Below are 121228 nucleotides of genomic sequence, written 5' to 3' on the forward strand. Positions count from 1 at the left end.
CTTTCTATGTACCCGTGGTGGTCCACATTTTTGTTTCATGTATTTTTATTCTCGTTTTCATTTACTTTTTATACCCCCTTTTGACGTGCTTAATCCATTTCTTTAAGTCATTTCTCGCTCGATCTAAAAATAAAATAAATTTCCACCGATCGTTTGAATTGTATCATCCGTTAATTTTGGTTAAAATGAATTCCGACCGTTCGGTCGTGCCGTAACCACGTTGGAAATCAAAAAAGAGGTAAAATAATAATATAATAATCGAAAATACCTTTCAGTAAAATAAAAGCGAAAGATCAATCGGACGTTTTCTCTTTGGGATTTCTCATTCTTAATTGAATTAACTAATAACTAAAGTGAAACTAAGGCTAAAATCAAACTCGCCTAGTCAAGCTCGTCCACAAAAATAGGTTTTTGAAAGTTTACCATTTTAGTTTCTTACTAAGTAAAAAGGATCATTTTTAAGGTCCAACGCCTTAAAATGATCACCCCTCAAGTAAAAAAATCGCTTGATTCACGCATAAGAAAGAACTACGTAGGTCTGATTTCCTCATCCCAATTGAGGAATACGTAGGAGCAAAGGGAAACACCCTTGTCGACCACAAAAAGAGGAAAAATATAAAAAAGGGTATAAAAGATATAAGAACATAAAAGGGAACATAAAAATCTAAGTCATGTTTGCACATTTGATTAAAGGATGTCGTCTCTTATGACAGACGTGTGCGGTGCTAATACCTTCCCCATGCGTAAATACAACTCCCGCGCCTTTCACTTAAAAGTTCATAGATTGCATCTTGTCCGGTTTTTCCGACGTTTTCCTCAAATAAACGTTGGTGGCGACTCCGCGCGTATTCCTTTCATGGAACACGCATCCCGCGAGTCACGCGTCGCCCTCCCGTCGAAGGGCTGGTTGCGACAACTGTGTTTTAAGCATGTGCCTGAGCAGATCAGAAAGAAACTCGATGACAAAGCTGAACCAATGATACTCATTGGATATCATCCAACCAGTGCCTATGGTCGACGGTCGGAAAGTGCACCGAATCGCTCAAGTAGTATTAAACGGTAAGTGTATACCGAGTATCGAACTCTCAGGGAACTTGTTTTACTTGGTAAAGTTGTGGTTCAGTAAATAGGTTTCTTGTGATAAATGGTTGGTGTGTGGTATGAACAAGTATGTAAACTAAACTATTCAAAAGCAAGTAGAGGTAAGTAGCGGTGTGTAACGATAAATAGACAACTTGTTGGTCTTCCTACAGGGTGGATTGATGTTATTAAGGATGTTCTCTACCTAACAATGTTCCAGTGTTCTATGTTGTCTCCTGGACTACTAAACCCCGATGTCTCGCACATGTTTAGCCTAATCCTAATCAAGCGTCGTCCTCAGATGTCTCTTGTTGGACTAAACTTAACCAAAACTGCATTAAGATATAACATACCAAAAACTAAGTTATCGTACCCCGATGTCTCCTGAAAATACAATAAGCTAGCCCCGTCCTATTAGATTATAAGGATCAAACCATTTCCCAATGTTGAGTGACCCTAACTAAGCATGCAGTTACGTGATCAAGGCAAAGGCACACTAGAATTGAGTACTGATAGCACAGTGACCACATAAAACATTATTAGATAAATATGAAAGTATTTACATCAAGTACCCCATAGGAAGACCAACTGAGGATTTAACTCTCCATAGCAGGGAAGCTTCTTTTACAACAATGAAAAGAGAAAAATAAAGACTGAAGAAGTACAAGTAGTGGGGATGTCTTCTCCACCTCTAGAAATCTCACAATCACTCAAGATCTCATCCAAAGCTCCGCAAGATGGCTTCCTCATCAAGCTCAGCCATCTCTCAGTATCTCCACAGCCAAAACCAAAAGCTAACTTTCTAAAAAGCTCACCTCCTCTTCCAATTGTGAGATTTTAGCTTTAAATAGGCAATGTTGCTAGTGGCTGCGCGCTTAACACGCATAAGTGGCTTTTGGCTTAGCGCCAGTCTTCTTGCTCAGTGCGGAGGATAGCAGGCGGTGCACTTAGAAAATTACCACTCACTCAGCACATCTGTACAACTCATCCTTCTTCCAGATTCTTTTCTGGGCTCAGCCAACAATGGTCGCGCTTAGCGGGGATTGCTCGATCAGCGGAGGAATTGACTTAGCGAGTTGAAAATTTCTACACTTCACCAATCTTGCCTATTTCACCTGAAATTGAGATGGAAGGATCATTAAATGCACAAAATTGGGATACTGAGTACTGATTACCTATATTAACAAGAAGTAATTACAATATTACAAAAAGAACCATAAATGGGAGGAGTTGTATACAATTTACAACAGTTTCTTACACAAAAGTTAGTCGTATTAACCGACTAACAAACTCCCCCAAATTTACAATTTTGCTTGTCCTCAAGCAAATAAAGAACAACTCACTAGTCCCCAAGTGATTAAAACATGCAGTGACTATGTACAAAGGTGTGTGGTTCACAAAATATTAATCACATGATAACAAATGAAACATAATGTCCTTATCAATTACTTTTCATAAGGCATGCAATTTTTTAGAGAAGAGAACATGTTAGTAAGCAACACAACTAAATGAAGCTAGGCAGGAGACAAATTTCATGGAAAGATGCTTAACCAAAGTCTCACGGCCACTGTTTCACTCAATCACATGTGTTTAAGCTATTTAGCAATAAAAACTAACAAGAGGTCCAATATTTGTACTTCATCTATTACCATAAAGTTAGAAATGCACAAATTGAATCAGAAGGACTTTTATTGGCTTGTAATGAGGCTGGGCTACAAAAATTATTGATTTTTCTAGGATGCAAAAGCTTGAATTCTAAGAGAGCACAAACCCTAGACTTACCCACTTTATCTTTTTAATCCACTTAGCCCATTCACTAGCCTTTCACTTGACTTTGTTTTAACAACACACACACTTATTTGAATTCCTCTTTTTTTTAACACATAAAACATTTTATTAATTTGTTGTGTGTGCTGTTGTTTCTTACCTTTAAAATTATTCATCAAACAAACTCCCCCAAATTTGGGGCAAAATTGTATTGAACCAATGTGCTCTCCTAAAACCAAAGCGAGGTAAATGGAGATGACATTTCAAAACTCAAGGTTCAATTTGACAATTACAATTCAGCTCAAAGATGGGTGCAACTGATATCATCATTGATAAACATGTAAGCTTTTTGGTCAAGTGGATTGTATATACAACAATGGCCTTCATCATATCCAAATTCATGCATTTCATTCTAAAATTCAGAGATTGATACAAAAATCATTGCTCTATGGTTCAAGCTTTTTTTTCACAATCAATCTATCCACTGACTAACATTTCTAATTGTGAGCCTACTTTCTTGTTCTTTCTCATCTAACATACATGCTCATTCAAAACTCATGATTTCAACACATGCTTCATCCATTCAAGTAATCAATTCACAATACTAATTTTTTTAAAAAAAAGATTATGTTCTCACTGCATACTTAGAGAATGAAGTCAAACTGTTCAGTATGCTTCAGGACATGCATACTAATCATCCACAACAAAAGAATGTAAACATAAATATAAACCTATATCCCAAAAAAAAAGTGTACTAAAAGCATTATAATTATAATATTTATCAAAACAAGAATAGGAATTTAAAACTCCTGTGACTGGTCCTGCTGCTGGATGTCCTGATCCTGAGTATCCTTTTCATCTGTAAAGTGTAACACAGGAGTGACTGGAGGAGTGGTAGTCAGTCCCAGGACTGGTGTGGCAGGGTCCTCTGGTATCTCAAGTATTGGGGTAGGAGGGTCTGCTGGCATCTCATTCACTGGTGTAGGAGGGTCTGCTAGCTGTTGAGGAAAAAGATTGATCCACCACTGGTGAGGGTGGATCTGGTGTAACCTGTGGTGACCTCTTAGGAGTAGCAGCCTCCTATCTCATTTGTGACTTACCTGCCTCCTCAACAAATGGCTCAGGGATGGTGGCCTCTGAAGATGCATCCTGTACCTGCTGAGGTACCTAAGCACTGGGACCTCCACCTTTCCTCACAAAAGAAGGCAGGGTTCCAGGTTCCTGGCCAGGATACCTTCTCTAAAAACTGCTCTACTGACATAATGGGTCTTTGTAAAACCACATCCTGCATGGTCTGTCCCAGAAATAAACTTTGAAGCATAGACTCAAAGTGCTGAGAACTATGAGTAGATGGGCCTTGAGGAGCTGGTTTAAGAGTAGCAAAAGTAGAAGGAGCTGATGGAGTAGAAGAAGAGGGAACATCAGCTGGTCGAGTCCTTGCCTTCCTTGTCCCTTTGATGTTAACTGTCAGATCACCCAAATTCCAACAATTCTTTTTAATGTAGGCCAAATTAATGGCCTGGCTCAGGCTCTCATAGGTCAAGCTATCAGAAGTAACCCCCTTAGCTTTGCAGAGAGCAGTAATCAAGGCTGGAAATTCGAGCCTAGAGGAGTTACTCTGAGTAGTAGAAGAGATTTGACCTGAGATCAGGGCGCCAATGTTCATATCCATGTGGGTTACCAAGCCATAAATCAACCTAGCTCTATCCATGTTTAAATCTGAGGTGTGGGATGTGGGAGCTAGGTTGGAGTAAGATAGGACACTCCACGTCTCAAATAATGTGGTCAAGTCCTTTCTGAGGAGCTTCCATGGTTGACCTTTAGTATTCAGCACAAAACCCTTGCGGGGAATACATAATCTAGCCTTTATCTCTTGATGGTTAGTCCTCAACCTGCAAAATCTGGAATAAGTGGGTAGAGACTCCCCCTCATCTAGGACTACTAGTGTCTCAAGAAAATCATTGAGGCTGTCTGCATCAATTTTTATGAGATGCCCTCTTACTCTGGCTTGCTTGGGTGATTGATCCTCCAAGCTGTACAAGTTAGCGTAGAATTCTTTGACAAGTGCCACATCAATGCTTCCCTCTTGGAGGTTGGTGAAGCGTTTGTGTAGATTATGCTTTTCCAACTCCACTTTAAACTCGTCAAACTCAGTATGATAAATCTACACATTTCTCTCCGGAAGGATATTCTGGCCGATAATGTTATCGGTGTATCTATTCCAAGCGTCCAAAGAATGGAATCGCCTGGTGTCATGCTAAGCTTGAGGTCTGGAAGCTGAGCTCTTTCTCTTCCTAGATGCCATCTATAATGAGAAGAACATAAATTTATTAGACTAGAGTTTATTAAAATTTGAAAACAGAAAATAAAACTAAAATTGACAGTAGGCGCTTAGCGAGATGCAACTCGCTTAGTGCGCCTTCAAAAAAATAACTCACTAGCTTAGCGCAACAAGGGCGCGCTTAGTGAGTTATGACAGAAAATTTTTGTTCTGCATAATCGGCTTAGCGAGATAGACACTCGCTTAGCCCAGAGCAGATTTTCTTCACACATGTGCTTAGCAAGCACGTCTCACTTAGCCTTATTCAAACCGCATTGAATAGCACTTAGCCCAACATGGCAGCGCTTAGCGCGAGCAAAATTTCAGAATTTTAACTAAGTTATGTGGGCTTAGCGAATCAGACTCGCTTAGCCCACTCACTGTCGCAACGAATTGCGCTTAGCTGAGATAAGCTGGGCTTAGCGCGAGGCAGCCAACAAAAATTTGTCTAAGGTACTTGGGCTTAGTGAGACTGCACTCACTTAGCCACAAGTTTGTCATCACTGAAGTTTTCATTGGCTTAACGCACACAGGTGTTGCTGAGCCACAATGTTCATATATAAGATGAACATTCAACAAAAAGATGAACTCGCTTAGTGCAGACATATTGGCTTAGTTAGTTCATCTGGAAATGCATTAATTCAAACAGATTTGATGAACTCGCTCAGCGCATCAGACGCGCTTAGCGAGATCATCGTGTTTTCCAGAAAAAACGCAGAAGAAGAAGTTTTTCAACTTCTTCTTTTAGGCCTCTAATAGGACCCTATTAGACATGCAACATTGTCTAAACTTTCTACACATTAAATTCCTAACAAAGTCCTAATTTTTAACTATTCTACTGACAATCTGACCCTAAAAATTAAATTGTTTAACCTAAGGTTTTCTATCCTAAAGTATTAACACTAGAAAAAGCATAAGGAAAGTCAGGAACTTACTTGAATTGAAGATGCTCACAGTATGTTTGCAGAAGAATGCAAGATGAAAGCTCAAGATGCAATGTGAAAATTTTTTTTCGGGGAGAAAGGTTGCAGGTGCTTCGTAAAATTGGCTAAGTGTAAGTGTAACGGTCGTTACACTTAACTTATGCCATTCTTGACAAACTCGCTTAGCGGGTCAGTGTGCTAAGCGAGTGAGACGTTTGGTTTCTCAAAATACTCGCTTAGCGGGCCAACGCGCTGGGCCCAAATTGAAATTAAGTTTTTTTTAGCTGGGCTTAGTACACAGGAATGTGTGCTTAGCGAGATATGCAGACATCAATTCCTGTAATTCTCGCTAAGCCGGGGTCAAGGCTAGCTCAGTGAATATAATGCATTCTGTATTCAGAGGGGTGCATGCGCTTAGCGAGTAGCTTCTCACTTAGCGCAATTCAAGCCGCAACGAATTGGGCTCAGCGCAAATGGACCGTGCTTAGCTTAATTAAACCCATGAATTGGCCAAATCGAAGCAGGGCTTAGTGCAGGTATACTGTGCTTTGCCCAATGCAGACTGAACCGAATTGGGCTTAGCTCACTCATGGCCCGCTTAGCGTGCCAATCAGCTAGAGAAATAGGGGTTTGAGCGCTCAACACAAGTAATACTCGCTTAGCGCATGGAAGTGATGCGCTCAGCGCGAGTTATGCGCTGAGTGAGTGGACTGTTTTCAAGAAAATTTTTCTAAGTTATTTTCCATCCACTTTCTTATAAAGTTAAAAACAAACCCCAATATCTACAATTCAGTATAAGCTGATATTTCCCCTTCTTAATCATTTATAAGCAAGTTCCAACTTATGCAATGCAAGAAAAACAAAGTGAAAGAAATCAAAACTGGGTTTCCTTCCAGGAAGCACTCTTTCAACGTCATTAGCTTGACGCATATACCTCAATGGGTGACCAAGTGCAAGATGGTGTTTGCCTTTTCAAACTCTCCACCATGGTACAGTTTCGACCTTTGACCATTCACCACTTATGTTTTGTCAGGGTCTTGAGATTGTGGGTCATACAACTCTATTGCACCATAAGGTCCAACTTTCTTGATGACGAAGGGTCCAGACCATTTTGATTTCAGCTTACCAGTAAATAATTTCAATCTTGAATTAAAAAGTAGTACCTGTTGTCCTGGTTTGAAGTCTCTCTTCAACAACTTTTTATCGTGATAGGCCTTGACTCTTTCTTTGTAGAGTCTTGAAGATTCATAAGTTGTCAGTCTCATTTCTTCTAACTCCAAAAGCTGAATCTTTCTTTGCTCCCTGGATTCCTTTTCATCAAAATTTAGGAATTTCAGGGCCCAATATGCTTTGTGTTCCATTTCAACTGGTAAATGACATGATTTTCCACACACTAGTTGAAAAGGAGATAAGCCAATTGGGGTCTTGTATGCATTTCTATAAGCCCACGGTGCATCTTCTAATCTGGTTGACCAATCTTTTCTGGTTGACGCCACTATTTCTCTAATATTTTCTTTAATTGCATGTTGGATACTTCAGCTTACCCATTAGTTTGAGGGTGATAGGGGGATGCCATCTTATGATTCACATGATATTGACTCAACACTTTTTGAAGCTGAGCATTGCAAAAATGTGAACCACCATCACTAATCAAAATCCTAGGTACCCTAAATCGAGCAAAAATATTCTTCTTTATAAACTTCATCATAGTCTTAGCATCATTTCTTGGAGTGGCCACAGCTTCCACCCATTTAGACACATAATCAATAGCCACCAAAATGTATTCATTACCTGCAGATAAAGGGAAAGGACCCATGAAGTCAATACCCCAGCAATCAAAAACTTCAACTTCAATAATTTTTTGAAGAGGCATCTCATTCCTTCGGGAAATTCCCCCCATTCTTTAGCATTGATCACACTTAAAGACATGGTGATGTTTGAAGAGTGTTGGCCAGAAAAATCCTAACTGTAAGACCTTAGCAGCTGTTTTGTCTCCACCATAGTGCCCCCCACATGGTGAATTATGACAGTGTCACAATATGCCCTTGGCCTCCTCACTTGTCACACATCGTCTAAGGAGATTATCAGCACCTACCTTGAACAAGTGTGGATCATCCCATATATAAAATCGAGCATCATGGAAAATTTTCTTCCTCTGCTACCAAGTGAGGTCTTTGGGAATGATACCAACTGCCTTGAAATTGGCCATATTAGCAAACTAGGGTCTCTCTGCAACCAAAAACAAAGATTCATCAGGAAATTCATCTTTTATTTCAGCTTCCTTTAAAGTGACTTCTTCATTGACTAGTCTGGATAGGTGGTCTGCTACCACATTTTCAGATCCTTTCTTATCCTTGATAACTAAGTCAAATCCTTGGAGTAACAATATCCATCTGATCAACCGTGGTTTGGAATCAGCTTTGCGTAGCAAATATTTAATTACTGCATGATCAGTGTAAATTACAATCTTTGACCCCACCAAGTAAGATCGGAATTTCTCAAGTGCATAAACAATTTCCAACAATTCTTTTTCAGTAGTGGCATAATTGATCTGAGCATCGTTCAACACATTACTAGCATAGTAAATAGTATGAAAAATGTTGCCCTTTCGCTGTCCCGACACAGCACTTACTGCATAATCACTTGTGTCACACATTAATTCAAACTCTTGTCCCCAGTCTAGTGTTGTAATCACAGGAGCAGAGACCAACTTGGCTTTGAGGGTATTAAAGGCTTCTAAACATTCTTCATTAAACACAAACACAACATCCTTGTTTAGCAGATTACTCAGTGGTTTGGCAATTTGGGAAAAGTCTTTTATGAATCGCTGATAAAATCCAGCATGACCCAAAAAACTTTGTATGCCTTTAACATTAACTGGAGGAGGAAGTCTATCAATAACATCAATCTTTGCTTTATCCACCTCAATTCCTCTTCTAGAAATCTTGTGTCCCAGCATAATGCCTTCTTGAACCATGAAGTGGCATTTCTCCCAATTGAGCACTAAATTAGATTCCTCACACCGTTGTAATACTTTCTCTAGATTTGATAGGCAATTTTCAAAAGATGCGCCAAAGACAGAGAAATCATCAATGAAGACTTCAATACATTTCTCTACCATGTCGACAAAGATTGCCATCATACATCTCTGGAAAGTAGCAGGAGCATTACATAAATAGAAACAATAGAAAGATTGCCATCATACTTGGTCCTGAGGATCCACTGCAATTTGATTGTAGCCTGAATATCCATCTAAGAAACAATAGAAAGATTGCCTTGCAAGTCTCTCGAGCATTTGGTCCATGAAAGGGAGTGGGTAATGGTCTTTCTTGGTGGCTTCATTTAGCTTTCTATAATCAATACACATTCTCCACCCAGTGACTGTTCTTGCAGGAATTAGCTCATCTTTATCATTCTTTATCACTATCATACCTCCCTTTTTCGGAACCACTTGAACAGGAATAACCCATGAACTGTCTGAGATTGGGTAGATAAGCCCTGCCTCTAGCAACTTGAGCACTTCCTTCCTTACTTCTTCTTTCATTACTGGATTCAGTCTTCTTTGAGGTTGTTTCATGGGCTTATAATCAGTTTCCATATTAATCTTATGCATACAATATGATGGTCTGATCCCTTTTAAATCAGAGATGTGCCAACCAATAGCGGCTTTACGCCTTTTCAGAATCCGCACCAGTTAACCCTCTTCTTTCTTCTACAAGGAGCTGCTAATTATTACAGGTTTAGCCTCATTATCCCCCAAAAATACATACTTTAAATGTGTTGGAAGGGTCTTCAGTTCTACTTTGGGCCTTTCTATTGGTCTACTGTTTTCCAATTCTTCAAACATCACATGACCAGCAAACTTATCTTCTGGACCATCCAGCTCTTCAATGCAAGCTAGCACTTCTCCTTCATTTTCACTGACTAGGCATTCTGTCACATTGTCAAATTCTTTCTCCAAAGGAGACTGTAATACCATGGTTGAAGCTGTTAATTCTATCTCCTGGTCCACTTTTTCTTCTTCAAAACAGGCCTCACTATCATCTAGGTGTTTCATTGCTTCAAATAAGTCAAAGGAGATATTCTGATCCTTTACACTTAGTTCCAATTTACCTTTACCCATGTCTAAATCACATCTAGCAGTTTACATAAAAGGACGTCCCAAAATGATAGGCACCTCATGGTCTTCATGCCTTTCTTCCATGACAATCAGTTGATGAGGAAATGAGTTAACATGGAGAATATTTTCTTGTTGAGTGTGTACTTGTGAGCATTTCTCCCATTATTGTACTTTCTCCTCACTTTTCTCCTCATCTTTTTCTCTTAAATCATGCTCATTTATAGGGCTTTCCTCTTGAGCTTCGATCTCTACAAATACTTCTTCTCTTCTGACCACAACTTGAGTCACATCTTCTACCAGCTTACCAACCTGAATTTCTACACTCTTAAATGCTCGTTGAATTGATTCAATTGTATCCTTGAGTTGCATCAACAAATTATCCAGATTGAAACCTCTTAATGCTTCATTTTGATAGTAGGGTTGTAACTCTGGTTCCCTTTGATAATCTTCTAAAGAATAGCTCTTGCCAAAATGAATCTCATGATTTTGCATTGAATTTTGATTAGCTTTAGAGCTAGCATGATATGCCATGAATCCTTCAAACACACTTTCAAGATCAGGAGCTCTTTTTTCTTCATATTGATTGTAAGGATTTAACTCTTGTCTCCAACCAGAATTATTCATGGAATAGAGATAACAATTGTCCTTGTAATGCTCTCCTCAACAAAAATCACAATTTTTTCCTGGGATAGAGATAACAATCTTCATGATGTAGAATCAAAAGATTGAGCTTCTTCTTCTGGAATAGAAGCTACTGTCTTGTCTTGCAACAATTTCCTTCTCCTTTCGGCTCTATTCCTTCTTAAAGTGGCTTCAATTTCCAAGTCCAGAGGAACTAAATTACCTATAGGAGATCTATGCATACAAAATATTGACAGAAACAACGGTTATCCAATTCAAGAAGAAAACAAATATAAACAAAAAAATATTCACAAGTAATAAAAGAATAACAATTAGACACTTAAAGAACTGAACTAAACTTTCCAAATAGAAAGAAGTTCCCCAGCAACGGTGCCATAAACTTGGTCGATGGTCAGCAAGTGCATCGGATCGCTCAAGTAGTATAAAACGGTAAGTGAATACCGAGTATCGAACTCTCGGGGAACTTGTTTTACTTGGTAAAGTTGTGGTTCAGTAAATAGGTGTCTTGTGATAAAAGGTTGGTGTGTGGTATGAACAAGTATGTAAACTAAACTATTCAAAAGCAAGTAGAGGTAAGTAGACTGATGTTATAAAGGATGTTCTCTACCTAACAATGTTCCTGTGTTCTATGTTGTCTCCTGGTCTACTAAACCCCGATGTCTCGCACATGTTTAGCCTAATCCTAATAAAGTGTTTTCCTCAGATGTCTCTTGTTGGACTAAACTTATCCAAAATTGCATTAAGACATAACATACCAAAAACTAAGTTATCCTACCCCGATGTCTCCTGAAAATACGATAAGCTAGCCTCGTCCTATCAGGTTCTAAGGATCAAACCATTTCCCAATGTTGAATGACCCTAACTAAGCATGCAGTTACATCATCAAGTACCTCATAGGAAGAACCAACTGAGAATTTAGCTCTCCATAGCAGGGAAGCTTCTTTTACAACAATGAAAAGAGAAAAATAAAGACTAAAGAAGTACAAGTAATGGGGATGTCTCCTCACCTCTAGAAATCTCATAATCACTCAAGATCTCATCCAAAGCTTCGCAAGATGGCTTCCTCCTCAAGCTCAACTATCTCTCAGTCTCTCCACAGCCAAAACCAAAAGCTAACTCTTTAAAAAGCTCACATCCTTTTCCAATTTCAAGATTTCAGCTTTAAATAGGCAATCTTACTGGTGGCCGCACGCTTAGCGCGAGATGGCTCGCTTAGCACTCATAAGTGGCTTTTGGCTTAGCACCTGTCTTCTTGCTCAGCGCGGAGGATAGCCGACAGTGCGCTTAGCGAATTACCACTCGCTCAACGCGTTTGTACAGCTCATCCTTCTTCCAAATTCTTCTCTGGGCTCAACCAACTGTGGTTGCGCTTAGCGGATTGCTCACTCAGCGGAGGAATTGGCTTAGTGAGTTGACAATTTCTACACTTCTCCAATCTTGCCTATTTCACCTGAAATTGAGATGGAAGGATCATTAAATGCACAAAATTGGGATACTGAGTACTGATTACCTATATTAACAAGAAGTAATTACAATATTACAAAAAGAACCATAAATGGGAGGAGTTGTATACAATTTACAACAGTTTCTTACACAAAAGTTAGTCGTATTAACCGACTAACAGCCTACAAGTTGTATGATCCTAGAATGAGGAAGGTTGTGATTAGTAGAGATGTCTTGATTAATGAAACAAAGGGCTGAAATTGGGAAATAAATGCTGCTAACAGTGGTGAAAAAAAGGTGATTGTGAACCTCGAAGACAAACAAAGTGAAGATGATGTACCATCATGTGGAGAGCAACTCAGAAGGTCACAAAGAGAGAGACAAGTACCACAAACACTCAGAGAGTATGAATTGTATCCTGATACAACAATCACTGCAGAAGGGGATTTTGTGCACTTTGCTCTACTTACTGAATGAGAACCAATGAGTCATGATGAAGCCTCACAAAGTTCACATTGGAGAGCAGCTATGGAAGAAGAATTGAGATCAATTAAGAAGAACCAGACTTGGGAGTTAGTCCACTTACCTCAAGGAAAAAGACCAATTGATGTGAAGTGGGTCTATAAGACTAAAGTAAAGCCTAATGGAGATGTATCCAAGTATAAGGCAAGATTAGTAGCAAGGAGATTTCTGCAGAAACATGGCTTGGACTACAATGAGGTTTTTGCTCCAGTTGCAAGACTTGAAACTGTTAGGCTCATTGTGGCAGCTGCAAGCAACAAAAACTGGTCTCTTTATCAACTTGATGTGAAGTCAGCATTTTTGAATGGGCCACTTGAAGAAGAAGTCTGCATAACTCAACCACCTGGTTATGTAGTGGCAGGTCAAGAGGATAAAGTTTACAAGTTGAATAAGACACTATATGGCCTTAAGCAGGCTCCTAGAGCCTGGAATATGAGAATTGATAGCTTCCTAGTCCAACAGAATTTCACCAAGTGCACTACTGAGCATGGAGTTTATGTTAGAAACACAGATTTTGGTGAGTTTTTGATAATATGTCTTTATGTAGATGATTTGCTAGTGACTGGCAGTAGTAAAGAAGATATGAGAGTGTTCAAAAGAAGAATAATGGAAGAATTTGAGATGTCTGGTCTTGGTGAACTATCATACTTCCTGGGTATTGAATTTGTTTCTATTAGTAAAGGGATTTTCATGCATCAAAAGAAGTATGCAGAAGATATTATGAAGAGGTTCAATATGATGGAGTGCAATTCTGTGATCACACCAACTGAAACTGGAATCAAGCTGCAAATAGATGGGGATGAGAAAGAAGTTGATCCTACCTTGTACTAGTAAATTGTAGGCTCATTGAGGTACCTATGTAACACTAGACTTGACATTGCCTATTGTGTTAGGTTGATAAGCAGGTTTATGGAGAAACCAAAGACACCTCACTTCTTGGCAGCAAAGAGAATTCTGAGGTATGTGAAAGGAACATTGAATCTTGGCATTTTATATCCTTACAGTCAGAAGAATATAGAAGGAGAAGTGTTTAGTTATAGTGATTTAGATTGGTGTGGTGATAAAGATGATATGAAAAGCACTGCTGGGTATGTTTTCAAATTTGGAACACCACCAATCACTTGGTGCTTAAAGAAGCAGAGTGTAGTTGCTTTGTCAACATGTGAAGCAGAATATAATATTGCTGCTATGGCGGCCTGCCAAGCTCTATGGCTGGAAGCCTTAATGGAAGAACTGAACTTGAGAGATTGCAGTCCTATGAGGCTGTTGATTGATAACAAATCAGCAATTGATTTAGCTAAGCATCCTGTGGCACATGGCAAGAGTAAACATATTAAAACCAAGTTTCATTTTCTGCATGATCAAGTGAGTAAGGAGAAGCTTGAATTGGAGTTTTGTAGGTCTGAAGATCAAGTTGCAGACATACTAACTAAGCCATTGAAGTCTATCAAGTTCAAGGAATTGAGAGACAAGTTAGGAGTGACATCTTTGACAAATTTGAATTAAGGAGGGATGTTGATGTATGTATTAATTCAGTTAGTTAGTTAGGAGTTAGTTAATGATTCATTTAGAAGTTAGTTTGACAACTATTTTGGGTTGGGCAACTAACCTCTGTCATCAAGGAAGTTATTCCCTATCTGTTTTCAAAGAACCTTCCCATGTTCTCGCTATTGCAATTGCGGATAATGCTAGTGGTGCGGCCTTAATGCGTTGTAGTTTTTGGTTTTTTCTTTCTTGTTTAGCTATAAAAAAAATAATCCACCAATGTGGATAAATTAATAGGAGGTTTTGGATTAAAATTTCAATTTTATTTTCACAAAGAATTATCAATATATTGCCTTAAATTTATTTTATTCTTTTCTCTTTGGAATATTTTTGATGATAGTTTAGGAGAATATATGGTCATAAAGGAAGAAGAAAAAACAAAATATTTGGTTGTATATGAAAAGTGATGACAATAATTAAGAGAAAATAATACAAAAATTCATGTTTAAACATCTATAAATAAGATCACTCAAAACAACAACAATGTGAGTATATTGCCTGATTTTTCGCCACAGAGGGAGTGGGAGATAAAAAAAAAAAAAAAAAAAACCATTGCGGGGAGATGACGGAGTTGATGTTTATTTTTAGTATATTAAATAATAATAAACATAGTAACAGTAAAAAATTATCATTATTTGTAGATAAAAATAGTTATTATTTATAATTCTAACAAGTCAACTTAATTGAACGGAAATAACTAAATTGATATATTTTAAAAAAAACTTGAGGACAAAGTTACATCTTTTAAAAATTTGGAGACCAAATTGAATCTTTTAAAATAACTTGGAGTCAAATTGATAAGTAGGTCTTAAAATAATTAAAAAAATTAATTACATTGAAATTAATTATTTTAAAATGTAAGTTATGTTAGTTTCAAGCTAATAGAAGGACAAAATTAATCCAAATTTAAAACTAAAAAGACCAAAACGAAATTTTAAAAAAATGAATTTTATTTGAAAAAAAAATGAAAAATCATAAGTATATTTTAGTGATATATTATAAACTCTTATAATTTATATAGTCCTCTTAAAATGGAATAAAAGAACGAGGGATGTGTATGTACGGGGAATGAAATCTGGAGTTTACTTACTCTGTCTCAATTATCATAGATTTAGGCAATTACGAATATCTCCTTAAGCTTCCTCTTATTCGCGTCAGAGATTAGCTCCATTTTCCCTTACCCTTATTCTTTCACTTTCTTCGATATTCAAATACGAAATTAGACATAGTAAAAAAAAAGAAAAAGAAAAAGGAAAAGATAAAAATGAAGTATCGCGAATGAGACGGTTAATTCTGGTGTGGCTTTCTCTCATTTCATTTTTTTGAAAAAAAAAATGAGTATCTAAAAAAAAAATTCAAGTGTATAATATGCAAACTATGTTAATTTCATATGTGCATCTGTTTGGTAGCAATTTCTATTGACACTTTAACAATTTAGATCGAGAGTTACTAGTTAAGGATTTGTATAGGTTAGATTGTTAAAAATTTAGATTGAGCAGTTTGGAACATGCTATTATGGTAATTGATTTTTGTTTAAAATTGTTGTCATATCATATCTTCAATTCGGTATCCTTTCAAGTTTGAATAATGTATCCTTTGTAAATTTTCACAGATCACCTTTGATTGCCCACACTGGAACTTTATTGCAGATTCAGTGTATGCATAAATCTATTTGTGCGAATGTTTTAAATTGTTTAAAGCATGTAGCTTCTTGCTCTTCTTCTTGTATATTTATAGTATTTCATTTTTTCTTCGGATGATTTTTAGTTTTATTGATGCTTGACTTAAGATCCCTGTTCTTTTTGGAGGGGTTGAGTTTCTGCATTTTCAATTCCACATTGGGTATATGGTCAATTAATGACAAGTTGGAAGATGAGCTCCTAGGGATATTCTATTTTAGGGTTGAAACTTGAGTTTATGATTCTTTTGTTTTGTTACTGGTTTCAATCCCAATTGATGGAGCTGTTGTAAAATTTATATTTTCGCCTTGATACCCTACTCAGATTAGTTTTGTTGTTTATGTGTTAAAGTATTAGGGTATTCCGTAGTAAATAGGATTAATGTTATTGAACTTCACTTATACTAGTTATAGAACACTTGTACTTGACCTAGATTAAAAGTGAAAGAATTAAGGGTGTGATGAAGCCTGTGTTTTGTGCAACGATCTGGGCAATGTTACTGTATTGTTTTTTGACAGTTTTTTGTGAGTCTTTGTTCTTATACTTGGATTCTCAAACAAAAAGGCTTAGACTCTGAAGCCTGAACTACAATATGTTGAACCTAATCTAGTGGAGAATTTGCATGTGCATACTCGTGAAGATTCTTACAAGGTTACTTTTTGGGGATTTCCAGTGGTAGAAAAGAAAAGAAAAACTTATGGACCGACTCAATGGTTCTACTAACCTAATGATAGTATCAGATCTTGATTTCACAATGGTAGACATCATAATTTTGATAATATGTTTTTGGAATAATGCTTAGGTGAAATATGGTGAAGTGTGTGTAATCTCATTGCAGGTGGACCATGATAATCCAGAAAATCTTGCTCTTCTCAGGTTCAATGCGCTATGGGAAGCTTCTTATTGTCATAATTCTCTGCTAGTTTTCTCCAGTGGGAGATCGCCTACTGGAGATGGTTGGAAACAACATCTAGATAAAAAGTGGAATAGAGATATAGTTGTCAAACTCAGAGAAATTGGGGTAAAAACTATGTGTTCTCCTTTGGAGAATTCTCATTTAGATAGTATGACACAATTTGATTTCTAGCATTGAAGTTTGCTAAAAAGCTATAAATGGTAACCTACAACTGGGCTAACTAATAAGGATATAATTACACAATTATAGTTATACAATCATGCAAGATATGCTGGTTTAAAGGGCCAACAAATCTGCACAAATAATGCCAAATAATGTGCCTATCAATTCTATTGACATCCCCCCTCAAATTGATACTGGTGAATCTAAAGGCACCAATTTGATGACTAGGAAATTATGTCGTTGATGTGTCAAAGATTTGGTAAGGACATTGACTAGTTGAACAGATGTTGAGACATGAGGCAGAGTGATAATTCTTCGATCATTGGCTTCCCTGATTGGATGGCAATCGACCTTTATGTGCTTTGATCTTTCATGGTATACAGAATTTGCTGCAATCTGTGTGGCACTTGAATTATCAGTATGCAACGAAGTTGGTAATGCTTGTAAATAACCAAGTTTTGAAAGAAGGCCCTATAACCAAATAATCTCAATGCATGTTGCAAACATGGACCGATATTACGCTTCAGTGGAGGATTTAGAGACCGATTCACGTTTCTTACATTTCCAAGAGATAGAGGCATCTCCTAAAAATATACACCAGCCTGTAATAGACTTCCTTGTGTCGGGACATCCAGCCCAATCAACATCGTTGTATGCTTAAAGTTGTATTATTGCACATGTAGGAAAGAAGAGACCACGACTGGGAGTGGCCAAAAAATATTTAATGATTTGTTGTACTGTTATAAGATGCAAGTGTCTAGGGTTTTGCATGAATTTGTTGATGTTAGACAAGTGGTCTCAGATATCTTAAGAAGGGGGGGTTGAATTAAGATATTCCAAACTACTTCCCCAATTAAAAATCTATTTCACTTTTTATTCAAGTTATAAATTCCCTTAATAATGAACTTCTTAAATATTGATTCAAATAAAACAATTTGAATATGAATATAAAGCAATAATAAACAAAGGAGATTAAGGGAAGAGAAAGTGCAAACTCAGATTTATACTGGTTCGGCCACACCCTTGTGCCTACGTCCAGTCCCCAAGCAACCCGCTTGAGAGTTCCACTATCTTGTAAATTCCTTTTACAAGTTCTAAACACACAAGGACAATCCTTCCTTTGTGTTTAGAATTCCTTTACAACAAGAGACCCACGGTCTCTTAATCCCTTAGAGAATGAGGAGAAGAAGAAGAATGAATCTCTCTAGAAAGAGATAGATTTTACAGATTGAGCACTCAAATAATTCCTTAATGAATTGCAATTGAATTGGCCAAGGAATTCTTAAGAGGATAAAATGATTTTGCTCTTTGAGAGGATAAACACTTGTTCTGAAAAACTCTGAGCAAATTCGTGTTATAAGTCACATATATATAGACCATTGGTAGTCATGAATAAAGCCTTTGAAAAGTTGTGACTCTTAGAAATATTTTTCTGAAAATCCTTTCTGGTAATCGATTACAGGAATTGTGTAATCGATTACAGCTTTTAAAATTTGAATTAAAACGTTTATTAACTGCTGGTAATCGATTACCAAAATTGTGTAATCGATTACACAGTCTAAAATTTCGAATTCAAATTTTAGTAGCTGTTATAAAACATATTTGGCCATTGGTAATCGATTACATCCTCTGGTAATCGATTACCAGAGAGTAAATTCTTTGAAAAACACTTTTTAATTTAAATTACTTGGCCAAACCTTTGCTAATTCAATTAGGAATTCCCTTCCTAATATACTAGTGATCATCTTGATGTTGTGACTTGTAATCTTGAAGTATTGTCTTGAATTTAATCTTGAAAAGTCCATTTGCATCAATTGCATCATATCATTATGATCATCATCAAAACACCAAAGGCAATTGCATCTACAATCTCCCCCTTTATGATGATGACAATACAATACCTGAAATCAAGATTCAAGCAAGCAACAAACAATTGTATATAGATAAAATGTGCGTTTACTCCCCCTATATTTCGGAATTTATGATCACTTGATTTCTAAGGTTATTAAGCTTTTTCTACAACCTTTTCTCCCCCTTTGGCAACATCAAAAAGCCAAAGAACTCGGGAATCAACACAGATATAACAATGGAGTAGAGAGATATAACAATGGAGTATAAGGCATAACCATCCAAACTCACAAACAAGAAATAACCAAACCATAATCCAAATAATGTAAAACGTCAACAACCACATAATGTCAAAGCAGAAAAGGCTGAAATCCAAATACCACAAGATAAATAAATAAAGTACTTAACATAATAATTTAAATTCTAAGAAACTAAATAGCCAAAATACACGACTTATAAAAGACATATAATCAGAAACTAAAGTCTAAGAAGACGGAGGTGGTGGTGGAAGATCAAAACTCTGACAAATGTATCTGACATCCTCTTCAAGCTGTGTGAGGCGAATGTCCATACCGGCAAAGCGTGTATCTAACGATTCGAAGCGGTCACCAACATAAGAACGAAGACCCCGTAATTCGGAGAGGACTTCATTCATGAGTGCGGAATCTTCGTGCGGAGGAGGAGGTGAAGGAGTACGTTCATCTTGAGGAGGAAGTGCATCCTTCTTCAGCCATTGACCATTCCGATCTTTACGGTACCCAAAGGAGGTCACTGCACCAGCACCAATTGCAAAGGAACGCTTGAGTTGAACAAAGGGTTCATCGTGAAGCGAAATTTGAAAATGACGCAAAAACAGAGTAATCAAATGTGGATAAGGGAGAGGTGCATTGGCCCGTAATGCCTTATGCATTCGGTACCGAACCAAATGGGCCCAGTCGATTTGACGACCGGTAAGAAAAGCCCACATAAGAATCAAATCCTCCTCAGAGGCTTGTGCTAAATTTGAAGACCGAGGAAGCAAAAATCCTAACAATTATATAGTGCATGATGCGATTATCAAATGTTAATGACCCGACCAGCAATCTACCGGTCATTTCAGCTTGATCATTGCAGACCATGCGACGAGCATCATGACTCGAATAATCAAATTTCCAGTCATCAACAATGGTGCCCTCAAAAGGTGCACCTTGACTGGGTAAATGAGTCAAAGAAAAGAACAGCGACTGATCAATGACCATAGAAATACCATGCACCTCAGAAATAATAATGCCATCCTGAATTTTTAAATTGCAGTAGAAGACCTTTACAAGTTCAGGATAATATGGCAATTTTAATGACATGAAATCAACAAGACCAGAATTTTGAAACACTTGATAGCAATCAAACGTTTCATCATTAAAGAATTCTACGTCTAGGTACTTAGGGTCTAAGATTATTCTAGAAGAAAACTGAGAAAGGTACCGTAGACGCTGATCATCGGATGAAAACAATGTTGATGATCTTGGAGATGACAAAGAAGGATGAATAGGTGCTGTGGGTGCTCCGGATGGGTCGTGGCGGCGATGGGCAGCAGCAGCAGCGGTGGAGGATGATCCCTTTCTCTTCTTTGATGGCTCTGCCATTTGATGAAGTTTTTGTGGATTTTGATCGGTGGAAGTGAAAGAGGAGTGAAAAAGAGGAAGATTGGGCTTTACGGGACGTGATTTGGTGAAGAATTGAGTGAGATTCGAAGATTTGAAGTTTTAGGTATGGAGGAAACGTGGAGGAGGCTTTGGCTGCGCAGCAGCTCTGATTTCGTGAGTATTTATAGAAGATGACGTATTGTAATCGATTACAGGTATTGGTAATCGATTACAGGACCAATAAGCCTACTGGTAATCGATTACAGGATGTTGTAATCGATTACAGGCTGCCTGTTCATGTGTAATCGATTACACTGGATGGTAATCGATTACCAGAGCCTATCCTAGGCTAGTTTCTTAAGAGAATATCTATGTTTATGCTAAAACACATCCAATATGATTAATTATCACTACTAATGCACTTAATTCAATCATTCAATTATTATATACACAAGAAATCATAAATTCTATCATAATAACAAGAATTCAAACAAGATCAAACAAAATAATCTACAAACAATAAATAAGAGTAAATCAATCAATCAATCAATCAATCAATCCCTATTTTTCTAAATCTCTTACATCTAAGAGGCCTAATTCTCTTCTAATAGAGAAGAACACTTCCTTGGGGAGAGGTTTTGTGAAAATATCAGCAAGTTGATTCTTAGTATCAACAAACTCTAATACACAATCTCCCTTTAGGACATGATCTCTAAGAAAGTGGTGTCTAATCTCTATATGTTTAGTTCTAGAGTGTTGAACTGGGTTTTTGGATAGATTTATGGCACTAGTATTATCACACTTAATAGGTATGCGATTAAGAATGATGCCATAGTCAGATAATTGTTGCTTCATCCAAAAAATCTGTGCACAACAACTACCGGCAGAGATATACTCCGCTTCAGCAGTAGATAAAGCAACACTGTTTTGTTTCTTACTATGCCATGAGACACGTGCTGATCCAATGAATTGACAAGTTCCACTTGTACTTTTTCTATCAGTTTTAGATCCGGCAAAATCAGAATCAGAATATCCTATTAAGTTATATGTTGAATTCTTAGGATATCTCATGATTCTCTTTACTGCACTTAAATGTGATTGTTTGGGGTTGGATTGAAACCTAGCACACATGCATACACTAAACATAATATCAGGTCTACTAGCAGGTAAATAAATAAGAGATCCGATCATACCTTGATATTGTTTTATGTCTATAGACTGACCAGATTCATCTTTATCTAAGTAACAACTAGTGCTCATAGGTGTGGACATGTGTTTTGCACTATCCATCCCAAATCTTTTGATCAATTCCTTGAAATACTTGGATTGATTGATGAATATACCTTCTTTAGTTTGCTTGATTTGTAATCCCAGAAAGTACTTTAGTTCTCCCATCATTGACATTTCAAATTCACTTTGCATATCAAGGGAAAACTCCTTGCATAATGAATCATCAGTGGATCCAAAAATTATATCATCAACATATATTTGAACCAACAAAATATCATTATGCTTTCTCTTTATGAACAATGTGGTATCCACTTTACCTATAGAGAATTCTTTTTCTAGAAGAAAATTGCTTAATCGTTCATACCATGCCCTAGGGGCTTGTTTCAAACCATAAAGAGCCTTTTGTAATTTATAAACATGGTTTGGTTTATCAGGAATTTCAAAACCAGGGGGTTGTTCAACATATACCTCTTCTTGAATTAAACCATTTAGAAAGGCACTCTTGACATCCATTTGATAAAGTTTAAAATCCATTATGGATGCATATGCCAAAAGCATTCTAATGGCTTCTAATCTTGCAACAGGAGCATATGTTTCTTCATAATCTATTCCTTCTTCTTGATTATACCCTTTTGCTACTAACCTGGCTTTATTTCTAATAATTATACCATGTTCATCTAATTTATTTCTAAAAACCCATTTTGTCCCTATGACAGGATAATTTTCAGGTTTTTCTACTAATTTCCACACATTGTTTCTTTCAAATTGGTTCAGTTCTTCTTGCATGGCAATGATCCAGTTATCATCTACTATGGCTTCTTTTATATTTTTAGGTTCAATCATAGATACAAAAGCCATATTATAGCATAAATCTTTAAGAGAATGTCTAGTTGTTACCCCTTTTGAGATATCACCAATAATGTTGTCGAGGGGATGATCTCTTGAAGCTTTCCATTCTCTTGGAAGTTCATCATTGGATTTGACTTCTTCTGGAGGATCTTCATTGTTTCCTTTATCATTTCCTTTGGAATCTTGTTCATGAATATTCATATGTTCTAAAGAATCTGCAATATCATCTAGCATATTTTTTCTTGACAAGATAACATTAGATTCATCAAAGGTAACATGAATGAATTCCTCGATATTCATAGTTCTTTTATTATATATCCTATATGCTTTGCTTTGTAATGAATATCCAAGAAAAATACCTTCATCAGATTTTGCATCGAATTTTCCTAGATTATCTTTACCATTATTAAGCACAAAGCATTTGCAACCAAAAACATGTAGATGAGAAATATTAGGTTTTCTACCATTATATAACTCATATGGGGTTTTCTTTAAAATGGGTCTTATTAAGGCCCTATTCATGATGTAACATGCAGTATTGACAGCTTCAGCCCAAAAATACTTTGGAAGAGAAGTATCATTTAATAAAGTTCTTGCAATTTCTTCCAATGACCTATTTTTCCTCTCAACAACTCCATTTTGTTGAGGGGTTCTAGGAGCAGAAAAATTATGTTCAATACCATGTTCATCACAGAATAATTCAAAATCTTTATTTTCAAATTCACCCCCATGATCACTTATAATGGATGCAATCTTAAGATTTTTCTTGTTTTGTATGACTTTAGCAAGTTTTCTAAATGCTTGGAATGAATCACTTTTATGTGTAATAAATAATGTCCAAGTATATCTAGAGAAATCATCAACTATAACTAGAGCATAGTAATTTCCTCCAAAACTCATGGTTCTAGATGGACCAAATAAATCCATATGCAATAATTGTAAGGGTTGAGTGGTTGAAACAACATTTTTAGGTTTGAATGAGACTCTTGTTTGTTTGCCCTTTTGACATGCATCGCATAGTTTATCTTTTTCAAATTTCAATTTAAGCAGGCTGTGCTTAAGTCCTTCAACAAGTAGAACATTTTCAATGGAGTTTGAAGAATTTGTACCTATTTTACCCACTCCAAGGATTCTACCTTTGTTGTTGTCACCATATGTTACATGCCCGCTTTTCTTTGGAGAGATATGTGTAAAATTTGATGCATCTCCAGTCATATGTTTTGAGCATCCGCTATCTATGTACCACTTCTTTCTCAAAGATACCTGCATAATCAAGTTTTTGACTTAGGTACCCAAATTTTATTGGGTCCTTGCATGTTAGTATAAACTGAGGATCCTTTTGGGACCCATATCATTTTAATGTTACTTTAATTTTTCTTGAAGTAGCAAGTTGATATGCCATGTCCTCTTCTTCCACAGTAAAAACAAGTGATAGAATTAGAATTACATTTTTGTGTGGAAGTGGAAAAGTTTTTATGAAACTTTTGTTGTTTTTCAGATTTATACCCTAGTCCATTTTTATTGGACACATATCTTTGTTTACTTAATAAAACATCTAAATTATTTTTACTATAAGAAAATTTTGCAAGTGAATTTTTCAACTCTTTAATTTCTTTTACATATTTATCACAGCAACTACAAGAATCTGATATTTTCTTGTCAGAAATAGTGGAGGTATTAATTTTTTTATTTGTTTTAGAAATTGAGACTTCATTTCTAAGAAGATCTAATTCTTTGTTTAACTTTGAAATTTCATTTTCTAAATTTGAAATTGTTTTCTTTGAAGATGAAACTAATTTTGCAAGTTTAATTGACTCTTTATGCAGATCAGCAAATGCTTCTTGCAATTCATCAAAAGAAATAGATAAGTTATTTGAAGACGTTACCTCTTCATCGCTTTCATAACTTTTGGCCATAAGGCAGAGATTTATCTCTTCATTTTCTTCATGTTGGTGTAATCTCAATAGTTCCATCTCGTGTTCCTGCAACTTTCCAAATAAAGTAGCAAGGGACATGTTAGACAAATCTGTTGATTCAGTAATGGCCGTTACTTTGGGTTGCCATTCTCTACTTAAACATCTTAACACCTTGTTTATGAGATCCTCATTTTGAAATTCTTTACCTAAGGCTGCTAGATGATTTACTATATGTGTAAATCTCTTTTGCATGCTTTGAATATTTTCATTTGCATTCATTCTAAATAATTCATACTCATGAGTTAGTGCATTTATCCTAGATCTTTTAACATCTGTAGTTCCTTCATGTGTTAATCGAAGAGTGTCCCACATTTCCTTAGCACTCTTACAATTTGAAACCCTAAAATATTCATCCATTCCCAGGGCAGATGTTATTATGTTTTTGGCTTTTAAGTTGTATTGTACTCGTTTTCTATCCTCTTCAGACCATCTATCTCTAGGTTTTTCTATAGTTATGCTTTCACTTGATGAACTACCATCTATTGTAATTCTTTCTACTGTGGTGGGTATATAAGGCCCTATTTCTATGGCTTCCCAGATATTTAGATCTATTGCCTCAATAAAAATTTGCATTCGGGTTTTCCAGTAGTGGTAACCCTCTCCATTAAAGATTGGAGGTCTATTGATAGAATTCCCTTCTGGAAATAAGGAATTTGCTAAGGCCATCTTTTTCTTGAAGCTTCTAAACTTGATACAAGAATGAAGCTCTGATACCACTTGTTAGACAAGTGGCCTCAGATATCTTAAGAAGGGGGGTTGAATTAAGATATTCCAAACTACTTCCCCAATTAAAAATCTATTTAACTTTTTATTCAAGTTATAAATTCCCTTAATAATGAACTTCTTAAATATTGATTCAAATAAAACAATTTGAATATGAATATAAAGCAATAATAAACAAAGGAGATTAAGGGAAGAGAAAGTGCAAACTCAGATTTATACTGGTTCGGCCACACCCTTGTGCCTACGTCCAGTCCCCAAGCAACCCGCTTGAGAGTTCCACTATCTTGTAAATTCCTTTTACAAGTTCTAAACACACAAGGACAATCCTTCCTTTGTGTTTAGAATTCCTTTACAACAAGAAACCCACGGTCTCTTAATCCCTTAGAGAATGAGGAGAAGAAGAAGAATGAATCTCTCTAGAAAGAGATAGATTTTACAGATTGAGTACTCAAATAATTCCTTAATGAATTGCAATTGAATTGGCCAAGGAATTCTTAAGAGGATAAAATGATTTTGCTCTTTGAGAGGATAAACACTTGTTTTTCTGAAAAACTCTGAGCAAATTCGTGTTATAAGTCACATATATATAGACCATTGGTAGTCATGAATAAAGCCTTTGAAAAGTTGTGACTCTTAGAAATATTTTTCTGAAAATCCTTTCTGGTAATCGATTACAGGAATTGTGTAATCGATTACAACTTTTAAAATTTGAATTAAAACGTTTATTAACTGCTGGTAATCGATTACCAAAATTGTGTAATCGATTACACAGTCTAAAATTTCGAATTCAAATTTTAGTAGCTGTTATAAAACATATTTGGCCACTGGTAATCGATTACATCCTCTGGTAATCGATTACCAGAGAGTAAATTCTTTGAAAAACACTTTTTAATTTAAATTACTTGGCCAAACCTTTGCTAATTCAATTAGGAATTTCCTTCCTAATATACTAGTGATCATCTTGATGTTGTGACTTGTAATCTTGAAGTATTGTCTTGAATTTAATCTTGAAAAGCCCATTTCCATAAATTGCATCATATCATTATGATCATCATCAAAACACCAAAGGCAATTGCATCTACAGTTGACTTTGTGGACAGAAAAAGGGATAGCATATCTTGTGATGGTTAGGTAGATGAGACTTCCAACCAACTTTCTATATAAAGTTGGGTCTTGTAGGAGTTTACCTTCATCCCGTCCTAACTTGGCATTAACTTCCACGGGAGTGTCAATCGTAGTTGCAGTGGTGAGACCAACTAGTTGAATTAGATCCTAAGTATATTTGTGTTGAGTGACAAAGATGGCCTTTTATTGGAATTGTACTTTTAATCCCAAGAAATAAGTGAGTTATCCAAGATCTTTCATGTTGAAAGTTGTATGCAACAACTCTTTGATTGTAGTGATAGCCTCTTGATCTAAGTCAGTGACGATAATGTCATCCACATAAACAAGGAGGATCACAATTCCTTATGAGGTCCTTTGTAGAAAGAAAGACAGATCATAGCTACTTTGGATGAAGGAAAAGCCAAGTAGTGTTGTTCTAAACTTTTCAAACCACACTCTCGGTACCTATTTTAATCCATACAAAGAACGTTTTAGCTTGCAAACAGTAATAGTAATGGTGAGGGCATACCAGTAGGAAGTTTGATGTAAACTTCTTCTTTGAGGTCACCATGAAAGAAGCCATTTTTGACATCTAGCTGGTGAATTTTTCAAGATTCAGATGTAGCAATGGCAATAATAGTCCTCACAGTAGTCATCTTGGCCACCAGTGCAAAGGTCTCTTCATAGTCTTGGCCAAATTCTTGCTTATTTCCAAGAACAACCAATCTAGCCTTGTATCGATCTATTGATCCATCTGAATGTAGCTTTATAGTGGATACAAATTTACTACCAAGAGGTTTAACCGATGGAGGACATGGAACAATGTCCCATGTCTGATTTTCCTCTAGTGCAAGAAGTTCAGTTTCTATAGCATCCTACCAATATTTATGCTCCATTTCCTATTTATATAAAGAAGGAATAGGAACAAATGCTAAAGTTTTTGTCAAAGATAAAGGTTCAAAAAGACCATAATTTTCTGGTAGTTTACAAATGCAAGTATTGCGTCATAATGGGGTCGATTCTAGTTGAAGCGCTGAATTAGTAGCCAAAGAATGATCGGGAGGGGGACTTGGAGAGATTGAAGGATGAATTGGTGGAACAGTCGAACATCTTTGGTAGACCATGAAAGGAGGACAAGCTTGTTCTTCTGCAAAATTGTTAGGAAATAATGGCTAAATAGATTTGGATGTAGAAGAGTCAGTGTCCTTGTTAGTAGCAAAAAATATGTATCTTCTTAAAAGATGACATTTCTAGAAACCCGAATCCTATGTAAATGAGTATCATAGCATATAAAACCTTTTTGATGGACTGAGTAACCAAGAAAAGCACATTTAACAGATTGAGCTGTGAGTTTGGTGTGTTCTGGTGGCTGAAGATGAACATAACAAACACAACCAAAGATGCGAAGAGTGGAATAATTGGTTGGCTTACCAGATATCCTTAAGAAAGGGGAATCATTGTTTAATGCTTGAGAAGGCAGCCAATCAATAAGGTGGACAACAGTTGAGAGAAATTCACAACAAAAATGGGAATGCACAAAGGAGCCCAACATTAAGTTACAAACAACATCAAGAAGATGGCGACTTTTTCTTTCAACTACCTCATTTTGTTGGGGTGTGGAAGGACACAACCTTTGAGATGATATACCATTTGCTTGCAAGAACTCTTGAATCAAATGAGATGTGTATTCCCCATCCCCCAATTGTCAAAATGCAGTTTTAATTTTAGATGGAAACTGAGTTTGAACATAAGCATGAGAGAATTTGAATGCTGAGAATGCTTCAGCTTTAGAGCACAAAAAATAGACCCATGTGAAATGACTATAGTCATCAATAAAAGTGATAAAATACTTGTAATGTGCATGAGATATTATTGGTGCAATTCCCCATAAATCACTGTGAATTAGGTCAAAAAGCTTATTTACATTCGATTAATGAACTGGAAATGGTAGAATTTTACTTTTACCAAGTTTACAAGAATTGTAATAAAATTGAACAACACTAAAAGATGGGGAATGTTTATTGCCAAGAGCTCTGGATTTCATCAAGTCATGAAGTACATTGGAATTTGGGTGACCAAGATGCTTATGCCATAATTGGAAATTAACAGTTGTGGAATTACAAGATATAAAAGGCAGAAAAGAATATGGTGACAACAATGAATAAAGAGGAAAAAGACGCCCAACTTTAGGACCTTTGGTGATCATCTTCCCTGAGTGTTGATCCTGCATAAGATAACCAGATTTTGAAATTCAACTCTACAATAATTGTCAACTAATTGACCAACTGAAATAAGGTTATTGGTGAGATCAGGGAAAACATAAACATTGGTAAGAGAAAACGAAATACCACCAATAGCTGTGATAGGTAAATTGTTTCCATCTGTAGTGTGTATTTGCAAATTATGAGAGTAATTTGTAACATTGGTAAGGGTAACAACATTGTTGTTCATATGATTGGATGCACTAGAGTCAAAATACCAAGGAGAGTTGGGTAAAGAAGCTTTACCTAAAAGACCCAAAGTGGAAAATGCTGAAATGATCATTTGCTGAACCATTTTAGGGGTTAAAGTTGGCACAAAAGCAAGTGGATTCTGATCCACAAAAATAGGAATAATAAAAGAGCCAACAGTGGCAGTGAAGGTTGTTGCATTTCTCCGTGGTGGTATAATTTGATATTCTTTTATGATGTGACCTTCTTTTTTGTAGTATTTGCATAACTTTTTAGGATAGTGGGAAGCAAAATGTCCATGGCCTTTGTAGCATAAACATTGGACAGTACTCATGTCTCGTCCTCAAGGTTCCACCTTGTACTGCATATACCACAGGAAGGTGTTGGATCAAGTGGCCTCGGAATAATTAAGAAGGGGGGGTTGAATTAATTATTAATGTGCCTTGACTAATTAAAATTTACCCTTCTTAATGTTACTAGATTCAATTAGGCTTTACTACTAAGTTATGAGAAAGTAAAGAATAGAAACAATAACTTAGACAAAAGTAAAGTGGAAATAAAAAGTACACAGCGGAAATTAAAGAATGTAGGGAAGAAGAAAACAAACACAAGTTTTTATACTGGTTTGGCAACAACCCGTGCCTACATCCGGTCCCCAAGCAACCACCGGTTCTTGAGATTTCCAATAACCTTGTAAAATCCTTTACAAGAAAAGATCCACAAGGGATGTACCCTCCCTTGTTCTCTTTGAACAACCAAGTGGATGTATTCTCCACTTGAACTGATCCACAAGAGATGTACCCTCTCTTGTTCTCAGTATTACAACCCAAGTAGATGTACCCTCTACTTGTACCACAAAGGATGTACCCTCCAATGTGTTAAGACAAAGAATTCTTAGGTGGTTAGTCCCTTGAATTCTCTGTGATAGGGATACAAAACATATCTCAGGCGGTTAGTCCTTTGAAATCTTTTGTATAAAGGGAAGGGGAAAAAGATATCTTAGGCGGTTAGTCATTTGAAATCTTTTGTAAGAAACAAAAGATATCTCAGGTGGTTAGTCCTTTGAAATCTTTTGTCAAGAGGGAGAAGGAAGAAGCAAAAGAATTCTCAGGTGATTAGTCCTTTGAATCTTTTGACAAGAGAGAGAAGGGATAAAGAAGAAGAATAACACAAGTTTTTGGCCAATAAGATTTTCTTGAATAAAGAAAGTTTTGAATAAAAACTCTTAGAAAGATGTTGAGAAATGAATCTGAATGTTCTGTAAAAAACATTTATAGAAATTCATGCCATGGTCACATATTTATAGTCATTTGATGACTCAAGTTAAAGTTTGTGACTCTTGACAATTTCTTTAAAACTAGTCACTTTAAAAGTTGTGACTCTTTTGAAAACTAGTCACTTAAAGGTTGTGACTTTTGAAAATCTTCAGAAAAAATGTCACTTTAAGAATTGTGACTTTTGGTTATTTATTTTTCAAAACAAGTCATTGGTAATCGATCACACATCAACAGCTGTGACTCTTCATGTTTAAATTTGAAAATCAAAACTTTTAGAAACACTGGTAATCGATTACAAGTATTGTGTAATCGATTACACAAGTTTGAAATGATTTGAAAATGTTTTATCACAAGTTGTGACTCTTGAAATTTGAAATTTAACGTTTTATGTAACATCCTGGAAATTTCTATCCGGAATTTTTGGAAACGATGTATTTTGAATGATTATATATAAGTATTATTCAGTGTATATGCCTATATGTTCTTGGTAGAAGTAGGAATAGCGGGGGGCAAGATATGCGGGTTAGGCTAATTAAGGGAGAGAAATCCATAACTGGGAGGTTATGGGTTAATTCCTAATTAATTAGTTAAAAATCATCGTGTTGCGTGCGACTTAAAATTTAACGAAAACAACCTCTAAACCACACTCGGGGTTTCATTCTGAGCGTTTTGATATATATATTGCTTGCTTTCGAAAACTGGCCCCGGCGGACGCAGAGAAACGCGAGAAACTGGAATCAGAGAAACGACACGCAAACCGAGGCAGGATTTTAGCGTTTCAAAGGTCAGATTTTTCTCACTTTTGTGACTGAGTATGGGTCACAGTCAAAAAGAGAAAGTGGGCCCTTTTGCTCCAATCGAATAGGGACATGTGGCAGAGCTTGAATAAAATAATGGAAAAAAGGGAAAACCCTTTTTATTTTAAAACCAAAAAGCTTTTCTCTCTCCTCACTCAGCCAAAGCAGAAATTCAGAAGCCTTTTCTCTCCCTCTCTCACGTAGCTTTCTTCTTCTTCATTCTCCATTGAAGCTTCAAGCAAAGCTTCAACCTTTGGCCACCATTTCTGCCCCAAATCGCGAAAGGAGAGCATTTTCGGAGCCGTGAAGTGCGTGGCTACGAGTGGGACTTCGAAAATCCAGGTTTGGGTGGACTTCTTTCTCTCTTAAATTTCGTGGGTATGGGGTTTTGGGAGATATGATGGGTGGTTTTGTTAGTTTTCTGCTGTGTGATGATTATTTGTGAAGGCATTTGCTGAAAACTTGTTGAAATCGCCATGTTTGGATGAGTTAGACATACCCTTTCTGTTTTAGGGTTTTTGTGATGATGTTTGTGATGTTTATATGCTGAAATTGCTGATGGAAATCCGTTAGAGACGAAGGGTAGAACTAACCCAAGGTTAGAAAGTGAGAATGTGATGTTATGAGTGGAAAAAGAGTGAGACTTTGAGAGTTGGAGGCTAAGTCTGAATTCTGTGGTAAATGGAGGTTAAAGTGAGTTAATACTAGCTTGAAATGTCATTTAGGACATGTAAGAAAGGTTAGGCTGAGCTAGAGAGAAAAACAAATGACCAAAGTGAACAAAGAGCCATTGCTAGGGCAAATTTGGGTGTTGAAGAGTCAAATTTTGATTCGGTGAGATTTTAGGTGTAAATCCAGTTTGAACAAGTCTAAATGGATGTTATGGACTGGTGTGAGGTGAGAGTTTGCCTCAAATTTACCTCATTCTAAATTTCACTTTTCAAACCTAGAAAACCCATTGAATTGAGGGGTTTTGGACACCTAGATTCTGTGTTGCTGTGTTTTGAAGCTTGATTTTGGGTTAGACATGATTGATACATGAATTGGGACTTGTAGGAATTGATTTGGGCAAGATTGGATGAGGGGAAGTGTGGTTTTCGAAATATACTCTTTGTGCAGATTTTGCTGTAAAATTGTGCAGCAGAATTCTGCACAAGTGCAGAAAAATCCATGTATTTTGCTGGTTGTGGAAAGAGTAATGTAAAATGAGTTCTGGATGTTTGCTAGTAGATCCCAACGGTCAAAATGTAGGCTTATGCACTATAGACTTCCAGAAAAATTTTGGATTCGATCCAACGGTTAACAAATTGGATCGAAGGAATTGTTACTGGGGTCTTTGAGTGGGAAAAGCTGTGATTTTTGGTTGGTGTTTTGGCAGAGTTTTCTGCCTTTGCTTTGTTTTGCTTGGCTGTGATAGCTTGTGCTGTGTGAATGTTGTTTTGCTTGGATGTTGTGGAAGCTTGGGAGGATTGATGGGGACCCGGTGTTGAGAGAAACGAGGATATGGGCTACGTGGGAGTACGTGAGCTCAGTTGGAGGTGGGCAACAGGGGATGGTGGGTTTATGCGCGCATTGTGGATGTGGAAAACTTGTTGTGCACCATCGCCCGACCGCCACCTAGTACCACATGTGATGGGTACCCCATAATCCTACAAGCTTGAGATGAGGAAGTGTTGAAGGGTGAAACTTCCTGCTTTTATTGTTGACCACAGAGTGGTACCTGGAGATATGTCGCGGGGGTCAGGAGACCTTGGGGACGTCAGGTGGGGTGCTATTGCCCAAAACCAAGCTTGACCAATCCCGACCCAACCCGGGCATAGTCGGTCAGTGAGAACCTGTGATGTACCTAAGCAGGCGAGCTCCTGGCAGTCAACAGATAAAAGGAAAACAAGACCACAAAGCAAGGAGGCTTGTGGTGGCTGGCCAGCTGTGAATTTTGTGTAATATGTGGATTGTGTCCTCTGGTAATCGATTACCAAGGGTGGGTAATCGATTACAAGGCTTAAAATTGAGGACAGGAGGCTAAGATGGTCTCTGGTAATCGATTACCAAGGGGTGTAATCGATTACCAGGCTTGAAAACGAAGTCAGGAAACTTAGGGAGCCTCTGGTAATCGATTACCAGCCTGTGTAATCGATTACACAGAGGAATGGGTCACTGGTAATCGATTACCAGGCATGTGTAATTGATTACACAGTGTATTATTGCATATTTCATGTCCTGAGGCTGTGTAATTCAAGTTTAGCCTCTGGTAATCGATTACCAAGGTTGTGTAATCGATTACCAGAGATGGAAAGCCTTAAAATACCCCTTTTATTGCATGTAGTGTTTATGAGACGCATCGTGTGCAGCACAGTTAGATTCTTGTGAAAGAGTCTACCCCTTTCTCTTCTTTCTTGTAGATCGTGATGGCGGCACAGCTAATTCGTGATCGAGTAGAGATGGAGTGCCTAGAGGGAGCTTGGGAGACCCTCGAAGGCAACACGAGGTGCCGATTTCGGGGCACCATTCGATTCACGGCTACTTCTTTGGTGCATCCAGATGAACCTGCACGGACGCTTCAGCGCACTGTGGAGTGGATACTACCCACGCCTACACCATATCGTCTAGTGGAGCCCGTTCAAGTGATCGAGGTAACGTCATCCGAGGAAGACCCTGAGGAGGACCTGGAGGAGCTACCTCCTGAGCCTGCTGTGGATGCCCTTGACTTTCTAGAGGGTGATGAGGATCCACTTCTCGAGGTGGATTCTCCCGAGGAAGTCATGTCGGCATCTGAGGCAGACTCTACGGAGGATAGCGGCCCGAGGGAGATGGCGATCAGCGGGGGCTCTTCATCCTAGTGGACAGCTTTTTGGATTAGTTTTGTATACTTTTTGAGGGTGGGTGTATCTAGGACTAACTGTTAGGTTTACTCTTTTGTTTTTGTATGGGTAGACCTGATGTATAGGCATTTGATGATTGTATACATGTGGCTGAAGCCACCACTATGGACACCTTTGCTCTGGATGACACTATATATTTTGTAAAACTCCCATATTTTGGACAGCTTTAAATGATGAATGCATTTATGATCGATCTTGTTCTTTGAAAAGAAAGCGTTAGTAACTTTATTTGTAAAAGAGTTTATCGACCGTATTTTATTCTTTTATTTTCACGTGACGACCTAAGGTAATGGCTGGTACGTTCTTTCTTTTGAAAAAGCAAAATAGTTTAGAGATTATGAGCAGTGAGAAAGAAATGACTCCGAACAGAGTTGTGAACTGGCCATTCAGGACTCTGTAGTGAGGATTTTCCTTCGAAAACTTGTTTTAGTGAAAAGAGAAAGAAATGAAAAAGAAAAAGAAGAAGAAAAAAAAAAATACCATGGTTTTTGTTAATTAAATCATTACTATTAAACCAGTCATTATTTTGGGGACGCCACATTTTAAAACATTGGTAATCGATTACATGATTATGGTAATCGATTACCGCTTTGTAAATCAGTTTGAAAAGAATGTTGGCTACTGGTAATCGATTACTACATTCTAGTAATCGATTACCAGAGAGTAAAACTCTTGGTAAAAGATTTTTCTTTGAAAAATTCTCTTGAACAAAATTGTGCTATTCAATATTTTCTTTTGAAAAAATCTTTTTATACTTATCTTGATGCTTTTCTTGAAGTTATTTCATATCTTGAGTCTTCTCTTGAATCTTCACTTGAATCTTGATTCTTGATTGAATGGCTCTTTGATTTTTGAAACTTGCTTGAATCTTGATTTTTGACTTGAGTCTTTGGCATCATCAAAATAAGCTTGGAAGCTTTGCTTCCACAAAAGGGAGGCAGATTTTTGTTGTTCCATGTTTGTCTAAGTGAGGAGATGTTGTTCTTCACGAAGTAGTTCATTTATGCATTCATCCAAGGAGGGGACAGTAGCCCTGTTCAATAGGTTGGTCTGAATGCCCTCAAAATCAAATCTCAATTTCATAAGAAATTGATCTCGTTTTGTGGTGTCATGAACATTTTGGACTACAGTTTGTCCTTCAGTTGACAAATCTTTATAGAAAATGTTAGTATATTCAGCCCAAAGATTCATGAAAGGAGAATAGAATTTAGAAATTGAGAGACTATCGTGTTGAAAAATGGCAATTTCATGTTCAAGCTGGAACCTATGAGCAGTGTTGTTCTGGTTATAAATTTTCTTTAGATAGTCCCACATCTTTATTGTCATGGTGAAGGGTCTGAAATTGAGGATGATATTAGGCTCAACAAAGCCTATGATCTAAGTCATGACCTGTGTGTCTTTAACCTCCCATTTGGCATGTGCCTCCTTGTGCATAGTTTTGTCAGGAGAAAAATCAATTTCGTCAACATAACCCCAAAGCTCTTGCCTTTGACAAAGATCTGGAACTGGAATGTCCAGGTGGAGTAGTTCTTTCCATTAAGACAAACAAAGAGGACATCATAATTTTTAGTAGACATGATGTTAAGAAAAAATCACAGGAGAAAAAAAAACAAGAAACTGGAGAAATCGAGAATAGAACCAAGATCGACTTGAACAGTAACCACGATGTGAATAGTTCCACAACATGAACACTATCACGGTGTGAACAGTTCTGTGGAGTGAATAGTACCGCGCAAGAGACTAGAACTAGGAACTCAGAGACTGGGAGCACAGTGAGAAAAAAAACTAGGTTAGGATTGAAACCTAGACTGATATCATGTCAAACTCAAAGAAATTGGGGTAAAAATTGTGTTCTCCTTTGGAGAATTCTCATTTAAATAGTAAGATGCAATCTGATTTCTAACCTTGAAGTTTTCTAAAAAGTTATAAATGGTAACCTACAGTTGGGCTAACTAATTAAGGATATAATTACACAATTACAGCTATACAGTCATGCAAGATATGCTAGTTTAAAGGGCCAACAAATCTGCACAAATAATGCCAAATAATTTGCCTATCAATTCTATTCACAATAGTTATGGAGGAAACAACTAAGTTTCCCAAACTAACTATGCAAGTATGTATTTATCTTAGAATCTATTGATTTATAAAAATTAAGATACTTATATGCATTTTTATATGTTGAATCATACCTTAGAGAATGACCTTAAATGAATTTTGCTATTAGCTTATTCATCAGAAGCACTGGTATTTATTTATCAGCTTGTTTTATTTGAAATTTCTAGAGCTAACTACAGTCAAAAACAAAACAACAGCCTCACAAAATTAGCTTTTACTTGGAAAAAGGGAAGGCCCCAAATGTCATGCAAGCTCTCTCAAAATGTTTAAAAAACTGTAGGGTGAGATTATAGTTCATAAACATACATAATGACAAAGATTTGTCTACTTCATTTGAAAGCTTTATCTAATTTATTTATTTTTGGATTGATGTTTAAGACTCTCCACCCTTTCTCATCTGCAAAGACAAAAAAGTATACATAGATAGTTGATCAGGCAGTCTTGATCTAATATTTTATTGACATGATACAATTTCATTATATTTACATTATTGTGACTTGTGAAATTACTCTTCTCTTTTCCAATTAGATGTGAAAATAATATATAGTAATGATATTGCTTTGGATATATTACCCCAAGCTGCCGGAAAAGGACGTGCCCTTGCTTTTTTACTTGAAAAATTGAAGGTTGATAGACAAGGACCACTTAACACTCTTGTTTGTGGTGATTCGGGAAATGATGTTGAACTGTTCACTGTACCTGAAGTTAATTGGGTCTGGTTTATAGCATAATAAGAATCACTAACTTCACCTTATAGTTATTTTGTTACTTGTTTGTCTTGTCTGCAAATTGTGATATTACTATGAAAAAGATCATTCATCTCTTGAATTTTTAGGTCAGCAATGAACAGGAAGAATTGCTTCAATGGTATGCAGGAAATGCAAGAGGAAATCCCCAAATAATTCATGCAACTGAAAGATGCGCAACTAGCATTATGAAAGCCATTGGTAACTTCTTTCTAGGTCCAAATGCATCTCCAAGAGGGATTAGAGATTCAATGTTCAATAGGAAAATTCTTTGTCCTAGCCATGAAGTAGTGATGTTCTACATATTTTGTGAGAGATGGGGGTGTGATGACGTTGAGAAACCTGAGTAGTATATACAAAATTTAAAATCAGTCTTTGTAAGTTTGATTCAATTTTAAGATTCTAATTGCACTTGCAAAATTGGTTGGAAATCCATTGCTAACCCTGACTAGAGCTGAATGTTTTGCATGCTTGAATAATAAATGTGACTTTTGGAATTGGAATACTTAGACTGTTAGGGTATTGAAAGAAAGCATATATAAATTTAAATTGAGTGAGAAAAGCCTTGGTGGCTTTGACCAGACATATTGTTTTGTCATAGTTTAAGAGTGAAAGTAGTAACATGACATATAAAGTTCTAGTTCATTTGTGGTCTATGAAGTGAAGACTTTTATATCTCTAATTATTTTCCATCTGATCATATGAAAATTTGAATGAGGGAAGATGGTATTACAATTTGAAAGTAGAGGGACCTTTTATGTAGATTTTGATAACCTGAAAAAGTTTGATGCTTATTTTCTCAAGTTTTTGTTTATCTTTATCATTCTACAATAAATTATGTCCATCCCCCAGAAATTGATCAACCTATGCGTCAAATTATAGATACCTTAGCAAAGGCTTTTGGTGACAAGAAGGGCATAGACTTTTGAGTATGGGTTGATTGTGTATCTCTTGTAGAGGTTAGTTTGGGTTCATGGCTGGTCAAATTTGACAAGTGGGAATTATCCGGTGAGATTTTGTTTTAATTTTAAGGGTTAAATATGTTTTTGATCCCTAATAAATACACTTTTTTTGCATTTTGTCCTTGATAAATTTTTCTTTCGGATTGGATCTCTAATATTCCAAAATTTTTGCCTTAGGTCTCTGTCGTTAGTTCGTAATCGTTAACTGCCTATGTGGCTGTTAACTGGACACATAGGAGTCTGATGTGTCATGTCACATGTAATGTTTGTTCTTGCTATTTATACATGTTGGAATTTTCTTTAAAAAACATCACTATTTTGAAGTAGGCACTGTAGGTTTAAAAAACGACAACGTATAGTATTGGGTCTGGTGTTTTTTTCTTGTCTACGATGTCGTTTGTTGTGTTTAGTGTTTCTTCTTGTTGCACCTGGTTTCAATTGTGATAGGGAATATGAGTATCATGGTTTGAGATTCGCACTTGGTGTTTCTTCTTATCGCACCTGGTTTCGTTTAGAGCTTCGCACGGTCCAAAAAAGAGAATGACATCCATGGTAGGCTCTTGTTCGTCATTTGGGTTTGATTTTGTCCATTGTTTGTGAAATAATCCCACGATTCAACTAAGATCTCGAACCAAGAAGCACCCTGACAAGATATTTTGGCGATGTGTTGAGTGGAAGGTAAGAAAAGTTTACTTTTGCAAATTTGGTTTCTGGTGTGATTTTGTTTGTGTTGTTTTTGTATTTATGTTGGTTTTTGGTTTTTGTTTCAACTTCTTGTTTGTCATTTGTGATTTGCCTCTGTTGTATAATTTTCAGGAAGATAGGAGGTGTAAATTTTGGGTCTGGGGTGACGATTTTGCCATACAGTTAAACCAAGGTTGTACAAGTTCTTTGGATATTAATCGTTGTATATCACAAGTGGAGGAGCTGAAGTAGAAGCTTATAGCAGCTGAAGAGAAATTTGCCTCTCATAAGGATAGCATTCGTGTGTATGATGAGCAAATACAAGAATTGACCAAGATGGTTGCAAAAGAAGAGGCTCATTGTCGAGGATATTCCACTGGAGTTGAAAAGCTACAGAAAAAATTAGCAAAGCAACAAATGAAGATGAACATTCAAATAAAAAGGGTGAAGGTCCTAGGGTACATTGTGGTCTTCCTTTGGGGTTTGTTGTGTGCTGCCACAGTTGCATTTGCAATTAAGTAGATCAAGTTTTGATCAAGTTTAATGTTTTGGGTTTGGTGTTTAGTTATTTGTAAGGACAAGTTTGTATGATTAGTAATGAATTTTTTGTGGAACTAATTATCGACGTTTATGGTATGTGTATTGTGGAATTACATTGATGAGTTTCAAACTCAATTCGTACAATAATCTTTTGTTTTCAATATTCAGTTTCAAGTGCTACTCCAAACTTGTATTGTGCAATTACATTGATGAGTTGCAAACTCCGTCAATAACGATGACATTAATATCACAGAACTACTAATTTCAGAGTAATAACAATGACATGAGTTTCAGTCAAATAAGAATGACATTAATATCACTGACATTAAAGAGTTTTGAACCACTGTCGCAACCTACCTTACGACGAGACGACGAACGAAAATAAGTATAGGAAAGCACATTTGTCTCCTAAGGAGAAAACGAGTGGGAGTCGCCACCAACGTTTATTTAAGGAAAACATTAGAAAAACCGAAAGAGGTCTAGGAATTTTGAAAAGAAGGGTTCGGGAGTTGTTTACGCATTGGGAAGGTATTAGCACCCCGCGCGCCCATCACAAGGGACAACAACGTTTAATCGAGTGTGCAAAACGTGACTTCAAAATTATTTATTTTCCCTTTTTTTATTATTATTTTTTTCGAATCGACAAGGGTGTTACCCTTACTCCTACGTATCCCCAGGTGTAATGAGGAAATCAGACATACGTAGTTCTTTAATAAGAATATTTATGTTTTTTTTAAGATTCATTTAAATGCAAACAAAAATTCGTTAAGGCGTTGCACCTTGAAACGACATTTTAATTTAATTTTTTTTAAAAGTGAAGAGAACCGTTAAGGCGTTGGACCTTGAAACGATCTCAAGTGATATTTGACGAAAGAAGTTTGGTTGTGAATTGATTTTTTTTTTCATTTGGTTTTGTTTATTACTTTCCAGTCTTAGTAAAAAAAACCCAATTTCATGACACTAGTGACTGATTAGAACTAAGCCTTACGAATAAAATGAAATTACCAACGATAAGTGGAGAAGATAAATGCAAACATAATATCACAAAGGACCTATAAGGGTACATAGATTACATCAAAATCTTAAGAAAAATAATCGACTGTTGCACAGGGTACAAGGCTAACAAGACAAATAATGAAGGAAACGATCCACGGTTCGATTCGGCAGCGCCTTGGCTTTTCTCTTTTCTTCTTCTCTTTCTCTTTTCTGCGTTTTTCCTCTCTTTCTTCAGTTTTCAAACCCTTAAACCCTTCCCCTGCATGGCTATTTATAGGAAAAGGCCATTTGGTGCAGGGGAAGCTTGTCTGGGCGAGCTAGTTGCTTAAAGCTGAAGTATCAGCTCGCCCAAGCGAGTGGCTTGCTTAGGGCTAAAGAAATTTCATGGCTCAAGCGAGCCAGATGCTAGCCTGGGTGAGTTTAAGTCTAGAAAATTCTAGGAAATGACCATTTTGCCCCTTTCCTTATGGCTTTTTGTTTCTGGATCTGACAATCAACCATCAAACCCTGAGCGACCCTTTGGCCTTACACTACAACTAGTGCCAAACACCAAAATTCGATCAGCAATGATCAAAACATCATATTTGAATGATAAAAGTATTATACCCGAATGAAATTAGGGTTTGACAGTTGCCCCTCTTTACTCATCTTTATTAAAAATAAAAGATAAGTAAATATAATGACACTAATTTCATTCAAGTGATCTAGCCATTCAAAACCGGACGCCAGAGAAAACAAAAGAAGTGAAACCGAAAAAGCAAAAAGACGTTGAAGTCTTGTAACACCAAACAGAGGATCTTGAAGTCCTATAAAACATAAAATAGAGGACACTGAAGTCCTATAGAGCATAAAAGCCGAGGACGTTGACATTGAAGTCTTGCAAAGCATAAAAATGGAAGACATTGAAGTCTTGTAAAGCATAAAAACATAAGACATTGATGTCTTGCAAAGCATAAGAACATAAGACATTGAAGTCTTGAAAAGCATAAAAACAAAAGACATTGAAGTCTTGTAGGGCATAAAAATAGAAGACATTGAAGTCTTGTAAAGCATAAAGAATAGAAGACATTTAAGTCTTGTAAGGCATAAAAATAAAAGACATTGAAGTCTTGTAAGGCATAAAAATAGAAGACATTAAAGTCTTGTAAAGCATAAAAGATAGAAGACATTGAAGTCTTTAAAAGCATAAAAACAGAGACTAAGGACGTTGAGTCATGTGAAAACATAAAGGCAAGGACATTGAATCCTATGAAAGAAACATAGAGGAAGTATGATTCCTTGACAGATAAAAGTAGAAGACGTTGAAGTATTTGAAAATCATAAAAACAGAAGACGTTGAAGCCTTGTAAATCATAAAGCAGAAGACATTGAAGTCTTTACAAAGCTTAAAGACAAAAGACATTGAAGTCTTTGTTTCACCACTTGGAAGAAAAGACTATAAATGACAATCCTACAAGTATAGAACAAATATGCTTCAACAAATATGAACATGCTTGGTAAAGAACCAAACCCCCAAATCGATCAGCACAACATTTTTCCAAAAAAGCAACAATGATGAATGAAAGCACAAGGATAGAATTCTCAGAACCAAGAATGAGATTAAGATCATTTCGCATTTTATTTCTAAAGCACATCAGAAGAAACACTAGATTCAATCAAATAGAGGAAAACCTCTCAAAGGTGTATAAAACTTCACATAGGCTAGTGTTTCATCTCAATTCCAACCACAGATATGTCATAAATTAATTTTGCAAGTCATTTCCCATCAAATCAAGGATAATGCACATAATCATCATGGATCATTAGGTCTTTTTTAAGGTCGGACCAATAAGAAATTTTGGCTTTCGATGCTTTGGTTTTTTTGGGTACTCAAACATATCTTGAGAATAGGAGAGCAGACATAAAGATCTGTCTAGTAACTTAAATGAGTGATCGCCTCCTATCCTTTCTCGTTTTGACCAAGTAATCATTTTTTCTCTTTCTTTTCTGATAAATACTTAATTTCCTTCAATACCAACAACTAGCCACTAAATGATAGAAATCTCCATCGAAAACATCCCTGCTCTCCTATCTTAAGGTAAGGTAGGAAACTTTCATCTTAGGTTTGTGATTCAATAAAATATCGAGTGTCTGACTCAAAGGGGCTTGCAAATGACAAAAATAATGTACATTGGGATAGCTGTTTGGCCCATGGCTAAAAAATGTAAAGAAAGAAAGAATGCCCAGATCACCTCCATGAATCATATGTTATGATAATTAGAAATTCATGCAAAACCAATTGTAGAACATATCCATGAGGACACTCAATATAAAATTTGTCGTCACACACAGTCACTAAAGCTTAGGGCCTGTTTCCACATTCAGATCAAATCAGTCTTTCGACGGTTGTTCTTTTACCAAGTCCATGCAAAAACATCTGAGTCCATTTGGTATTTGGGAAAGTCCTTCATTATTCTTATCCTCAATATTTTTTCAAAAACCTTTTTGTCATGTTTTGATCTACAAAATTTTCAAAGGGTATTGGTTGTTGATTTTTTCAAAAGCATGTTAGGTTCAAGAAATGAAATGGTTTGAGTCCTAGAAAGAGTTATAATCTATGACTACACCATCAGAACATCTAAGCGCACAAATTAATCAAAAATAACCTCGCGTAAGTTTTTTTTTTTATCAAAACAATTACCACAATAAATAACGTAACAAAGTACTAAAAGCAAATAAATAAGATAAATACAAGTTCACAAATTTAAAAGATCATGGTTGGGAAGCTCAGCCTCCTCTAATGAAGTAATCAAGCAGATATGCCATGTCTCCATCATTCTTAGCTCCATCTTCGTCTCCTTGGGTAGCTCCTTGAGCATCTGCAGGTCCTACCTCTTCCTGAAAATTAGGCCTGTCTCCAGGCCATGCAACAGTGGCTCTTGCACAGGAGTAGGCCAAGGGTAAGGGTTAGGATCCTAGCGATGTTGGTGCAGTGTATAATGGTAGAAGCTGTCATTTAACTGCATCTGGCCCCTATGATTTGTTGCCTGCTGATCAGCCAAATGCCGCATGTATGTGTGCATTTGGAGTTCCATCCTCTGCATTTGAGCTGAGATGGACTCCAAGGATGGTGGCTGATGTGGAGGCAGCGGTAGTGCGTCTGTTGCTGATTGTTGCTGCTGATCTTGCCCCAGCTGTTGTACCTGCCTTGGCATGTAATATTTTTCAATAAACGACCTATTAATGGGAGGCCAGATGAGCTTTGTCGGTGTGATCGGTATTCCATAGAATTGGTAGAGACCTGAATCAATGTAGGAAATCCCAGTGCTCTTTTGGACTTTTCGGGTCCACTGGGTGCCTAGGAGGTGCAATGCCTACAAACTGATGGATGGCATCCGAGATGAGTTGTGCCACATGAACACTAATATGCATCATAATGTTGTAGACCAATTGAAATTTTGGTAGTTTGAGATTAGAGTTGTGGTCACTCGGAAGGATGTTACTAAGTAGAAGAGTCATCCAGATTTGAGTCAGAGTAGTCATGCTATTGTGCATGATTCGCACCCGCTTCCCTGCTACGCTTCGTACAAAATCATGTCCAGGGGAGCAAAGTAGCTTACCTATGGTCTCTTCATCAAAACCTGCAAATTGGCTTTTTCTCTCAGTGTATTCGCATCGTTGTCCCTCTTCTAAGAATTGGTTGATAACATCTGTGTCATAGGGAATCCATTAGCCCCGCACTCAGGAACGCTTATCCTTGACGCCTTCTTTAGTAGGCCAAGAATTTGCATAAACCTCCATGACTACTTTAGGATCATATTTAGTCATGGGCTCTGCTAGTTGTGTCCAATGCCTCCTAGCCATTTCTACCTGAAATTCTGTATACTCAACCTCAACTAGTTGGACCCGCCTTTCTTTGAAAAAAGACCAATCTTTAGCGACGCTAATGCTCATCACTTCAAAACCGGTGTCCATCAAAATCGATTTCTACAGGTGGAGCTGTACTAGATACTTCTCCTGTAGCGGTCTTCCTAGCTCTTTTAGAAGAGAGTTTCTTCGGGGCCATCTATGACAAAGACAAATTGAACTAGAATCTTAGCAAAATTTTATTTTTCAAAGAATAGCTAGCCATTGAAAAAAAAAATCTTTCTCTTTTTTCTTCTTTATATATATATATATATATATATATATATATATATATATATATATATATATATATATATATATATATGTATGTATGTATGTATTTTATTATTATTTTTAATAATATTTAATTTATTTTTTAGCAATCAAGAAGCTAATATGTGAACAAGTTCACTCCCGAACAGCCTTAAAACACAAATCCAAAACAGCATTAAGCACAAATTTAATCCACCTAAGTGCTCTAATTTCAACAAGAAAAAGGTGGTGATTCAAACATAACAAGTTTACTTGCCCATTAACAACTCAAATAATTTTCTCAATTCAATTCACAGCCCTATGTAAATTATCAATTTGAGTTGATATCATACCTAATTAAATGGCTAAACATGTTTAACATTTCAAAACTTAAAAGAGAACATAGTCTAACCATTGTGGTATTTCATCAAACACTTGGTGTGCATATGTTGTCACATGCAAAATGAGGGATAAAGAGCAAGCATGACATGAAAATTTGTAAAATAAAAACAAGGATGGGCCTAAAGCCATCCAGCACAGCCACCAATCTGAGTGTTTTGATCATTTGTTCATATACAAATCATCTTATAAACCATTGCAAAGAAAGCAACAACCAAAACACCAAATATTACAAGAAAAATGAAAAATTGGATGGAGGTGTGATACTTGCTTGAATGGGATGGAGTGGCATGTGCAGAATGAAGAATTTTGATGAAACTAAAGTGGCTTGGGAAAATTTAGGGAAAAGGGGGTGAGGTCCTCGTGAAAAATAAAGAATGAGGAATGAAGGTGAAGGTGGGGTGAAATCTGATTTCACCTCTTCCCCCTTTTTTATTTTCTTTTCAGCATGCACTTGCCCAGGTGAGTTAAACCACCCCCCTCCTTTTTTTTTCATTTTTTTGGGTGAACATTTTAGTTATACTCTCATAATAAGCTTTATAGTTAAGTATAATCCTAAAAATTCAAAGAAAAATAATTCAAACAAATAGGAATTTAAGCAGCACAAACCTGTAATAGGAAGTATAAGAAATAAAATTAAAAAACAAAGTTCAGAAATACTAGGTTGCCTCCCAGGAGAGCTTATTTAATGTCTTTAGCCGAACGCATGGTTGTGGCTGAGGCTTTGCCATCTCATCCTCCATAATTTTTTTCTTCGATCATGAGAAAATCTGATCGTGGTCTTAGTACCTGTTGGCATCTGCTTTATTGCCATGAAAAATAAAATGTTAACATGCAAATGTTTAAAATTCTTGTACTGCCTTTCCTATCTGCCCCTAGGTCTACTCAAGGCTCACACGTGGCACCTATCATAACCCAAATGACTCTTCATTTTTTTGCAAAACTTTTAGAGATGATAAGATGTAGTCGCAATCATGTTTGTATTGAACATTCATTTAGTGCAACAACTAACCAAGTGTTTGTTCAATTTTACTCAATGCTTACGGCACCCTCACCGAACGTGCTGAATGTGTGACTTCTGATCAGGCAGACTCGGCCATTGGCTCTGGAGTATGGGTCATGTGAGCGAGCAAAATGAGAGCGAACATTCATACCCAACAAAAAATAAAAATAAAAAAATGCAAAAGACACACATGAGAGGGAGAGATACAAAACATCAATCCATATTTATTAATGTTACGATTATTGTTTACAATGATAGCCTAAAACATGAAGATCCTAATGAGTCCTTAGGGAGGCCCAAACATTGAACCTTCAAACTGCCCCAAGTATCATGCATTATATTGCTTGACAACAATCAGAATTCACAAGCAAAGGCAACTTTTCATCATCCATGTTCATGAGTAACAATGCTCCACCTGAGAAAGCCTTCTTTACCACAAAAGGTCATTCATAGTTTGAGGCCTATTTCCCTCGATGATCTTTTTGAACATGTGATACTTTCTTCAAAACAAGATCCCCTCGCTGAACTCATGTGTACAGAAGTTCGATAACCATGTAATGCGAAAGGTAGCATTCCGGGCCAATCTTTGTATGACATTGTCATCTTTTGAATGATCTTCTTAACATTTTTATTGGCATCCTTAACTACCCTATTCATCTTGGGCCAATAAGGTGTCAAATTATTGTGTTGGATCTTGAAATCCTCACACATCTTCTTCATCATTTTGTTGTTCAAATTGGTGGCATTATCAGTGATTATCTTTCTGGGCAACCCATATCTGCAAATTATCTCCTTCTTGATGAATCTAACCACCACATTCCTAGTCACATTAGCATATGAGGCCGCTTCCACCCATTTGGTGAAGTAATCAATGGCGACTAAGATGAAACAATGCCTATTTGAAGCCTTGGGTTCGATAGCCCCAATCATGTATGTGACCCACATCGAGAACGGCCACGGTGCTGACAACACATTCAACGGTACGGGTGGAGCATTAACATTATCCACAAAGGTTTGGCACTTGTGGCATTTCCTCACGTGAACACAACAATCATTCTCTATGGTGATCTAGTAATATCCAACTCTCATAATCTTTTGGGCCCTGGCATGTCCATTGGCATGGGTGCCAAATGACCCTTCATGCACCTCTGTTAGTATCTGCCCAGCCTCATTTGCATTCACACACCGAAGCAATACCATATCATGGTTTCTTTTATATAGGACATCCCTACTCAGGAGGAAACTGGCTGCCAACCTCTGTAATGTCCTCTTGTCATTGTTAGAGGCCTCAGGCGGGTATTCCTTGTCCTTGATGTATCGTTTGATATCGAAATACCAAGGCTTACCATCCTCTTTTTGTTTTATCAAACAATAGTATGCAAGCTTAATGTGACATTGAATGTCTATGCACGGAAAATCTCAGTGAAGGCCTATTTTGAACATGGACAAAAGAGTATCAAAAGCATCAGCCATTTGGTTTTCCTTTCTAGGAATGTGATGAAATGATATATCATCAAGGAGTTCCATCAATTCCTTGATGTAAGCCTGGTAAGGTATCAACTTATGGTCTCTGGTCTCCCATTCACCTTTGAACAGATGAATTACCAACACTAAATCTCCATACACTTTGAGCAACTTAACCCTAAAGTCGATTGTTGCTTGGATTCCTAGGGCACATGCTTCGTATTCTGCCATATTATTTGTACAATTGAAAAACAATCAAGCCGTGAAAGGAAAACATTATTTGTCTGGCGAAACCAACACTGCCCCAATTCCATGTCCCAATGCATTAGAAGCACCATCAAACCATACAATCCACTTCTATTTGTCTTCATCTTCACCCTTTTCCTCAAATAGGGCCATAATATTCTCGTCAGGTGTAACATCCTGGAAATTTCTACCCGGAGTTTTCGGAAACGATGTATTTTGAATGATTATATATATATATAAGTATTATTCAGTGTATATGCATATATATGTTCTTGGTTGAAATAGGAGTAGTGGGGGCAAGATATGCGGGTTAGGCTAATTAAGGAAGAGAAATCCATAACTGGGAGGTTATGGGTTAATTCTTAAATAATTAGTCTAAAAATCATCGTTTTGCGTGCAACTTAGAATTTAACGAAACCAACCTCTGAACCACGCTCGGGGTTTTATTCTGAGCGTTTTGATATATATATATATTGGTTACTTTCGAAAACTGGCCCCGACGGACGCAGAGAAACGCAAGGAACTGGAACCAGAGAAACGGCACGCAGACCGAGGCAGGATTTTAGCGTTTCAAAGGTCATATTTTCTCACTTTTGTGACTGAGTATAGGTCACAATCAAAAGAGAAAGTGGGCCCTTTTTGCTCCACTCAAATGGGGACATGTGGCATAGCTTAAATAAAATAATAGAAAAAGAGAAAACCCTTTTATTTAAAACCAAAAAGCTTTTCTCTCTCTTAACTCAGCCCCCACACTTTTTCAGACAGCTCTCTCTCTCCCTCACGTTGCCATTTTCTTCTTCTTCATTCTCCATTGAAGCTCCAAGCAAAGCTTCAGCCTTTGGCCATCATTTCTGCCCCAAATCGCGAAAGGGGGGCATTTTCGGGGTCGTGAAGTGCAAGGCTACGAGTGGGACTTCGAAATTTCAGGTTTGGGTGGACTTCTTTCCCTCTTGATTTTCGTGGGTATGGGGTTTTGGGAGATATGATGGGTAGTCTTGCTAGGTTTCTGCTGTGTGATGATTATTTGTGAAGACATTTGCTGAAAACTTGTTGAAATTGCCATGTTTGAATGAGTTAAACATACCCATTCTGTTTTAGGGTTTTTGTGATGAGGTTTGTGATGTTTATATGCTGAAATTGCTGATGGAAAACTGTTAGAGATGAAGGGTAGAACTAACCTAGGGTTAGAAAGTGAGAATGTGATGTTATGAGTGGAAAAAGAGTGAGGCTTTGAGAGTTGGAAGGCTAAGTCTGAATTCTGTGGTAAATGGAGGTTAAAGTGAGTTAATACTAGCTTGAAATGTCATTTAGGACTTGGGAGAAAGCTTGGACTGTGCTAGAGAGAAAAACAAATGACCAAAGTGAACAAAAAGCCATTTCTAGGGCAAATTTGGGTGTTGAAGAGTCAAATTTTGATTCGGTGAGATTTTAGGTGTAAATCCAGTTTGAACAAGTCTAAATAGATGTTATGGACTGGTGTGAGGTGAGAGTTTGCTTCAAATTTATCTCATTCTAAATTTCACTTTTCAAACCTAGAAAACCCATTGAATTGAGGGGTTTTGGACACCTAGATTCTGTGTTGCTGTGTTTTGAAGCTTGACTTTGGGTTAGACATGATTGATACATGATTTGGGACTTGTAGGAATTGATTTGGGCAAGATTGGATGAGAGGAAGTGTGATTTTCGAAATCTGCACTTATGCAGAATTTTGCTGTCAAAATAGGTGCAGCAGGATTTTGGCTTGTGCAGAAAAATGCTTGTGTGTGGTTGGCTATGGAAAGTCTAGTGCAGAATGAGTTCTGGATGTTTGCTAGTAGATCCCAACGATCACAATGTAGGCTTATGCACTATAGACTTCCAGTAAAATTTTGGAGTCGATCCAACGGTTAGTGAATTGGATCGAAGGAATTGTTACTGGGGTCTTTAAGTGAGAAAAGCTGTGATTTTGGTTGGTGTTTTAGCAGAGTTTTCTGCCTTTGCTCTGTTTTGCTTGGCTGTGATAGCTTGTGCTGTTTGAATGTTGTTTTGCTTGGATGTTGTGGAAGCTTGGGAGGATTGATGGGGACCCGGTGTTGAGAGAAACGAGGATATGGGCTACGTGGGAGTACGTTAGCTCAGTTGGAGGTGGGCAACAGGGGATGGTGGGTTTATGCGCGCTTTGTGGATGTGGAAACTTTTTGTGCACCATCGCCCGACCGCCACCTAGTACCACATGTGATGGGTACCCCATAATCCTACAAGCTTGAGATGAGGAAGTGTAGAAGGGTGAAACTTCCTGCTTTTATTGTTGACCACAGAGTGGTACCTGGAGATATGTCGCGGGGGTCAGGAGACCTTGGGGACGTTAGGTGGGGTGCTATTGCCTAAAACTAAGCTTGACCAATCCCGACCCAACCCGGGCATAGTCGGTTAGTGAGAACCTGTGATGTACCTAAACAGGCGAGCTCCTGGCAGTCAACAGATAAAAGGAACAAAGACCACAAAGCAAGGAGGCTTGTGGTGGCTGGCCAGCTGTGAATTTTGTGTGATATGTGGATTATGGCCTCTGGTAATCGATTACAAGGCTTAAAAATGAAGACAGGAGGCTAAGATGGTCTCTGGTAATCGATTACCACGGGATGTAATCGATTACCAGGCTTGAAAACGAAGTCAGGAAACTAAGGGAGCCTCTGGTAATCGATTACCAGCCTGTGTAATCGATTACACAGAGGGATGGGTCACTGGTAATCGGTTACCAGGTATGTGTAATCGATTACACAGTGCATTTTTGCATATTTTATGTCCTGAGGCTGTGTTATTCAAGTTTAGCCTCTGGTAATCGATTACCAGAGATGAAAAGCCTTAAAATACCCCTTTTAATTGCATGTAGTGGTTATGAGACGCATTGTGCAGCGGCATAGTAGATTCTTGTGAAAGAGTCTACCCCTTTCTCTTCTTTCTTGTAGATCGGGATGGCGGCGCAGCTAATCCGTGATCGAGTAGAGATGGAGTGCCTAGAGGGAGCTTGGGAGACCCTCGAAGGCAACACGAGGTGCCGATTTCGGGGCACTATTCGATTTACGGCGACTTCTTTAGTGCATCCAGATGAGCCCGCACGGACGCTTCAGCGCACGGTGGAGTGGATACTACCCACGCCTACACCATATCGTCTAGTGGAGCCCGTCCAAGTGATCGAGGTAACGTCATCCGAGGAAGACCCTGAGGAGGATCTGGAGGAGCTACCTCCTGAGCCTGCTGTGGATGCCCTTGACTTTCTAGAGGGTGATGAGGATCCACTTCTTGAGGTGGATTCTCCCGAGGAAGTCATGTCGGCATCTGAGGCAGACTCTACGGAGGATGGTGGCCCAGGGGAGATGGCGATCAGCGGAGGCTCTTCATCCTAGTGGACAGCTCTTTGGATTCGTTTTGTATATTTTTTAGGGTGGGTGTATCTAGGACTGACTGTTAGGTTTACTCTTTTGTTTTTGTATGGGTAGACCTGATGTATAGGAATTTGATGATTGTATACATGTGGCTGAAGCCACCACTATGAACACCTTTGCTCTGGATGACACTATGTATTTTGTAAAACTCCCATATTTTGGACAGCTTTAAATGATGAATGCATTTATGATCGATCTTGTTATTTGAAAAGAAAGCATTAGCAACTTTATTTGTAAAAGAGTTTATCGACTGTATTTTATTCTTTTATTTTCATGTGACGACCTAAAGTAATGGCTGGTATATTCTTCCTTTTGAAACCGCAAAATAGTTTAGAGATTATGAGCGGTAAGAAAGAAATGACTCCGAATAGAGTTGTGAACTGGCCATTCAGGACTCTGTAGTGAGGATTTTCCTTCTAAACCTAGTTATGGTGAAAAGAGAAAGAAATGAAAAAGAAAAAGAAGAAAAAAAAATTTACCATGGTTTTTGTTATTTAAATTATTACTATTAAACCAGTCATTAATTTAGGGACGCCACATCAGGGAATTCTGGATGCATAGGCTGATAATCACTTATGGGTTGTTGAGCTAGATAATCTGCCAAGGCGCTCCCTTTTAATGCCTTCTGAGTGACATAAATAATATCAAATTCCAACAACAAAACCTGCTATCGAGCTATCCTCCCAGTAAGAGCGGGCTTTTCGAAGACGTACTTGACTAGATCCATTTTTTACACCAACCAAGTAGTGTAACTCAACATATATTGCCTCAAATGGTGAGCTGCCCATGCCAAGGCACAACATGTCCTTTCTAGTAATGAGTAGTTCATCTCGCATGCTGTGAATTTCTTGCTCAAGTAATAAATGGCTCATTCTTTTTTTCTGGATTCATTGTGTTGCCCCAGCACACACTTCATCGACTCATCCAACACTGTCATGTACAGAATAAGAGGTCTACCAGGCACTGGTGGTACAAGCATAGAAGGATTCATAAAACATCGTTTAATTATCTCAAATGCTACTTGACAATCATCCTCCCACTTAACAAACTGATTCTTACGCAACAACCTGAAAAGAGGCTCACAAGTGGCAGTTAACTGTGATATGAATCTAGTGATGTAATTCAACCTCCCCAAGAACCCCCGGACTTGTTTCTTTGTACGTGGCTCGAGCATCTCGAGGATTGCTTTCACCTTGTCCGGATCTACCTCTATTCCTCTCTGGCTCACAACAAAACCGAACAACTTTCTAGATTTTACCCCAAACGTGCACTTTGTGGGATTCAATCTTAACTTGTATTTACGTAGTTGCTCGAACAACTTTCCCGAGTTGACTAAGTGCTCCTCCTCCGTTCTTGATTTTGAAATCATGTCGTCTACGTAGACTTCGATCTCCTTATGCATTATGTCATGGAACAATGCCACCATGGCCCGCTGGTATGTTGCCCCAGCATTTTTTTAGCCCAAACGACATCACCTTATAACAGAAGGTTCCCCACAGAGTAATGAAAGTCATCTTCTCCATGTCCTCTGGTGCCATCATTATCTGATTATACCCTGAAAACCCATCCATGAAAGAAAATAGGGAAAAACAGGCTGTATTATCCACCAGAACATCAATGTGTGGCAAAGGAAAATTATCCTTTGGACTGGCTCGATTTAGATCTTGATAGTCCACACACATTCACACTTTTCCATACTTTTTGGGGATCGGCACGAAGTTGGCAACCCACTCTAGGTACCGAGCAACAGCCAAAAAACTTGCATCAAACTGTTTCTTCACCTCTTCTTTTATCTTTAGGGACATCTCAAGCTTCATTCTCCTCAATTTTTGTTTCACCGGGGAGCAGTCGGGATTCAACGGTAGCCTGTGTTACACAATTTCTGAGCTCAAACCAGGCATATCTTGATAATACCAAGCGAAGATGTCTTGGTAGTTGTTAGTCGATGAATACGACTAACTTTTGTGTAAAAAATATGTGAAAATTGTATCTAACTCCTCCCATTTATTGTTATTTTGTAGTGTTGTAATTACTTTTTGTTAGATATAGGTAATAAATACATAGTACTCCTATTTTGTGTATTTAATAATCATTTCCTTTCAATTTCAGGTAAATTAGGCAAGTTTGTTAAGTGCTGATTTTGATCTGCTCACTAAGCCAATCTGCCAGCTTAGCAAGCCATCCGCTGAGCGCACCACTCTTGCGACTGAGCGCAAGGAAGAATCTGGAAGAAGGGGAGCTGGACACACGCACTAAGCGAGGGCTCATCCCGCTAAGCACACCGCTTGCATGCATACACTAAGCGAGAAGACGAGCGCCAAGCCAAAATTCACTTATGCGCACTAAGTGAGCCGGAGTTGCGCTAAGCGTGCAAGCACCAACAAGGCCACCTATTTAAGCCTGAAATCAGAAATGGAGGGGGAGTTTGGGCAGTTCTCGAAGCTTATGCATGTTTAGAGATTTCTAGAGAGAGAAAGGTCCAAGTTCCAGAGAGTTTTGAGAGCTTTTGCTGTGCAAAGACTGGCAGAGAACGGAGCTTGAAGAGGAAGCCATTCTGAGAGCATGAGATGAGTCTGTGAGTGATTGTGAGGTTCTAGAGGTGGAGAAAACATCCCCACTACTTGTATTTCTTCAATCCTTCATTTTTCTCTTCACTTAGTTGTAAAGGAAGCTTCCCAGATATGGAGAGCTAAATCCTCTGTTGGTTCTTCCTTGTAGGTACTTGATGTAAATACTTGTATATCTATTTAATGATGTTTTATGTGTTCTCTGTGTTATCAGTATGTCATTTCAGTGTGCTTTTGCCTTTATCACGTAGATGCATGCTTTGTTAGGATCATTCAACAGTGGGAACTGGTCTGATTCTTAGAACTTGATAGGACAGGGCTAGTTCATCATATTATCACGAGGGATCAGGGTACGATAACCTAGTTGTTTGTATGTTTGTCTTAATACGGTTCTGGTCAAGTTTAGTCCAACAAGAGGAATCTGAGGACTATGCCTGGGGTTTAGCATTTCAGGAAACACCATAGAACACATGAGCATTGTTAAGTAGAGAATATCCTTATAACACCAGGCACCTACTAGGAAGACCAACATGTTGTCTACTTGTCTTTACACATCATCACTCACGTGATTTTCCTTTTTAATAGTTAGTTTACATACTTGTTCATAGTCCACACATATCTCTTCATACAAGAAACCTTTTCAATGAATATAGCTTTACCAAGTAACACAAGTTCCCCGAGATTTCGATACTCAGGTCATACCGTTTTATACTACTTGCGCGATCTGGTGCACTTACCGGGTTCGAACAAGTTTTTGGCGTCATTGTCGGGGAACTTCTTTCTCTTTGGAAAGTTAGTTCAGTCCTAGGTGTCTATTCTTTATTCTTTGATTAACTGTTAATATTTGCTTTCGATTCAAAAAAATTTTCCTCTTGAACTGGATAACCGCTATTTTTGTTAGTGTTTTATATGCATAGATCTCCCACAGGCAATTTAGTTCCTTTGGACTTGGAGATTGAAGCTACGTTAAGAAGGAACAGAGCCGAAAGGAGAAGAAAACTACTGCAAGACAGGACAATAGCGTCCATTCTTGAGGAAGAAACTCATTTTTCTGATTCTTCATCATCTGAATCACCATCATCAAGGGCATCCGCTTCAAACTTACCAGAGGCCGTTACCATGGCTGATGAACACCAGCAAAGGGTTACCCTTGAGGACTACTCAAGCAGGGAAACTATTCCAAGGATTACCTAATGAGGACCCATACGCACATTTGGCAACATTCATTGAAATATGCAACACTGTAAAAATTGCAAGAGTGCCAGATGAGGCTATTAGACTCAACCTGTTTTCATTTTCCTTGGCAGGAGAAGCCAAGAGGTGGCTGCACTCATTTAAGGGTAACAGTCTAAAAACCTGGGAAGAAGTTATTGAAAAGTTTCTGAAGAAATATTTCCCAGAGTCAAAGACTGTGGAAAGGAAAGCTGCAATCTCTTCATTTCCTCAGTTCCCTGACGAGTCCTTGAGTGAAGCGTTGGAGAGGTTTATTGAGAAAGACTCCCGCCCATGGGTTCTCTGAGCCAATTCAAATGAATATGTTTATAGATGGGCTGAGACCAGAAACCAAGCAACTACCAGATGCTTCAGCAGGCGAAAAAATAAAGTTGAAGACCCCTGAAGAGGCAATTAAGCTAATTGAGAATATGTCAACTAGCGATCATGCCATTCTGCATGACAGAGTTCATCAACCCACAAAGAAAAGCTTATTAGAGCTATCATCACACGATGCTTTACTGGCACATAATAAGTTGTTTTCTAGGAAACTTGAGATTTTAACAGAAAGACTTGGTAAGTTGCCAACTAAACTGTGTATTGGTCAACCTACACATTCTTCTGTTTTGCAGGTTACAGGTTGTACCATCTGTGGTGAGGCTCATGAAACAGGCCAATGTATTCCCATTGAAGAAAACACTCAAGAAGTTCACTATATGGGAAATCAACAAAGACAAGGATATACTCAAGGAGGATTCTCAGGCTTCTAGTAGGGTCCTTATAACCAACAAGGACAGTAGAGATCACACCCTGGCAATCAATTCAACAAGGACTAGGGTGGACCTTCCAACGGGCCAATTCAACAAAGGCCTAACATCTTTCAAAGGACTACTAAGATGGAGGAGACTTTGACTCATTTTATGCAGGTAACAATGTTAAATCATAAAAGCACTGAGTCAACACTGAAAAACCTTGAGGTCCAGGTGGGACAACTGGCCAAGCAGATAGCTGACAAGTCATCCAACAGTTTTGTGGCGAATATAGAAAAGAATCCCAAGGAGGAATGCAAAGCTGTGATGACAAGGAGTAAGAGGTTTGTGGAGGCAGAGGATGAGGATAGTGTTGTATCCAAGAAGAAAGCTGCTGAAAAGAAAGGTACTGATGAAAAGAAAGATGATGTGAGAGGTGAAAGGAATCAGGAAAAAGAAAAACAAATAATGGTCAAGAAAAAAGAATTAAATGACCAAGAAAAAGAAAAAGAAGTAGAAAAAGAAAAAGAAAATGAAAAAAATAAAAAAATGAAAAAAAATAAGAATGAAGAGAGGAGTAGAAGTGAACAAGCTAGAGAGAAGAAAAGAGAAAAAGCTGTGAATGAAGGTGCGGAAGTACCATATCCTGTGGTACCTTCCAACAAGGAGAAGGACCGGCATTTGGCGAGATTCTTAGATATTTTCAGGAAACTGGAAATAACCATGCCCTTCGGAGAAGCTTTGCAGCAAATGCCACTCTACTCCAAGTTTTTAAAGGATATGTTAACAAGGAAACACAAGTATATTCACCAGGAAAACATTGTTGTGGGAGGAAATTGTAGTGTTGTGATTCAAAAGATCCTTCCACCCAAGCATAAAGACCCTGGGAGTGTAACCATTCCTTGTTCAATTGGAGAAGTCACTATGGGAAAGGCTCTTATTGATTTGGGAGCCAGTATTAACTTAATGCCACTCTCCATGTGCAGAAGGTTGGGAGAGTTGGAGATCATGCCCACTAAGATGACTTTACAACTTGTTGACCGCTCCATTACCAGACCATATGGAGTAATTGAAGATGTGCTGGTCAGAGTAAAACATTTTATCTTCCCGGGAGACTTTGTGGTAATGGATATCTATGAAGAAAATGACATTCCTGTAATATTGGGAAGGCCATTCATGTTAACTGCGAGCTGCATAGTTGATATGGGGAGAAAGAAGCTGGAGCTGGGCTTTGAAGATCAAAAAATTGATTTTGATTTATTTGTTGAAGACAAGCTTGCTCCAGAACAAAATGTTTGCTTACAGGTAATGGAAATGGGGAAGGAGGTTCTGAAAGTAAGGACCAAAATGGGATTTCGCCCATAGAGGTAAAAGCGTTAAGCTAATGACGTTAAAGAAGCGCTTCCTGGGAGGCAACCTAGTTTTAATTTCTGTTATTTTTGTTTTTCATGCATTGTATGATTGGAATTTGCTTTATGATCTTTTGAAAAGAGGGTGTTTCAGCTTATTTTGAAGGATAGATATAAGGGTTTCAAATTCCTTGAGGAAGGGACTAAAAAATAACTTAGAAATTTTTTTCTGACAATCAGTCCTTTTGCTAAGCGCAAGCCTCGCGCTAAGCGCATCTTTTATCATGCGCTAAGTGGAGAGTCTCTAGCACTTAGTGCTCAAACCTTGCATCTCAAGCTGATTTCGTCCGCTAAACTGGCCCAGGCTGAGCTAAGCCCATTTCTATGCGATCTTAATCTGGCTAAGCGATGGCCTGCTCGCTAAGCACATCGTATTCACTGGCTAAGCGCGAGACGTCGCCGCTAAGCCCATTTCGATGCGCTACTCATTTTGTATATTTAATAATCATTTCCTTTCAATTTCAAGTTAATTAGGCTAGTTTCTGAAGTGCTGATTTTGATCTGCTCACTAAGCCAATCTGTCGGCTTAGCAAGCCATCCGCTGAGCACACCACTCTTGCGGCTGAGCGTATGGAAGAATTTGAAAGAAGGATGCGCTGGACACACGCACTAAATTGAGGGCTCATCCCACTAAGCGCACTACTTGCATGCATCCGCTAAGTGAGAAGACGAGCGCCAAGCCAAAATTCACTTATGCGTGCTAAGCAAGCCGGAGTTGCACTAAGCACGCAAGCACCAACAAGGCCACCTTTTTAAGCCTGAAATCAGAAATGGAGGGGGAGTTTGGGCAGTTCTCAAAGCTTGTGCATGTTTAGAGATTTCTAGAGAGAGAAAGGTCCAAGTTCCAGAGAGTTTTGAGAGCTTTTGCTGTGCAAAGACTGGCAGAGAACGGAGCTTGAAGAGGAAGCCATCCTGAGAGCATGAGATGAGTCTGTGAGTGATTGTGAGGTTCTAGAGGTGGAGGAGACATCCCCACTACATGTATTTCTTCAATCCTTCATTTTTCTCTTCTCTTTGTTGTAAAGGAAGCTTCCCAGATATGGAGAGCTAAATCCTCTGTTGGTTCTTCCTTGTAGGTACTTGATGTAAATACCTATATATCTATTTAATGATGTTTTATGTGTTCTCTGTGTTATCAATACGTCATTTTAGTGTGCTTTTGCCTTGATCACGTAGATGCATGCTTTGTTAGGATCATTAACAATAGGAATTGGTCTAATTCTTAGAACTTGATAGGACAGGGCTAGTTTATCGTATTATCATGAGGGATCGAGGTACAGTGACCTAGTTGTTTGTATGTTTGTCTTAATGCGGTTCTGGTCGAGTTTAGTCCAACAAGAGGAATGTGAGGATGATGCTTGATCAGGATTAGGCTAGACTATCACGAGGAATCGGGGTTTAGCATTTCAGGAGACACCATAGAACACATGAGCATTGTTAAGTAGAGAATATCCTTATAACCGTAGAAGCAAGCTTCATGAAAATGATTCAAGTATGAATCAAGTAGTTTTGATGATGACAAAAAACCCAAAAGAATGATTTCAAGATTGAGTCAACAAGTTCAAGATCAAGATTAATTTCAAGATTCATTAGAAGAAATCAAGAAGATTCAAGATTCAAGAGAAGTTTATTTCAAGATTCAAGAGAAGATAAATTCAAGATTCAAGAGAAGAAATCAAGAATACTTCACAAAGGAAGTATTGAAAAGGATTTTTCAAAAACCAAACAGTTTTGTTTTACAAAAGAGTTTTCTCAAAATTTTCTAAGTTACCAGACTATTTACACTCTGGTAATCAATTACCTATTTTTTGTAATCGATTACTAGTGATATAATTTGATTTCAAAATGTTTTTAACTAAATTTGGAACGTTCCAAATGATTTTTAAATGGTGTAATCGATTACAATATATTGGTAATTGATTACCAGTATATCTGAATGTTGAAATTCAAATTCAATTGTGAAGAGTCACATCTTTTCATAAAATGCATTGTGTAATCGATTACATGATTATGGTAATCGATTACCAGTGACAAGTTTTGAATAAAAGGTCAAGAGATGTAACTCTTGACATGATTTTCTCAAGGTTATAACTCTTCCAATGATTTTCTTGATCAGACATGAAGAGTCTATAAAAGCAAGACCTTGACTTGCATTCAGAACATCTTCTTGAACAACTTTTGAGAAACCTTTAAAACCTTTATTACCTTTACAATTCTTTACTACTCATCTTTCTTCTTCTCCCTTTGCCAAAAAGAATTCAACAAGGACTAATTGCCTGAATTCTTTTTGTGTCTCTCTTCTCCCTTTTCCAAAAGAATGAAGGACTAACCACCTGAATTCTTTTGTGTCTCCCTTCTCCCTTTCCAAGAGAATTCAAAGGACTAACTGCCTAAGAATTCTTTTGGTTCTTCCCTTTCCCTTAAACAAAAGATTTCAAAGGACTAACCGCCTGAGATATCTTTTGTTTCCCCTTACAAAGATTCAAAGGACTAACTACTTGAGAATTCTTTGTCTTAACACATTGGAGGGTACATCCTTTGTGGTACAAGTAGAGGGTACATCTACATGGGTTGTTGTAACTGAGAACAAGAGAGGGTACATCTCTTGTGGATTAGTTCAAGTGGAGGGTACATCCACTTGTTTGTTCAAAGAGAACAAGGGAGGGTACATCCCTTGTGGATCTTTGCTTGTAAAGGATTTTACAAGGTTGAAAGAAATCTCAAGAACCGGTGGTTGCTTGGGGACTAGATGTAGGCACGGGTTGTTGTCGAACCAGTATAAAATTCTTGTGTTTGTCTTCTTTTTCCCTACACTTTTTAATTTCCACTGTGCACTTTACTTTTACGCTTTACTTTTGTTTAAGTTATATAACTTAGTAGTAAAGCCTAATTGAATCTAGTAATATTAAGAAGGATAAGTTTTAATTAGTCAAGGTACATTAATAATTAATTCAACCCCCCCTTTTTTAATTATTTCGAGGCCACTTGATCCAACAAGTGGTATCAGAGCAGGTATCTTGTATAAAGTTTCACAACTTCAAGATTCATAGCCTCCTCAAATTTTCTGTTTCCGGAAGGAAATTCCATCCATAGGCCACCCATCTTTAATGGTGAGGGTTACGACTATTGGAAAACTTGAATGCAAATCTTTATTGAAGCCATAGATTTAAACATTTGGGAAGGAATAGAAATAGGACCTTACATACCCACCATAGTAGATGTAAGCACTAGCACCACAACACAAAAACCTAGAGATATGTGGACTGATGAGGATAGAAGAAGAATCCAATATAATCTTAAAGCCAAAAAAATTATCACTTCTGCCCTAGGAATAGATGAATATTTTAGAATGTCAAACTGTTCAAATGCCAAGGAGATGTGGGATACACTACAACTTACTCATGAAGGCACCACTGATGTGAAAAGATCTAGAGTCAATACCCTTACACATGAATATGAATTATTTAGGATGAACCCTAATGAGAACATCCAAAGTATGCAGAAAAGATTCACACACATAGTCAACCATCTTGCCTCCTTAGGAAAAATCTTTCCAAATGAAGATTTAATTAATAAAGTTCTTAGATGTTTAAGTAGGGAATGGCAGCCCAAGCTAACTGCCATTTCTGAAAGTAAAGATCTTTCTTCTATGTCTCTTGCCACTTTGTTTGGCAAATTGCAGGAACATGAAATGGAACTTCACCGACTTAATCAAAATGAAGAAACCGACAAAAAGAAAAGAATCATAGCACTTAAAGCCTCCTCATCAATGCAAGAGGAAAATGAAGATGAAGAATCAGAAGATGAAGAAGAGTTCTCACTCTTTGTGAAGAAGTTTCAAAAATTTGTCAAGAAGAGAAGAATCGAGAGGCGTCAAAACTTCAACAATGGAAAAAGATCTCAAGAAGACTCTCAAATTCTTAGATGCTACAAATGCAACCAACTTGGTCACATCAAAGCAAATTGCCCCTCAAATGAGGAATGGCTTGAGAAAAGTGATAAGAAAAGGTATGAAGAAAGAAGGACCAAGAAGGCTTACATTGCATGGGATAACAATGACTCATCCGATGGTTCAGAGAAGGAGATCAACCTTCTAACCAAGGACTATGAGAGCGATGAGAACATCTCTCAAGAAGATTAAGCAAAAATAAAAAGTATGACTTCCATCTTTGATGATCGAGGCACTTAAATCATGAAAAAGGTAACATCAAAACCATTCTCTTTTAAATTAATTTGGTTGAAACTTTCCTTTCAATTAATTTGTTATATGCTGACTAACAAAATTTTATTTGTTTGTCTTGATTGATTGAAATTGTGAGTATGTGTACATCATGCAACTCCCCTAGATACTAGGCACATTTCTACATCATGCAACTCCCCTAGATGTAGCGGGCACCGATCCCCTTTATTACCATTGTATTCAACCATGTCAGCCTTACGTAACGCCTCCAAAATGAATCGTTTTGGGGTCGACACATCCTTTATTTTCTTCAACTCCTGAGACTCCCATTTTTCAATGTTCAACGATGAGCTTCCATGATTTACGAGCAGATTAGATCTTACATTGGGACTATCCTCTTGAAACGTAAGTCATCCTGCATCATTCAAACTCTACGCTTTATGCTTAAAAGCCACACATTGTTCAATGGAGTGCCCCGGGACGCCACCATGGTAGGCGCATGTAGCGTTAGGATTGTACCATCAGGGAAATGGAGGTTGATAAACCCTTCTCGAGCTCACTACTGCCATTGGTTACTGAGTAAGTACGGTAGTAGGTTGGCATACGGCATTGGGATTGGGGTGAATTCTACAGGTTTTCTTTCTGGGAAATTCCTCTGTGGGTTGGTGTTTGTGTTGGGATTGGGAGTTGCATTTGGTTTGGGTTGTATAGGGAATGGATTTTGTGGGTGATGTTGGGGAGGTCTCTGCGGTTGGTTAGGTGCTCATGGTCGGATGGGCGTTGGGCAGGGGGGAGGACTGATATTTGTCGAATAGTGGTACTGGTGTGAGGGATACTGATACATGGGGTTGTGAGGGGTTTGCGAAGAGCTCGACCATGTGGGCACTACAGTCATAGCATGGGTTTCTCCCTCTTTTTTCTTCGCTCCATTCACCCCAGGCCTCCTATTACCAAAACTCATAGTATAAGCATAATCAAATTTCCCTCTTTTCAGACCCACTTCGATCCTCTCGCCAACAAACACTAAATCTGCAAAACTTGAAGGCATGTAACCTACCATCTTCTCATAGTAGAACAACGACAATGTGTCCATTATCATGGTTATCATCTCTCTCCATCATCGGGGGCACTACTTGAGCTGCCAAATCTCTCCACCTTTGAGCGTATTCTTTGAAAGATTCGTTATCTCTCTTGCACATATTCTATAGTTGCATTCTATCTGGAGCCATATCAGAGTTATACTGATACTGCCTAATGAAGGCAGCCATTAGGTCCATCCAAGAACGGACCCGGGAAGGTTTCTGATTGGTATACCAAGTAATAGCTTCCCCAACAAGACTCTCCTGAAATAAATGCATCAACAAATTTTCATCTTTCGTATACGCCTCCATCTTCCTACGATACATTTTCAAGTGATTCTTTGGGCAAGTGGTTCCCTTGTACTTATTGAAATCTGGCACCCAGAAAAATGTAGGGTTGGGGTGATGATTGATACTGAGGGAGGGGCCCCCGGAGCGTTCGGCACGGGGACACTAGAAAATGTCTACCCTTCAGTGGTATATGATGCAATCCTACCCCCCAAGGGCATTGGATAAAAGACTCCAAGAAGATTGGGCCAGAGATGCAAGAGAAGGCCCTAGGATTCTCATGAGCCTTAGAGTAGCTCTATGTGGAGCTTGTAGGCCTTGGATCTTCTTCATCAGTGGAGTCCTTTGCTTCTTGAAGTTTAATGGAAGCGGAATGAAGAAGGAAGAAAGATGATGGGAGACACCAATTCAAGGAGAAGATGAGTCAAGAAGAATCTCACCACCATAGGAAGCCATGGATAAGAGATTGAAGGTAGGAGAAGATAAGTAGAGGGACAAGGAGAGAATGAGCATGAAATTTTGTGCCTCAAAAGAGGTCTAAACTTTGAAGTGTAATTCTTAAATGATCAAAGTTTAAAAAATGCACACACATGGCCTCTATTTATAGCCTAAGTGTCACACAAAATTGGAGGGAAATTTGAATTTCTATTCAAATTTCACTTGAATTTGAAATTGAATTTGTGGAGCCAAAATTTCACTAATTATGATTAGTGAATTTTAGCTATGGTTCAGCCCACTAGTCCAAGATCAAGTCCAAGATTCTCCACTAAGTGTGCTTAGGTGTCATGAGGCATGTAAAGCATGAAGGACATGCACAAAGTATGACTATATGATGCGGCAATGGGGTGTAGCAAGCAAATGCTCACCTCCCCCTCTAAAATTTAATTGGATTGGGCTTCTCCCAATTCAATTAAATTTATTTCCCAACACACACATCAAATATTCACTTAATGCATGTGAAATTAAAAAACTACCCCTAATACAAAAACTAGTCTAGGTGTCCTAAAATACAAGGGCTGAAAAATCCTACATTTCTAGGGTACCCTACCTACATTATGGAGCCCTAAATACAAGGCCCAAAAATAACGAAATCTTAATCTAATATGTAACAAGATAAGTGGGCTCATACTTAGCCCATGGACCCAAAATCTACCCTAAGGCTCATGAGAATCCTAGGGTCTTCTCTTGCATCTCTAGCCCAATCTTTTTGGAGTCTTCTATTCAATGCCCTTGGGGGGGTAGGATTGCATCAGTATATCCGGGGTGGGGCTCGAAATTGGCCAGAGTGTGGTCTTGGGGAACTTCGTGTGTTTCCCCATGGGTTGAGAGATATGGGCACGATCAGGTTGGGGTTATTGATTCTCAATGAGTATAGGTGCAGAATTGTTGATATTCTTACCAGGAGCGTATACAATATTGGGTGGTGCATAATTGGGAGGCAAACCATATGGTGGAAGGGAATGCTTGCTCTAAACCTGAACATAATAGGGCCCACCTGCATTTTCCGCTGCCTCGCCTCCTAAACCTACTACATCTGAGATTGGACGACTCACTCGATTGAAATCGGACGGGTGAATCAGGTCCATCTCAATAACAATACTCACAATAGCAACTGTAGCAGTGTTAACCTCCATCATCTTCCTTATGCTCATCATTGCATCCATCATCGTTGTCATCTAGTCCTTCATGGCCTCCATGTTGGCCTTCATTTGTTCTTGTACCTCTTCTATCTCACTCATTATTCTAGCTTTGCCATGCGTCTGGTATGGGTGTCGTAAAGCATGTTCTTTCTCTTTGATTACAATGATTACGATTCTGATTTCAAGGAAAGAATACAATGAGCAATGAAACGACCAATAAGCATGAATGCATGAAAATGATAAGTTGACGCAATTTTTTTTGGCGCAAATTTCATGCAAGTCGTTCAAAAAGAAACACGAGGTCAAACCAAGCCCCTTTTTTTAAACAAAACTGGGTCCAAATACATTGTGTCAAGGTATAATTAAAAAGAAATAGTAGGTGCATCAGCGATTCCTAATTATGTGGGTCATTAGCTCGACCATGTGTTGGCAATAGTCGAAAAGACTATAAACTTCATCGAAGGCAGAGGATGCATCAGCCACCGTCTTGGCTCTGGCTAGCAGCCTTGGAAGCTCTTGACTTCCATTTAGAGTGAGACCAATGCAATAACTCTATCACCTCTTCCCTTGCCTCCCTTTCAACTTGCAAAGATGATGCCTTTGTCTGTTCATCCCTCAGCACCTGCCCCCAACCAGTAGCTAGGTTCACCTTCTCTTTATATTGATCAATGATTATCACCATGTTCTTTTCCATCTTGCTCAACTGCTCTTTCAAACTTCCCTTTGACTCCTGACAATTCCTTAACTCATCTTTTAACATTACGTTCTCCATCCTTGATTTGTCTTTCTCGACTTTTCTAAGTTTGAGCTCATTACTGCTGCCTAACAAAGCCCCTCGGAACTTGTTTCTACTCCACTCTTCCTTTCTAGCTTTCTTCATTTCTTGCTCTAGCACTTCAGCCGCGAACATGTTGATATCTTTTAGCCTATCACATTCTTTCCTAACTCTAGTGACTACCACCTTCAACTTCTCCTTTGTTACTTTTGTCTTTTCCAACTCATCCTTCAAGACTTGCACCTCTTCACTTTCCTCAGGCACTTCTGTCTCTTCCCCATTTAGACCCTCTAGCTTTTTTAGCCAAGCTATCCCTTGCACTCTAGATTTCAGCCATTAGTGATAGTCGCTGTTAGTCATCTTATATGACTAACTTTTGTAAAGAAAACATTTTCCAAAACTTGTATAGTTCCCCAATTTATGGTTATTTTGTAGTAATTTTGTAAATAAATCTTCCTTTATTGTTAAAGTTGTCTCTAGAATATTTCCATTGGATTTAATGATGAAATCTGTGCAATTTCAGGTTAAAAAGAGGCTAAGTCATGAAGTGCTAAAAGTGACAGTTGAGCTTAGCTCATCAGTTAGGCTAAGCGCGCATTCATCGCTAAGTGCAGCTTCAGCATGCTTAGCTAGACAGAAGAATCTGGTAGAGCATCAATATTAAGGTCGCGCGCTAAGCGCGAGATCAGTGCGCTAAGCGTAGAAGTTGTCTTCAGCCAGGTTCAGCGCATGACTGACGCTAAGCTTAAATCCACTTACTCACGTTAAGCGCGACGGTGGCGCTAAGCCCAACATCATGGATTCAGAGCCTATTTAAAGTCTGTCTTATGCAAAATTAGGGTAGACACACAGACACATAAAGATAGCTTTTACAAAGAATTCCAGAGCACACCACAGTGCCTATTTCGGGAAAAGAAATCTACAGGCAGCAAGAGGAGCAGCTTTTGCAGAGAGACATAGGTTTTGTAATTAGAGAGAGATTAGTGAGTTGCAGAGTAGTTGTGAGATGCTGAGAAGAGGAGGAGGGATCCCCCTTCTTGTGTAAGGAGCAGTTATTCTCTACTCTTAATCTCATTATTGTTAGGGTTTTTCTGTAATGGCTGGCTAAACACCCTTGTTGGGGATTTCTAAAGAACAGCTGATGTAATCACTTTAATATCTAATTGGTTGTGTTTATTGTGTTCAATGCTCCTTTCAATGCTTAAAGATTGCATGCTCTTGGTCTGATCACCCACTTGTGTGTACTGTTAGGTGACTTTAGCATTGGGAAATGTACTGTTGCCTTAGAACTTGATTGAAGCAGGATTGAAACTTAGTCTTAAATGAGGGATTTGCGGATTAAGTTTTGGTTTTAAATATGATGTTACAACAATGTTGTTTGGTCTAAGCCTAGTCCAACAAGAGGGATCTGAGGAAAAAGCTTAGGTTAAATTAGTCTAAACTTTCGTAAGCTATTTAAGTTGAGCCTAGTCCAACAAGAGGGATCTGACGACAAAGCTTAGTTTAAGTTAGTCTAAACCTACGAGGGTTGTATAAATTAAGCCTAGTCCAACAAGAGGGATCTGAGGATAAAGCTTGGATTGATTCAGCCTAACTAGGGATCGAGGTTTAGTAATTTAGGCTACAACATAGAACACAAAAGCATGATTGATTAGAGAAACATCTTTATATACATCGGCTTGTTTGTTAGAAAGACCCAACACGTTCACCTACTGCTGTCAATCTTATTTACTTGCATTTTAACTATTTTTAGCCTAGACTTAGTTTAATTTTGTCTAAACCATCAATTATCAATGTTTCTTTCAACAATGCCTTATTTCTGAATTTAACCTTATCTGATACTAGTTCCCTGAGTTAGATACTCGGATTCATCCGTTTTAATTTTAAATACTTGACGATCTGGTGTGCTTTCCAGCGAATCAAATTTCTCTTGAAAATATTTGTATAAAGAAAAATTGGACCAAAAAGTAACTATAGGAGAAATCCAACAAAGTATTTACGGCGTCGTTGCCAGGGAACCAGATTCAAGAAGAGTTTAGTTCAGTTTTACGGCATTGCTTTATATTTTTCTCTTTGATTCATTGATTCTTTTTGTTCATATTTTAGTTACTGTAAATTCATTGTTCTTTTGAACTAGATAATTGTTGTTCTGTTTTCTTGTATGCAAAGAAGATCTACTACAGGTGATTTGATCCCCATTGATTTGGAGATTAACGCCACTTGTAGAAGGCATAATTCAGAGAGAATCAGAAATTTTTTGTAGGATTTAGAAGTAGCAGCAACTCCAGAAGAAGAACCTTGATCTTCCGAGGCATCTTCTAGTTTTCCTATTGCAGGGCATTCTCATATAGAACCTGTTGAAGATCCAATCATGGCTGAAGAGCCAAGAAGAGTAACCCTGGAAGATTATTCAAGTTCTATTGTACCACAATTTTTCACCAGTATTGCACAACCTGAAGTTCAAGCTCAGACAATTACTTATCCTCCCTCTTTGATACAGCTGATTCAAAATAATCTATTTCATGGTCTACCCAATGAAGACCCTTATGCTCACTTGGCCACCTATATAGAGATATGCAATACTATCAGGCTGGCGGGTGTGCCTGTGGATGCAATTAGGTTGAGTCTGTTCTCATTTTCTTTAGCTGGAGAAGCTAAGAGATGGCTTCATTCTTTTAAAGGAAACAGTCTAAAGTCATGGGATGAAGTAGTAGAAAATTTCTTGAAGAAGTACTTCCCTAAATCAAAGACTGCAGAAGGCAAAGCTGCCATCTCTTCCTTCCACCAATTTCCAGATGAATCGTTAAGTGAGGCACTTGAAAGATTCAGAGGTTTATTGCGGAAGACTCCCACTCATGATTTTTCAGAACCAATATAGCTCAACATATTTATAGATGGGTTGAGACCACAATCTAAGAAGCTCTTGGATGCTTCAGCGAGGGGTAAGATCAAAATGAAGACCCCAAAGGAAGCAATGGACTTAATTGAAAGCATGGCTGCTAGTGACATTGCTATTCTGAGAAATCGAGCCCACATTCCTACTAAGAAAATCTTATTGGAGCTAACCTCATAGGACGCTCTGTTGGTACAAAACAAGTTGCTATCTAAGCAACTAAAGGCTTTAACAGAAACACTCAGTAAGTTGCCAACTCAGCTTCATTCTGCACAAACTTCACATTCTTCTATTTTGCAGGTTGCAGGATGTATAATTTATGGTGGAGCTCATGAATTTGGATGTTGTATCCCTAATGAAGAGCAAATTGCACATGAAGTTAATTATATGGGGAATCATCCCAGAGGAAATTTCAATACAAATGGATTTCCAGGATATCAAAACAACCAGCCGTATCAACAGCAGAGACAGTGACAAAATCACCCTGGTAACCAATTCAACAGAGACCAGGGTGGTTCATCTACAAGGCCACAACAGTAGATGCCAAGTCTCTATGACCGAACCACAAAGGTGGAAGAGACTCTAGCTCAATTTATGCAAGTGTCAATGTCTAACCAAAAGAGCACGAAATCTATGATTAAGAATCAGGAAGTTCGGGTGGGCCAGCTTGCAAAGCAGTTAGCTGAAGGACCATCCAGCAGCTTTACAGCAAACATAGAGAAAAATCCTAAAGAAGAGTGCAAAGCTGTGATGACTAGAAGCAGAATGGCGATTCAAGCTGAGGAAAGTAAAGCTGATCAGAAGGTGGAGGGATTTAAACAACAGCTGGCTAATGAACCAGCACTGGAACCGGTTGATGATTTAGTTGAACTTGAAGAAATTGTTGAGGAAGCAGAAGGTGATGAAGAAGAAGAGACACCAATAAGAGACTATTAAGAGAGAATAAAGAAGAAGGAAGAAAAAGAAAAAGAAAAAGAAATAAAAGAAGAAAAAGAAAAAGAAAAAAAGTTGAAAAATTAGAAACAAAAAGAAAAGATTGTTGAGATTGAGAAGAAGAAGGGCAAGAGTGAGGCCAACATAGAAAAGAAGAAAGAGGCTACTCCTATTGAATGCAAGGAGGTACCTAATTCATTGGTGCCCTCCAGGAAAGATAAAGAGCGACATTTGGCCAGATTTCTTGATATCTTCAAGAAACTGGAAATTAATTTGCCTTTTGGAAAAGCACTTCAGCAAATGCCCCTCTATGCCAAATTTTTGAAGGATAGGCTAACCAAGAAGAACCGGTACATCCATAGTGATAGAATTGTTGTGGAAGGTAACTGCAGTGTTGTTATTCAACATATTCTTCCACCCAAGCACAAAGATCCTGGAGTTGCCACAATACAGTGTTCTATCGGCGAGGTTGTTGTAGGCAAATCTCTCATAGACTTGGGAGCCAGTATCAATTTAATGCCTCTCTCCATGTGTCGACGACTTGGAGAGCTAGAAATAATGCCAACACGCATGACCCTCCAGTTAGTTGACCGCTCCATCACAAGGCCATATGGAGTCATTGAAGATGTTTTGGTGAAGGTTAAGAACCTTATATTTCCAACTGATTTTGTTGTCATAGATACAGAAGAGGATGCTAACATCCCTCTCATTCTTGGCCGCCCATTCATGTCTACTGCAAGCTGCGTGGTAGACATGGGAAAGAAGATGTTGCAGATGGGCATAGAAGATCAGAAGATCAGCTTTGAATTGTTCCATGAGGACAAGATCCACCTAGCCAAAATGTTTGTCTGAAAGTGCATGTGATGGAGGACAAGATCCACCGAGAAGAAGGTCCTTGAAGTAGGAACTTTATTTGATTCTGGATAACAGGATGATGTGTCAAGCTAGTGACGTTAAAAGAGTGCTTACAGGGAGGCAACCCATCTTTTCTTTCCCTTTTCTATTTTTCATTCTTATCTCTTGCATGTAGTTAGGATACCTTGCTTGTGTTTGTGATTAATTTTAGCTTGTTTAGTAATGAACAAGGGGTTTTAAGCTTGTGTGAAGAAGTAGATAAAAAATGACTTAGAAAATTTTTTTGCAATTATCTATCCGCTAAGCGCAGACCTTGCGCTAAGGGCCCTGTGTTCACGCACTAAGCCGAGCTTGCTCGCGCTAAGCATAGAGACCGCTGATTGGTTGGCTGAATAGTTCAGCTAAGCGTACATCACTGCGCTAAGCCCAACATCTTCACTATAATTGAACCTTAATTAGTGGGCTTAGTATGGATGAAGCGCTAAGCGCCACTTCTTCTCTAGAAAAATTTTATTGTAGCAGTGCTAAGCACGCTATCCTGAGCTAAGCCCCAAATCCATTCTGTAATTTGAGCTTTTCAATTGGGCTTAGTGGGGCAGCATGCGCTAAGCGCCAATCTCTTAATGTTTTTGAATTCTTGGAAGTGCACTTAGCGCGCCTGTTGCGCTAAGCCTGAACTACTCTCTGTAAGTTGAAGCTTGACGGCACGCTAAGCCTCACATCTCAGGCTAGGCGCATGTGGAAGCAATGCCTTCCAAGGTTATTTTGATGATGCCAAAGAATCAAGAGTTAAGAAAATTCCAAAGATTCAAGAATCAAGTTTCAAGAGATTCAAGAATCAAGTTTCAAGAATCAAGATTCAAGAATAATCAAGATCAAGATTCAAGACTCAAGATTCAAGAATCAAGAGAAGACTCAGTCAAGATAAGTACTGAAAAAGTTTTTCAAAATGTTAAGTAGCACAAGAAGTTTTCACAAGATCATTACCAAAGAGTTTTACTCTCTGATAATCGATTACCAGAAGGTAGTAATCGATTACCAATAGCCAGCATTGTTTTCAAAACTGATTTACAAAGTTGTAATCGATTACCATGAGCATGTAATCGATTACCAGGGTTTTAAAACGTTAGATTTCAAATTTCAAGAGTCACAACTTGTGTTTAAACATTTTCAAATCATTTTAAACTTGTGTAATCGATTACACAATACTTGTAATCGATTACCAGAGTTCTAAACGTTTTCATTTTCAAAATTTAAACAAGAAGAGTCACATCTGTTGATGTGTAATCGATTACACCTTAATGGTAATCGATTACCAGTGACTGATTTCAAAAAATAAATTTCCAAAAGTCACAATTCTTCAAGTGACTTATTTCTGAAGATTTTTTCAAAAAGTCACAACTTTTTAAGTGACTAGTTTTCAAATGAGTCACAATTTTTAAAAGGTGACTAGTTTTAAAGAAATTGCCAAGAGTCACAAACTTTAACTTGAGTCATCAAGAGATTATAAATATGTGACCATGGCATGAATTTCAGAACAATCTCTTTCAACATCTTTCAACAATCTTTCAACACTTTCTACAGAACTTTCTAACTCATTTCTCAAAATCTTTCAACAAGTTTCATAACAAGTTCTTTACAGATCTTTCTGATTCATCTCTCTTCATCTTTCTAAAAGTTTTTGTTCAATCATTTCTCTTTCAAGAAAAGTTCTTTGCTCATAAACTTGTGCTATTATTTTTCATTCTCTTCTCCCTTTGCCAAAAGAATAGAAGGACTAACCGCCTGAATTCTTTTTGTGTCTCTCTTCTCTCTTCCAAGAGAATTCAAAGGATTGACCGCCTGAGAATTCTTTTGATTTTTCCCTTCCCTTTAAACAAAAGATCTCAAAGGACTAACCTCTGTTGTTTCCCCTTACAAAGATTCAAAGGACTAACTGCCTGAGAATTCTTTGTCCCAACACATTGGAGGGTACATCCTTTATGGTACAAGTAGAGGGTACATTTACTTGGGGATTGTTATACTGAGAACAAGATAGGGTATATCTCTTGTGGATTAGTTCAAGTGGAGGGTACATCCACTTGGTTATTCAAAGAGAACGAGGGAGGATATATCCCTTGTGGATCTTTGGCTTGTAAAGGATTTTACAAGGTTGAAAGAAATCTCAAGAACCGGTTGGTTTCTTGGGGACTGGATGTAGGCACGGTTGTGGCCGAACCAGTATAAATCTTGTGTTTGTCTTCTTCTTCCTACACTCTTTAATTTCCGTTGTGTACTTTTAATTATCGCTTTTACTTTTGGTTAAGTTTCTATTTTTGTTCTTTACTTTCTTAACTTAGTAGTAAAATCCTAATTGAATCTAGTAACATTAAGAAGGATAGATTTTTTAATTAGTCAAGACACGTTCATAATTAATTCAACCCCCTCCCCCTTCTTAATTATTCTAAGGCCACTTGATCCAACAGCGCATATTGCAGAAGATTTTGTGTTGCAGAAAGTGCTAAGCGCAACCTGCTGCGCTAAGCCCCAGATGCTTACTGGAATTTGCAACTTCAAGTATGGCTTACCGCGAGGTTAGGCTAAGCGCTTGGGTTTTAAACTCAAGCATCACGTGGGCACGCTAAGCGTAGCTGTGCACTAAGCGTGCCATACGAATTTCAGTTTTTCAAAACCAAAGGCTGAGGTACTTTGGGTGATACCCCAAGTTACCTCTACCTCTATTACTGCGTTTCTTGCTTCCAAATCATACATTTCATCTGCGTGCCTCATTTCCTTGCACATACATAATCCAAGTAAGTTCTCTTGCATTGTTCCTTTGCATTTTTATTTCTCAAACCTTAGGATAGATGATTTCTTGCTTTCTTAGTTAGTAATGTTGTTAAGTTAAGGTTTGTTGTTTTAAGGTTAGACATTTTAGGATTATAGGTAATTTAGAAGCCCATTAGGGGCAATGTGGCTGAAAGGGGTGAAGACCCCTGTGGTTCTATTTGGAAATCGATATGAATGCGCTAAGCACGCCTGCTACGCTTAGCCTGTTCATCGCAACTTTTAAAATTTTGGATTTCCAGATGATCGCGCTAAGCGGACCATGTCGCGCTAAGCGCATTTGTCCCAGCTGATGAATGAAAATGATGATCCCGCTAAGCGCGTTTGTATGCTAAGCGGGCCTAGTGTTTAGACATTAAGATTTTTGAAATTTTTGTTCAACGCTAAGCCTGACCTGTCAGGCTAAGCGCCACTTTGCTTTTGTAGTCAGTCCTTTGAATAAGACTAAGCGTAGCTACTGTGCTAAGCCCTTGTTGTGTGTCGAGGAGGTTGAGCTAAGCGCTCCCTGCTGTGCTAAGCTCAACTCTCTCACTATTTTTGAGTTTTTGTAGTTAGGCTAAGTGCGCTATATGCGCTAAGCCTAAGTGTCATTCTAGTGAGGCTGAGCTAAGCTCGCCATGCTGCGCTTAGCCCAGACTCTCTTTTGTTTTGAAACTTATAGACTTAGGCTAAGCCCAGCTTGCTGCACTAAGCCTAATCTGTAGAAAAATATTTTATGTGTCTTTAGGTTAAGCGCGAGTCTGCTGCGCTTAGCCCATGAGTAAAATTTTATAAGGTGCGCTAAGCCCAGCTTTATGCGCTAAGCGCCCAGTCAAAATTTTAGTTTTATTCTTCTATTTTGTTGAAAATAATCTTCTTCTAATCTTGTGGTTTAATCCTATTCTTTTCAGATGGCTTCCAAGAAAAGAAAAGCCCCTGCTACACCTTCCCAAGCCAGATATGACAGATCCAGGTTCACTTCTCCTGAGGCCTGGGAAAGGTACTCAAACATTGCGGTGCCTAGGAAGATTTTGCCTGAAAGGAATGTCATTCTCCATTACACTGAGTTCGATGAATTTACTAAAGAAATCGAGCACAGAAACTGGCACAAGGAGTTGGCGAACTTTATGGATGGCAGTATTGATGTAGCCATCTTAAAGGAGTTTTACGCGAACCTCTATGACCCCGGGGATAAATCACCTAAACAGGTGAGGGTGAGAGGTCATTTGGTGAAATTCGATGCAGACACCTTGAACACATTCCTGAAGACCCCAGTGATACTTGAGGAGGGGGAGAACTTTCCAGTATACTCCAGATTCTGTCGTTCGAAGCCAGAGCCACAGGAACTGGCAGCTCGATTATGACTCCCTGGGAGGGGATTTGAGCTCAATGCTGATGGGTTGACATTGAAGATCTTACGAAAGAATCTAACCACGCTGGTTTAGACATGGGGCATTCTATCATTCTCCAACCTGATCCATACCTCCCACACCTTTGATATCACATTAGACAAGGCCAGGTTGATTTATGGAATCATTCAGAAGATGGATATGATCGTCCAGCATGACTCTTGGATTCAAAGCCTATCTTATGCAGAATTAGGGTAGACACACAGACACATAGAGACAAATTTACAGAGAATTCCAGAGCACACCACAGTGCCTATTTCGGGAAAAGAGCTCTAGAGGCAGCAAGAGGAGCAGCTTTTGCAGAGAGACCTAGGTTTTGTAATTAGAGAGAGATTAGTGAGTTGCAGAGTAGTTGTGAGATGCTGAGAAGAGGAGGAGGGATCCCCCTTCTTGTGTAAGGAGCAGTTATTCTCTACTCTTAATCTCATTATTGTTAGGGTTTTTCTGTAATGGCTGGCTAAACACCCTTGTTGGGGATTTCTAAAGAACAGCTGATGTAATCACTTTAATATCTAATTGGTTGTGTTTATTGTGTTCAATGCTCCTTTCAATGCTTAAAGATTGCATGCTCTTGGTCTGATCACCCACTTGTGTGTACTGTTAGGTGACTTTAGCATTGGGAAATGTACTGTTGCCTTAGAACTTGATTGAAGCAGGATTGAAACTTAGTCTTAAATGAGGGATTTGCGGATTAAGTTTTGGTTTTAAATATGATGTTACAACAATGTTGTTTGGTCTAAGCCTAGTCCAACAAGAGGGATCTGAGGAAAAAGCTTAGGTTAAATTAGTCTAAACTTTCGTAAGCTATTTAAGTTGAGCCTAGTCCAACAAGAGGGATCTGACGACAAAGCTTAGTTTAAGTTAGTCTAAACCTACGAGGGCTGTATAAATTAAGCCTAGTCCAACAAGAGGGATCTGAGGATAAAGCTTGCATTGATTCAGCCTAACTAGGGATCCAGGTTTAGTAATTTAGGCTACAGCATAGAACACAAAATCATGATTGATTAGAGAAACATCTTTATATACATCAGCTTGTTTGTTAGAAAGACCCAACACTTTTACCTACTTCTGTCAATCTTATTTACTTGCATTTTTACTATTTTTAGCCTAGACTTAGTTTAATTTTGTCTAAACCATCAATTATCAATGTTTCTTATTAACAATGCAAGAGAACTTACTTGGATTATGTCTAAACCATCTTTATATACATTTTTGCTGCTGTCAATCTTGTCCCCCTTTCTTTCCACTGTGGGAACCAACTAATGGACACTCCTGTTATGCCTGCCAAGAGCTCTTCCCAATTTGCTTTATCTTTTTTCGAACACATGCGATGACCTTGTAGAGGACAGGCAGATCTACTTCCATGATTAAAGACTTGGGATACCAACCATACATAAAGAGCAGGTGTACAACAGACAATTCTCGCACCACTTTTCTCACATCTTAAGTTGAATATATCATATGCATCTGCTAAAACAGCAATGATCGGGCTTTCCTTGTTGTGGTGATAAGCAAGAAAGGCATCAAATGTTGCTAGATCTACAAGTCCGTCTACATTCAGAAATGGTACCGCCCCAAACACTAGTAGTGTTAATACATCCATGAATGATACTAACTCTCCTTGGCTTGCCAGGATTTCCGCCTTCTCCTTTAAGCACTTCTCGATATTCTTGCTACTTTATTCCTACTTTGCTTCACTCGATCTAACTCTCATTCTGAGATCTTGGCTACTCCCGTTACTCTCACCATAGAAGGGTAGTACCCAGAAGAGAGGTATAGCATCGGGCATCCTAAGATCCCCTCGAACTCCTCTATGGTTGGTGCTAACTGAAAGTCCCGAAAAGTGAAGCATATGAGTGATTGGTCATAGTATTAGGTAAGAGATGCAATGGCTTCAACTTGCTAAAAGACTGACGGTGAACCTGATCCATCCGCTGCCTCAACTTTCGCAAGCGAGCTACTTCTTGATTTTTGACTTTGATGTGATAAAACCTTTTCTTAAAAGATTGCGCTTGGTTCGACCCCATGTTTGCAAGAATAGAAATTTAATTGTCAATACTTCAACACCCTATCATAGAGGAGATATGATGAATGATCAACGCATAGTTATGCTGTGCATGACAAACATATTTATCAAATTGACACAAGACGCCCGAAAGACAACCCCTTTTTATTAACAATGCATTGGGTACCATGTTCATGTGACTTTCAATCATCCTTGGGAGAAAGAATTGTATAACCCCAACATGGTTTGTTTAAAGTTATTACCATGGTACCCAACACATGCAACTAAGAATGAGGTGTAAACTCTCACGCTTCATTGTGACTTTGGCGACGAAGAAAATAATGCAAGACATGAGCAACTATATGGCAGAAGTATGCATGAGTGAACATAACATGTGACTAATGACAATAGAAGGTATGTGATTGGTAGAACAAAAACATGCTAAATGAATATGTATGACAAAGCAATGACTTATGCAAATGCAATGCGTGAATATGATAAATGGTAAATACAAGAATGATATGTCCATTATGACGCTATGAAGATATGCATGATGCGATCAAGGAAAAAGGACATGGTGAGTTTGCTCCATGTCCCTAATTGAGGAACCTAATGGAAATGATCCAAAAGTTCACTATCTAGTGACAACTCCCAAGGGTAGTTTCATGTAACCATACCGGCCTTTAAAGATATCATCCTCTTAGGTGACAACACTATGGTTGTAAGGACTACCAGCGACAATGCATCACCAAAAAAGGAAAACTCTAGATGAGGCTTCACTGTTATCAAGCAAGTCAGAGACCCAACATGACCACAGATCGACCTCCACTCGCTATGGCTCATACAGACCTGGGTATAGGGCCTAATATCTCAAAGTGTGTGCAAAAAGTGTAGGTGTTATGTGTGAATGGAGCAACCTATGAATTAACCAACCCTACCTACCAAGCAAACAGAAAATTCCCAGGCAGATACAACAAGTACATCACATGTCGTCTACCCTAGGATTCAAGGGCACAAATTATTTCTAACTACGAAGGTAATAGATATAAAGATACACACCAATAGGTAACAACATGGCAAAGGTTATATACAAGTATGAACAAAACAAAGGACAAAAGAAATGGGGTTGAAGCAAAAACCACAAAAAAAAACTATAGCAGAATGAAACGATCATGAATGTGAGCATGACATAAGGATAAAAGAGAAAAGGGAACATAAATAAAGAAAAAGTCACAATAAAATTGCACACTGATCAAATGGCTTAACTCTTTAACAATCTCCCCAGTGGATTCGCCATCTATCACAACCTACCTTATGACAGGACGGCGAAAGAAAATAAATACAGGAAAGCACGTTCGTCTCCTAATGAGAAAATGAGTGGGAGTCACCCCCAACGTTTATTTAAGAAAAATGTTAGAAAAACTAAAAGAGGTCTACGAATTTTGAAAAGAAGGGTTCGGGAGTTGTTTACGCATAGGGAAGGTATTAGCACCCCACGCGCCCGTCACAAGGGACGACAGCCTTTAATTGAGTGTGTAAAACGTGACCTCAAAATTATTTATTTTCCCTTTTTTTATTATTATTTTTTTCAAATCGACAAGGGTGCTTCCCTTGCTCCTACCTATCCCTAGGTGCAATGAGGAAATCAGACATACGTAGTTCTTTAATAAGAAAGTTTATGTTTTGTTTTTTTTTTTTTGAAAGATTCATTTTAAATGCAAACAAAAAGTCGTTAACGCGTTGGACCTTGAAACGATCTCAAGTGATATTTGACGAAAAGAAGTTTGGTTGTGAATTGATTTTTTTTTCATTTGGTTTTGTTTATTACTTTCCAGTCTTACTAAAAAATCCCAATTTCATGACACTAGTGACCGATTAGAACTAATCCTTACGAATAAAATGAAATTACCAACGATAAGTGGAGAAGATAAATGCACACATAATATCACAACGGACCTATAAGGGTACATAGATTACATCAAAATCTTAAGAAAAACTCACCAACTGTTGCACAAGGTACAAGGCTAGCAAGAGAAATGATGTAGGAAACGATCCACGGTTCGATTCGACAGCGCCTCGGCTATAAATCATGAAGGTTTTGATGATGTCAAAAAGAATTTGTCTTGATAATGAATGTTATCATCAAAAAGGGAGAGAATGTGAATCATGCATGTTTTGATGATGTCGAAAAGAATTCACTTGAGAATGATTGTCATCATCTAAAAGGGGGAGAATGTGAATGTATGAATACATTATTTTGATGATGCCAAAGAAGAATCAAACAAGGTTGCTCCAAAGGATAAGCATTGCTTCAAGATTAATACAAGGTTACTTCAACAAACAAAGCCTTGCTTTAAGATTAACTCAAGATAAAGCCTTGCCTCAAAAAAAAGTGTTTCCAAGACATCCAAGGCTCTAGTAATCGATTACCAGGATGTGTAATCGATTACCAGAAGATAATTTTGAAAAATAGCTTTTAAAAAGGGTTTTGAATTTGAATTTTGAACTTGTATTCGATTACCAGATGTTTGGTATCAATTACCAGCAACAGAACTCTTGAAATTCAAATTCAAAAGTCATGACCCTTCAAAATATAACTTTGTAATCGATTACCAGAAACCTGTAATCGATTACCAATGAAAAATTTCAAAAAAAACTTTTTGAAAAGACACATCTCTTCAAACCATTTTGAAAAGGCACGAAGGGCCTATATATATGTGTGTCTGACTTCAAAAAGCAAGAAAGAGATATTCCAATTGAACTTCATTGTTAAATTCTCTCTCAACAACTCTTGGGCAAACACTTGCAAATCTATTGAGATTTTATCTAGGAACTTCAAATTATATCATCCACTCTAAAGGAGAGAAATTTTTTTGTTCTTTTCAGAAAGTCAATTTTAATCAAGAGACTGGTTCTCTCTTGAATTGTGAGTTTCCTAAACACAAGGTAAATGGATTCCTTGGATGTTTAGAAGTTGTAAAAAGGATTTTTTACAAAGTTAGTGAAAATCTAAAGTGGGTTACTTGAGGACTGGACATAGGCACGGGAAGTGGCCGAACCAATATAAATCAAGTTTGCATTTCTCTTTCCCCTTATCTTAGTTATTTTACTGTAGTTTACTTTGTCTTGGGCATTTAAAAGAACATTGTTAGTGGAAAAATTTTGAAACTTAATTCACCCTCCCTCTTAAGTTATTAAGGCCACTTGTCCAACATCAGCTTTTCTCTTTTCTTTTTCTCTTTCTTCTTTCTATGTTTTTCCTCTTTTTCTTCAGTTTTTGAACCCTTAAACCCTTCCGCTGCATGGCTATTTATAGCAAAAGGCCATTTGGTGCAGGGGAAACTCGCCTAGGCGAGCTGGTTGCTTAAAGCTGAAGGTATCAGCTCGCCCAGGCGAGTGGCTTGCTTAGGGCTGAAGAAATATCATGGCCCAGGCGAGCCAGATGCTAGCCTGGGCATGTTTAGGTCCAGAAAATTCTAGGAAATGACCATTTTTCCCCTTTCCTTGTGGCTTTTTGTTTCTACATTTGACAATCAACCATCAAACCCTGAGCGACCCATTGGCCTTACGCTGCAACTGGTGCCAAACACCGAAATTCAATGAGCAATAATCAAAACATCATATCTGAATGATAAAAGTATTATACCCGGATATAATTAGGGTCTGACAACCACATAATGTTTGACAACCAACAAATCCTACAATATTAAAATATAAATAGAGTTTGGCTACTGACAAAGCCATGTGGTACAAAGAAAATATCGAACCAAAATGACCTCATTACAGAACAAATAGCCATCCAAAATGGAATCATTATAGACCAAAAAGTAAATCAAAATGGCATCATTACAGACCAAAAAGGCAACCAAAAAGCTAAACAAAAAATGGAATCTTCATTTTCGGATCATTATTTCTTGCAATATGTTCCTTGTTGTCCCATAGAATGACTATTGCCTTCAGATTTTGTTTTGCCTTTGCTTCTTGTGACTCTTGTTGATGGGCTAATAACTTTGGCCTTGGCCCTAACCCTTCTAACTCCTTGTTGCTGAGAAACTTGAAATTCAACACTTTATTAGTAATGTATATAGTTAATGAAGGACAAGAGTTGAATAAAATTAGATACAACCTTATCAACACTAGTAACAACACCAGATGTTGGTTGTTTGGGAAAAGCCAACCTACCACACAATTCAGTTAATCTTGTTGATTACAAAATTTTCCTTTCTATCACATCATTTATAGATTGTCCTTTTGTCAACTCTAACAACTTTTTCAAGTTGTCAACTCTAGTAAGGAATACATTTTGAAGAGGTGTTGATCTTTCAGACTTCCTGACCATTTCGGTAGGTGCTCCAGTTCCCTACAAATATGATGTACAATACATTAATTTAAGACCTCTATGGTGACCAACAACATATTTAAGTTCAACATCACTTGTAATCTCACCAACTTGGTGGACTTTGCACTCTCAAAAGACAACCATGTTACAATTGTAGAAGCTGCTCAAAAAACTACTTGATAAGTTGCTTGAGAAGTTGTTTGTGCTTAAGAAGTTACTTGAGTACTTAAGAAGCTACTTGTGCTTAAGAAGTTACTTGAGAAGCTAGCTGTTCTTGAGAAGCAACCATACCAGATGGTTGTTTTATAGAAGCCGGTTGAGAACTTTATTCAGATGTTGATGGAAGAGCTAGTTGCGAAGCTGATTCAGAAGTTTCCTGTGCACCTTTGATAGACCTTCAAGATGATAGTTTTTCCTTTTTCATAGTCTTTGAACCAAGCTGTTTTTGAGGTACTTGTTTCCTTTTATTCAGATGACCACCTTTTGGTGTCATTCCCTAATCCAATAATAATTGATATTTTAAGTAATTTATAGATGGTTTTAAAAGATGTAACTAATGTAAACAAGTTACTTACCTCAGCTTGTTGTGCCTCAATAGCAGGTTCGTTCTCAGCTTCTTATGAATGAATAATAGCTAATGTCTTATCATTTATAGCAACTGTGCCACCTTCTGCATTGGCTTCATTCACTAGTTGAATAATAGTGCTTTTTTTGGATCGAGTGGCCTCAGAATAATTAAGAAGGGGGGTTGAATTAATTATTCCTAATCCTTTACTAATCAAAAATTACTCTTCTAAGGCATTTACTAAATTCTTAAGAGAATGAGGAGTAGAAGAGAATCTTAACAGAAAGTAAAAGCGGAAATTAAATGCACAGCGGAAAGTAAAAGAGTAGGGAAGAAGGAGACAAACACACAAGAGTTTTTATACTGGTTCGGCAACAACCCGTGCCTACATCCAGTCCCCAAGCGACCTGCGGTCCTTGAGATTTCTTTCAACCTTGTAAAAATCCTTTTACAAGCAAAGATCCACAAGGGATGTACCCTCCCTTGTTCTCTTTGAACCTAGTGGATGTACCCTCCACTAGAACTGATCCACAAGAGATGTACCCTCTCTTGTTCTAAGTCAAACCCAAGTAGATGTACCCTTTACTTGTACCACAAAGGATGTACCCTCCAATGTGTTAAGACAAAGATCTCAGGCGGTTAAACCTTTGATACTTTGTGAATGGGGATACAAAAGAATTCTCAGGCGGTTAGTCCTTTGAACACTTTTGTATTAGGGAATGGGAAGAATCAAAAGAATTCTCAGACTGTGTCATTTTGAATTCTTTGACAAGGGAGAAGGGAGACACAAAAGAATTCAGGCGGTTAGTCCTTTGTTCTTTTGGAAAAGGGAGAAGAGAGACACAAAAAGAATTCAGGCGGTTAGTCCTTGGCGAATTCTTTTTGGCAAAGGGAGAAGAGAATGAAAAGATGAATAGCACAAGTTTTCAAGGTTTGGCAAACCAGAAAACTTTAGAAAGCTTTTGGTACAAAGAAGAAGAAGAAGAAGAAGTTCAAAGAGATTCAATGCTTGTAAAGGATTGTAAGACATTGATTGGAAAAGTATTCAAGATTGAATAAATTAAAATGCAAAACAAAGCCTTGCTTTTATAGACTCTTCATGTCTGGTCAAGAAGACCATTTAGAAGAGTTATAACTTTTAGAAAAACTTAAAACCAATTTGAAAAAGTCAAAAACCTTTTGAAGAGTTACATCTTTTGATTTATCAGGAATAGTCACTGGTAATCAATTACACAAGGCTTTTAAGTGAAAGGATGTGACTCTTCACATTTGAATTTGAATTTCAACGTTCAAGGGCACTGGTAATCGATTACCAAAACATTGTAATCGATTACAGCCTTTTGAAAATAATTGGAACGTTGTAAATTCAGTTTGAAAACTTTTTCAAAGTCATTTTGCTACTGGTAATCGATTACAACAATATGGTAATCGATTACCAGAGAGTAAAAACTCTTTGGTAAAAGGTTTTGTCAAAAACTCATGTGCTATTCAAAGTTTTGAAAAAACATTTTAATACTTATCTTGATTGAGTCTTCTCTTCATTCATGAATCTTGAGCCTTGAATCTTGATCTTGATTCTTGAGATCTTGAACCTTGAATCTTGATTCTTGTCTCTAGACTTTCTTCTTGAGTCTTGAATTCTTCTTGATTCTTATCTTGAACTCTTGAATTGTTCTTGATTGATCTTTGAGCTTTTTATCATCACCTTTGTCATTATCTTTTGTTATCATCATTGTTATCATCAAAACACCTTTGAATCACCTTTGATTCACCATGAAGCTTTGCTTCTACATCTTTCATTCTCTAGTTCCTCAACTATTGGAGGAGGCAAATTGCACTTCCTTTGATTGTGGCCAGGTTTCCCTCACCTTCTACATTGGTACTTAATTATTTTTTCCTCAATTTAGTGGGATTCGAATCCTCATCAGCCTCCCTTCTCCTTAGCATTTTAGGTCTACCTAGACCCCTCTTATACTCAGGTGGAAAGACAGATATAGGATTCTTAGCATTTTTCTATATTCTTTGACCATTCATAGCAAACACTTCATGCGAATAACAGACCTCATAAAATTTTCTAGAATAATACTCACACACAAATTGTTCAAGTTTGTGTCCAGCATACTGCTATGCTGCCATTACATGACAACATGGAATACCTACTATGCTCCAAAAGTTACAAGAAAAAAATTTATCAACCAAATTGACAACAAACTTCTCACCATTCAAAACATAGGTAACCTTTAATACCTTATGACTATAATATATTGTACTCCAGTTACGACTTTGATTAATTTCCCAGTTCAGCCTCTTCATAGGTTTAGGCATAATTTCACCTTTATGTCTTTCTAACTTTGTCTTTTGTGTGACAAACCTAGCCATTGGGTATGACCTAATCTACTCAAAAATTGTAATTATTGGTTTGTCTCTGGCCACCAAAATGGTGCTATTGAAAGACTCACTCAAACTATGCAACAGCAAATCACATTTAGGAAAATGAGAAAAGGCATGCTTACACCATGCATTTTTTGGAATAGTAGTCATCAACCAATCATATGCTTCTTCACTAACCTCCTTAATGTGGGTCATCTTGTCTTCCCAAGCCTCCTTATATATTGCCTTTCTTACACCCATCATTAAATCTCCAAGAAGTGTGCCTCCTCCAAAAAAATTCTTCAAATTTTGATACAATTGTCTTAAGCAAAATCGGTTTTCCTCACCAGCTTCCATTGCTTGTAGAGTTTGTACCAATCCCTCAAATATAGAAAAATAACAAAATGAATCATAAATATCCATCTCCCAAAACAAAAATAGTATAGTCTAATGGAGAGGTGTTTAGTATGAATAGAACAGTTTACTAACCTTTTGTTGATCATTGATGAATATCCATTTGTTGGCTTCTATGTCTCCAATATCATTTATAAGTAACTCCAAGAACCACTTCCATGTGTCCTTTGTTTCATTCTCCACCACAGCAAATGCTATAAGGAGATAATGATAATTAGGATCCCTACCAACAGCAATCAATAATTTCCCTCCAAACTTATTCTTCAAGTGACACCCATCGAGTCCTATTATGGGTCTACAAGCACAATTAAAGGCCAATTTACTAGCTTCTAGACACATATAAAATCTCCCAAACCTAGGAAGCAACAACCCTGGTTGTCTTTCTAAAATAAGTTTGTAGTTGTTCCTTGCACATACATGTTTTAGCTCTTCACCATAAGCCTCTAGATAATAGTATTGTCTAACAACATCCCCATCCACTATTGCTTTAGCAATCATCCTGGCTTTCCAAGAAACAACCAAAGTTAAAACAATACCATATTTCAACCTCACAGCATCCATTATCTGTGTCAATTTTACATCATCATTGGACTTTAACTTCTCTGTAGCAATTTTCGACACCCATTTAAAGTTAGCATTCTTGTTACTGAAAACCCTCCCACGGTGATGTTTTGGTCTGCATGTCTTAATCCTGTATGTGTAACTCCTCCCTACCTTGCTGCAAAAATCCCATACCCACATTTCTCTTTGCACTTGGCCCTTGCCCTGACTTTGTCATTTGGTTGAAACACAACCTCTCTCTCATTCATTATAAAATGGTCAACAATTTCTTCTTTGAACTCTTGTAGGCTCCAAAAATCAATGCCAATCATGAACTCAAAACCTCTACTTAACTCCTCTTTCTTGTATTTGACAAACTTGTGTATGTCCTCTTCATCATATTCGAAACCAGCACTATAAATCTCTTTAGTTTCATATCCCTCACTCAGTTCACCATTTTCTTCTTCAACATTCTAATGACCACCACTATATCCAACACCAAAAGCTTTTCTACTTTTTTTCCAAAATGAGGTTAACTAAGTCTTCATCCTCACCATCAAAACCATCATTAACCCCAGTTACTCTCTCCTCTTCACTATCTTCAAAACCAACACCTTCATTATCATTCTCAGACCGACTTTCAAAACCACCTTCATTAGACTCAATATCACTAGAATCAGACTTACTAACTGCAACTTCAACCCCAACAACTTCATACCCAACACCTTTGTCCCCATCATCAAGGGCTACAACATCACCCTTATTAACAACAACCCTTCCATCATTGATTTCGTCAACAGAAACTAAAACTTCAATGTTGCTACTCAATGCAAAATTTGCTAACTCAATAGCATCACTATCAAGGGCCAACTCTTTTAGACCAACATCATGAACTCTTGTCCACCACAACTTAAAGTCACCTCTGCAATTCACATCTTCCTTCATAATGCCAACCAATTCGAAGAAGTACCACTTGTCCTCATCTATGTCAAGCAACAGCGTTTTGTCTCCACCAACATACTTCAAAATGGGGTTGCTAATGAAATTACCCCATGATTGGCCTTCACAGAAAAAGGCATCTTTGTCAAACCATAGAAAAAAAGTTAACCCCCCAAGAAAACATTATCCTATTCAATAAAAACATTATTATAATCAATAAAAACCATGAAAAAGGCATCATGTGCACCCCACCACATACTGACAAAAAAAACAAAAAAACAACACAAAATAAACAATATAAATGCAATAAACAACAATTAATGATGTACCTTTCTTGACCAAGATCTTCACTTTTGGGACCACAAGCTGTAACACCAAAATCTTCCTCCAATCGCACCAAACCCTAACCCCAAAAATGCGTGGACCACAACGACAAGGATGAACACCAAACGTCGCACCCACACGTCGTCTAAACAAACCCTCCACGATAGCAACAATGGACCAAAACGTTAACCCTAATCACCTTTTGTGGAGAACTTTAACAGAAACCTAGCAAGCAACAAGGAAACGTGTTTGCCTTCTAAAGCATTGCCGTTATGCCCTTTCAATATGAAAGAAACGTTGTCGTTTTTTTAAAACCTACAGTGCCTACTTCAAAATGGCAATGTTTTCTTTTTTAAAAAACAAATCCAATGTGTATAAACAGCAAGAACAAACATTACACGTGGCATTACACATCAGACTCCTAAGTGTCCAGTTAATGGCCATGTAGGTAGTTAACGATTATGGATTAATGGCAGGGACCTAAGGCTAAATTTTTGAAATATTAGGGACCCAATCCGAAAGAAAAATTTATCAGGAACCAAACGCAAAAAACTTGTATTTATTATGACCCAAAAACATATTTAAACCTAATTTTAATTAATTAGTCTTTGGTTCTATTCTTCACGATCTTTCCTTTTATATCTTTGCATCTTTGTTTGCGTCATGTCTTTCTGTTTAATATGAGCATTTGGACTTGTAGGAATAGTTCTAATGTTTTAAGAACATTGGGTGTTCCTATGCTAAGATTTAAGATTTTTCAATTTTGAGACATTATAATATTGAAGTAAGAAAGTATGACATGACATTGTTCAATACAATTCTCTTACTTTGGTGCATGTTTGTGTGGTTAGATTGCCTCTTGCATTAGTATTATCTAAATAGTTTCTTTTATTTTAATTAAAAATCTTGGCATTGTTAAGATCCATCATAAGTTGGTATTCCTCTCCCCTTAAACTAGTTTTTAGGGTTTAGTTAAGCCCTCTATGTTTGTGAACAAAAGAAATGCATTTGACCACACTATTCATGACCATAGAGGTTTACCAATCTATTGTGGCTTTGATATGTGTTATCTTATTCCTAGTTATTCCACTTTTACAATGAGGATATGGGGCAACGATGAGAAATTGGAAGACATATGATTCATTTGATAAATTTCATAGAATAGAACATGGAAATTTTAGAGAAAAATCCTCCACAAATGAAAATAATTGTTCAGCTGTCCATATGACCATTTAAAGCATTTTTCCATCAAGTTCAATGTTGTTCCATTGGAGTACTCAATCCCCATTTTTTCATCACCATTTGGATAGATCACAACTTATTCGTTTTTTATTCCCTATTGTGTAAATAAGAAGTAACAATGGTAGTTACTCACAGAAATATGTTACTGTATGCATTTAGAATTACAAAAGCAGCCAAAGTACATTAAAATGAAAATCTCCATTTCACACATTAGGTTCCATTATTATCATTTTCCGATTGCATCTATTTAAAGCCAAACTTATTTTTCTTTTCCCAATGACACAATTTCTATCCATCACCGAGATTCTCAATTACCACTTTGACAACTACCTCAATTTCATAGAAAATAGAGTCCTCAACGCCTTAATATTCATGTAAACTGTGAATGTTTCACCTATAAAGTTCTTCAATAAGTCACTTTGTTTTTTGTCGTTGCATACAAAAAATGTTTTCTATTGCACCATCACATAGCTTTCTTATCAATGTGTAATCCAGGACATTCATGTTTTTTACATCTATAAATTACTAAATCCACTATTGTAAAATGTGTTTCCATGTATTAGAATCTTAGTATGTTAATGAAAAATAGAAAAGAGAATATTTCACTAAGACTCTGATTGATTGTGAATCAAAAAAAAAAAACTAGAAGACTGAACTTATACCCTTATTTCTACAAATGATGTAGATCTTAAAGTGTAGCACAACTAGTATATGCCCTGCCCATAACAAACACACTAAATACAATAGTATTATAACATCATATAATTAGTAGCAGAAGTTTATCTATCAGTCATCTTTTATCTTAATGGAGGAATTTATAGAAAAAAAATTAAAAAAATTGGGTGTCTGTTTCTAAAATGGAGCAACAAATCACAAACAACTCATGAGACAAAGCTCTATTCCATCTTCCATGAAAAAAGGGAATAAATTCCATTTAAGGAGCCTCTATGTATTTGAAATTTCTGAAATAAATTGAAAGATCCTTGTGTGAGAGGTAATAATCAACAAAAAATATTTAAAAATTTGGTGTATGTTTCTAAAATGGAGCAACAAATCACAAACAACTCATGAGACAGAGCTCTATTCCATCTTCCATGAAAAATGGGAATAAATTTCATTTAAGGAGCCTCTATGTATTTGAAATTTCTGAAATAAATTGAAAGATCCTTGTTTGCGAGGTAATATCCAACAAAAAATATTTAAAAATTGGGTGTCTGTTTCTAAAATGGAGCAACAAAACACAAACAATTCATGAGACAAAGCTCTATTCCATCTTCCATGAAAAATGGGAATAAATTCCATTTAAGGAGCCTCTATGTATTTGAAATTTTTGAAATAAATTGAAAGATCCTTGTTTGAGAGGTAATATCCAACAAAAAAATATTAAAAAATTGGGTGTTTGTTTCTAAAATGGAGCAACAAATCACAAACAACTCATGAGGCAAAGCTCTATTCCATCTTCCATGAAAAATGGGAATAAATTCCATTTAAGGAGCCTCTATGTATTTGAAATTTCTGAAATAAATTGAAAGATCCTTGTTTGCGAGGTAATATCCAACAAAAAATGGACAAATGAACAATAATAGCCTACAGCTCTTTTATCACTGAATCCACAAAATAATTTCATGATTATCGATAAATCACCATTTGAAAGAACTGCAACCAAATTAAATAGAGTAGTATGTGTCCATCAATGGTTGATACATGAGAAACATGTCTCTATCTAGTATTTACTTTCAAGGTATCAGTTATGACCAGCTCTATGGATAATATGCAGTACTTACTCTGTGGAAACTTATATTGGATTTTATGATACAAATAATTGATTGTCAGATTTTCATGTGTGATTCTATTAATAAATTGCATAACTCAATGTAGCATGCTATCACACAAATTTTCCTTTCCTTTTCCATTTTTGCTTGCATGGTACTTTAAGCTACTCATCTAAGGTTGTTTATCCAAGTATTGGAAAAAATTTAGTCCTTTTATAAAGTGATTTTATGAATCCTTGTTCTATAACTTTCTATTCATTAGCTTATTAGATTCTGTTCTGTAATCTAAAATCAGGTAATGAGTCACAGGGTTGTTTAACAAAGGTTCTGATGAATTAGGTAATCGCTTGTACTCAGTCTTTTGCTCTTAAGTTTTTATTTAGCTCTTCATTTTACCTTAATATTCTTATATATGTTTACCTATTAATAGGTTTTGGATTTTGGTAGGTTGATGCACTACATGAGTATACCTGGATGCAATTACATTAGACTTGATTGGATAACGTAGGAGGACAAGATGATGTGCCTTGGTTGTTATAGTTTCTTACCACTTCTATTACATTATTCAGCTAAGCCATGAGGCATAGCAATATCAACTCAAATCTTGCAGGACTATGTTTCAAAATGCCTTGAAGCAGTAAGATAGATGGTAACTAAGGATTTTTCATGTTATGACAGTTTTCACCTAATGAAGAGAGAAGCTATATATAAACCAAAAACCAACAAGTCGTTGGTCCGAGTGGTACTAAACCCAGTCTCCTTAAGTAAGGTTTCATATTCGAATCTTGTGGATAAAAAAAATGTGGTTGGGAGGGAAGAACCCCACTAAAGGTGATCAATCAAATTTTTCGACAGAGATTAATCATCGGCAAAGCCGGTAGATACTCAGTACCAATAACATGGTTACCAAAAACAATATATGAATTGAAACACTTCGCAAGGAAAATAAACCTAGATGTGCAAATGCGGCAATCACGAATAGGAAAGAGAAGAAATAGCTCTGTCAAGAGTTGTTTTTGGTTTAGTTTTTAGGCTTAATTAAGTTTTTCATGCCTTGAATATAAATCATTTTCAGATTACTACCTAACATTCATTATTTTCAACCAAGTACCTGAAAAAAAAATCAGTTTTATTTTACTATCTGTCGTTAGTCGTCTTCCGTTAAATGATGACGTGACATACGGAGTGTCACATCATCCTGCCTTGTCACCAACACCTCATTGCCACATCATCACCTTCAATGATGTGACACTAACGTGTCAATGATTGGGCGTGATGATGTGGCACTCTATCTGTCACGTCATCACTTAACAGAAGACCACTAATGGTATAAGCTCTATTAGAGCTAGTAGGCCTAGGATCTTCTTCATCAATGGATTTCTTTGCTTCTTGGAAGATGAATGGCAGCGGAATGGAGAAGGAAGAGAGAGAGGAGATGCCACTTCAAGGAGAAGATGAGTCTAGAAGAAGCTCACCACCATAGGAGGCCATGGATAAGAGCTTGGAGGAAGAAGGAGATGAATGAAGGGAGAGGAAGAGAAGAGCACGAAATTTTGTGCTCTAAAAGAGCTCTGAAATCTGAAGTTTAATTTTCAAATGATCAAAGTACAAAAAAGTGCACACACGTGACCTCTATTTATAGCTTAAGTGTCACACAAAATTGGAGGGAAATTTGAATTTCTATTCAAATTTCACTTGGATTTGAAATTGAATTTTTGGCCAAAATTTCACTAATTATGATTAGTGAATTTTAGTTATGGCTCAGCCCACTAATCTAAGATCAAGTCCAAGATTCTCCACTAAGTGTGTTTAGGTGTCATGAGACATGTAAAGCATGAAGGACATGCACAAAGTGTGACTATATAATGTGGCAATGGGGTATGGCAAGCAAATGCTCACCTCCCCCTCTAAAATTTAATTGGATTGGGCTTCTCCCAATTCAATTAAATTTATTTTCCAACACACACATCAAATATTCACTTAATGCATGTGAAATTACAAAACTACACCTAATACAAAAACTAGACTAGGTGCCCTAAAATACAAAGGTTGAAAAATCCTACATTTCTAGGGTACCTTACCTATATTACGGAGCCCTAAATACAAGGCCAAAAAATAATGAAACCTTAATCTAATATGTACAAAGATAAGTGGGCTCATACTTAGCCCATGGGCCCGAAATCTACCCTAAGACTCATGAGAACCCTAGGGTCTTCTCTTGCATCTCTAGTCCAATCTTCTTGGAGTCTTCTATCTAATGCCCTTACAGGGTAGGATTGCATCAACTAACAGCAAGTAGTGAAATGAAACTAAAAAATATTCTAATTAGTTATTTGAAAAAAAATGAATTTTTAGGTAGTAATCTAAAAATGACTTATTTTTCCAAGTGTGAAAAACTTATTTAAGCCAATCTGAAAAACAAATTTTTAGTTAACAAATGATAAGGAGGAGTTTTATCAAAATAAAAAATTCAATTTCAGATAAAATGATAAATGAAAATTTTATTATTTTATTCAAAATAAAAATGGTAATCATAAATTTAAGTTATGTTTAAAACCAGATCTTATAAGTCAATAAGAAAAAATCATTTCTCAAACACTTTTATTTGATCAAATATTTGTAAACTTGTCAAAAAAACTAAACATTAATTAAAATAACTTGATGAACATATATGTAATTTACTTTTATATAGACTCAAGAAATTTTATGCTATTTATTTTTTAAGATAATTCCTCATTTAAAATAAGAAATACATTACATTAATAAGATATTTTTTATTGGTACAAATAAAAAAATACTATTTGAAATTTACAATAACTCACCTATCAAATTATCATGTTTAAAAAACTGAACTAGATTAATAAGATAGTATTAAAGATGAAATTAAAGAGTTAAGATGTGTACATTTAATATCTGGACAAAGCTAAAAGAGAAACAAACAAGATCAAATGGTGAAATATATATTTTGGATCCAGAGAATAGTGAAGCAATAGTGAGAGAAGGCATAACATGTTGCATGTGTACAGTGATCATAGATCGCAAAACACCAATTATATATGGTTCAAATAAGTTTTTCATGTCATATATTAAATAAGTTTTTCATACCTAAAGCTAAAAGAGAACCCAATGATAATTGCTATGTATACGTAAATTATGTAAGTCAATCACACATAAATTATTTGATTTTCCCCTCTTTTATTGCTTCTTTTTGTTGTTAAACATTAGGATTATAGCATCCTTTAAGTTTTATCCAGTAGGTGCTCAAACTGCTAAATTTATAGTGTTTTGGTGGTATTTTTTTTTTGTAGAGACACAATAGAAGGCATGGAAGGAAGTTGAAGAACTGGAGAGTTTCGCTCAGCGCGTTGCCCTCGCTTAGTGCGCCTCCATCGCTCAGTGCGCCACCCTCGCATAGCGTGATAAGCCACATGGGAAGTCAGACGTCACGTGCATGTGCGCTTATGATATGGTGCGCGCTTAGCACGTGGCCACTTATCCCTCACTAGTGCATGTTGGGCGCTTGGCGCGTGGCCACTTATCCCTCGCTAGTGCATGTCGGGCGCTTCGCGCGTGGCCACTTATTCATCGCTTAGCCTACAGCCTCGCTCAGTGCACAATCAATGTTGAAAAACACAATTGTACTGTGTTTTAAGAGAGAAAAAAAAGGAGGGAACACATCCATTCAGCATTCCACAGAGCACAAGAAGCTAGGGCACGTCCATTGGAGGGAGACTCATCTATTTGGAGCTTTTATTCCTTTTCTTCTCCATTTTCCTCCATTCTCTTCCACTACCTTCATCTTTTTTTGTATTTGTAAGCCTCTCATGACAATGAGAGGCTAAACAACCCATTGTTGGGAGCTTAGAAACCAAACACTCTTGATGTAATGATTATAACTATCTATTTAATGTTATTTCAGTACCATTGTCTCTTTTATGAGCTTATTATCATGTTTATGGCTTGATCACTCATGTTCATGTGATTTTATAGGGTTTAGGCATTGGAAAATGTTTATCTCTTAAGAACTGGAAAAGAACATTTAAATAATCCATCTCTAGAGATAGAATGGTGTCGTTTAGCATATTTTATGCATCTCTGTTCATAATGCAATTTGTCTAATTTATCTCTCAAGGGATTAAGGGAGAAATTAGGTAGGTTAGGCTCTTTCATGTAAGGAATCGTGGCTAGAGTATGCAAGTAGATGTGGGCGATAATTAAAATCATATTGAATAGAGAAAAATCATTAATGTTGCATTAAGAGTAGTTTTGGTAGGCTAAGCCCCCAACATGCTCATAATTTTGCATCGACCATCACCTCACTGCTCCGAGTGTTTTTTTCTCACCCTTGCACAAGCTAGCTTTATAGTTTAATTTTATGTCAAACTTACATTTAATGTCACATGTTGCAAATATTTGAATCAATTCAGTAATTGCTTAAAAATTGGATATATACATAAACTTTGAGTACTGTCAAAGTTCCTGTGGATTCGACACTCGGTCTTACCATTTTTAAGTACTACTTAGATGAATTGGTACACTTTCCAAGGAGCTAACAAGTTTGTGGCGTCGTTGCCGGGGACTTTGTCCTTTGTACTTAGTAGTTTGCATATTCTAATTTTAAAGCAAATATTCTTTATTCTTTAATTCTTTATTTTAATTTTGGTTTATAATTAATTCTTTAACCTTGTTAACCTGTTCTGTAGTTGGTTTCCTTCTTGTATGCGAGTCAAAACTTCATAGGATGACCTTGTTCCATTAAATCTGGAGATGGAAGCAACTTGTAGGAGAAACAACGCTGCAAGAAGAAAAAGAAAGCAACAAGAGGGGCAGGCAAATCAAGGAGCCAACGACGTCCTATGGTCTTTAAGGAACCAACGACGTCCAATCCACAACACATCTTTGAAGAGCCCATAATGGCAAACGATCGGCTATCGAGAGTGACTCTAGGGGACTACTCTAGCTCCTCAACACCATAATATTTCACCAGTATAGCACGGCTAGAAGTTAAAGTGGCCAATATTTCATATCCACACTCCCTCATTTAGTTTATTCAAGGCAATCTCTTCCATGGTCTACCAAATGAAGACCCATATGCTTATCTAGCCACATACATAGAGATATGCAATACGATGAAGATAGTAGGGGTTCCGAAAAATGCCATCCGCCTCAATTTGTTTTCTTTTTCCTTGGTCAGTGAAGCAAAGAAATGGTTTCATTCGTTCAAGGGAAATAGTTTGAGGACTTGGGAAGAGGTGGTTGAGAAGTTCTTGAAGAAGTATTTCTTGGAGTCCAAAATCGTCGATGGGAAGCTAGAAATTTCATCATTTCACCAATTCCCTAATGAATCACTGAGTGAAGCTCTACACCGTTTCTGGGGTCTACTTAGAAGAACTCCTACTCATGGGTTCAATGAGCCTATCCAATTAAATATATTCATTGATGGCTTACGACCCCATTCCAAGCAGCTTATTGATGCCTCCGCCAGTGGGAAGATTAAATTGAACACCCCTGATGAAGCTATGGAGCTAATAGAGAATATGGCAGCTAGTGACCATGTCATTCTCCGTGATAAAGCTTATACACCTACAAAGAAGAGTTTTCTTAAGCTCGCTTTTCAAGATGCATTGTTAGCTCAGAACAAGCTCCTAGCCAAGCAAATCGAAACCCTCGCGGAAACTTTGAACAATATTCCTCAATAGTTGCATGTGTGCAGCCTCCTTCATCTTCTGTAATGCAAGTTGGGGGATGCAACATGTGTGGTGGAGCCCATGAGTCAGGTATGTGCATGGCTCAAGAAGATGCATCCAAAGAGGTCAACTACAAGGCCAATCCAAATAGACAAGGGTTTCACCATGGGGGAAATTTTGGGTACCATCAGGGAGGAAATTTCTCTCAAAACCAAGGTCAAGGTTGGAGATCCCATCCTGGGAATAACTTCAACAAGGACCAAGGAGGTCCATCTAATCAGCCTCCCAATCAAGGACCTAATTTGTATGAGAGAACCACAAGTTGGAAGACACCATGACTCAGTTTATGCAAGTCTCAATGTCCAATCATAAGAGCACCGAGTCGGCCATCAACAATCTAGAGGTAAAAGTAGGCCAACTAGCCAAGCAATCGGCTGAAAAATCCACGAGAAACTTTGTAGCAAATACCAAGAAGAACCCCAAAGAGGAGTGCAAGGCGATCCTCACAAGGAGCAAGAAAGAGAGCATTGAAAAAGAAAATAGAGCTGAAGGGGAAGTGGAGGATGTGAGTGTTAAGGAGAGGATAAGAAGAGAAAAGAAGAGGCTGAAAATAAAGAGAAAAAAATGAGAGATGAAAAAATTGAGAAAAATGAAAAAGAAACAAAAATGAGTATAAAGAGAGTGGTGATGAGGTCTTAATCTCTAAGATCAAGAGTCAGTTAGCTAGGGAGGTAAGGAAGGAAGCACCACTAGTCCCGGTGAAGTAAGTCCCATATCCCTTAGTGCCTTCAAAGAAAGAGAATGAGCGATATTTTGCTCATTTTCTTGACATATTCAAGAAGCTGGAGATCACCATTCCCTTTGGAGAGGCCCTACAATAGATGCCAATGTACACTAAATTTTTTAAGGACCTCCTCACGAAGAAAGGGAAATACATTAACAATGAGAGCATTGTGAAATTGTAGTGCTATTATTTAGAGAGTCCTGCCACAAAAATTCAAAGATCCCAGAAGCATGACCATCCTATGCTCTATTGGGATTGTGTCAGTAGGCAAAGCTCTCATTGATCTAGGGGCGAGTATCAGTTTGATGCCTTTCTCTATGTGTCAGAGAATTGGGAACCTAAAGATTACCCCAACCTGAATGACTCTTCAACTAGCAGAACGCTCTATTACAAGGTCATATGGTGTGGTTGAAGACGTCCTGGTTAAGGTCTGTAGGTTCACTTTTTCTATGGACTTTTTGATCATGAACATAAAGGAGGACTCAGACATTCCCTTGATCTTGGGCCGACCATTCATGCTTACTACCAAATGTGTCGTGGACATGGGGAATGGCAATCTAGAAATGAGTGTGGAGGACCAAAAGGTGACCTTCAACTTGTTTGAAGCGATAAAGCACCCCAGTGATAGCAAAACTTGCTTCAAGGTGGAGGCGGTTGAGCAAGAAGCCGACCTTGTTGTGCAACGCTTTACCATTCATTCACCATTTGAAAAGGCCTTGATGAATGCTATTGATTTCCTTACCAATGAGGAGGACCAAGATCTTAGGGCTTGTCTGGAGGACTTAGATAGATTGAAGGAGTTCCCCTAGAGAAATATGCCTTTGAAGAATTGAAGAAAGATTATGCAACAGAAAAGCCTAAAGTGGAATTGAAGGTCTTGCCTTCTCACGTGAAGTATGCTTTTCTAGAGGAAAATGATGTCAAGCCAGTAATGATTAGTAATGACTTATCTTTAGATGAAGAGGCACAATTAGTATAGGTACTCAAAAAGTATAAGGCAGCCATTGGATGGCATATCTTCGATCTCAAGGGGATTAGCCCTTCCTACTACATACACAAAATCATGATGGAGGTTGACTATAGAACAGTGAGACAACCACAGACGAGACAACTACTTAACCATTTCCCAACACCTCATAGCATTTTCAGGGTTGGGATGGACCCTCAAGGCTTTTATCATTTATCTATCTATATATAAAGAGACATAATTTTCTCGTACATTTTCCCTTCTTTTTTAATTTTAATTGGTTTCGAATAAAAAATCAATCCATCCATCAAGCAAGAGGTGCGAAAGGAAGTCCTCAAGTTGCTTATGTAGAAACAAGCTTCATGATGATGAATCAAGTATGATTCAAATAGTTTTGATGATTACAAAAAGTTCAAAAGAATGATTTCAAGATTGAGTCAACAAGTTCAAGATCAAGATTAATTTCAAGTTTCATGAGAAGAAATCAAGAAGATTCAAGATTCAAGAAAAGTTTGATTTCAAGATTCAAGAGAAGATGAATTCAAGATTCAAGAGAAGAAATCAAGAAGACTTCACAAGGGAAGTATTGAAAAGATTTTTCAAAAAACAAACATAGCACAATTTTGTTTTTCAAAAGAGTTTTTCTCAAAATTTTCTAAGTTACCAGAGTTTTTACTCTCTGGTAATCGATTACCAATTACCTGTAATCGATTACCAATGGCAAAGTTTGATTTCAAAAGCTTTTAACTGAATTTGCAATGTTCCAATTGATTTTTAAATGGTGTAATCGATTACAATATATTGGTAATCGATTACCAGTGTATCTAAACATTGAAATTCAAATTCAATTGTGAAGAGTCACATCTTTTCATAAAATGCTTTGTGTAATCGATTACATGATTATGGAAATTGATTACCAGTGACAAGTTCTGAATAAAAAGTCAAGAGATGTAACTCTTCAAATGGTTTTCTCAAAGATTTTCTCAAGGTTATAACTCTTCTAATGGTTTTCTTGACCAGACGTGAAGAGTTCATAAAAGCAAGATCTTGACTTGCATTTCAATAACTCTTACAACTTTTAGAATTTCTTGAACTACTTTTGAGAAATCTTGAAACCTTTGTTTCTCATCTTTCTTCTTCTTCCTTTGCCAAAAGTTTTCTGAGTTTTCTGTTTTTCCAAACCTTGTTCTTCTACAGAAAACAAAAGTGTGCTATATCTTTTCATTCTCTTCTCCCTTTGCCAAAAATAATTCGACAAGGACTAATTGTTTGAATTCTTTTTGTGTCTCTCTTCTCCCTTTTCCAAAAGAACGAAGGACTAACCGCCTAAATTCTTTTGTGTCTCCCTTCTCCCTTTTCAAAGAATTCAAAAAGACACAGTCTGAGAATTCTTTTGATTCTTCCCTTTCCCTTAAACAAAAGATTTCAAAGGACTAAATGCCTGAGATATCTTTTGTTTCCCCTTCACAAAGATTCAAAGGACTAACCGCCTGAGAACTTTGTCTTAACACATTGGAGGATACATCCCTTGCGGTACAAATAGAGGGTACATCTACTTGGGTTGTTGTAACTGAGAACAAGAGAGGGTACATCCACTTGGTTGTTCAAAGAGAACAAGGGAGGGTACATCCCTTGTGGATCTTTGCTTGTAAAGGTTTTTACAAGGTTGAAAAGAAATCTCAAGGACCACAGGTTGCTTGGGGACTGGATGTAGGCACGGGTTGTTGCCGAACCAGTATAAATTCTTGTGTTTGTCTTTTTCTTCCCTACACTCTTTAATTTCCACTATGCACTTTAATTATCGCTTTTACTTTTGGTTAAATTTCTATTTATGTTCTTTACTTTAACATTATAGTAAAAGCCTAATTGAATCTAGTAACATTAAGAAGGATAGATTTTTAATTAGTAAAGGTTCATTAATAATTAATTCAACCCCCCTTCTTAATTATTCTGAGGCCACTTGATCCAACAGCTTAAAGCAGGGCTTATCTATCCTATCTCTGGCAGTGCTTGGGTGAGCCCAATCCAATTGGTACCCAAGAAATGCAGTATGACTATGGTCCGCAATGAGAAAAATGACATCATCCCTACACGAACAATCACAGGGTGGAGAATGTGTATAGATTACCGCAAGCTTAATGACGCCACAAGGAAGGATCACTTCCCTCTGTCATTCATGGATTAGATGTTAAAGCGGCTAGCTGGACAAGCTTTCTATTATTTATTGGATGGCTACACCTAGTATGACGAGTTCCTTGAGGAACTGGAGCCACAAGGAAGGATCACTTCCCTCTGTCACCTCAAGAAAATTCTCCCGGAGAAGAACATGGAGCTAGCCTACACCTAGTATGACGAGTTCCTTGAGGAACTGGAGCAGAGGCAGTGGCACTGACGCCTCACCAAATTGCCCAAGAAGCATATTGATGTGGGACTAGTGAAGGAGTTTTATTCTAATATTTATGATCCAGAGCACGGCTCCCCGAAGCAGTGCAAAGTCCTAGGGAAGCTCATCATGTTCGACACCCAGATGTTGAACGCTTTCCTAGAGACACCGGTCATCATTCCGGAGGAGGAGTGCCTGACCACATTGTCCCAGTTTCTTCACACCTACCCTGACCACCAGACCATTACGGTGAAGCTGTGCATGCTGAGTGGTCAGTTTATTCTAAATGTTGAAGGGGCTCTGTAGAAGATTCTTCTGAAGGACATGACCACCCTCGCATAGACATGAAGTGTCTTGTCCTACTTAAACTTGGCTCCTACCTCCCACACCTCTAATTTGAACATGGACCATGCCCAACTGATTTATGGGCTTATGATGAAGATGGACATGGACCTAGGTAGCATGATTTCTTCTCAAATCACCTATTCCAACTCTTTGAAGTTGGGCGTCCCTACTTTGATCACTGCCTTCTATGACATCAAGGGGGTCATTTTAGATACCCTGACCTTTGAGTCGTTGAGCCCGATGATTAACCTGCCATATATCAGGAAGAACTACTGGAATCCAATAGATCCTTCCACTGTCATTTCAGGTCCACGGAGGGCCAGGGCTCATGCTGCTCCAGATGCTCCTCCTGTCATCCCTCCGTCAGTGGTTCCTCCTTTGATCTTCGCCTCGCCTTCCCTTCTTTCTACTCCTCCCTAGCAGCTCATCCCTATGATGTTAAGTCTTCACCATGGCCAGTATTTTCTTATGCAAAGTCTCCATCAGCTCTCCCTCTATCAACCAGTCATGTCGCCAGAGGACTTCCTAGAGCATGTAGCTTAGCCTGGAGTCCAGCCTTCCTCTATTGGGGGGTGACACCTTTGGAGCTAGATCTGATGCAGGACCAGCTGGTGATTCTGATTCTGCAGAGGTTGGTGATGATGATGACTAAGTTGCAGATGTCACAGCTACCCAGGGAGCTTGGGACACTAGGCCCACTTGGGATTGAGACCACTTTTGATTAGGACTTACCTTTATTTTTCTGCATTTATGACAGTTTAAATTTTCATTTATTCAGTATATTTAATTTATTTTTGTGCATGATAGACATTTTGGATTACCCATTATGGTTTGGTTGAATTACTCGATTTGGATTTGCTTGAATTACTCTTTTTGGAGACATGTTTGGTTGAATCGACTGAATGTTTGAGATGAATTGTGTGCTAATGAATATTGTTTTGAAATTTCTGATTTTCGAGTGAGCATGCATTGTTTTGAGTAATGAAGTGCGAAATAAATGTGCGTGAGTGAAGTTGTTAGCTTGTATGATAGGAAATTATGGATGATAAACAAAATGCTTCATATTACTAGGTGAGCTGTGTGAACCATGATTGCAAGAGAACTGTTGATTTTAATTTCCCAATTTTGCATGATTCTTGGACTACTTGAATGCATACATGATGTGGAGATGATCAAGGCCTTGTTGTTTATTTTTAATTTCAGCCACTTAGCCCAAAAGTTACCCTGTTGTTAGTGAATGAATGAATCTCTTGCACCCTATTGAGCCTAAATGTGAATGAATTTGTCATTGAACCTTGAGTTGAATGCAAATGCCTCTGTTATCTACCCTATCTTAGGTGATAAGAGAGCACTCTTATGGATCAAGACAAATTTGTCCTAAATTTGGGGGAGTGTCTTGCGTAATTTTGTTGCAGGGATATAAATAATAGCACACAGCTGATGAGAATTGTATTATGTGGTATTGTGCTTAAAAATAAAATAAAATAAAATCAATTTTGAGAAATAAGAGTTGGAAGCAACTATGTACCAAGAAATTACTGTGTGCTATTAAGTGTGGCAATACAATAAGGTTGGGGTTGTGAAAAAAATGGTTTATGGTTGTCAAGTAAATTGGGAATGGGTGAATGCTCTCCTAGAACCTAAGTGGTTAAATCCGAGAAAAACCATGATTTCTTTGTTAACCCGGCCACGTTACAAGCTTAATAAAGTCCTTAGTGATCATATTGTGTATGCGTGATTGCATTGAATGAGATGATGTGCAATGTTGGAAATGTTAATTTCAGTAGTTTTGATTGAAATACACATAACTGAAACACTTGTGTGCTTAAGAGAACACTATCCTTGTGAAAGTGAAGCATGGTTAATCTTCTTTGATGCATGCCATACTTGCTAACCTATTTTATCTCCAAGTGCATTCTTGCATGCTTCTATCATGAAAACTATGACAAATGTGAACTTGAGAGTTGGAAATTGAAGTTGCTTGAAAGATATGTAGTTATCTCGGTTATTATGGTTGGTTATATTCTGAACATCGTCATTGACCTAAATTAGTGTAGTTTAGCTTACTTTTGCTTGAGGACAAGCAAAGCTTTAAATTTGGGGGAGTTAGATAATTGTTATGTATATGTAAATTGTGTAATTAAATCACACAGATATTATTTGATTTTCCCTTCTTTTATTGCTTTTTTTTGTGCTAAACATTAGGATTGTAGCATCCTCTGAGTTTTTATCCAATAGGTGCTCAAACTAGTAAATTTATAGTGTTTTGGTGGTGTATTTTTTATAGAGACACAGCAGAAGGCATGGAAGGGAGTTGAAGAAGTGGAGAGTCCCGCTCAGCACATCGCCCTTACTCAGTGTGCCACCCTCACTTAGCATGAGAAGACACATAGGAAGCCAAACGTCACGTGCATGCGTGTTTAGCGCGTGGTGCATGCTTAGTGCATGGCCACTTATCCCTCGCTTAGTGCATGGTGCACACTTAGCACATGGCCACTTATTCCTTGCTTAACGCACAACCTCGATCAGGGCACGGTCAATGTCGAAAAACATGACTGTGTTGTGTTTTAAGAGAGAGAAAAAATGAGGCAACACATTCATTCAGCATTCCACAAGGCACAAGAAGTTAGGGCACGTCCATTGGCAGGAAACCCATCCATTTGGAGCTTTTATTCCCTTTCTTCTCCATTCTCTTCCACTACCTTCACCCCTTTTTGTATTTATAAGCCTCTCATGACAATGAGACGCTAAACCACCCATTGTTGGGAGCTTAGCGACCAAACACTCTTGATGTAATGATTATAACTATCTATTTAATGTTATTTCAATATCATTGTCCATTTTTTGTGCTTATTATCTTGTTTGTGGTTTGATCACCCATGTTCATGTGATGTTATAGGGTTTAGGCATTGAGAAATTTTTATCTCTTAAGAACTGGAAAAGAACATTTAAATAATCCGTCTCTAGCGATAGAATGGTGTTGTTTAGCCTATTTTATGCATCTTTGTTCATAATGCAATTTTTCTAATTTATCTCTTAAGGGATTAGGAGAGACATTAAGTAAGTTAGGTTCTTTCATGTGAAAAATCATGGCTAGAGTATGCAAGTACATGTGGGTGATAATTGAAATAATATTGAATAGAGAAAAAACATTAATGTTGCATCAAGAGTAGTTTTGGTAGGCTAAGCCCCCAACATGTCTGTAATTCTGCATCGATCATCACTTTACTGCTTTAAGTGTTTGTTTTTCTTGCCCTTGCGCATGCTAGCTTTATAGTTTAATTTTAAGTCAAACTTACATTTAATGCCACATGTTGCAAATATTTGGATCAGTTCATTAATTGCTTAAAAATTGGATATATACATAAACTTTGAATACAGTCAAAGTCCATGGGAATTCGATATTCGATCTTACCATTTTAAAGTACTACTTGGACGAATTGGTACACTTGCCAAGGAGTTAACACCCAAAAAGATCAAATGGTGAAATATATATTTTGGGTCTTGAAAATAATGAAGGAAAGCATAACATGTTACATGTATACATTGATCATAGACCGCAAAACACCAATTATATATGGTAGAAATAAGTTTTTCATGTCATATATTAAATAAGTTTTTCATACCTGAAAAATAAGTTGTTTTCAAATATTACCTAAAAATTCTTTTTTTGTCAAATATCTATCTGAAAAAAAATTCAATTTCATTTTACTACATGTCGTTAGTCGTCTTTCGTTAAGTGATGATGTGGTAGACAGAGTGTCACGTCATCATGCCTAATCACTGACATGTCAGTGTCACATCATTGAGGGTGATATCATTGAGGGTGATGATGTGACAATGAGGTGTCCATGACAAGGTTTGATGACGGGACACTTCGTTTGTCATGTCATCACTTAACGGAATGCGACTAACGGCACGTAATAAAATAAAACAAAAAAATTTCAGGTACTTAATTAAAAAAATGAATATTAAATAATAATATAAAAGCAGCCTATATTACATGTATGAAAAACTTAATTAAGCACAATTTTTAATAGAAAACGTGTGGTTATCATTCGAAGGCAACATGAACCCATAATACAAAGATAATTTATATTAGTCATTATTCTGGTTAGATATTCTTTATCAATAACTATTATAAGGGAAATAAACTACTATAACATTTTATTTTAACTTCCAACAACTGTTATATTATATCTTTTAAAATAAGTTACATCCAATTGCATAAATAAGTAACTTCCAAGTCAAAACACGAAGTATTTTTTTTTACTAGTATTAGATAAAAAATAATTGATATTGGTCATTATTTTAATAGTAAATGTTTGACTAATATTTTTTGTGCCTGAAGTTTGAGTCAAGTTTTCTTTAGGTTCCCTAAATTTAAAGGTTAATATTTTTGCCTTTCCCTCTAATTTGAAAATAACCCACTTTTGTCTTTATTAGGGACTAAAAAATGAGTACCCAAAAAATTACCTTAAGGACCAAAAGTGGATTATTTTAAATTACTGAGACAAAAATAAGCACTTTTAAATTTTTGGGACCAAAAGAAAAACAGATCCAAACTTAAAAAATCAAAATATATTAAGTCTAAATGTTTCAATGTGTGTAAAAATATATAATCATTATTATAAAAAAAATATAATACTATTATATATTATGCTATGAATTTGAACTCTTTAGTTTATTTGATTATTAAAAAATTTAAAATATGTATATTAAATGGTACATAAAAATTCTCGTGGCTAAAATGAAGTATGTTTAAGAGAAGCTATAGATACTTACAAATGAATTTGTGGCCTAAGAGCATTTTTATGACCTCATTTGGCAATTTGCGTATGAACATGTTCTCATATCAAACAATTTGAAGCCACAAAAAAAGATTATTTTCGAAGTATTTTTGCTTACGAAAAGGAGATTCTAGAAATAATTTTTTTTTTAATTTGGAGCAACCTTTGCAGAAGTGTATTTTGTATATTCTGAAAAGGGATTCCAAAAATCATTATTGCGTTTCGAGAAAGACCATTCTAGAAGCAACAACTACAATTCAGAGTAACATTTCTAGAAGTATTTTGTATCTTCAAGAAAGGTTATTTATGAAAGGATTATTAGTAAGCAAAAATTACAATCCAGAATAATCTTTTTCAGAAGTGCATTTTGTATATTTCAGAATGATCATTTTGAAAGTATTAATTTTGCTTACGGAAAAAGTGTTATACAAGACTTTTCCTTCTGGAAACGTTAGTACATGAGAGTATTTATAATAAGCTTACGAAATGTCTATTTCACAAACAGATCCAGAACTCAAAATAGGAACATCTATTCTAGAAAGAAGAGTTGAGTTGAATGGAGAAAAGTTGAGTTGAAGTAGAAGAGAAGAATGAGAAAGGGGAGAATCTGGACTTGCTCGGCTATGGGAGGAAGAAGGGAAACAGATGAAGAAAATAGAAGGGATAGATTGAGATGTTTTAAAAAATGGAAGATGCAGGATGTAATAAAGGAGATGCAGAATTCACATGCCCTAATACAAATATTTTCTTATGTAGCTCTTTTGCACAATGCTCGGTCAGAATGAGGCTTGGATATGTAATACACAGTCAGCGGCTAATCATTTTGGACTGTATTGTAGTTTAAAATGAGATTCTTTCCATTATTTTGGACCGCATATATCTCAAACAAGAATAAAAAAAGCACGAAGACAAAAATGCCACTAACCCATGCAAATTTTCTCCTTCAAAACTGATTCGTGCAACAAAAGAAGTACATATATATAGTTTGAGGGCAATTGGAGTACTATTTCTAAATACAAAAGGCAGTAGTACAAAAAATAATTAAAATGTCATCCATTCTTTTTAAATATGTTATTCATGTCATTTTATATTTTTAATCATTTTAATAATTAATTTTATTAAATACTTATAATTTAAAAAATTAATTTAAAAAATTTAACTAATTTTTCAATTAATTTTATTAAACATAATTATTCAATTAATTTTATTAAACATAATTATAATGATAATATCAGTTGTCACTTATCAAACAGACTTGTTTTACTCTATGTATCAGGTACACAGTCGCCAATTACAAAGTCGCATGTACAGTAGCAAGTTAATAACAGGGACTAGCTAGTTAATTATGTCGCCAATACTCAGGACGTTGTATAGATATTTTGGGGCCTAAAATAAAAATGTTAAAGGGTTTTTTTTTATAATAATTTTAAAGAGACTTAGTATATTATATAAAATATCAATTTTTATATTAATCTTTTAATTTTTTTAGCTGCAAAATCATTTATCAAAGTTTTATAATCAAACAATTCTAACACTTCACTTTTAATAGATAAAATAGCTAACAGATTCAATCTATCTTGTAACATTGTTGATTTTAGATATGATTTTAGCAATTTTAATTTTGAAAAACTTCTTTCAGCAATAGCAACTGTTACTTGTCAATAAAATTCTATATGCAATGTAAACATTTGGAAAAGAATCTAAAGTTTTAATATAACTCAATACTTCTATTGGTGTGTTAATTTCTTCTCTTAACACTTCTCTTAGTACTTTTAATTCAAAAAAGAAATCAAGACCATCAATATGAGAGTATTCATTAAACCTTAAAAACTTTTCAAGATTAATACAATATTTTTTCAATTCATCCTCATCTAAAGCTTTAATTTTTTTTGGAATCAAATAAAAAATCAAAAATAGTCTCATATTGTAAAAATTGTTCAAATCGTGTAACAGTTGGCCCCCATATATGCTCTAGTCAGAGTCGTATATATGTTCAATTCATTTTCAAATAAAAAATCAAAAATAGTCTCATATTGTAAAAATTGTTCAATTCATTCTCAAAATAGTTCAGAAGGATCATTGGCCTATATATGTTCTAGTCAGAGTCGTATATAGATATTATAAGACCTAAAATAAAATTTACTTCAAATTTTAATTTAATACACTTTGTTAATTTTTATAAAAAAAAATTGTGAGTTGTTATTTTAAATATTATTCAAATTTCAAATTGACTCAATTAAATATTTAAATTAATTTATGTATACAAAATATCAATATGAAATAAAATTTTAACTAAATGTGTGATCTTATAATCAATATTTTTCGCCAAAATATCTTTTTTTATATATCAACCATAGACATTAAATTTAAATTTTGTACTAATTTCAATAGATTTTTTTGAGGTAAAGGAGAGATTAAATATAAAATAAATATAAAATAATTTTCTTTAACATTTAAAATAAAATTAAAATTTTAAATAAATGATTTACGATGACCATTACATTCATAATTTAATATTATGTAGTCTTATTAATGAAAAAATGATTACAAATAATAAATCATATCTTAACAAAATTTACCACTTAATAATTTAAATTGACAAAAAAATATTAAAAATATAAAAAAAATGAAATTTTTGGGGGCCAATTGTGTGTATATAAACAGATCCTTATGTAATTGGCTAGCTTTAGCTGATCATAGTGTACATGCGACTGAGTATAACTACAATAATTAACTAGCTAGTCCCTATGATTATCGCCGGCGAAAGAATAGTAGCTAGCTAAACAAACAGGGACTTATTTATTCAATTAATTGGTACTTGATTCTGCATTTCTTGTGCCATCTTGCACCATTTCTTGTGACTTCTGCGTTGCATTCTGCTAATTGTCCTGGTCGCGAGTGACCCCTTTCCTATCAAATACAATAAAAACAAATTAAGGACATGTCAATGTAAACATACAAACAAAAGAAAACTAAGTCCATGCCAAATTCTATACCCTTTTCTTTCTTTTCACTTACAATCATTTAGAAACAAAACTAAACAACATACTAACAAAAAAAAAAAACAAATTAAGTGCATGCCAAAATTCTATACCTTTTTCTTTTTTTCACTTACAATCATTTAGAAACAAAACTAAACAACAAACTAACCTAAAAAATTAAGTGCATTCCAAATTAAAATTTTCTTTCTTGTCACGTAACTATATTTTAGAAACAAAGCTAAACATACTAACAAAAAAAAAAACAAATTAAAAAGCAGCGAGTTTCTCCAACCGCTTCTCATCTTCTTCCTTAATGGTGGCTAGGGCTTCCAGAAAGGCCATGCTGTTTGCCCAAGTCCACTTTATCTTCTCTTCCTCGCCTCCTCCTCCATTCTCTTCTTCCCTTCACTCATCACGCTCGCTCTTAATTTTCTCTCTCGAATATCACTTTGCTTTGTTCTTCAATAAATCTTTAACAAGTTTAACTCTATGCAAGTGTATATATATTAGGACTATCTCACTCTAACTGTTATAACTGATTTTCTTCTCGTTAGTTATAGTTGTCAAGTGTCAACCTAACTGCTCCATGCACATCCACTACTGCACTCTCTGATAATATATAGTATTAGTACATGCGCACGGAGTGAGAAACCCACACACAGTGTTGCTCTCATCACAAAGTGGTTTTTGATTTTATTTTTATTAAAAATAAATTAAATAAACGTAATTTTCGTTTGATTAATATAAAACTATTAATTATGAGACAAATTTAATTACTACATGTCAATGATCTTAAAATAGTATTATTTATTTGAGACAAAATTAATCATTGATCACATGACACACAATAATGTTATGAATTAATGGTAAATTTTACTACCCGGCTATATCTTTTTATGAATATTATTACCAAATTTTTAATTTTTGTACATTTTATCGATGCTAACGTGTTACTATAAAAAGTTGAAGAAAAAACAAATCGATGTAGTTGACCAATTTTTGCGGAAGGATGTTGTCACTAACAAAATGGTAAAATGCGAAAAAAATGTGAAAAGAAATGCTCAGAAAAGATGATAAAATACAAAATAAACAAAATGTTGTAAACTTAATATAAAAAAATAAATAAATTCAATAACTAAATTTTTTAGACTCCCTGTATGACTCAATAATAATAGGTGGGTGTTGGACTCTTTAAGTAAACTTAGGACATTACTACGTACACCTAGCAAAATTACTAATACACCCAATAATTGTGCATTGGATAATCCATAAGTCTCATACGCAGACACTTTAACCAACTCAGTTAATTAGTCAATTATGTTATAAAATAATTAATGTTGTTATATATAACACTAAAATTTATAATATATATTTAATAAGCATGTAAATTTAAATAATAAACTTTATGACAATTAATTTTAATATAATAATATATTGGATGCACCAACCATTTTGCTAGATATACGTAACAACGTCCTATAATTCCAGTCCTATAATTCCAATCCGTATCAGTTTTACAAAAAGACAAAATAAGAAAATCGTATAATTGCTGGTGTACATAGCAACTTATCGCTGTTTGCAACCTAGAGTTAATTTTAAACAAACAAGGCACCAAAATTTGACAAATGAATGCCACCATCTATCGAATAGCCCAAAAAATCCACCTCATTTTGTAAGTGACCAAACAAAACTTGACGCTAAAATAAGCGGGGAAGAAAAAGGCCTACCAGCTAATAATCACAGATTGCTCACTAGAATTGTAAGTTATTTGACAACCAGCTAAGCCATTCATGCCTATTTCTGGCTATGATACAAGTAACGAGAATACAGGGATTTTGTGAACATAACTGACCAAATCCTTTGATCTATTACTATATGACCTAAAACCATTACAAGTACAGCAGATTATGTTCAACCATATCATACTATTATTACAAAATTGTGAAAAATTATGCCTTGCACTCTATAAGAAGCAAGACAAATGAGACTGACAACCTTGCATCTGATTATGTGTGCTTTCAATAGCGTCGTCCAGATCCCTCCTAACTGGACACAAACTCAGGAATCACTCACCTTTAGAGTTTATTAATTTGTAGCAATAATGAAGTGCAGCCTGCAGCAGCAACAGAAATAACCATTTTCATAAACAAAATAGGCTTACTTCTTCCGCGATCTATTATGCCTAACTTTAATATATTTTCGACCAGACTTGTCATCCCCACCAGTGCCCAATGAGAAACTCCCTCCAGCATTAAACTCAAGACTGCCAGAAGCCTGAAATGGAGATGGATTCTGTGGAGGAGCAATGTTCTGTTGTCCTGCGAACTGGAAAGGACTCGCTCCTGTTGAAGCTGATGCTCCAAATGCAAAATTTGATTGAAGTGGGGCAGGTTGTTGACCAAATATGGGAGTTGCGGGTGGAGTTGCGGGTGGAGTTGCTTGAACTGTGTCCTCGGCCATACTGTCCTCCATGCTCATCTGATCATTATTAACAGGAGCTGGAGCTGAACCACCAAACGTGAAGCCAGGACTAGGACTAGAACTTCCAAAAGCAGGCTGTGTGTTGGTAGTAGCTGTAGCAGAAGTGAATGAAAACTGAGGAGTTGATGCAACAGCAGATGATCCAAACATCATGGGGGAACTGGAAGAAGTAACAGAAGATGTGGATGTTCCTCCAAAGGAAAACCCAGGAGTAGATGAAGACAATGAACTAAAAGAAGAACCAAAAGAAAACCCAGAGGAAGGTGAAGATGATGAACTAAAGGAAGAACCCAATGGAGACTTGCTGGGCTGCCAACTTGAAAGCCCAAACACAGAAGAACTTGTGCCACCACTGGAGCTAACAGGGTTGGCTTCTGAGGAAGCAGCAGGGGTACTTTTCCCAGAAGTTGTACCCGCATTGAAAATGTTTGTGGCAGAACTTGAAGAAGAAAACAATGAACTCCCTGAAGAAAAAGCTGCACTCCCAGTCAACCCAGACAATGGGGCTGATGCAGATGAACCAAATGCCACTGACTGACTCTCAGATGAAGTGGCAAAACCACTAGTACCAGATCCACTTGTAGTGCCAAAGACAGAACCCAGAGACTGGCTACTCCCAGTTGTCATTGCTGGGGTACTAAACCCAAAAATGCCACTCCCTGTGCTTCCAATTGCAGCAGAAGAGCTTCCAAACATGCCAATCCCTGTGCCACTCTTGTTTTCCAGTGGTTCTGAGCCAGAAGATGACACAGGTAAACTTGTTGGTGCTGAAGGGGTAGATCCAAATTTGAAAAATGAAGTTGTGGGAGATGAAGATGAGACTTGGGTGGAGGAACTGCTATTGCTGGCGGCAACTACAGCAGGGGTGCTAGTTGTCATGCCCATGCTAGTGGAGGCTACATATGCACTAACACTGCTGTTGCTTGCTGCAAGAGATGAGCTACTGAATATATTCTGACCTGTAAAATTGTTTGTCAGAGGGGGAAATGGAGAGGAAAATGTAGGGCTTGAAGCAGCAGGTCCATTATTTTGATTTGAATTGTTGCCAAAGGTAAATAAATTTGCAGGTGATGTCAACGATGGCATCGATGCCACAGAAGAAACAGCTGGTTCAGATAACCGAGCAGAGAAACCAGCTATTATATTAGTCTTAGCACCAGCATTGTCTGAATCAAGAGCTTTTGGCATTGAATCAACAGCACCAGGAACAGTAGTTGAGCTGCAAAGGAAGAGGGCATTTAGTAAATTGATCATTGTAGCACTTCACCATACATGATGTAACATGCCCCCATATCTCTTTCCAATTTCGCTTCAACATTGAATCAAGTAAGAACATAAAGCACAGAAATCAAAATCAATTTGCAAAAAGTAGACACGGAAAAAACAATTCAAAATTCACTTTAAAAATGAGACTATACAGTATACCACCAAAGTTCAAGATATCAGAAAAACATGGCATGATAAATTTGGTGAATCTTCGACCCTCAGACCTAATGCAAAAATGCCTCTTTTAAATCAATTGATACCAGAACAATAACAAGGGAAGAATGAAATGTATTAAATGAACATATAAGCTATTACAGCAAACACAGTGAATGGTAGAAGTTATCTGTGATAAAAAAAAAAAAAGATATACTCCAAATGAGATTTACAAATTGAGACAGATTATTTTTATTACTGACAAAAAGTAAACAGAGGCAGAACTGAGAACAGACACATTCTAACTAAACGATAAAAGAACCTAATCAACCTATAGTAAAGACTTACTTTTGAGAGAGTTTCAAAGAAAGCAAAAATTACATAACTAACCTGATTGAGCTTATCGGCTTTGAGTCAGAAGAGCCAAATTTAAAAACAGCAGATTCACCAACAGATGAAGAGAAAGTAACAGGTACTTGTAAAACATTGCCACCATTTTTGTTGAACCCAGAATTAACCAAAGGAGCATCAGCACCTGGCTCTTTTGATAATGGAACCTTCTCCAAACCAAATAGTGGACCTGACTTGGTAGAGTATTTTGACGGAGCATCAGCAGCCGTCAGCTCCATTGATGGAACAACTTTATTCCCAAAGTTAAATAGGGGAGGATTAGCAACTGATCCATTAGGTGTAGTAGATTTGTTAAAGCCTAAACTTGTGTTAGAAGCTTCTGAAATTGGCTTAAAAATAGGATCAGAGACAGATGAAGTTATAGAGGTTGGTACATCAACCTTCTTTTCAACTTTGGACCCATCAGCTGTCCTAACTTGAGGTTTACCATCTATTGTAAAACTTTTGGATGGCATTAGCACAGATGAACATGGGGGCTTCTCCAGTACAGCTGTTCCAATACCAGAGGTAGTTTTATCAGCCACAGCAGTGGAGACGGTTGTTTCTTTCCCAGAAGTAGAGAAAGGAGACACAGCTCCATTAGGATGGGCATCATCATCCAGCTCCAAATAATCCTTTACAAGAGATAGAGTAACAAAAACAGCAGTGAATAATCATGATCACAGAATGAATCATTTTTTTTCATTTGAAAAGTTAATCACTTTTGTCTGTCAAATCAAAATCAAAAGTATCTAAGTAAAAAATTCCTGACAACTGCCTCAATCATCAATATTTGGGAGCTAAATGAAAGAAACAGGTCACTATGAACAACAAGATTAATAGTACCAGCTCTGTCAGGCTGTCAGCTAAGATATAAGAAAATAATTAATATGAAATCACATTAAATTTACAAATACTTAAAATCAGGATAACTAAATAAAACCATCACACAGAAAACAATTAAAGTAAAATTACAAACCTCGGGTGCACTCATATGGAATGCCCTCTTCTTTTGTGGAGGATGAGAAACAGGTTTTGTTCCAGAGGAATCTCCAGATTTAAAAATAGATATATCTTGCTTCTTTGGGGCTGTAGTATTTGCATCGACAGAAACTAATACATCAGTAGGAGCAACAAATTTCGACGGACCACTCTCAGTTTCATCTATCTTCGATTTTAACTTTTGAGCACCAGCAGACAAATTTCCATGTGAGCCATCCAATCCATTATCCCGTATGTTATCCAGGAATTTTGATGAATCTACTGTCTCCATACTTCGAAGAGCCTGTCCTCGTAACATGGATGACGACATCTTTGTTGGAGATTTTTCTTTAGGGGAAACCAACTTATCAAGATGCAGAAGTATTTTTGAGGCCATCTCACTGGATTTTGAGGGTAAAGGAGGAATGTTGGAACTAGGCATGGTATCATCTACATTTTCTGCAGACAGATTTGTATGCCTATGCTTAGCTTCAACCAACAGATTAGGCTTCTGCATGGAAGATGAAGGTTGCTGAGCAGCATCAATGCCAACTCTACTCCTATCTATAGCTAGAGCATTTCCCGAATGAGGTAAGGTAAGGCTTTTAGCAGATAGAAGATTAGACTTGTGACGGATTCGGCGTATTGGACCAAAGGATCCTATATCATTACCTAATAGAGAACTTCCACGTTTTAATACCTGAAAAAAAGGGGAGGGAAAAAGGAAAACCCACTAAAATATCTCTCAAAGAGAACTATAAAATATAAACTAAAAATTATGGGACTTGTAATCACAAGTATTTGTACCCCTTGCTTGGATCCAGAAAGCATATCATGATCAATCGCATGGCAAGCTGAAGATGACGGCTCACCTTCAACAGCCACCCCAGCACCCTGTAAGAGAGACCATATGTAAATTTCAACACTAGAAACATCATGATAAAAAATATCATTCAGTAAATGGCAAACCTTGAGCATAGAGCCTGGATAAACTCTTGCATATGGTGTTCGAGCCATACTATATATCGCTGATCTGCCATGAGACCTTGGGGTCACTAAACCATTTTCATGAACCCTAGTAAGGGTAGTAGCCTTTGGCACAATTGACTTAATAGGAGATTTCTGAGCAACGTGTTGATTTTTTAGTAGAAATGGATCCTCCCTGGGAGAACTTCGCAAGCCTAACATTGATGGCGATAACTTTGAAGGCCTGCTACCCATGTAAGCCTTGGCAAGCTCCGCAGGGGAAGCAACATCGTCAACAGAAACCTATAGACATTATGCATACATGTCAAATGGATTATGGAAGGTAATTAATAATTTCACAAATACAACCAAACATGCAAACATATATATGAAAGATAAGTATCAAGAAAATGGTCATACAGTGGAGGTAGTCTTAGTAACATATGGGGTTGAAACAAGCTGGTTTTCAATCCCATTTTCTGGTCCTGGAGTTTTGGGATATTCTCCCTTTTGTTCACAAGGAAAAACTGGATCTGATGGAACCACTTCTGTGCTCATCCCTTCTTCTGCAACAGATGAACCCACAGTTCTTGAACGCATAAGTTCTGTCAAATGCTCTATCTCTGATCTGTGGAATAATAAAGACTTGTCACATGCAGAATCAACAAAACACTTGTCCCAAAAGGAATGCTGTCTAAGAATACAGAATGACATGAATTTAAAATGAACAATGGAAGAAGCAAATTGCAAGTTTCAAAAATAAATTATACAGGAAGTTCAAATTACACAACAACGACCATCAAGCACTATGAATGAAGTAGGCCCGGCTATATGGATCAAGCAACAACTTTGGCTCTATTAGGAACCAGAAGATTTTACCATCTTTCACCAATCCCCATCATAAAGATACAACTAAGTTATATGCTGCCGGCAAACTACCAAACACAGACCAACCAACCCAATACCAAAATCAGTGATGCCACATAAAGTCATGCACATCATTCAAAGGATACCTGGTGAAAGTCTTCTGCTTTAATAGTTTCTCAAGTTCAGTTAATCCATCTCCATCAGAACAGTTAATTTGGACACTAGTTTCACCTACTACTTGCTTGCCAGAGGATTCATTTGCAATCTGTTCCTCCTCAAATAGCAAACAAAAAAATGACAATCACAATCACAATATAATAATAATAATAACAGAAATCAATATCAATAAACTTGGCATAACAAAGGAGAATCAAAATACTAGTAACAACCTTAATCAACAAGGAGTGAAGTTATCCAACCAAACCAACAGATAAAGTTTAAGAATCTCCAGTGGAAATATCCATTTTGTCAGAACTTTACAATGAATACCATTGTCTTGAAAGGCACATTTAAAATTAGTCCTTTGAAAAAAAAAATCATTGAACTGTTTCAGAGCTTTCAATGATGATTTGTCAATAAAAACTATTTTTTATTTAGTATATCAAGTTATCAACTATCAAGAGAGAAAAGTAAAGCTTCATTAATACTCAACCTTCATAACTGCATAATTTTAAGTTGTAATTTAATAATGGAACCAAAGTATTATAAGTAGCGCAACGAAAGCATAAATGATACACAATTTAATTTTAAAATAAAACATATGCATGGTCATCACACCCATAATACTATTCCTAAGGAACTGATAAAAAAATACTATTCCTGAGGAGATGCAAACACAAATAAGATATGTTAAGCATGCATACTTACAATCAGAGCTGTTTCCTGGTGATGGTCCCTCACTTCCTGTACTGCTTCTGTGCCAAAAAAACACCATAAAGTAAAAACATGGAATATTGTGCCTTAAAATATCACAGAACAACAAACAAATATAAAGGAAATTAAAAAAAAAAACAGAAAATTCACATTACAACTAACAACAGTCACAGACTATTACCACATTTTGTATTGTACACAGAAAAATAAGGAAAACAGCAAGTTGAGATAAAATTTCCACAGCCATTATTGGTTCCCATTTACACTGTCCTACTCTCAGCTTCAAAATAGATATGCAAGCCAAAAACTTAATTGCTGATAAACAATACCGTTTAAGTTCACAAATTATACCATGCTAATCGTGCTCTCATAGATTTTGTTTACAAACTAATATCGTCACATAAGACCTAGGAATAGGTAGGAAACCACTGAGGCACCGACTGAATCAACAACTTTACATCCAATCCACATTTTTTACTTCTCATTGTGCACCAACCTGAAGTCAAGCCAAGCCAAGTCTGTTCATTGATGTAGAACAGTCTAAAAAACCGCACACACTCTTCTCAAGAAAACAATCATTTCCAACAAACCAGAAAAATGAACTCACCTCGTGCTCCATTCTAACATCCAAAGTAAATTTATGTGTTTCCCACTTTCCTTTGATGTAGAACAGTCTAAAAAACCGTACACACACTCTTCTCAAGAAAACAATCATTTCCAACAAACCAGAAAAATGAACTCACCTAGTGCTCCATCCTAACATCCAAAGTAAATTTATGTGTTTCCCACTTTCCCTTGCCCATTCATCTCCCTGTTCCATATGTTATCCTCACTGAGATCCGATCTATCCTTTCACCCACATCATCAAAAACGCCAAGCTCAATTTAATATTGCATTTACGTTAAATTTAATTACAGTACCCTCTAATTACGAAGCCGAAACACGTACAAGACATAACACGAGTCTCTTTATTTACTATCAGAACATACATACATAACAGTATCATACCTCAGCAAAACTCTCAACCTTTCAGAAACATGCATAACATAACACACCCCGCAGCACAGCAATTAAAATTCAATTAGTTCCGAAACGCACACACAATAACAATAATTATCCAAATGCCGCCTTAATTGCTTTCAAAATTAAACACATTGACATTATTAATTATCAGCAACAACACCGTAAGAAATTATATTCACAAAATTTAAAAACTAAAACCTAAAATTACAAAGTAGCCTCTTCCAATTAAAATGAATCGAAAAAAAATAGAGAGAGAGAGAGAGAGAAACCTTGTGGTGGAGGAAGGCGCTTGCGGAAAACGGAGGCGAAGAGTTTGTTAGCGCTGGAAGCGATGAGCCTCTGCGCGGGATCGACGAGCTTCGAGAACCAACCGTTGCTTTGGTTAGGGTTTCGCAGCGCTGTCGGTGGGCGATCGTACGGCGTCGTTTGGCTTCTGCGGAACGGTCGTTTTCGGAACTTGCCGAAACCGCCGCCGCCGCCGCCGCCGCCTTCGTAAGGGTTCTCTTCACGTGCCGGTGCCATGAGAGAGAGAAAAGAAACAGAGGGACAGAGAGAGAGAGAGAGAGAAACACAGAGAAAGAGCTTCGAATTCGAGAGAAAGAGGAAGTTGAGAGCGAGCGAAATTAGGGTTTTAATCGCAGAGAGAAAGCGGAAGAGATAGAAAATGAAAATAAATAATAAAATAAAATAAAGAGAAATAGAAGGGGTAAATAAATAAATAAAGGATAACTCATTCTTCTCCCTGAAAAAGTGTGAAGTGACAAATTGGTTGGAAACTTAGTTTTCTCAAATTTTGTACTTAAATTTAATAATATTGCGGATAATTTAATAATTATTTGATATAAATGTTATAATTTAATATCAAATTAATTTTTAAATATTATAATTTAATAATTAAATGATGTCATAAGTAAAATTAATTTATCGCAGATTTTATAGATATTATTTAAATTTGTGATCTTTTAGAATTAATTTTTAAGGATCTCATTTCTTTTAATAATGAAAATGGTATTTACTCATAAATAAACAACTGTTGTTCCGGAATAATATTGAAACAAGGTAGTAACGGATATCCCATGAGAGGGAAAGAGAATCTCACTGACTACTTTAGTATTTTTACTTTTTCTCTCTCTCCATTTCTTATTCTTTTAGTTAATTTTAGTGTGTTTATTTTTACATTTTAAACGTGGTTTTTCATGATTAGTGGGAAACTATTTTTTCGAAACTATCAACTACTTATTTTCACGTTTTTTATTGAAATTGTCGTGATTTTTAGCTTTTTTGTCTAAAAAGAAAACACAATATAGATCATAAAAAAAAAACACAATAGTAGTAGTGGTAATTTCACATTTGAGCTACTTTGCAATTTTAAAAATAAAAGGCTTTATAATATAGATTCAAATTAGGGGTGTTCACTGTATCAAACAAAAATTCAAATTCTTGTTCGTTGTCATATATTTTTATTTTGGTACGTATCTTATAGGTTTTGCATCAAATCAAAATAATATTGTTTTTCTTTAATTAGTTATTCAATTAAAATATCATAAATTGCCGTTAAATAATATTTTGTTAATAACATTAAATTCAAGATTCCTTAAAACTTTAAAGTTCTACTATGTGTACTTTCTTTTCTGAATTTAAGGCTTTTTTATTAAGGCCTTTTTATTTGTCTTACTTTTTATATAACTATCAAAAAGTAGAAATGTATTTTAGAAAACACTTGGTTATCTCTTTGTAATTCAAAACTTCTATATCGATATGATTGTTCTCCTATATTTAAACATGTGTACAAAGAAATAGCATGAGAAAATAATACTGTAAAAAAAACCATGAGAATTATAAATGTTTAGTGTCACGGGGATACTTTTGATTGAATTCAAAATGATTATAATTATAAATAAATTGTTAGAATTTTTAGTTTCTAAATTTTGTTTCCATTGATTTATTAAAATTAAAATATTATATTATTTGAAAAATATTTTAACGATTTTTTTTAATATTCATATTGTGATTAATGAACATTGGACATCACACTATGAGTCTAGTTTTTATTTTTTTACATCAACACTATGAGTCTGGTTTGAATGATGCAATCTATAGTTAAATGAATTAATAATAAGTTGAATTATTGTATTTTTATTTTTCAATGGAAGAATAAGGTTTGAAAAAACACGACTCTTCATGAAAAGACATGAATAAGCCATTATAGCTATACATAAAAAAATAAAAAATAAAAAAGTAAGTTCCTACTCCACTTACTCGATAGAGATATGTCTTGATAAATATGAAAAGGCTTTAATCCTTATTACACGCCCATTTGAGAAAGAAAAATAAAAGGAAAATGTTATACTACAATTCTATCGTCATTAAAATGAAAACACATTGATGAAAGAATAATGACATCAAGAAGTATGTATCATAAATTTATTTTAATTATTTTAATGTCTTATTCATGTAAATATGATTTAATTAATTATTGATGCTGTATGAAAAAATAATATAAATTTCTACACATAAAACATCTTAGAGATTCTTACATAGTATTTAGTTCAGATTTTTTTTTCTTGGTTTTCTTTTCTTTAAAAGAAAAGGATAGGCTTAAAGAAAAATTCTTAAAAAAATTAAGTGGATTAACTTTATAAAAGAAAAGAAAGAAAAGTAACTTAAAAAATTAATTGAAGTAACTTTTAAAAATAACTCAGCTAATTGATGCAAAACAATAAAACAAAAAAATCATTTAAAAAAATTTTAAGCTAAAATTATCAAACAAATTTTACTTTTTTAAAATATTTTATTTTTAATTTTAAAGTGATTTTTAAGTAAAAAAAATTAAGCCAAACATGGTGTTATTGTGTTTGATATTAAATTTTAAAAGTTTATTTAAATTATATTACCATTTCATATGTCAAAATTTATATAGTGGTATATAAAAATAGTGAAACTATTCAACTAGTTCACATTGTAGTACAGATTAAAAATATTTCAAACTAAATGAAAGCAAACAGAGCATTTCAAAATGCAAGAAACCCAACGGTAATGAAATTCTTAAAATATTTGTATGTAACGAATATGCTCCAAATGAATGCCAGGATATCAAAGATTTGTTGTTATTTATTTCTTGCTCCTCTTGGAGTTAAAAAAAATATATATATTATTACATGAGTTTTCTATCAAACAATAAAAAAAAAGGTTCATAGACTTCAAAGAATCATTTATAAAAATAAAAATAATAAAAGACTTCAAAGAATATAAGAATAGTCAGCTTTATATTTGTGATTCATAAAGTTGCAATTTTATTGTGTTTTTTATTTTTTTTTCATTTTGACGAGATAATGTTGCAAGTTATGCTTGCTGGCTACAAAAAAGATAAAGAATCTACGCAATTAAAAAGTAGGTTCATGAGCTTCAACATATATGTTACATTATTAAAAATATATATTTTATTTTGTAAATTATACTTGTTTAGTTTGTTAGAATAGCATGTCCAGACCTGAATTTATTTACGAAAATTATCCGAAACAAATTTTTTATTATATAATTTATTGACAAAGAAAATTGTTTGTCAAGGTTGTTATTATTTTATGTCAATATTATTTAATAACAATTCTTTAATTTTTGGTTGATTTTAACAAATACTATTTATTTTAGTTTTAATGATATTTTTTTATCCCAACTTTTTAATTTTTGAAAAATTGTACCTTTAATAAATTAATTTAATGTATTTTACTCTCAATTTTTTACAAACTTACAATTTTACTCTTTGTCATTTTATTCCTAACATAATTGTACTTTTTTTTGGCAAATTTTGCATCCATCTTTTTTAGTTTTTGAAAAATTTTACCTCCAACTTTTGTGTTTATTAATAGATAAACGATGGAGGATAAAATTTTCACAAGTTTCTTAAAAGTTGAAAGTAAAATGCGCCAAATTAATTTACTGAAACAAAAATTTGCTAAAAATTAAAAAAATTAGGAGTTTTAAATACAATTAAACCTTTATTTTAACTAATGATGAAGTAAAGAGTCACTCTTGTTGACATATAGAGAATGTTAGAATCTATTACACACCGAGAGAGAGTGAGAAATGTTACAATCAAATACAAGAAATTGGAACATATTTGCCATCAATGTTTTTTCCTTATTTAACAAAAAATCAAATTTATGAGAAAGGTTTATTATTTGGGGTTAATGATGATTGGTATGTTTTTGTCCAAGGTATTGAGTAATTTGTTAAACTTCATTACTAACTAGTAAAAAGTAGCTAGGAAAACTTTTGTCAAGAGTACATTATCTATTGTTATTCAATTAAAAGTTATGCTCAAAGCAACTTCAAGTGAAGTCACTTCATTGTTTCCAACAAAACATGTTCGGAATTTGAAGTTCTCTTGAATATGAATGAAGATTCACTATTTAAGTATGTATAAAACAAGGTTACCTCAAGTGTGGAATAAAGAAAAATTAATCATATGAAAAGGAACACCATGGTAAGATGAGTAAATATTATTTTAAAGTTTTAGATAAAATGTTTAATAGGTGTTAAAGATTCTCTAATTCTTTAACTCTCAAGTACATTTATTACTTCATATTAAAAGAATTTTTTTGTTGAACATAAATTAATTTCTACTTAGTTACCTGATGAATTGTACACCTAATATATTTTATGAAAAAAATTATGTTCTAACTAACAATATAAAATACTTGACATTCAATCATAACTCATTAGTGTCATATCTTAATTTTGTTCGGAGACTATCGTTCATTGATTTTTTGATCCTTGCTAGTCGACTTACAGTGTTAAACGTCAGTTACAGTGCGAAATAGATGATCATTCAGTGTTTTGATCAAGAATGCAAAAAATACCAAAAAAAGGGGTAAAAGGGTCTTTTATACCAAATGACTTTGGGGTGAAGGAACCAGCGCACCTGGGCAAATCAGTTACTTCAGGACTATGCCTTAGCTTGCCTCGGCGAGCTCTAGCTTGCCTCGGTGAGCTCTAGCTCGCCTGAGCGAGTTGCAAGTCCCCCAAAATGGTCTTTTGCCTATAAATAGGTGTGCTAGGGGGTTGAGAATGGGTTACAAGGTTCAATAGGTGAGGGAATTGAGAGAAGAGAGAAAGAAGAGGAAATGAGGCCGAGGCGCTACCGAATCGCGACCGCGATCATTCCTTACTTCGTTTCTTGTTTCGTGTTCTTCGTGCGACCGTCAGTTAGTTTTATTTTTGAGGATTGAATGTGATCTATGCACCATTAGGGGTCCCCCTTGTTATTATGTGCACATTCATCTTCTCCATCTATCATCGGCGATCTTGTTTTTCTTTATAAAGTTCAATCTTAACCGATCACTACTGTTGTAAAGTTGTCTTAAAAGAGATTGAAAGTTAATAAACAAAACCAAGATAAAACCAACTCATAATTAATTTCTTCTTATCAAATGTCACTTGAGATCGTTTCAAGGTCCAACGCCTTAACGATTCTCTCCGCTTTTCAAAATTTAAAACATCATTTCAAGGTCCAACGTCATAAACGACTTTTTGTTCGCAATTAAAATAAATATTTCAAAAATATAAAATCAATTTAACACACAAATATTCAGACTTAAAGAACTATGTAGGTCTGCATTTCTCATCGCACCTGAGGATACGCAAGAGCAAGGGCAACACCCTTGTCGACCCCAAAAAAATAAAAATAAAAAAGGGGAAAATAAATAATATTGAAGTCACGTTTTTTGCACACTCGATTGAAGATTGTTATTCCTTGTGATGGACGCGTGGGATGCTAATACTTTCCTCATGCGTAAACAACTCCTAAACCCTTCTTTTCAATATTCGCATACCTCTGTTTGGTTTTTCTAATGTTTCCTCGAATAAATGTTGGTGGCGACTCCACTCGTTTTCTCCCTTGGAGATGAACGCTTTGGCTTACTTATTTTGCTTTCGTCGTCCCGTCGTGAGGTAGGTTGCGATAAATGGCGACTCCACTAGGGATGTTAGAGAGTCAAGTCGTTCGATCAATGTGCAATGTTTATCGTGACTTCTTCTTCATTCACGTTCCCTTTTCTTTTTTATCTTTGTTTTGTCCATATTTGTGTATAAACCTTTGCTATGTTATTGTGTTTGGTGTGTGTATGTCTATCATTTACATTCTGCACACATGGCACCTACACCTTTGCACACACGTTGAGATATTAGACCCTATACCTGGGTCTATGTGAGCCATAAGGAGTGGAACTGTGGAAGTCAATCTGTGGTCATGCTGGGTCTCCGACTCACTTGATAACAGTGAAGCCTCATCTAGAGTTTTTCTCTTTTAGTGATGCATTGTCACTGATAGTCCTTATCGCCACAATGTATTACCTAAGAGGATGATATCTCTAGAAGCCAGTAAAGTTACATGAA

General features: G+C 36.6%; 1 protein-coding gene and 1 pseudogene across 2 annotated transcripts; one reads left to right on the forward strand and one right to left on the reverse strand.

The window, feature by feature from the left end:
* The first annotated feature begins 16738 nt into the window (after positions 1-16738).
* LOC112998107 (sucrose-phosphatase 1-like) lies at positions 16739-88438 on the forward strand (annotated as a pseudogene).
* A 19121-nt stretch (positions 88439-107559) lies between these two features.
* Positions 107560-115511, reverse strand: LOC100804833 (nuclear pore complex protein NUP1). 2 transcript variants are annotated; one of them, XM_006588969.4, is made up of 9 exons: positions 115105-115511; positions 113807-113853; positions 113086-113204; positions 112493-112700; positions 112076-112375; positions 111914-112000; positions 111105-111806; positions 110126-110760; positions 107560-109535 (listed from the first exon to the last, which is right to left on the reverse strand). In XM_006588969.4, the coding sequence occupies exons 1-9, from the start codon at positions 115355-115357 to the stop codon at positions 107993-107995; spliced, it is 3894 nt and encodes a 1297-aa protein (XP_006589032.1). In that variant the 5' UTR covers positions 115358-115511; the 3' UTR covers positions 107560-107992. The 2 variants fall into 2 exon arrangements, with proteins under 2 accessions (XP_006589032.1, XP_040862288.1); XM_041006354.1 differs by having other exon boundaries at positions 113086-113213.
* Between the last annotated feature and the right edge of the window lie 5717 nt (positions 115512-121228).

This window comes from Glycine max, chromosome 10 (genome assembly GCF_000004515.6).
Source record: "Glycine max cultivar Williams 82 chromosome 10, Glycine_max_v4.0, whole genome shotgun sequence".
In the NCBI taxonomy this organism is placed as follows: Eukaryota; Viridiplantae; Streptophyta; class Magnoliopsida; order Fabales; family Fabaceae; genus Glycine; species Glycine max.

Coding starts and splice junctions, on each gene's coding strand:
- LOC100804833 (XM_041006354.1), bottom strand. CDS start 115,357: ATGGCACCGGCACGTGAAGAGAACCCTTACGAAGGCGGCGGCGGCGGC. Junction 111,807..111,913: donor TTTCTGGATCCAAGCAAGGG/GTACAAATACTT, acceptor CCTTTTTTTCAG/GTATTAAAACGTGGAAGTTC. Junction 110,761..111,104: donor TCCATATGAGTGCACCCGAG/GTTTGTAATTTT, acceptor TCTCTTGTAAAG/GATTATTTGGAGCTGGATGA.